The sequence below is a fragment of the Nyctibius grandis genome, chromosome 27 (genome assembly GCF_013368605.1).
Source record: "Nyctibius grandis isolate bNycGra1 chromosome 27, bNycGra1.pri, whole genome shotgun sequence".
In the NCBI taxonomy this organism is placed as follows: Eukaryota; Metazoa; Chordata; class Aves; order Nyctibiiformes; family Nyctibiidae; genus Nyctibius; species Nyctibius grandis.
This window is the reverse complement of record NC_090684.1, coordinates 1,681,582-1,813,901: the sequence shown is the minus strand read 5'-3', so window position 1 is coordinate 1,813,901 and position 132,320 is coordinate 1,681,582. Positions and strand designations below refer to the sequence as shown.

The following is a 132,320-nucleotide window of genomic DNA, read 5'->3' as shown; positions in this document are numbered from 1 at the left end:
TGGGCAAGTCCTAATGATGCTACAGAGGTGACACGGGTAAGGCTTTAGCTGCAGAAGAGGCTCTTTAACAGGATTTTGCTATTATGGAATAACATCCTCATGTCCTCAAGAAGGAGCTAGTTACTGCTTTGGTTTCATCCCCACCTCAAGACCTCCAGCAACATGCCAGCATCGCTGGAGCCTCGCGTCAGCCCGGTGGGCACTGTGCCTTTCACCCCATGCCAGCAGAAGGAAGAGCTGCAGAGGAGGAGGCGGCTCCTTGTCCCTTCCCAGAACGGCCCGGTTGGTGACCTGGCTGGGTGAGCTCACCAGGATTTGCCTATAGCACATATGCATGTGCTCCACGCTGAGCGGGATTTGGTGATTCACTTTCAAAGGAAAGATCTCCTTGATTGCGCACTGCCCTTCCTCAAATATTTGCTTATGCCAAAGCAAAGCCTCTCTGGGCTTTGATGCTCTTAATTTGCTTTCTCATGGGTTTTTGCAGTGTGACTTTCCTTTGTCCTGGTGCCAGGGCATGAACGGGTGAATACATCCCTCCACGCTGTCAGTGTTCACAAAAGCTGATCTTTCAACACCATCACCCTTGAAATCAACCATTTAAGAATGACAGCTATCTTGCACCTACCATGATTGTCTGTTAAAGAAAACCCATTAGGAATGAAGTGGTGATGCAATGAGATGAGGAAATCAGCCGGCATGTGTGGTGAACGCTCTGGGGAAGGAGATGGGGCTGCTTGGTGAGGTCCCTGGGGACCTTTCCATCGATCGTGGTGGGTTCGGGATCACAGCTTGAGTGAGGAGTGTGGGTTTTATTCCACATCCTCAGCTTATGCTGTCACAATTATTATTATTTATCAGATGTCACTGATCTTGTATCCTCTGCGGAGGGTTGCATGCCTCAATCCATGCATGTTTTACTGTTTTCATGTCAAACTAAGTTTACACTCTCCCACCTGCTGCGAAGCCCGGCAGCAGCCCAGGGCTGTGCCCCTCTGGAAACAAGGTGCCAGCGGTGGGAAGGAGCTGGAGCCATGGGCAGGCAGCTGCCGGGGCCGAGGACTGTTGGCAGGATGCTCAGCCCACCCACGTTTCTCAGTCCCTGCACCTCTCCTGGGAGTTCAGCTCACCCTCGCTGCTCCCAGCGCGGCGCGGGAGGAGCGGAGCTGAGGGAAGGATGCCGGCGGGCAGGCTGAAGAGGAAGCAGATTTGCAAACGGGGAGCGAAAGGGGTTTTCTCTTCTCAGAAATTTCCAAACCTTAGCGTTCTCCTGCAGTTTTATGACTGCTCACCCCCGGGGACGCTTCCCAAGCGCACGCCTTGCCTATTGCACCAGAATAATCTGTTCACTTCCAGTAGCTCCGGGCAGGCGCAGACCTGTCCTGGCCCCTCTGCACCTTTTCTGATGTCCAAGCCCCTTCCCCCCACGCTGCCGTATTGTGGGGAGAGGTTTGTGATTCAGGAATAATTTGGCTTTTATCCTTGATGAAAACTCTGTGTCCGTAGGCTAAGGCAACCAGCCTGACACCTTGATGAGCGGCAATACTGGTTTCATTTTAAAGCATAATTAATATTTTACTAAAAGAGAGATATACTTGTGGTGTTACTGCAACAGCACCAGCTCAGACCCCAGCCAGGGTAGTGCTCCTATTGTTTATATTTTATGGCTCACATAGCCAACGTAGGGTCAGGGACTTGAATTTCTCTGTGTGGTCTCTGCCCCTTCTTCTCTCCTGAGCAGCCCTGGCCCTGCCGGACACCTCTGTAGCCCTGCTCTTAGCCAGGCAGGCACCAGCCCAGCCCATTCCTGGTGCTCAGGGAAAATCGCTTCTCTACTTTGTCACAACTTCTTCACCATTGCTGCTTCCTACATCTGCGGGGTACTCAGCTTTCTGCACCCACATCTAACTGACAGCAGCATCGTGCTGCTGTTTGCAAATCCACGCATCAATAAATGGCTTTTCTCTGTTTAGTCACCCGCTCTCGAAAACAAGACCAAGAGACAACATTTAATTACAGTTATCCTCGCTTCTGCCTGGATAAACACGAAGTCAGCCAGGGAAAATGTGTGAGTGATGTGTGGCTCGGGTTTATTAAGCAAAGGGGGGGTTTCCAAGGCCACCTTGCTCCGTGGCAGAGGAGCGCGATTTGGGCTCAATTGTTCTGGCTCCAAGTCAGAAATGGGAGGTTGTTGGTTCAGCTGCTCTGGGGAATTTGGTCTGTACTATGGAAATGCAGCGCCAGTGAACACCGGTGCCTACTGCCTAATCGGCTATATAGGCTGCTAATAGGTTGTCACACTAATTAATGTCACACTGTGATCAATTCCTGCTGTTGATGAAAACGAATATGAGAAACAACACTCAAAACATCTCCTGTTTATCTCCATTAATTCTAGGTTTCTTCTCCCGTCCTGTGCCACTTGCAACACCAAATGTGCTGCTGTCACGCTGCAGTAAGAGCAGAACCCCCCCCCCCCCAAATGCACCCTTGCTGTGCCTCTCTGGCTGTGCTCCCCCCGTGCCCTCCCACGGACGGCGAGTGCCCCTGCGCTGCTGAAGCCAGTGGTTTTCTTTATTGCTTGTGCACAAGAACACGTCAGACCATGGCTGGTCTGCAGGTACTGCCCTCCGGATGAGAAAGCTTAGAGGAATCAAAAGCGCGAGTCGTTCTAGAGGGTTCTCCAGCTGCCTTTAAAATGAGATTTTTTTTTTTAAATGCACCTTGTGGCCTTTGAGAGCCCACCGTGGCACTGGCGGGGCTGGGGCTGTCGGGGGGCTGAGCCACTCGAGCCCCTGCCATTTCCCAGTCTGACCTGCTCGCTCAGACCTGTGCCTCCAGCCCAGCCGCCCCGTTTGGCATCAAAAAATTCCTCCTAAATCACCGCTCGAAGCTGAATTGAAGCTAAAAAAAGGTGAAGCTATAGCAAATTGTGGTAGCAATAAACAGCGCTGCTTGCTGATGTCTTGTTCTGATCCTCAGGGTAGAGCCGGTCCCAGTCGCTGCCACCTCTCGGTCCCTCGCCTTCAGATCTGGCCCTCCCAGGCCGGGGGGGACGTGTCCGGGGCAGCGCTGGCCCCCCCAGTGCCACCCTGCGCGATGGTGCCGGAGGCGAGGAGGAAGGCAGAGTAGGCGAGGTCCACGTCCTCCTTGGAGCTCTGGGGAAGGACAGGAGGACGCTGTTAGGGGGCTGGGGACAGGCAGCAGCACGCAGCAGGGGAGAGAGCAGCGTTACACGGGCTGGGAGCTTCTCGGGATGACACGAGCAGGCTGGACGAGGGCGACAATCCGTTGGGTCACGCCAGTGCCAACGCGAGAGCATCACGCTTTGGCTTGGCCCCGGACAGACCCTAAATGTTTGCAGGTTTGGGACTCCGCGACATGCCTGTCCCTGCATGTTGGCACCCAGCTCACCTGTCCTAAAGCTGCTGGGTTTTACTGGTGCCTGATAGTTTCCTTTATTGTTCCAGTTCAGCTCTTGGCACTTAGCACACCTACACGCTGCCTTTGGTTAGGGACCTTCAAAAACAAGGGCTTGCACCTGGCACCTTTGAGAACTGTTGAGTGATGCCACTCGACCGTGATCTTACCCACGGGGAGAGGAGGGGGGGGAGGCAGGGGCTTGACAGGATCACAGCCCTTGCAATGGCAGAGACCTCCCTGCCTGCCTCTGCCCCCTGACCCGCTGCCCACAGCAGGGCAAGGCCGGGAGGTGGGATGTGCTCTGGCTTCTGCCCATCTGCTTATCCCGGTGTTTCATATTTGTGGTAACAGCCCAGCCCCAACCTTCCTGAAGCTACCTGGGGCTGACGCGCTGTACGCTTTGAAGCAAGGCGACTGCTGTTATTGTCTCTGCTAAAACAGGGGGGTTGGGGAAGGGTTAAGGTCCCCTCATGGAGCCTGATGTGCACCAGGTGATCCAGGTAAGATGGGGAGCACCTGGGTATAAATGAGGGCCCTGGGAGAAGGCAGCTCCCTTGGCAGAGGCTGGAGGGCTGCGGGGGTGTCTCCAGGTCAGTGCTCTCTCCTGCCTTCTCTTACCCTTTTTGCCTTCTTCGTCTCGGCAGCACTTTCCGGGGTGGCCGTGGTGGTGATGAGCTCTGCAGGGAGAGAAGGGGAGGCGTTAGGGTGCGGTGGGCAGGCTGGGGCTTTTGTAGGGTCCTTCTGCGAGCCTCGCCCCAGGGCTGGGGATGGAGAGCAACCAGCAACCTACCGTCCCCTCCCAGCTGCGTCTCCTGGCTCTCCTTCACGCAGGCGTTATTGCTTGCGCTGTACTCCTTCACGCTCTCGAAGTCTGACATGCTGATGTTCGTCCTGTAGCTCCCCACGGACACCAGGTCTGTGAAGAGGGAGGAGATAAACAGGGAATATGCTCAGAGTCGGTGCAAGCACGTTGGCATCTGAACCACCTCTGTGCAATGTGACGGGCAAAGCCCAGAGGGGTGGTCCCTGGCTCAGCCTGGGCACCCTGGGTGCTGGAGCCGTACGGATGGGGTCAGCAGGGTCCCTTGTCTGCCCATGCACAAGGTATCACTGCCTTAATATTCTGACATTCCTTGAGAGCCTAGGGAAGGCAGGGACTCACCAGATCTCCTCAGCTGCCTGTATTTAAAAACGGCGAAAGCTGTCACGAGGATCAGGAGCACGGCAGCAACGGGGCCCAGGACCATAGCAAGTGTGTTGGGGCCATCGCTTTGATCAGAGCTGGAATGGAGGGAAAGATATATCACTAAGCTGAGTGTTACATTTTTTTTTAATTATTCGAGACTTAATAACGTATATGAATGTCCAGCAGTCTAAAATCTGCATGGGATGGTAAATCTGAGTGAGCGTGATGCATTTCAATTAACAAACTGGATCCTAGTACATCTAACAAAATAAAAACAAATAAAAATGTAGGACAGAGGTTATGCCAAAACAGCTACATCAGCGGTTTGGTTATAGATGTATGAAGGGAAGCTCTCTAATCTCAAGAGAAGTATTTTCAATTAGTTTTTCTGTACCCAGCATCTCTAATCGCTCCCTTCTGGGATTGTATTTTCTTGAGCTAGAGATTAATTTCAAGTCATCTTGCCTTTTGCTGTAACTTTTTCCTTCTTTTCCTCTGATGTTTTTCACTAAGTTTTTTTGGGACAAGGTTTTTTTTTTGTTGCTAAACTACAAGTACAATGTGCAAACACAGTACTAACAGTGGGGCAGTATACACCTCCCCAAAATGACAAAAGACAGAGGCTTGGAGAGAACTAACCTTCCCGAGGCACCCGCGCTTTGTACTCCAGCATCGAGGTTGGCTCTTCCTCGGGGATTAAAGCCACTGTCGGCGTGGCTGGGGGGCTCGGCGGGGCTCAGGGCATCAACGTCCAGGAGCTCTGGGCTGTGGTCGGCACTGCTTCCTACGTGTCCCAGGGAAGAGGGTGGTTAGTTGTGTGAGCAGCAGCGTGGAGGTGGTGACCCAAAACCCAGCTGGGTGTATTTGGTGCACGTGGAACCGCAGTGGGTTCTGGCTGTATGTGGGAGCCTCTTTCAAATGGGCTTTAGAGATCTGAAATAATCTTATTCCAAATAATTTATTGCAAAAATTCTCAAGTAGGGTCTCTCTGCCTGTGCTTGAATACTTGATTTGCTTTTATTTCCAGCTCTTTGCCCACCATCAGTGAAATGAGGCTGTTTCTCTCTGTTTTTACTTTGACCATCACCCACTTAGGATGGCTGCATGTGAGATACCTAGGGCTATACTTTTTCCTCTGCTTCTAACAATATTTCTTCCTGAGAAAAACATCTTAACTCCAAAATCTTGCACCAAAGCTGAGACTAAGCCCCTTGCTGTTGGTGATAGCCCTTCCTTTCCTGCTGCTTACTGGTTTCTTTTTTATGAAGATAATAAGCTCCCTGGAGCAAGCTGTGTCTCTGAACCACACACAGTCCTTCACCTTACAGGTGTCAGATTTGCTTAAACTAAATGATGCTACAAATTGTAATAGCAATAGTTAGTAAGGACAGGGTTAAAAAGTAAAAATGGTGTGGAAGTGATTTTTTGACTGGTGGGTTTTTTTTTTATGACTGCAAAGTAAACACCGACGAGTGGATGAAAACACCTATGATGAGTTGTGCAAAATCAGGGTGATCTTGGCACCTCGCCTGGGAGGCTGCCTGGATGAGAGCCCTTCTGTTTTGAGGTGCTGCAACCTAGTGGCTAAGGAGAGGGCTTTTCTCTCAGCAGAAGGCAGCATGATTCAGAGCCCTGAGGTGTGGGAAAGCCCCCGCCTGCCTTTGCCTTGGAGCTCACCTCCTGTCACCTGCAGGTACACTGCCATGGTTTCCCCGAAGAGGCCGTTGCGCTTCACTCCACACCAGTACCACCCTTGGTCTGTCTTTGCCACCGAGTCAAAGCTTAGGATAACTGTCTTGTTGTCAGTGTCGCAGGTAACGTCCGGCCCCGGCTGCCGTTGGTCAGAAGCAGGCACGGGGGTGCAGGTGGTGCCACTCCACTTGCACCAGTACTTCTGGTAGGAGTAGTACTTGCAGGGATAAGCGCAAGTTAAATCGACCTGTGAACCCACTTGCGCCTCCACTTCCTTCTTTCCCTTCAGTCCAGGCTCTCCTGAAAAGGCAAACAGAACAGCAAGGCTGATGTTAGTGGTTCCAGTGGTGGGAATGGTAGTCAGCAGGTAGTGGTGCTGCTAGAGATGCTGAACCAGGAGATGTATCTTTGAGGGAAAGTGCTTCTTACATTGCTAAATTAATGCGAAGGATGCTGTATATGCATCTTTGAGTGAAAGCTGGGGTGTGGTTTTTTTTGCAAGGCTTAAGAAATACTTGAGTGAGAAACTTTTGTGAACACTTTCCCGTAAAACTGAAACCTTGTGTTTCCATTTTAAAGCTAATGGGGTGTGGGGGGATTGGCACAATGTTTCTCATTGGCACAATGAGATAAAAGCTCAGAGCTGAACCTTGCATCTCTTCCCAAAAAGCCAGATCTGCTCCTTTGTGGTGCTTAGGAGGTTGTTTTCTGCCTATTGAGCGGGCAGAGAACTGCCAATGCACAAGCTCATACCGTCTATGATCTTCAGCTCAGTTGACGATTGCTGCTCCTTCTCCTCGTTCGTCATGCACCAGTAATAGCCTTTGTCACTGTCCTTCAGCTGGTTCAGGATGATGGTGATTGTCTTATTACCCGGGTTGTCATACATGGCCACTCTTCCTTCATACGAGGGTGACACGTACCCAGAGTTTGCTATGATCCGGTAACACCCGTTCTGTCTCCACTTGCACCAGTACCTCTCTGAGGACTTCTTTACAGGCTCATAGAGGCATTCAAAAGTTGCTGAACTTCCTTTTACTCCAATTATTGTGGGCTTTCTTTGAGGAACTTTCGTCTCTGGAGATAAAAATGAAATGAGCAGCTGTACAGGTCTAACTTTTGCCCATATGGCACTCCCCCAAGAGAACATATATTATGAGATCAAAGCAAGCTGTTTTGGCTAAAGCAAGGTTAGGCGAAGCTCAGGGGTGCAGATGCAAGACTGGTGGTGATGCTTCTAAAGAGAAGGAGAGATGGAGGGGAAAAAAACACTGGGAGTAGCTTACTCACCCTCATAGACGTGCACATCCAGTTCCTTCGTTTCTCCATCCTCCCCATAGGAGCCGACCCCGCACAGGTACAAGCCAGAGTCTTCCCAGCCCATCTGAGTTATCACGACGCTGAAGGAGCCTGGAAGCTCCTCGTTGCTCAGCAGAGCTCGCCCTTCGTAATCCTCACCAACTTTCCCATAGCTATCAACGACGTTATAGCAGCCGTTTTTCTCCACCTTGCACAAGAATTTCCTCACGCTCGCATACTCCTTCCCAAAGCCGCAGGACATGGTCAAAGTGCTGTGCAGCTTCACGTAGAAGAGCTCAGCTCCCTCGGGTACGTGTGGACCTGTGCACACATACACCAGTCAGTGCCTCCTGCCTGCTCTATCAGCAACTGTGCGACTCCCCGACACTTCTGAAGGCTTTTTTTAGCATAGGATTTCTCTGTGCTTTGCTATATTATATGATTATGTGTCACTCTGATTTTTATGCCAGATTTTTGGTTAAAAAATTCATTCTGTAAGAGCACAGGAGAAAATGAAAACTGGTGTTTCCTGAAAGCATGGAGCATCTTGAGCACTTAGACACTGGGCAGACTGTCTGTGGAGCCTTATTAAAGAGAAGGGGAAAAGAGTAAAAGAAAATAATACTTGAAGGAGCCCCAAGACTGTAATTACCTTCAGAAACATCCAGACTGACTCTGTGGGAGAGGCCTCTGCCATTGATACCGACACCGCACTGGTAGGTGCCTGCGTCTGCCATTGTAAGCGCGGAGATGTTAATCTGGAAGTTTTCTGCCTCTGGGTAGTCGGTGATGGAGATTCTGCCTCGGTAGCCCGAAGCAGTGTAGCCGCTGGTGGAGACAACGGTCATGCAGCGCGTGGCCGATTCCCTGCACCAATACTTTCTGTCGTGTCTGTTCACACGGGTGGGAGGGTAGAAGCATTTCACAGTAACGGACCCGTTGAGCAGACCGTAAACCTGCCGTGGTCCGAATACAGGGCTTGAGACTGCAAAAGGAGAACATGTTGGCTGTAAACATCAGCTGTGCTACACAACCCAACGGGACTGCAGAGCAGGATGGGTGTACTGGGGCAAGCACGGACCCAGGGCTGTGCAGCAGCCTGTGGTCTGAAAGGTCCCAGGGCAGTGATGGGCTGGAGACACCTCCTGAACCCTTCTCCCCCCTTACTAATGCCACCTCTGGTCTCAGGCCACCCACAAGACCTGTGCCCCAGACAGGTTACACTTACTTGCTGCCTTGGGGAGGTATCTGCTGCTTGCAGATTCAGCTGGGAGGAAGGCAAGCAGGAAGATGAAGGCTAGTAAGGTCATTTTTCTTGCATTCCCTGGAAAAAGCACAGAATTTGGTGAATAATCACACTTGCAAAATGATTAAGTTAACTGATCAAGTCATCTAATAATCCTCATGCCTGGAGGATATGAGGGTTGTAGCTACTGGAGCTAGAGAGAAATACAGCATTTAATAGCTTCTGTCAATCAATTGAATGGGAAAGCAGCGATGGTGTGCACACCATAAAAGTGATTTTGGCCAAACCAGAAGAGACCCAATTCAAAATCAGAAATGGTATCTGGTTTTCCACTTGGAAATCAGAACAGCCCATTGCAAAGCTGAAGTCCAGACATGGTCCAAAGGCTGCTGAGCCCTGGCAGGCATGACAGTCAGGTGGCAACCCGGAGCTCAACGGCTCACTTGACCCTTGCCAGGAGATAATGCTGGTTTTAATAGTTTGATAGCTGGGGTCATAATTTCTTTCAGTGTTGTTCATGCAGTGAAAGGAAGGCTTGTTTGCCTGTGAGCCCGAGTGCCAGAACCCCTCCTTAGGAAAACCTGCTCTCACAGGTTCACAGAGTAGTTTGGTTTGGAAAGGACCTTTGAAGATCATCTTGTCCAATCCCTTGCAGTGGGCAGGGACATCTTTCACCTGGTCGTGTTGCTCAAAGCCACATCCCACCTGACCTTGAACACTTTCACTGATGTATAACTTCTCTGGGCAACCTGCTGCAGTGTCTTACCACCCTCATTGTAAAAATTTCTTCCTTATGTACAAATTCCTTCCTCATGTCATAGAGCAGAGTTCCTGTCTGAAGCCTGTATTTAATTACTGCTCTTTGTTTCCCTGGTCTCTTCAAGGACATGCAAAAGAGGGAAAGGGTAATATTTTCACTTTTTTTCTTTTCTTAGCTGCTGGTAAAGTTAGTGAAGTGCAGGGATTTACCCCACACTGCTCCAAGAATCAGACTTAAACCAAATAAAGCACTGTCCCACCTGTATATCCACCCAAAGCTACTGCACCAAAATAAACCTTCAGCCAAGACTTAACGATGGCTCTTGGGGAATGCCAAACCAAACTGCGTGTCTCTTGAAATGTGCCCATAGCCTTCAGGATGGATATTTCTGACCTTCCTCTTGTGTTGGACTGAGTGATGGCTCAAAGGAAGCCAAGGCTCTTAATTCACTGAAGTGTTTTCTTTGGCCTGAACAGAGTGGGCTGTTGGATGCTGCATGGTGCAGTGGTGGGCACGTGCATTTCCTGAGCATGGCTGTTGATCCACCTGCCTATTCCAAGTTCTAGAGAAGATGATAGGTGCCAAGGAAAGCCCGTATAACCATTCAGAGGAATTTCATTTCAGGGCATTAAGTGACACGATTTTATTAAGGGTAATTCCCGGTAGAAGAAAAAAGGCTCTTATTTCCGTGTTGAGATAAAAGGTGTTCTGTTGTGCCTTCTTCCTCGTATTGTTATTTCTAGTTGCTCAGTGGCCACTTGTCTATGGCTAATAATTAACTCACTGAGCATGAAAAATGCTCTTTTATACATATCCCAGAAGCAGCCAGCAAGACAAACGTAACATATTCTGCAGAAAGCAAACAATATGGCACAAAAAGGGCCTTGATATTTGCCCCTTGCTAACAGCAGTTCCTCTGGCTGATGGTCACCTCGCTGCCCTCCGCCCCTCGCTCTGCAGTGCAAGCTGGGTCCCGGTTCAGCTTTCCTCTTCTTGGCAAAATTTGAACGATCTGTTAGTGTAATTCCTTCCCAAAGCAGTCAGCTACTTCAGGGTTACTGACAACATCGTTCTGTCAGCTAGGGAAGGATTACCAAGATCTTTTTTTTTTGAAACAAAGATATAGCTGTGTCTAGAAAGATGTGTGCAAGAGTGGTGGCATCAGGGTCTTCATATGCATGTTAAATCAGGAAAGATTTTTTGCACCTCTGAGGACACGTGTGCACTTGTGCCTACACAAGAACAACGGTTCCTGTGTGCTTGCATGACCAACCTCTGCAGATCTGAGTTGCCTCTAGTCCTGTTTTCTCAGGTGCTGTTAAAACATTCCCCCACTCACTGAATGAACGGAGAAAGCTCCCTTGTACAGCAAGTCTGAGCAGGTACAACCACTGCTTACGTAAAAATCTGTGATGTATTTCCATGCTGTTCCACTGAGCTGGATGGCTGGAAACCCCCTCTCTGCTGCCGGTGCTGTGTTGCACTCAGACAGTGACACTTCCTAGCCCAGAGAAATGGTGCAAACAAGCTTTGCTGGTCACTCTGCAACGAGCAAGCGCTGTTCGAGATGCTGGAGGAGAATTTCATCAAGCTGTTGGTAAAAGAGCTCTAGTTTCTTCTTGCTTTCAAAGAACATTTGCTGCTGGATTTGCTGTGTCTAGTCAGAGCACAAGGTTTAAACCTCAGAGCTCCAGGGAAGAGAAAAGGCTGCTGAGCTCATGGGAAAGTGAGTGTAAGTAAGTGGCTGTGCAAGTGATCTGTATTCATGTTTCTGCAGATGGGGGGGGGGGGGCTGGAAGGAGAGAGGAGATGGGGCAGAAGAGGTTTGCAGGGGGCTACAGAAGAGTCAAGAGGCTTGAAACCAGAGGGAAATGCCATGTATGCTGCCTCCAGAGCAGCTGGGAAGCAAGCTTATGGCAAGCGTGCTGGTGGGTCTGCAGTGCTCTCATCTGCTGTGTGCCCAGGGACGGTGCCTGCTGAAGAACCAGTGCTGGAAAGGGTGAAGTGCCCGTGCCCAGCCTGTACCCCTCCTGCCACTCGGCTGCAGCTTCTCACTGGTCTATCCTAACTTTTCAGGAGTAGAGAAAGGGGGAAAAATAGTGCTCCTTTGTTATGTGTTGGTGAAATCTTTCCTGGAGCTGGCAGTGCAGGCAAGGCTTCATTTGGGCTTCATATAGAGATGCACAACCCTACCAGTACGTGCTCTCTGTATCTGGCAGCCCCGGCTGCACTTTGCGTGGCCATTTTTATAGGTGAAGGGGGAAGCAGGGATTAAATCCTTGTACTACTTCTCCCTCTCCCCTCGCTGCGCAGGACTCGCAGAGAAGCAGCAACGGGGAAAGCTTTCAGCTGCACGAACGCGTGTCTGGCGTTTGCAAAGACCCTGTCTCAACAGTGGTGCTCTTTGGGTTAGTACCAGCTGTGGGCTGGGGCTGTACTCCTTTTGCTTTGTTTTGGTTTGGTTTTTAGCTATAACTCAAATCATGGTTTTGTGTATTTACTCTGATTTTGCGTCATCAAAACTGCCAGCTTCCTTCCTTCACCTCCACTGAGTGACAAAGAAATTGTAACGCTGTGTATAAACCTCTGGGGAGGTTAGACCCACTCAAACCCCACAGTCAGTCTCCTTTGCTTATATGGATGTGTTTTTAGTGCCTCTATCCATAAAGAGTGGTTCATGGTGCTTTTGCAGGGCAGTGGGAGGTTGGTCTGGAGTGGCTAGGGTGAGAGATCTCCCTGCGCTGGGTTTCCCAGTCTACTGTGTGCGGACACTTCCCTGGATGCCCCAGTGCCAAAAGCACTGTGGGACTGGCCTGGTTGGGAACATCACCTTCCTCCCCAGCACTGTCGTGTGCCTAAAATTTGAAGTAGTGCTTTCCAGCAGAAAGTGCTCTCAGACCACGTGAGCTCTTCTCGATATCATTCGTTACAAGACCTCCTCTGGGTTTCTGTGGTGCTTTTGTGACTCTATCAGTCCTTGGAAGGAATATCTTCAGATTTATAACGATTTGAAAGAGATCAGGACCTGACCCCTGAGTTATGCAAACCCGAGCAAGCAGCTGTCCTTTCTGGGTATGAAACACCAGAGTTCAGCTCCCAAATTCTGCTGACTCAGCTGCGGGGTTGAGCTCTGCGAAAGCGGTGCCCTCCTAACGCAGCTTGCCAGGGATCAGCACAGTTCAGTCCATTAGCTATTAACTATTGCTCTTAACGATGACCAGTGTCAAGGACGTGCTATGGGATCAACAAAATGTGAAGATTTAGTCACCACATTTGTAATTCTAGCCTAGGAGTCCTCCTGTTTTGTAGAATGTTTACTGTTATTCAAATATATGAGAAATAATAACATCTAGAATAGAGTAAATCTTTTTTCCCTCAAATTCTTTTAAAGCAAGACCCACTAACGCCGTGAGTAAGCTCTACAGACACAAACTGCTGTAAGGAGGAGCGTTGGCACATGTGCTAGGGGTGATTTATGGAGCTGCTGAAGACTTGTGTGCCTAGAAGAAGGGCACAGCCTCCTTGCTGCACAGGACTGGGGCTATCTACAGCTTCACTCTGCCCATCAAGGTCATGGCACTGATGGCCTTACCGTGAGTTTTCTTTACCGTAGTGGGATGGGGAAAAGCCACCGATCTGCTCTATTTTCATGGAGTTGTGAATAAGCAACCAACTTTAAGATAAAAGATCAAGCTGACCTAAACACATACAGAAAAGAAATATTTCGTGTTCCAAACCGTCGCCTCCTTTACAATATGGAAAGAATAAACAGGAGGTGCTAATTTTGTGATGCAGCGAGCAGAAACAGCTGGGCAGATCTTACTGAAGATTATCAGGATCACTAAGAAATCAGCAGTTTTTAGGAATTTCTGCAGTGCTTGTGACCCTCCTAGCTAAGAATGTTTGTAAGTACCAGTTAAACACTGTCCTATCTGAGGAATATATTCTGGAAAACAAATGAAAATGAATAACCAGACAACCCTCATGGTAGTGACTGAAATTCCTGCTGAGATTGTGCTGCTGGCCTGATTTTATGTTCCTTTAAGCTGTTAGATACACCATACACTAACTTGTGACCTAATTTTATGTTCCTTTAAGGTGTTAGCTACCCCATGCACCAGCCTGTTGCTTTTTCAGATAAGAGTGTCACGGTTCATTTGCTTCTTACTCTTTTTTTCTTGTCTTTTGAGCTGGAAAGTGAAACCAACTTCAACGCTATTAACCTCTTATTCTAGTTTAATTCTACCTGTATTGCCAGGAGCTGGAACTTGTTCTGATCCAAAAGCACTCACTGTACAGCCACTGTCTGTACCATGACCGTGGATGGATGGATGGACAGTGCCAGTGCTGTTAGGAGGTGGTATCTCTCTGTACTTCAGATGAAATGTGTTAAAGGTCCATAAGCATGTTTGCTTTGCAGAGTAAGAGTTCAGGTGTGCAGAAACCCACCCCTTTGCTGTTGGTTTAAACGTGAAAGGAGCCTGTCAGCTTTCTTTTATTCAGTTTTAGGACACCACGTACATCCCACTCACTTATGCTTCAGCATCTATTTATCTACCTTCTGACCGTACACCCTCGGTAGCTTTTCAGAGCTCCTTTAGGACATAATCATACCAATTCTCTTCTTAAATTTCAAAATCTGTGTCCTGATGATTATCTCCATGTTGTGATTCAAAAGACTGCAATGACCATAGACTGAGTTGCAACAGTGTAGATTACTGCAGTAATATTTACTAACATTTGTTATTTTCTATGTTAAAACTTAACGCAAATATTGTAACTTTTTTTCCCAGAAAGGAAAGATTAAAAATCTACCACAGAGAAGAAAACAAATGTCATAAGCCTGATCCTGTGCTTCTGACCTTCTTTTAGAGAAATCAGTCTCCCCACCAGTGACACCTGCACACCTATTCACTGCTGTTTCAGAACTGCTGCTTCCCTTGGCACGTGTGTGAGGAAGAGCCCTTAAAAGGGTCTCAAGCCTCGTATTCTCCTTCCCCATCTCAAAGCGGTAGCACAAAAGATTCCACATTTCAGAAAGACAACCAAGCAGCATTACTTACACTCCAAGTTACTTCTGCAGACTATTCTGTACTTCTTGCTTTGTCTCTTTGACCGCTCCTGGGTTTGCTGGTGTCCCAGTGGCCGCCCCCCAGGACCTCCTGCGGGTGTCCTGCCTCGCAGCCGGACACTGGGCTCTGGCAGTGCCAGGCTGTTTTAAATACTCCTCGTACCTCTACCCTGCATTTCCACCTGTTGTGCCTTAAAGGAATAGCATCCAGAAGCGCTGGCAGGTGAGCTGCACCCCACGTGAGCGCGGGGCAGCCACTGCCCGTCCCGGCTCTGCTGTCACTTTGACTGTGCACGCCGTTATTTACCTCCCGAGGCAGCGTTCCTGTTGTGCAACAGCCACCCCAAGGGTGGACACCTGCCTCCTTTAGAAGGAGCCTGGTGGCTGCTGGGGTCAGGTCCATGGAAGGTCTTCTGCTCTGCTGGGAGCAGGGTACCTGTGAGGCAGCCTCCTGCTTGGGCAGGACGCAGGCAGCTGATTCCTTGGTTTGGAGATGGGTTCCTACCCCTGGCACAAAGACACTGGGGAGCCTTATGGGGTCTGAGGCTGAGCACACGAGGGTCCTTTCCCCACTCCAGCCAGCCCCCTCCTCTTTATTAGTGTTCCAACATCACCCTTGAGTCGTGACCACGTTTCCCACCAGCCCAGGCAGCAGAACCCCTCGCTGCAAGGACTGACCTGGCTTCTGATCTTATGACACCTCCAACCAGTGGTGGAATAACTTTGTAGGGCAAAGCTGGAGAAAACCAAGGTTTTTTTTAGCTATTGCACATTTCTTGAAAACCAGTGTCCCAAAGCAGCCCCAGGCTGGTTGGCCATCCTGATAGAGCAGGTCTGTCTCCCTTCCCTGAACTCTCCAGCCCCTCTGCCTCCCCTCAGCCTCGTGGGAAGAGCAGGAGTCCAGGTGGGCAAGGGTTGGCCTTGTCTGTGCAGACCAAGAACACTGCAAGCTCTTTGAAATGAAAAACAATTAACAGGAGCTTTGCTGCCATCTTCAGCCTCGTTTCTTTGCTCTCCTGCTGTAGGCATGTCAGGGGCCCAAATTAAAATTCCCTGGGAAGTGTGGGGTTGTCAGAAACGGAACCATGCGAGAAAGTAAAATTAATGAAGATGAAAGTATTTGTATTATGTGGGATGAATCATTAACTTGCTTTACCTTGTACTAATGATGAAAAAGCAGCAATTTCTTCTAACTAGGGGGTCACATGAAGCTCTTCTCCCCTGCTCTCAGTGGAAGCCGAGGAGCTCAAACAGGATAGCAGCTCCAGGCGCTCCTGCCATGCCTGAGAGCAGGGAGATCCTGACCCAGAGTCGAGATATTTTACAAGTGTGTCAGATCTCAAAGCCTTTCCTCCAGCTAAGAGTGTCAAGCTCCTTCCTTTCCACGTGCAGCTTTTGTGATGAGGAAGGAGCTGTTGAGGTGAGGAAGGCTGCCACTGTGCTCGCACAGGGTGACTGCTGGGGACCTTGTGCTGGGAGAGCAGCCACGATCTCTCCTAGGTAGGAACAAACGCTGACCCCCTTGCTAGCCCTGTCCTTCCCACCAGTGCTGCTTCTCTGCCTGCTGTTGACATTACTTTTTATTCTTGGACTTTTTTTTGTGCTTGCTTGGCCACGGTAGGCTCAGGTGTGTTTGCTTTCCTGTGCCTCCTGCTCGCACAGGCACCTCTCCTTTGGGTGCCAGCGTGTTGGCTTCCCCACTACCTTGTCTCGACCCTGGGGTTTGCACGGGGATGTGTTTTAGGGAGCCTGGGCTGGCAGAGGATGCGTGGGAGGCTGCAGGCTGGCAGAAACCAGCCACGGGGACCCGCAACCGCTTTGGCATCTCAGGGAAGAAAAGTTAGTCCAGGGTGGATGAACGGCGTCTTTAACCAAGCCACTGCCTTCGTCCTTAAGGTTTCTGGTAAAACTGATCCGTTGTCTCATGCAAAAATATTTACTTGTCTTAACAGAGGAGGAAGCGTCCTCCTGCCAAGTCACAGGTTCCAAAGCATTTTGGCATCTCTGGAAAACAAACAACCCCGAGCTTGCTTTTTTTTTTGGGGTGGGCCAAAGCACAGTTTGCAGCACGGCATGCGATCTGAGCACACAAACCAAAGCTACTGTTTGGGGCTGAAATGGTTTGATTTTGAAGCTGTGCATAGTTCTGCAGAAGAGATGGAGGAAAAGTAGCGCTTGAGAATTTGGGTGTCTTTGATAGACTGAAGTTGGATATGGTTTACGTGTTGCAAATGACCTAATGGATGAAGATTTTTAAAAAATCAGAAAATCCTCATTTCTTTGCCTAGCAGCCAGCAAACCTGCAGCCACGAGGGTCCTCCCTTCCCACACCCCCTCCCCAGCTTTACCTTTCCCTCAGGGTGCTCTGCCCCTGCAAGAGACAGCCAGGGCTGCACACAAATAGCTTGCTTACAGACACGTCATTTTATTCTGTTCTACAAACCACGTAGCAAGTGGCATTTGGGCAGCCTGCGGGGATTCGGCTCTCGACGCAGGACGCTCAGCTTCTGAGCAGGGCAGCGAGCAACAAGTGGTTGTGGGTGCTTTGCAGTTCATAGCTGTGCCTCGACTTTCCATAGGGAAACTTCCAAGCTCAGGTACATGGAGGCTCTGAGGGAAGTGGGTTCTGCCTTAAGTCTTCATCAGTCACCTTGAAAAGTACTTTTTTCCCCCGTACAGTTGCTGTAAAAAAGAAAACCAAACCAGGAGAAAAGGCGTGAGCTGGCATTGCCTCTCTACAACATTTTTACAAGTGATTTTGTGGGTGTTTCTGTTTATATGACAAACTTGGTATTTTAAATGGGTCTGATATTTCAGGGAGTCCCGAGAACAGACAGCTAGGAAACCTGGGTCAGAGAGGACTTCAGGAGTCACCCTCCTGCTCAGCTTAAGAGGAGAGTTATCCTGGGCTTCACCCCAAAACAGACATCTAGAAACAAAAGCACAATTAACAACTTCTGGTTTACGTTCTCATTTGCAGAAGTTTTTTAGAGAATGTTAATTGTTTATTTTCAAGGTTTTAGAGGAGGGGGTGTACTTTTTTCTTTCCATTCTTTATATTTAGGACTTCAAGAACCCTTCATACAGCTTCTTTTTTGTGTAAAGTAAAATCTCAGCAATAAAACTTGGATAGTTTTAGCAAGGTGTATCACTCTCCACAAAACATTCTAGATTTCGACATAAATGGTCTTGGTTTTAAAGCCACACTGAAGGCTTCTTTTGACGTCTACAGTTTTCTACAAGAGCTTCTCTCTAAAGAGTATTAGTACTCCAAGACAGCCTCGCTGTTGTTATATTTTGCCAGAAGACATAGACTCTTACACATAAGCTGGTCATCCTGAATCTTCCAAGGATAGCATAGATTATCCTGCACAAGTAGGACAAAAAAGAATATGATTGCAACACTGAACAAGAATTGCTTCTGTAATATTGCAAGAGGTCATAAGCCATCAGACTTTATTGAAACAAGCAAGCAGGAAGAGCGATAAACGTGTTTACTATGCGTAAGCAAAAATTATAATCAACCCTATAATAAATTTATAAACCTCATATAAGATTTAATCCAAGTCTTTTGAAATCTATGGCTCAACGTCTCTTGGTAAGGAATAAAGGCAATAGTTTGGCATCAGATCATAAGTCCTGGACTGTGGGATCGTAATTCCTGGACTGCAAACCTATCGGTTCTCCGGTGGAGGTATCTTACATGCTAAGCTGCCAACCCTCTGCTTAACATTTGTTTTTATTCTCTTCTACCAAGGGAGACAGCACTTGCAGTGCCAGTTCCAGAAAACACCCACCTACATTTGCCAGAGCCTGTCCTGCATTCCTGCCCTTTTTCTGGACTCGGGGTTTCCTCCATCATTTGCTCTTTTACCGGGCTCGGACCAGCCCCAACCAGCGCTGCTTCCAGGTTTCCTATGGTGCTCCTTTCTTCTCCTTAACAACAAAAAATGTGTGTGCAATGGAGGGATCAGCTCCTCTAACGCCTGTTTAGATATACAAGCATGTCTCAATGGACACCAGATTGGGCCCATTGTTTCCCAGTTTCACTCTTGTTAAAAAAATATATTTCCACTCATCGCTGTTGTAGTTGAAGGTTTTTGTCCCTAAATTTATCTCTAGGGACACAATATGTTACGGAATAAGATATGTGCATGTATTTTTGAAAATCAGTCGTTAGCAAGGATTTTTTGGGCAAGTCTTTGTCAGCTTTGCACTGAGCAGGCTGGATTTGGCCCCAAGAAGCCACCCGGCACGTAGCCACTCGTGCCACGCAGGTCCCTGCCCTTTATACTTCAGGATTTCCGAGTACTCACGGAGCCGTAAATCTTCTATACACAAAACCTCAACCTGGCTTTCAGCAGGACTTCAGAATTTCCGTTTCCTTAATTTGCTTTTTGTTTAAGCATATTAAAAAAAAAAAAAGGCAAAGCAACTTCTCTAGGACATTGCTTGCTTGCAAGTACAGTTGCACTTTCAGGCTGCAAAATGGACGCGTGTCTCCAGAGATAGAAATCTTCAGTGGGTCAGACAGACTCCAGCCCTTGGAAATGACAAGCAAAGCCATTGCAAAACAACAACCACAACCAGAAAGTCGTTGCCTGGCCAACTTACCCGTCTCCTTTTGAAGCTTTATTTTGGTCAGGGCGAGAATAGTGATAGTGATGAAAATCAGTAAAATGAGAGCTGGTAACACAACTGGGAGCAGGCGTGATTCACCTGATGAGCTGGAAGGAAGAACCATCAGAATTTTAATTTTAATTTGGATTTTGATGCAGCTATGGGGTGGCTGAAATACCTTAGTACAGGCTGTTGTTTCTACACCAAAGAGTATAAAGGAGTTATAAACTCTGATTGAATCAAAGGGGAACATTCAACAAAGTCAAGTAGAGGTGAAATAATTTGATGTGGAGTTTGGCTTATGCTGAAGTAATTTCTACAGCTGCCTCTGCTCTACTGTGTGGGGTTTATGCTGCCAGCTGAATGAGGCCCTCTGAAAGGGAAAGGAGCTATTTTCATGATACAAATACACAAGCAAGGTTCATGCTCTTTCTTTGCGAGCTGTTGTAGACCCTCTTGCTGTTGGAGGGTGTCTGTGAGCTGTCTCCTTGCAAAAATGGCGTAGATGTTATCAGAGCTCCACAGGCAGACAGAGCTTTGCCAGGAAAGGTGCAAAATCTGACCCTTGACACAAGAGCACAATTTGTGATTGGTAATGTGCTCTCCCCTCCTCTTTCCGGCTGGACGGCAGGGAGATAGGGCTTGAGGGAGGCTGGGGAGGCAGAGGATGGTGCTTCTCGTGCTGGGGGTCACTGGGGCAGATGCAGTCTCTGTGGTGCATGGAGGGACAGCTCAGGATATCGAACTGGATTTGTGGACTTTGTGGTTTGGCCTCAGTTATGACTGATACCGCAGTATCTGATGCATCTGCACCGGCTATGCAAATCACTTCACCCGGCACTGGATGGTGGCCATAGCTGGGGTGAAAGGTGGAAGAGCTGCTCGCAGCCATCCTGTGCAACAGGAAGCACAGGAGGTAAATTCACCGGGGAAACCGCTGGCACTGGGGTGAGCCGCAGGGCTTGCTGTAGAGGATAATTACTGGCCAAAATAGCTGACAGACTTTTGATTAACCTTGTCCAAAGATAGCTCCTTATGCAACACAGAGCACCCAAACACTACCCTGGTTGCTGGCTGCCTCTAAGGACTTGGATAAAGTGTGCAGTGAAGTATGTAGCAGCTACTGATTCACCAGCGTTATTGCTCAAGCCTGATGTTTCCTAACGTCCTCTCTCCACAGCGAGCAAAGGAAAACAGACAGGAGCATGTCTATCGACTCTGGCATCTGATCTACAGGAGCGACCAGCACCAGAAGGTTTAGAGACAAGTTCAAAGACAGATGCCCCAGATGGACGTGAGATAACCTCGCCTTCTGCTTTTCTAATTACTAATGTCTCCTATCGGTGCGTTCGACTTGCAACTTGTGCAGAGCCCTGGGAAACGGGGCAGAGAGGTTGTAAACCACCAAGGTAGTGCCAACGAGAAACATGGCCATGAACTTACCTCTTGTGATAGATTCCTCTGGGGGAGGTTACAAAGGCGCTGGGGGGGGCAGTGGGCAGCAGGGTGCTGGTGCTCTCGGTGACGGTGCCCGTCGCGTACGTCAGGCCCGTGATGCTCCTCTGCGTGGGTGTGCTGTAGGCAGCCAGGCTTGGTGATAAAGTGGGTTTCACAGGAGTGGATGTTTCTGGGTCTTGTGAAGAGCAGGTTTCTACAGAGAAAATGATTTTGAGGCTTGAATCTCCATCTTTTTGCAGAAACATGTTACATTTACCAAAGATTTATGCATTTCACCTTGCATCTCTGCATGAAAAAATATGTAGGACGATATGACCAAAACCCAGCATTTCTATTTGCCTTTGAGTCTTACAGAAAGCAGCTTGGCAGTACTAATGAAAACCCATTAATACTTGGCAAACATTCATCCTTTTACCCCACTATTTCTGTCTTTGCCAGCTGAACAGTTACCTGGATCTGTGTATTTACATGCCGCAGTTTCTAAAACTGCAAGATAACCTTCAGCTTATCTTCAGAGCAAAGCACACATCTCTGCGCTGCACTTGCTAGGATCAGGATGTCATATGCTAGGGGTCTGCATCATAAATAATCAATAATATAATTCGAACTAACTAAACTTCCTCTGAAAGCTCAGCTTACATCCCTGCCTCTGAAAACCTTTACCATCACCTCAGTTACTTGACAATACCTGTAAGGCAAAACGTGTAGCTGATGTTTCTCATAATGCTGTTGTATTTATGCATAATACAAAGGAGAGTCTATTCCCCTCGTGCCCATGAAGGGGTAAAGACTGATTTAGAAAAAGAAAAAGGATTTATTGTGTTCCAAGCCACCCACCACCTACCCTTCTGGATGCGCAGCTTCACGGAGGACGTGTGCTCCGTGTGCCCGTTTTTAGCCCCACACCAGTACCACCCTGCGTCCTCCTCTCTCAGATGGCTCATCACCACCGTGTAAGTCCCATTTTCCTGCTCGCTGCTGGCTATTTGTATTCGCCCTTCATAGGACTCGTGCACAAACCCATCCACATCCACGAGCAGTGAGCAGCTGCCTGCCTTCCACCTGCACAAATACTTCTTCTCGTAGCTCCCCTTGGGATCATAGTGGCACTTGAAGGACAGCGAGCCTCCAACTGCGCCGCTGAGAAATTTCGGTCTCCTGGGCAGAGTGGAGGCTGCAGGTTGGAAAGGACTGCGTTAGCACCTCATGCTCCTCACCTGGGGCTGCGAGGAACCCGCGCAGCACGTGCAGCCCCAGCACCCCGTCCTACCTGTGGTCACCTGCAGAGCCACCACCCGCGGGCTGTCCTGGCCGCTAAGCCTTCCCGTCCCGCACCTGTACAGCCCCGAGTCTTCCTGTTTTAAGTCATTTATCAGGATTTTGAAAGCTCCAGAACTCTCCTGAGGGGTGATAAATATTCGTCCTTCATAACTCTTTCCCACGTAGCCATCGGTGTCGGCTATGAGAGTGCAGCCAGTTCTCCCCAGTTTGCACCAGAACCTCTTTTCGCTGCCTTGGATGTCCCCGGGTGGGCACAGGACTGTGACAGAGCCACGCAGCTCCCCCCGGACGAGCTCGGTCGGCCCCAACACACCAGCATCTGTAAGGAGAGAGCACTGCAGGCACCGTCTGGCACGAAGCCCCCGGCCAGGCAAGTGAAAGTTTCCTTTTACATTTATGAACAGCTGATATGGCCAAATCTGGGTCCTTTTATACCCCATGGTTGTAATTATCTGGTTAATAGCAGGGGATAGAAAAAGCTGATGTGCCCGCTGTGCGCATCCTACCTGCCAGAACGGTCAGGTTCAGGCTGACGTACAGGTCTCTGTTGGTGGTGCCGATGCCACATCGGTAGGTCCCTGTGTCGCTCTGCCTCAGCTCTGTCATGGTCACCATGAAGGTGCCGTTCTGGGGGATGTCCTCGAGAGACACTCGCCCCGCGTGGTCTTTCGAGGTGTAACCGGTTGTAGAAATGATGGTGTGGCAAACTCCGCTGCCTGCTATTTTGCACCAATATTTTCGGTCGTGTTTGTTGGCTGGCGTGATGGAGTAGAAGCACTGGTGGGTGACTGATCCTCCAACCTCACCTGTCAGAAAGCTGGATCCGTACAAGGTGCTTGAAACTGGCTCTTTTGGGGAAAGAAAGAAAGAAAGAAAGAAAGTTGTTGGTTACTCAGAGACAGCCAGATCCTCGCCTGGTAAAACCCAGCATAGCTTCTTCGAGTCAGGGCTGTGATTATGAGTGACACCAGTGGGATACCCTCCTCAGAAAGTTCAGTGTTTATTTTGGATGTGGTGTGGTACTTTCCTTGAGTGCCACATTATCCACCTGAGGATACCTGGTGGCACAGAGCCACTGCCCCGTGCCATGGCACAAATGGGGAAACGCTCGATGCCCCTTATAGGATGCCCCAAACCCCCATCAGCCCTGACAGTCCCACCTGGAGTTAAATATCAAGGGCAGCAGTTAACAGCAAACATCTAAGAATAACTTTTGGCACTTGCAAACTCTGCCTGATCTGGCAACGTTCTTCTCCCCACGGTGGCATTGCCCAGGAACAAGAGGCCATCAGCAGTGTGAGCAATGGAGAGCTGGGACTCCCCTTCCCAGCTCTTGCCATGCCTTTGCCAGCTCTCCACAGACTTGTAGTGTGCAGGGAGGTTTGACCCGTTCCTGTTTTGCAGGTGGAGGTGTCTAGGAGTTAGCCAGGGTGTCCCTGTGTCCCCAGCTCCAGCTTTGCCCATTCTTGTCAGTGTCAGAGCCTGGAGAGCTGGTTTCTTGGCGACTCACCTTGCAGCAAAGCTGCCAGGAGAAGGAGAACCACCATGTCCAGCCTTCACGAGTGTTCACTCAGCAAACTTCAAAAATCTTGCTTTGGATACAGGATTTTGCTGATGTCTGTTATCAAATAGAAGAGAGAGACTGTGGCTGGCATCTGCCGAGGTGAACCACTCAGATTGCTCTGATGGCAGCTCAGAGCAGAGCACCTGCATCCCTCGTGGCTCCCAGCCCGTGACACAGCCTAGCCCAAAGATAAGGGAATTTTAAAAAGAAAAAAAAGTGCTAATAATGCTCAGCAGCTCTCCCACTCCTGCACTAAATCCTCTGTTGTGTGGGTGGGATGGTTGCTAAAGGCATCACTGGTACTTACAGGGCACTGGTAGGGGTCAGGGGGGCTGGCGAGGGATGTGTCACGGTGCTGCAGTGACGGAGCAGCAGCCCCGGCAGCACCACTGCAGTGGTGGCCAAGGTGGCACTGAGGTGGTCAAGGAGTGCTTCGGTGGTGGCCAAACCCGGCACCGGGCAGCCAGCAGCAGCCATGAGACGTGGCGCTTGGTCCTGCCCCACCACCCGGCCAGCCCTCTGCAGGATCAAGCCATTTCTTCTCTTTTCTTTTGTTCTCAGCTCATAAAACAATAGGAAATGCTGCAGGTCTCAGGAATGCCGACATCCCGAAACACCTCCTGCCATGCCCCAATTATCTTTCTTCCTTTTTTTATTTTTATTCCCTGAAATTTATCTTTGTACAGATTGTTGTTGGTCATTCTCGGATCTGCACAGAAACAGCGTTTGGGTGTCTCTGTTTCAGACAGGAATTACTTCCTTGTTTGAGTTAAAGATTGATTGTTGATTAATGCAGTGTTTTATCCTGAAGAGTCTCTACTAAAACCCTTTGTTTGAGATTTGCCTAACCCCCCCTGCAGTTACAGCCTCGGTACACGGAAATCACGTGGTTTATTTCATACTTGTTAGTGCATCGGAATCACTTCAAAGCCTTTGGGAAATCTGAACAAGGAAACGACAGAAGCTCAGTGCCACAGTCGCCCTTATTCCCACCCGCCACGGTGCTGAGCCGGGTCCTGCCGGCTACTGCTGGGCTAGTTGCCCACGGGAGCCCACTGCTGCCTGTTTTCCACCCCTCCACCACCACTTGCTGTGCTTTGCTCACCCTGCACGCCCTGGGTTGGGGACAGCGTGCATCTCCCCCCACTGCAAACACCCAGCTTGCAAACCCCGCTCCCCCCAGCTCTCCCCTTCGCTGATAGGAAGCGTGGGACGGGGCTGCAGAAACGCTCTCTTCCCTTCCCAGCGCAGGCTGAAGCACTGCGGTGGTGCAGCTGGTGCAGCATCCTCTTCGGGCAGGTTCCCCTCTGTTTTTTCCCTGTGTACGAGGCAGCAGAGGCAGCTCTGGTCTAGTTGACACAGTGGTGTTAGGTCAAAGGTTGGACTCTGTGATCCCAGAGGTCTCTTCTAACCCGATTGATTCTGTGATTCTGAGCTAGCTGCTGCTACATAACTAGGCAGAGTCTCTCTGCGTGGGTCTGCACAAGAACTTACCTTGTCCACATCATTTTTGGGTGTGTTCTTAGCAAAAAAAAGCCAGTAATCTAATTTATAGCTTTAAAAAGAAAAAAAAAAAGGCACACTACCTTTTTTTTTTTTAAAAAAATCACTATAAATCAGTTATACTACATTTATTGCTATAGAAATAATTATTTTAAATTTCAGATCTGTTACAGATCGTAGGTGAAATCCATCAAAGTAGCTCATAAGTGCTGTGCAATAGCATTGTACTCCAAACAATAGTATTTTAAGGGCAAATTGAGGATCACCTACCTTAGATTGTGATGCTTCTGTTGCAGGAAATTTCCTCCTCCTTTGCCTCCTGTTTGGATTTAGTCTAATAAAGTGGGTTTTTGAAGCTTGAAATTCAGTTGGTTTTGGTTCAACTCTTGATGCTTAATTTTCTTTTTAATATATTGATGTCCAGAGTTTAAAAATAGATGCACTAAAAAGTCCAGATGTGCATTGCTGACCAAATTGGAGATGGCCAAAATACTGACAGGAATAGCAGAGACGCCGCAAACATACTGAGTATGGAACCCCAAAATGGTCATTTTTAGCCACCTAATGATGCGGGTGACATCACGGAAGGGGAAAAAGAAAAAGTGAAGAGGCCAGGAGCAGAAATTGCAAGAGCTTCAGAGGAATTTCCCTGCTCTACAGACAACCTGCAAAGTTTTAACACAAAGCAACTGTTTCTGAAGGCCAATAGTAAAATGCTATTTGGTGCGAAGCACTTCCAGGCAGAACTTCACATCAAGTGAGATCTTTGTGCATATTTCCTCAAACTTCTGCGGTCTGAATGGACCTGAATGCTTTATGTAGCTCACGCCTGTCTTTTGAGCCCATACTCTTTATGAATATAGGACAAAGAGATGGTCCCTCACGGCTTGTACGTTATCCGAGAAGCACAAACCAGCCCAGCTCTACAGTGATAAATATTTGCACACATTCCCGCTGTAATTCCCAGGAAGGCAGCTTCAGTTATAATTTTCTCCCATTATCATGATAGTATCAGATTGTTGCAACAGGGTTGATTGAGCCAAATTGCCAATCAGCTCAATAGATCAAAGTTGAGAAATCAAGTCGGTGTATCCCCGTGGCACAGGGTCTTTACTTGACAGTATCTTTAAGCTCACTCAATAAATTGTCATTTTGTGGTCGCTAATTTCTCTCTAAATTTAGCCTTGCTGCATTTTAACCATTGCATACTTAAAATTTGTTGCATTGCCAGAGGAAAGGCACCATTATCCCCCCCCCCCCCAAACCCAGAGCTCTGCACAGGTACAACCAAAACCAGGCGTGTTCATCACGAGCAATTCCAGTTTGTTCTGTGATAATCCTGCTCGTTGCCTCACAGGACCCGACGGTGTAACTAAGGGCAGTTTGTCCATGCACACACAATTCCTCTTTTGCGCTAACCAAGTAATCTTAATTGAGAGAAGTGTAGATGTGGCGATAGTTATTTCAAAACTATGTAAGCAAAGTAACAGTTGTGTTGTTACAAGGGACTTTGGTCTGGTTTTTCTTCAAATAACAATGATTGATTGAAGAAAAATCTGCCTGTGGCACTTCTGAGCATGCCCTGGGCTGGTCCCAGGCCCTGGATCTCCAGGGTTTGCAGGGTGACACTCACCGTGTGAGAAACAGCGTGTGGTTCAGAGTGCTCACGGGAGAGTTGATAGAAATGACTTTGTTCTGAGCCGGTGGTGCGCTGGCAGGGTCCGAAGTCCTGCTCTTCCCCTCCTTGGGCACGGGCACACTTTGAAGACAGGTTGTATTTTGTGTAAGCCAATCATTGAAGCACTTTGGAATGTCCCTGGATGAAGATAAATCTGTTAAGCAGTTTTGCTTTCTTTATCATGATATGATTACTTATATTGCAGTAATTGTTGATTTGTATCAAACCCGTGCAATAAACTTCCCTACATTGATTAGGCCACTTCTGCGGAGCAGAGCGGGGTTTGCAAGGGTGAGCTGAGGACCAGAGCTGAGCTGCTGGTCCTTGTCCTTGCCTTGCAGCAAACCTCACCCTGGGGCAAGAAGGGAGAGGGGTCTCCAACAGCCTGGTCACCCCAGTTGTCCTCACCTGGGTGACAACTGGTGAAGCCCAGCCCAGGAGCGGTGTCACCGCAGGACCCCACGTGCTGCCATCGGGGTGAAGCTGTCAGGACAGTGAGGACAGGCAGACCAAGCACTGCAGGGACATGCAGCCACCCTGGGGAGACCTTGGCTCTGGAGATGCACCAAAGGGTCTGGGGGCAAATTTGTGCCCCGGGTTTGGGAAGTGTTCTATGTGCTCAAAGGTTGTTCTCGTAATTGTTTTATTGCTTCCAGTAAGGCAAAGCCTCTCTACCTCCGCAGCAATGTTAATAATTCATTTTAACGGTGGTACGAGGTTATTTATCACATGTCCTGCTCTCTCTTCTCTTTCCACAGAATCACTGACTGGTTGGGGTTGGAAGGGACCTCTGGAGATCATCTAGTCCAACCCCCTGCCAAAGCAGGGTCACCCAGAGCACGTTGCACAAAACCTGCTGCTCCCAGGCAGTGCGCTGCCCACGTCTGGCATCCCCCAGGCTCCTTACGAAAGGTGATGAACGTGGCTTGGAGTTGCTCCATCCCCCAGCGAGGGCCATAGCCCATGTGCAGATAGAGAGGAGCAGAATCGCTGCGGAACTGGGAGAAACAGGCAACTCACACCACGCAGCGACATATTTTAGGAGGGGACCTCCTGCCTCAGCAGGGAGAGATCAAAGGCAGCGCCAGGGATTGCTGTCAAACGAGCTCTCCTGAGAGGAGCCAGTCGGGCCAGGTACTACGTCCCGAGTTGCTCTGAAGAGCAATGAGGTGGCAAGATATTCTGGGTGTAGGCAGATCGCCTTTGACAGCGATGATTTGAAGGGTTAGTAACGAGCAGCCTTACCCACGGCAGCACCGTGCGCTGCTTCCTCGGGAACACTCGTCTCTGCAGAAGGTCCCTGGGTGTCCCAAGCCAACCCCTCCGTTTGGAGCAGGGACATCTGGGGACCCCACCTCCTTTAAACCCAAAAAGCAAATAAATTCAGCAGGGGCAGCAGCACTGGCAGCAACAAGGGCCATTTTCTCAGCATCGTTTACAAAGAGCTGGGAGCAGCAGGCAGCTGGCAGCGAGGAGGATGGTTCCGGCAGGGACATGGCGATGGCAGCACACGGAACGGAGGAGTACCACTGCCTCACACCTTCTCTGGCTGCTAAAGGGGAGTTAATTTTCAAACAAGGTACAGAATTTGTTCTTGTGGGCTGTGCTTGTTAAGGAAATTTCTCTTCCTTCCCGCAACGAGCACGTGCTGGCCAGCGAATCTCTGCCCTGTGACCAGCAGGCACCGTGCAGCACCGGGCATCGTGCCAGGGCTCTGAGCCCACAAGTTTTACCGATGCACAGTTGTCGAGGTTGCTGTGAGCATCTCAGCACACCTGTCTGCAGTCAGAGTTGTGAAGAATAAATCGTAACACCTCCTGCTCGCTCCGCAGTGCCCGTGGGAGTTAATGATTAACCTCTAGCTAGGGCAGTGTGCTTGGAACAAGTCAGATACGATATCGTGCAAGGAACAACAGTGACCCTTTCTGTCTCTTATTGGACTTCAAAGTTAAAAGGTATTTGGAAACAAGGAACAGCGGAGATCTCTGGGAAGCAGGAGCGTACTCACAGCCCTGCCCTGCCAAGGGCTGAGCCAGAGCACGGGTTTTAAGAGCAGGAATGAGGAACACTGGAGCTAGTTTGGTTTTAAGACACCAGGTAAATTTGCATCACTGGCAAGTACAGCAAAACAAACCCAAACCAGGAAGACCCTGGTCATTTGAACACAGCAGGAGTCGGCAGTAAAAGGCTTGAATGCCTTTGGGGGAGCTCGCCTTTGCTGTCTGGCTGTCCTGTACCTGCAGGTCGTTAGTTCTGCAGTGCAAAGCAGCGCACACGTGGGAGCGGCAGCGGCAAGGTCTGGGGTACGGCTGCCTTTTCTCTTAAAACTCCATTAGAAATGAAGAATGGGAAAAAAGGTAATGGAGAGAAACGCAGAGTATGTGTGTCAAATCCTGCACTAGGTTGTCCTGGGCATGGCCAGGCGTCACCCAGGCTGCGCTGGGTGCTGACCTTAGCAGCACTCAGATTCACCTGAGGACACGTACTGCACATTTGAACGTGATGGGACAGTTCGGCACAGCAGCTAACCCTTGGCTGGGGGGAGTCACGAGGACACCAATTTTCAGGGAATGTTGCTTCTACGCTTGAGAGTCTACCACACTCTTTTTTCATTATTAATAACTGTAAATGCCCAGGGCTTGCCTTGGTGGTTGGTGTCTTTGGAGAGTTGCCCCTCATGATGCTCGGGGCTGGTGATCAGGCTGGGCTCAGCTCTGTGCCTGGCCTTGGGGTGTGGGGACCTGGGACAGCAGTAACCAACCCACCTCCTCGAGCTCCTGCAGGACACCAGCCCCACGGCTCCCTGCTGACACCCACCCCGAAGCTGCTGCACAGTGACACAGTCTATTATTAAGCTGACCAATTTCTCCTGGAGACTGTGGCCCAGTACAGCCGACGTTCTTTGATACCACCAGAATTTAACAAACCACTTCTCCTGAATTTGATCTTCATAATGAAAGATGTGCACAAGAATGCTTATAGTTGGGCTAGTAGGTCTTGACAGGCTCATGTAGACATGGAAATGATATGTCTGAGCCAGTATGGGACTGATAGTTAAGAAGTAGATGAATACTCCACGGAAAATGCAAAGCTGACTGTTTTCTTTGGGTCTTTTCTAACATCTTTGCACCGTGTAAACACAGTCTGTATAATCTGCATTAAAGCACTGAAGGTACATTTACCAACTCTTCAGGTAACTTCTGGAATACTATGATCTCTCTTCTTGGCAGTTTTTTTGGCTGGGGTCTGCTGTGATTTTGCCTTCGAGGCACAAATCACACAAATTATACCCAGAATTAAGTAGTACCAAGTCTGCTTTCAGAGGTACCCAGACAAGAGCCCAGGAGCTTGTCTCTGGGTCCTTGGGTCTCCAGCCTCAAGTACCCAGACAACTCAGCTGGAGTTTGGTGGAACCTGGAGGTAGATTTTGTGTCTGTTCTTGCTTTTCTCCTGCCCATCTCCCAGACACCCCTAAATGCCATCAATAGGCAGGAGCAGCCTTTCCCTGGCCTCCCTGTGAGCAGAGCAGCATCGCTGCAGCCCCTCGCATCAGCTGTGTCAGCGCTGGTGGGCTGGGGGGGCACAGCTGCGGCAGCCAGTAGCCCATCTGACTGCCCACCAGCTGCTTCCCCTTGTAAAAGAGAGGCTCATCACCCCCCTCAGGCTCCTGCCAGTCTGCAAACTGGGGCTGTTGTGGCTGTTCCACATCAGGTGATGGTGGGGATCCCACAGGCACTTGGCTGAGGAGCGGCTCGTTGCTGGAGACTCTGCTGATGAGAGCTGCGGGCTGGGGAGAGAGAAGGTAAGTCTCTTCCTTTGAGATTATGGGTTACATCAGAGCAGGGGAGCTTTGCTCCCTGTGGTCCTTGCTGCCTGGTGTGGAGGGAGCGGGCCAGCGTTGGGGAGCAATTATCTGGGTGAGTGTGAGTGCAGGGCTGCTGTGAGGGATGCTGCTGCCCGGCTCTCCCTGAAAACACCCTGGGAATACCCGGAGGTGCCTGTGTGAGCTGGCAGCCTTCCCCCAGCCCCATGCCCAGGCAGCAGGAGAGGTTCCCACCCAGCCCTGCGCTCCTGGGCTGGAGACTTTTAAGTGCAAATGATTGACTTTAAAGGCAGCGAGAGCACAGTATAAATGAAAGAGGAGAGGAAGGTGCAAGATTAAGCTCTGAGTGGCGGGGTCAGCCCTCTGTAGACAGCTCTTACATGGTTTAATGGTGCCTTTTCATCCCCATGCTCCTCTCCTCTGACCACCCCTTAACCCACTGCTGATTCCAGCATTACGCTGGTTAATGCTCTGTCACTGCACAGCACTTGTGTAACGTAGCTCTGTGACTATTGCAGTTGTGAAGGTAATCTCACCTTGTTTATCTAATGAGAAAGGAGGAGAGCATTAAGGTCTCTCTCCAAACATTTTTGGCCTGAAACAGAGCCTTAATTTTTCTTAAAAACAGATTGTTTTGGAAACAAAGGGCTCTTTCCCAATCCTTGACTTAGTCAAAACTAGGGAGTACTACAGCGTAACACACGTCAAGCATGAAAGCGAAGTTTTGATTAGACTTCCTAGCAGAAATCTCCCTCCCAAAGGCTGTTTATTAAGCTCTGATGGGGTGGAGCAATGCTCATTAACAGGAGTTGTGCACATGGCTCAGCTGGTATGAAAGGGAAATGAAAGAGCCTAAATTCAAACTGCTGCCACAGCGAGGAGCTCAGGGTCATTCCTCTGGGAAGGAACCCCAGATCTCTGCCTTCCCACGGGGTGAAGTGCTGCTGCCGCTGGGTCCTTGGGGCTGAATCACTCAGGCTGGGCAAGCCCCGTCCCAAACGCAGGCGTTGCTGTTTAATCCTGTGCAAGCAAAATATGACATTCTACAGGCTAAATACATTCGCAGCCACTAGAAATGAAGGTGTTTCCCTGCAGGCTGTGTGGCTCCTGGGCTGGGACCTTACGCAAGAGCAGCCCCATGACTCTGCTCGGTGCCACCCTGAGCCAAGCCCTGCTGCTGAGGATGGAGTGTAGCTCATCAGACACCATTTTCTCATGTTCCTTAGATAATACTCCCTCCACTTGTGCACACATTTATCATGTGGGGGGTTGTGAAATGATGCAGCTTTTGCAGGGGGATGCCCTCCCCCTTCTTTCCAGGCAAACCCAAAGCTCTGCTGATGCCCCTTTGGAGAGGAACTAGAAGCCTGGCTCTGGGTTTTGTCAGTATGAGCCTGTTTAGTATTCACAACGCTGCCTTTAAAAGCTGATTGTACTGCAAGGTCAGCGATGTAAAACGAGTGAGTGCAGCTTTATCTTAATGCTGCAAGCAGTTAATTAACATCAGTAAATTGTTTAGTGCAATTGCCTCCACGGGTCAGCCCCTCTCTCTGAAGGAAGCCTACATTAGATTTGAAAATAAATTGCCTGTTAGCAACAAAGTCTCTCTCTGTATGTCCAACACTGAAAGCCAGGATTGCATGAAAGATTTGTTTTTTGGTGAAGAAAACAAAATGATCCCTTCAAGCTAAGCTGCCAGGGCGGCTTTTCAACTAACACGGCTGCTGTGGGAGATGTCCCCAGAGGCCCAGGACATGGTGCAGGTTGTAAGGGACCGACTGGAGCAGCGGCAGGTCCCGTGTCACCCGTCCCAGTCTGGCAGTGCTGTGGCAGGGTTTGCATCTGCTTGTTGCACTGGAAGCACTGACAAAAAGTCCTGGGTTGCAGGAGGTCCAAGTCTCTGGGTCAGACCTCATCATTGCCATGCCTGGCTGCTGTCTGGGTCACTCACATTCCTCAAGTCAAGACATATTGAAGGTTAAAACTCATAATTTAGCTTTACCAGAGCTTTGAGTGCAACACAAGAGTAAATCTGTATTACACGGTCATTTTCTGATCACGTACAAGTTTATTACGGACATAAACCCCCTTTGTTACAAAAGGTGTGTGGCATAAACGTCGGCAGCACCGGCTGGGTCTGGCAGATGCGAGGAGAGTTGGGAAGGGGCTGAAATGGTTGTTGTCTGATTTGCATCTCGCTCGCTTTGGGCAGCGTTTCTGGTTCTGCCACCGACAGTCTGTCACGTCTTAACTGTCACCTCACGATGAACGCGGGGGTGTGTATGTCTGGCTTTTAAGTGCTGTATGCAGGTTGTCAGGGCTGGCTGCGGGAGCAGGCAGAGGGACGGCCGTGCAGCCATCCCGCCTCGCACTCGGGCACGGGGGGAGCGTCGCTGAGCCCCCTCCGGTGACCCTCGGTCGGGCAGTTTCGTATGTGGCAGTTGTGGCTTTCAGGAGGCACTTGCACGGGGCAGGTGAGTGCTCAGGCCTCGCAGGCTTTCGATAAAATTAACTAAAACCCATAAAATCCTAAAGGGGAGCAGCAGAGTCCTGCAGTTCTTCCCAGAGAGGCTTTATCCACAGGCAACCCCTTTTAAAATAAGCCAAACCCCCAATTCCACGGCTTCCCCGCTGCAATGAATCCACAAATGCATTAAAGACCTTGTAGGAGAATATGCCCCATCCACGTGCTGAGTGATGCTCTATATAAATAGCTCGTATACACTCGCTATATACAAAATATTATGTACACGGGGTGTTACTTTATTTGGTGTGAAGCTCTGAATACCTCTCGTGGTACCGCTCCCAAGATGCTGCAGCAGGAGATCACAGCAGAAGATGCTCATGGTTGTGCCGCCCAAGGACAGACAGTGAAGAAAGACACGTGGATGTGGGGTGAAAACCCCTTTTCCAGCAGTCCCACCGCCCACAGAGCTATTCCTTCAGCAGACCGAGCTTCTTCAGTGCCTCTCGCCGGTTCTCATCGGTCGCACCCTTGGGGGAGATCTTCACGCTGACACAGGAGCGGGGGGGCCTGGGGAAGCTCTGCAGCGGGTGGGATCGCCGCTTGCTGCTCTTCTCTGGCTCCACCTGCCCAGGCTCCTTCAGATCAGCAAAGTCCTTCCCTGCCCCGAGGGATGCCGGCCGGGGGCGGCTGCTCCTGAGGAAGCTTGGCGCGAGCCGCTCGATGAAGGACATCTTGCCCAGGGAGCTGCTGGTCTTGATGCTCTGCTCCTTGGTGCTGGCCATGTAGCTGCTCAGCCCCACGCCGGAACGCTCCAGGGTGTTGGATTTGAAGTTCATCTGCCGGATACCTGGCGCCAACCTCTCCGCTGCCCCACAGCATGCCTTGGGCTCCCCGGGGACGGGGAATGGCACCTCCCGTGGTTGGGGATGTGTTGTAGGTTGAAGGTGGGTTCTGGGTTCCCTCCTGTCCTGCGACAGTCCGAGCTTCTCCAATGCCTCCTGATGGGCTTTCTCCCTCTCCTTGGGGTTGAGGTGCCCTGAATTCACCTTTTCAGCAGCAGCATCGCTGGCAGAGCCAGGCTGAGAGCTGGCCAAGGGTGGAGGCGGTGCTTTTGCCTTTTGGCCAGGCTCCGTGGCAAGTGGCACTGGGCTGGTTTTGCTGGTTTTCAGGATAATATTTGGTGGCAATTTCCGTGGCTTGGGGGCAGTTGGAGGCCCGCGCTTGGCATCTGGGTCCTGAGGGGCCTCTTCCAACATGGATTTCTCTGGCTGGCCCCAAGAAGCCCTAGTCTTGGCCTCCTTGACTGTTTCTCTCTTGGCATCTGAGCGATTGCTACGTGACCACTCGTGGCTCACCAGGTCATCCTGGAAGGGATCTGGAGGCTGGATAATCAAAGATTCCAGGGACTTCATCTGGCTTCTTGAGTTGGCTTGGTCAAACTTGTCCTGCTTGGCCATCTCCTGTGAAGATTTACTTACTGGCCCTGGGGCCTCCACTGTGCGGACAGTCGCTTTGCCGTCAGAAGCTCTGTTTGCTCTTTGTGTGTTGGCTGCAGTGATGCTCCTTGGAAGACTATAATAGCTTGGGCTTGGAGCTGCTGCTGGAGCTGAGCTGAAGAAGACGGAGGTGCTCTTACCACTCTTCTGTTCAGCTGCGTGCTGCTGGCCTACACTCGGAGGAGGAGCCCCATTTTCCAAATCTAGGCAAAGAGAGATGTGAAGTCACGCACCGTTCTGCACACGGACACAGGACACCCTCCTGTTTGCCAGACACACCATGCTGCCAAGCCAGTGCAGCCGTGGCAGAGCACCTGCACCCAGAGAGTTTACCCCGACACCAGCTAATATGCTGTCCCTGCTAAGAAAGTCAGATGCTTTGGATGTGACAAAGCACATGGTGAATGAGGAGCCTTAATCTGTGAAAGATGTGAGAAATGTCCCTTTGCAGACAAGGGCTGGAGCACGGGTTTCAGCTTACCCCGGGGAATGGAGTCTCTCTTATGCCACGTCCCGGGCAGGTTGGAGGGCTCCACGTAGTCGGTCTCATCAGTAGAGACCCCGCTGTCTGCTTCTGCATCCAGTGAGCCAATGGTTTCTTCTAAAAACATCAAACACTCTTTCTCTTCCACAGATAAGTAGTCATAGCTGTTATCGCTCTGAAAAAGAAAAAAAAACAGTAAAGGTAGGAGACAGAGGTGTATTATTATTCACAGCCCTGGCAGTTAAGAGGAGACCTGTGAGAGCTCCTGGCCAGGACACTTGGCCAGTGACTATTCAAAAATTGGTACTTCCAGCTACAGAAAACTAGACAACTTCCTATTAAAAATATATATAGTTAAGGCCATTTTTATATTACCCTACTATGAGCACCAGACGATGGTTATTCTTAACTTGGAAACTTGGCCTCTACCTTTTAGTTCTTTGGTTTACTTGGAAATATGACTAGCTGGGTAATATGGATGGTCTACAGGTACAGACACCCGTACTGATCAGCGATGCTGAATCTTAGAAGCTTGTCTAAACACCAGAAATACTGGAAGCTTATCTGCAGGTGGTGGTCCCTCTCCTTGTTCTCCTGTTCATACCCCAGCTTTGAAAGGAGTACAGCAAGATCCTATTTAGTTTTTGTTGTATCTCCAGTACCATGAGATAGGATTGCTGTGGAAGTGCCAAGTTACAAGGTGTTATGTGCAATATCATGAAAATACTGAAGTGCAGGGAAGAATGGAGTGTGCAGGAGATCAACAAGCATGGAGGAGAAATTGTCCCAGGTGGAGTTGTTTTGTAGAACCACCTATCCAAATCTTATGCCATGCACTATTGCAACCAGTTTTTCCATCCCTAATAAATATCAGAGGGTTTGGTTCTGGTTTGCAATACATCAAATGGAAAACCTGTTCCGGACTGAGCGTTGCGCTTACACGTATCAATTATGCTCCAAGTCAGACAGGATGTAATTAGTCCATCAATCTTGGAATCAGTGTTTGGAGACAAACAAGCTTTAACGGACAGATTGTGAAAAATTACACATCTACACCCGTGGTCCAAACTCATCTCTGCCTTAACTAGGAAATTAATCTCTTGTCAGCTGGGAGGAGCAGGGCTTGCTATCTTTTCCAGGTGAAGTCACCCTTGTTGGAGCCAGTCTGACCCAGTTATCCAACTGGTCTCATCCCTCACTGGGGAACTCGCCAGCCTCCACCTGCCTCTGCATCTTTGGGCGACGCAGGAGCTGCTGGGCTCTCGGTATCATTTCCCCAAGGAGACCTTGCAGGAGCGAAGGCTTCTGGTCGCTGCCACGCATGTGGCAGGACTGATAGTCTGGGAGTGCTTTGGGGCAGGAATTAATTTGGTCCTTGCGCTGCCCTTGGCTTAGTGCTGTGTCAGGGCCCCCAGGTGCCTCCAAAGCACCGATGGAGAGAGGTTTTGAGCAGAGATCTGGCCAAAATCCTTCCTCAGCTGCTGAGAGGGGTGAGTCGAGCCCCTGCCGTGCCTGGGCTGGGCACAACGGGGTTACTTACACGCTGCGAGTGGTTGGAGGCCGTGCTGACCATGCTGTCGCAGCTGCCAGAGTTGCAGCCAGCCATCCCCAGCCCCAGCTCCTCCTTAGGCATATCACAGGCTGCAGCGGCGTCGGGTGCGGGGGGCAAGATCCCGGCTGAAGCGGAAGAAAGGAGAGGCGTTAAGCTGCGAGACCCCCTGGGCGATGCAAGCACGCTGGCTCAGCCGGAGGGAGGGCAGGTGGGCTGGGAAGCTGCTGGAGGGATGCAAACAGGCTCCATCTTGGGCTGCTCTCCAGAAGCAGCAGCTGGGCTTTTTAAAGCATCCTTGGAACTGAAGTTTTCCCCAAAAGAATTGGAAATAGGGTGAGCTCGGGATCACCTGTCCATGGCTGTCTCATGTTGGTGGTTATCTCATCTCAGGGTGTGGATAAGGTGGCTCCTGAGTGAAGGAAGAAGCTGCTTCTCCCAGGCAACTAGCGATAGGACAAGAGGACATAGCCTCAAGCTTTGCCAGGAGAGGTTCAGGTTGGACATTAGGAAGAATTTCTTCTCAGAAAGGGTCATTAGCCATTGGAAGGGGCTGCCCAGGGAGGTGGTGGAGTCACCATCTCTGGAGGTGTTTAAGTGAAGACTGGACATGGCACTTAGTGCCCTGGTCTAGTTGACATGGTGGTGTCAGGGCCATGGTTGGACTCAATGATCCCAGAGGGCTCTTCCAACCTGAGTGATTCTGTGATTCTGTAAGCCCACCGCAGCCCTGGAGCTGGGTGGCAGTGATCCCATCCCAATGCGAGCCCCAGCCCAGCTCTGCCCTGGGACCTCTCCCCTCCACCACACCCACCGCTGCAGCCGAAGCGCTCTTGAACTTCTGAACACGCTGACCCGAAATGCTGCCGCTTAGTCACAGCCTCGCTCTGCCGTGAGCTTCCTCCTGGCAATGAGCTTCCCCCGCCACCCTTGCTCGGGGGCCACGGAGGTGTGGTGGCCATGGGGAGGTGCCCCTGTACCTTTGGGTGTGTTTGGGCACACGCCTGGCACCGCTGCACGGTGCAGGGCAGCGCCGGGGGCCGTGCCCAGGCTGCAGCGATGGGCTGTGTCCCCAGCTGCCCCAGGGGCACTGCAGGCAGCACCCCAACATCCCCCTCTGACAAACAACCTGCTGTCGGGGTTCCCAACAGCGGGACTGTCCCGGGCAGTGGAGGGGCCAGTTATGCTCGCAGGGTGCGTGGCCAGGAGAGCTCTGCTGCCTGCGGGGAGAGGCTGGGCAGCCTCCAAAAGGCATAATTACTTACGGATGTAAAGCATTAACCATCCAAAATTTACTGACACCGCCAATTACGTGTTTTCTTTGTGCCCATTCGTTGGGAGAGGAGACCTGGGCTGCGGAGGCGAAGGAGAGCAGCAAAACAAACACCCCCTCCAAGACACACGGACCCACGCAAGAGGATTTGCTCGTCGGCAGACAGAGGAGCTCTTTGTGCTGCAGCCCGGCCGCGGCACACAGGAACACACGGCTGCTTTTTTCTTGTAGCAGGATCAGGGAATTAGATCTAGCGATAAGTGAACAGAACCGGCTGCTTGTTCAGAGTGTTAGACCTTGAAAGAATTCCTTTGTAATTGGAATATGCCACAAAAATCAGATTTCAACACCCACGCGCTGACAGATCCAATCCTTCCATGCAGGAGGAGTTTAACATTTCAGTCTCAGCTTTGCCTTATTTACTGTTTAAATTACGTTTCGGTGAGCAGCGGTTTTGGAACAGCAATACCCTCGATTCTTTGTATTTGGAAAACTTTATAGCCAGAGCTTCTAGCTGTCAGGAGGCAGCCCCTGGGGTGGGAGAGCAGCGGCCTGGCCCGGCTCTCATTAGGGCTCTCGACAGAGCTAATTTCTCCGTGAGGATGCCCACCCCAGTCAGCCCATTGGGAGAAATAATTTGCTCTTGTTCAAACAGCGTTTGCAGACACACAGAGCAGCTGCCAGGGCTCTGCACCCGCCGAGCCCCAGCTAAGGGGGAGGCAAAGTTCAGCCCAGAACTCGGGGGACACTGGAGGGGTTCTACACAGAAAGAAGAAGTTCGTTTTCCTGCCCACTAGTTCTCTGATGTGATTATGGCTCTAACACATTCATCTGACTCGTGGAAGGGGAAATATCAGTGTTGGAAAATGCCAGTTTTAATGATTCAGAAGGATTTTACAGTTCCTTCCTTTCGCTGAATAACATGGCAGTTCAGCCACGAACTAAAAATAGGGCTGAGCATTTAAATTAAAAGACATGGTACTTGAAAAGCTGTTTTTCAAGGGGGTATGTATCTTCCCCACCAAAAATGCTTTTAGAAGAAGCTATTTTTTATCTAAAGCAAAAGGCCAGCTCACGCAGCTTTTGTGACAGCTGCCATAACTGTCCTTCACAAAGCTCACTGAGCCATCAAACACCCAAGAGGTGCTGGGTAGCAATTAATGCTAATTGCTTTACATGAAGAGGCTACTTTCTTTCAAGCCCAGAACTACTACAACACTCTCTCACGGCTCTCCAGCAGCATTAAAGAACCTCGGTATTTTTTGCAGAGCAGCCGTACCCCCTCTGCCTCACAGCTGCTGGCAAAGGGCTGCGTCCTGGCCAGCTCCAAACACAAACCAAAGCCAAAGAAGGTTTGCAGGTACCGTCCCAGCTGCTCCTGCTCTGCAGCAGCACAGCGAGACGGATCCCACCTCAGGCTGAAAGGAGACGATGGTGGCACATCTCTAGTTCCTCCTATTTAAACAAGTAAATCAAATGCCTGCAGCAGTTGCCTGAGCTGTTTGCTGTCCTGAGCACAGGTTTCTCCAGCCTCTCCGCCGGTAGCTGCTGGTCTCCCCAGCTTTCCTCCCGCCACCACCTTCCAACCACCTCGTCCATCTTCGCTGGTGCCACCTCCTGTGACACCTCCACCGCACTTTCCCCTTCCAAGGCAAAGCATGTCCGTAGCCCCGCGGGTGCCCAGACCCCACATCCCGCCCGGGCAGAGGTGCTCAGCCCCTCGCCCACAGCCCAGTCAGCAGGAAAAGGAGAGAAAGCAAAGGACAAGAAGGAATAGAGATTATTATATTATTTTTTTCTTTTTTTTACCAGGACGTCCGTAGTTCCACGCTGCCCAAATCCTTGTCCCAGCTGTGCCTATCCCAGGACTTCTTTGCTTTTCTGGGCTAACCAAACAGAGCCGGGTTACACATTAACTCACCTCCCCGGTAGAGATAAGGCTGCGCGGGTGCTCGGCAGGTGGGTGCTCGGCAGGTACGTGCTCGGGGGCGAGCCCCCGGCCCCTCTCCTGCAGCCTGCTGCGCCGGGGCGAGAGAAGCTCACCTCGCACCCATGCAAGGCAGGTTCGGTACCGCTCCGGGCTGGGGTCACAGCACAGCCAAGCCCCTAAACCAACTTCATGTCCTGACCTGAAGCAGCCGGGTCCCTGCGCACCGTGCTCCCGAGCAGCTTTGCTCCGAGCCAGCGCGGTGCAGGCAGCGCAGGCAGAGGCAGCACCAGCACCCCGTGCCCGCAGGGCTGCGGGCAGCTCCGCTCGGTACCACCCAGCTCACTCACTTCCCAGCTTGGCGGGTGCTCTCTGATGTCCTCGGCGCGGGTTTCGCCGGAGACTCGTTAATCCGGCAGCCTGTTCTGCTGCATAGCTGCTCGCTGACATGCGGAGCAGCCCAACACGCAGCCCTGACCAAAGCGCCTTTGTACATAGTAATTAAGTCCTGGGTGTTTGCGCTGGGCGCTGCTCAAGGCTTTACCCCACAACAGGTTTACTCTCTTAGGTGGTTTTGTGCATGAGGTCCCTCTGCTCAGGGTAGAACCTGGTTCTTCTCAGCTCTTAACAACACAGATGGTTACTGGAACAGGTATATACTTGTGTATCACCTGAGCTTTCCCAGAGACCAAAAGTTTGCTGCCTGCTGCTGTACACTGTAAGGAGGTTCTTGTAAAGATGGGTAAAAAGCCGTTTTAGCAGGGAAGCTTCACCACTGAGCTTTATTTGCGTGTTAGAGGAGGGGGTGCCCAGGCTGTGCGTGCTCTGGGGGTTGTTCTGCAGCTCCCCCTTCGCCCCTCCTGCGTCGTTCCCTGCAGGCCTCCAGCCCAGACTTTGGGCTCTCCTATTAAAATTACAGCTTTTCTCTCTGATAAACTTGCTCAGGCCATTGCTCCCCTACACACACAGAGCACAGACTTGTGTCTGCTCTGCAAGGTGCTCCTCACTGAACAACTAGAAATATCCAAGCAGAAACCCTGCAGCAAACTTCCAGAACTGCTACAGCCATCAGATTCATTCAAGTTTTCATGCTTCAGTGGTTTTCTTTTTTATGTTTTTTTTTTAGAAAAAGCTTGTGTTGCAATGTGTGTTCCCTGCTACAGAGAACAGGGAAGTGGAAACATCAGCCCTGGTAGGATGGAGAGAAAGCAGATGAGCAGGAAGCACAGAGGCTCCCACCAGCTATGCCGAGCCCCAGCTGTGCAGTTACGAAAGGGGACGTGTGCTTTGCTGAGCAAATCAACAGCCCAGAAGCTCCTGGGAGCCCCAGCCAGCCCTGCCCTCCCACGCTGGCCTGCAGCAGAGGTAAGAGATGCGAACACAGCACATTTGGGGCAGCAGCACCAGCCCCAGCTGCTGCCTGAGCGCTGCAGCAGCCGGTGGTAACAGAGCTGAGCGTGGGGTGTAGCGCAGGCGCTTCGGGAAGCGTTAACTGGTGTTGTGCTGGATGGTGCAGGGATTTAAGCAGACTCATGCTGGTTTTGTCATGTTGTGCTTAGTTCTGAGCCTGCTTTAAGGGAGGGAGCAAATCAAACCCAGAGCTATTTTTGTATTGTACATGCAAGCGCTGTGTGAATGAGCAGCCACTCCGGGACAGGGCAGCGCAGTCCCGAGAGCACCGTGCTGACAGCACGAGGGCTCAGACCTGGGCACTGGAAGGCAGAGCTTGCTGCCTGCCGGGGTCTGCGTAGGTCAGGAAAACATGGCCCATTGAGAGAAGTCTTGAGCATCTCTGAATCAGATGTCCAGAAAGAACCTGTTCTTTTTCCACGTTCCTCTTCCCCCAATGAATATAAATAGCTACAGCCCCAAAATAAAGCGTGATTTTATACATGTGGAATGAAGTATATGTAAGGAGTCAAACGCTGCAGAGGAAACTACACAGAGCCGTGAAAGGACTTTGGCATGTTAACAGACCCGTTGTGCCTCACCCTGTTCATAAACAAAGGAACAGAAATGATTCAGGCCTGGCCCTGAAGGACACGCAGCCACACGGCATCACCGATAAGATACCTGTTAACGTAACGACGTTTATTTGACTCTGTAGGGCTGTTGGACACTTTCCTTAGACCAAATTGTACGTACAGTATGTATGCTGACAAGTCAATTATGAAAAATACCAGGTAGCTAATACCTAGTATTACAGAGCAGTTTAGAGAAATAATTAAATTTTAATGTGGCTCTGAACTGAGCAAGGAACCCTATTTATTATCCCTGTTTTACAGAAAAGAGGTAGAGAACTGAGGTGATCTGTTTCCATCACTTGGTTAGCATTAACTCTACATCAGAAAGGAGGAGTCAGCTCTCAAGGTGTAATACAGTTCCCCGTTTTCCCCAAGGCTTTAATTAAAAATAATAGACAAGGACACTGCAATCTTGGACAACCTCATTTTGTTAACTCCCCTATTGCATTCTTTCATCACAGAAAACATTCTAGTGCTCAGGCCCAGAGGAGAGAAAAAGCAATATTAATTTCAGCCAATTTGGAGTCATTTTATTCTACCCAGTCCAGAGCAGAGCAAAACCTGATGGCAGCTCTACAGCTGGATGCATAGTTCGATTTAAAATGCAGGCAGACATTTAATTTGTATGGTAAAGAGTCATAATTTTCAAAATAACAAGCTGAAAATTTTTTGTTCCTCTTATTAAAGAGTTTCCCTGCCAGGGAAGGGTTTGCAGGGGTTACCCACGGGTGGGTTCATGCGGGGCAGGAGACCCTGTTCCCCAGCTGTCACAAGTGGCCTCTGCTGTGACTGAGCCCATGAAAAGGTGCAGATTTAAGATACTGATTCTGTACCGTGTGACAAGGTGTTCCCTTTCTGGGTCCTCTCCCCAGCAACTGTTCTTTTCACACAAGTTTATCCAGAACTAAGGAATTAAGCTTGTCCTTCAGAATATTACAGGTTTTCTCCCAAGACCGGTCTTTCAGGCAGTGGCATCCATGAAACAGATACATGTGCTGCTGAACCCAAATCTTCCTCATGTCTGTCTACTTAATGACTTATATATTTACATGCCTAAAAGATTCTGGAGGTATGTAAAACTTTTACAGTTGTTCCATGACACAGAGACTGTACAATCAGTACCAGTTCAATGCAAATGTATTAGTGATGTTCAGAAGTTCATCCTGCTTGTACCAGGATGCCATTTTTGTGATACTTCTGTAATTGTGTCATTAAGGGCAGGGAAATGCTGGTAAAAAGATATTTTAAAAACCCTAATATTTACAACACTTAGAAAAAAGAGAGTTGTACTTTAGATGTATCCATATCTTACATTGTAAATAACGTCGATACTTTGTGTCTGGGAGAGTTTTAGAGAAGCACATAAGGTTTCCTGACTCGTGGTCAACACCACAGGTTACGTGCTCTTTGAAAGAGTTTGTCAGCATGGAACAGTGTCATCAACTTTTACAAAGATGAATTACAGCACTTCAGTTGACATTTTTTAACCAAAGAGATTTTATTGTCTAGGCAATGAAGGAAAACATCCAAGCAGTGGTATTGACACTTTTCCCTCAAGTGGAACTGATTCTCTGTTAGCAGATTTCCAATGCAAACATGGTATGGCAAAGCTAAACACTCTGGATTAAATAAAGCTAATTTTAAAAATACTGCAACTGAGAAATACCAAAAAAATATTTTTTACACACTTTCAGAAACCCATCCAGGATACAAAGCTAAAACCTAAGTGTTGCTCCCCAAAGTCGACGCATTTGCAAACACGGCAGACAATAAATATGAATCTTCCACTTCAGTTTCAAAGACAGTCACCTCGTACACCTCTCTGAGGTAGGTCTTACGTCCGTTTAACAGATGGCAAATGGTGAGGATCAGCTCCTTGTCCAAGGCATCCCACTGCTTCAGTGTGAAAGTTGCGAATACAATTTAGGATTGACAGTCTCTTGGTCTCATTCCTAGACAGTATTTCATCTCAAGTAGTTAGAACACAGTGTAATCTTCGAGTTCCTTTGAACTGTCAGGTATTTCTTTAGCTTTATAAGCACCAGCTTCTAGAGGGCTGGTTTAATGTTGGGTTTAGGGGTTTTTGTTTTCCTAATGATAGGCTAAAAGCAAAGCGGGGTTTAACACTGGAAGCTAAGTGGCTTTCTATAGGAAACTCACAACAGTGCTAATGTGTATTTTAATACTGAATTAAAAAGAAACCTGGTCCATAGTGCTCTTGGTGATTCTATTCTTAATTATTCATGCCTCAATTCAGCAAAGCACTTGGGTAATTCTGTTCCTTCTTCAGTAAGATCCCCCTGTATTTCAAGGTCCAGTTGGGAGCCTCTGCTGAGAACTTCAGTGAAACGTGCTTTTTATAAAAGAGAAGTTTTTGCTGCACCAGGAGTTTAGCCAGATGCCTTAACAAACTGAAGCCTTTAAAACTAGATCTTAGGTCCCACTTGGAAAGTGGGTTTATTTCTGCCTCAGCCCGAAGATGCACGTTCTTGCTCCCCATTTGTAAAAGTGCAAGGAAGGTAACTCAGAACAGAGTAACAGAAGAATAGCAGGCCAAGAATATTTTAAAATTCAATAAAACAAGTATGTGTCGCAGGCATTTCAAAGGAAAAAAAAAAATCCCTTTCAGTAATATGCACTTTTACAGCACCTTTTAGAAGACCTCAAAAGCACTTACTGCGAAGCCTCAGAACCCCGCTCTAAGATACATGAAACCAACTTCAACTTCCCTGATTCCGAACAGCACGAGAAGTAGGGCAGTTTACGCAGCTTATTTTGTCCTGAAAATTAAACTGCACCCTTCATTATCAGAATTAAAGTCTTGCTACTGAACAGTCATCGGTGACAAATCAAACACGTTAAGGCAGAATGCAGATGAAGAAACTTCAAGCCTCCCTTCTGGGTTAGCACTCTGTCCTAAAAAGGGCAAAACTTTTTACCAGCAAAGAGTGAGAACTATACCTTAAAGTGCTGATTTACAGTATTCAGAATCTGGTACAGCTTAGTAACACTGTGGCCGTGAGATCGGCTATACCCAAGTAAAGTCTGCTTAAATGTATTTAACAGATGCAAATTAAGTAATTTCCCTAACTACTATATTTCCCCTCTTGCCAGAATTTCAGATACTATTATGAAGAAGAATCCAAAGTATTTCAAGAAACATGCCTATGTTCTGATGCACTGTAAACACCAGGGGGTTGATCGTTATTTTTCAAGCAACTAAAAACTACCTACGGAGGATTAATAAGTTTATTCAGTACTTAACCATCTACTCATTAATGTAAAGAAGGCTACCTTAAAGCTTAGAGGCCATTTCTTTCTCTAAAGCAATGACTTCACACAAACAATACAGTCTACTTCTGATGGTAACATAGTGTAGGGCAGCTTTGGAGATACTCTTTCCATTAGAAGTTGTGCACCAAATGAGCAGTTTCCCCTGCAAGAACTGCTTGTACGTGCAGAGTCTAATTCTTAGTGTAAGTAATGCTGATACGTGCATTTCCCAAACCCTTAGATTATTACCCTGAAAACATAACACAGAGAAATTAATTCAGCAACTTAGAGGCTAGGTTTTTAAGCTAGTGTTGAACAAGCCTGGTTTTGTATGTCCGCTCAGACCATACACACACAGAGAGATTATTTCAGAAATCAAGTTTTAGCTGCCAGTGTATTATACCACCTGCCCAAGTACTATAAGTGAGCATGCGAGAGGATACCTATTTCCAATCCGTGGGAAGAGTCCCTGACCATACCAGACCTGTGCCTCTTGGCAATCAGTAAGTTAATACGCTTTTCAAGCTTTGTGAACGGAATTTTAGGATTACCTACAGCTTATCTGGAAATCCAGAATTTCATTCTGGACTGGTGAGGTAGTTGATGTAACCATCCTCATGCAGATGTCACACTTCTCCGAAGCTGGTGTGTCCAGTCTCCTTGGCGTGTTCTCTGGCTTCCACTTGTCCAGTCAGTCCCTTCTGGCACACCATGCACCTCAGCATAAAGCGATTCACGTCGGTGAACTGCCTCTTCCGTCTGGCTTCATCTGCCAACTCCAACGCTTGTGCAAGCACAATATCATCAGTCGTGGAGAAAATGGTCTGGGGAGGAATGTCCGAGTCGGGGATTTTACGCTCAAGTGGATCGTAATGAATCCCATCATAAATTAAAAGGACCCGCTTAGTGTAACCGGCGTCTTCCCCAAAACGGTCGATTCTGACTGTCTGTGTGTCCACCACACAGATTTCGCACTGGTAAAATTTGGATAAAATGGACACTTCGATGGCTCCTCCCCAGGTCTCTTCTCTTCTGATCCAGTCACAATACTCCCTGTTAGTTTTCCCTAGAACTGCCTCACAGTACGATTCAGGATCACTTGCTACTATCTGGGCTATAAGGCTGCGCATCTCTGGCGCGCAACCTGGGTTGTAAACACCTCCCTCCACCACGTAGTACACGCTGGTGAAGAGACAGGAGTTATCTGCTGGAACCACCCTCCTCGCCAGCACAGGCACGGCTTCCCTAAACGCGTTAGACATCGTTCTTTTTGCGACTACAGGCGAGTCAGTCTTGGGTTTGGATGTATCCTCTTCAACTATCAGCGTGTCACCTGTCAAACACAGAAGGAGGAAGAATTGAGAGAAGTACGCAGAGGGGATTTAAAGATGCTGCTGCTCCTGAAACAGAACAACACGGCTGCGTTGTGGTTGTTGTTAAGGATCGCACTCGTTTTCCCCAGCCGCTCGGTATCCTGATGGAAAACAGCCTCAGCCCAAACAGCCCGTGGGCTCCGGCGGACTCACCTGGCGCGTCCCGCGTCCCCCGCCAGCCCCGCGCTTCTGCCTCCGGACCCCCGGGACGCGGCCAAAACCCCCACCGGCGCTACGGGCGAGCAGGACTCGCTCCCGAGCCGGGCGTTGACAGCTACCCCCGGGGAGGAGGAACCGGCCCGACAGCCGCCTGGGGAGGGGCGTGCAGGGCCGCAGCCTCTTTTAATTAAGGTAATTGCAGCCGGTGGGGCAGCAGAGGTCATAAAGCGCCGGCGCCGGTACCCGCCCCCCCCGCGCGCAGGCCCAGGCCGCCCGCCCGGCCCTCACCTGAGTGGATGCCGAGCTCGCCGAGCCGCCGCTCGCCGTCGCTGAGGTCCAGGCTCCGCGGCGGGAAGCCAAGGAGGAGGCGCTGGGCCGTGGCGGGGACGCCGGTGAGCGCGGCCAGGGCGTCCTGCATGTCGCGGAGGCGGGAGTGGGCCGTGAGGCCGGGCAGCGGGTGGGAGCCGCTCCGGGCCTTGCAGCGCAGCCGCAGCATCCTCGGCGGGGCCGCCCCGCGCCGCCGCCCCGCCGGCCGCCGCTTCCGCCTCCGCTCCGCCGCTCTCGCGAGACCTTCCGCCGCGCCCCGCCATTGGCCGGGCTGCAGCCAATCAGAGCGCGGCGGTGGGGACGCGACGGGAGCGCGCCGCGGCGGGCGCCGAGCTCATTTGCATAGAGCAGTGTGACGTCGCGCCGTTCGCCGGCGTGCGATTTGCATACGATTTGCATGCGGCGCGGCGGCGAGGGGTCATGTCGGCGGCGCCCCGGCACGGCGGCCCCCCGCGGGGCAGGGCCGGGGCCATGCGCGGCGGCGAGAAGAATTGCTGTGAGTAACCGGGGCACGGGGGCGGGAGAAAACACGGGGTTAATACATTTAATAGCAAAAAAAAAAATAATTATCTATAATAAGGGGGATAACGGTGCTCGTGCCGCCTAGAAAAGCGCGCGTCTTTCTTAAAACGCGGTTCCATCTCCGTGCCGGTCCTGCAGCCGCGGTGCCCTGCGGTCCCCTTCCGCGGGTGTCCGGCGCTGCTCCCCGCAGCCGCTCGTTGTTCTGACTCCTGGGTGCTGTAATCATCCTCCGCACCCTGCCTCGTCCCCCCCCGCACCCTGCCTCTGCCTCGTCCCCCCCCGCACCCTGCCTCTGCCTCGTCCCCCCCCGCACCCTGCCTCTGCCTCGTCCCCCCCCCGCACCCTGCCTCTGCCTCGTCCCCCCCCGCACCCTGCCTCTGCCTCGTCCCCCCCGCACCCTGCCTCTCCTCTCCCCCAGACCCGCACCTCCCCGGGCGTTTTCTTCACCTGCCTCGCCTGTTCTCTGAGCGAACGTGACCGTTTTGTTGAAAACACCTTTCATGTGCCCTTGACAGCTCCTGCCCAATGGGTGAATATTTTTAGCGCTAAAAGGTGTGTGTAGTCCCGTTAGGCACTCAGCTGCACCGTTGCTAATCTGCCTCATTAGCTGACACCCGGGAGACCGCAGAGTGGTCCAGTGGTTAATTAGGCGCAAGGATGTGATAGCGAGCCCGTTACGAGCCGCACGGCAGCGGTGTGTCCGTGGGGGAGATGGGGCAGCTCTGCACGGGGGTGGCTGCGGGTTGGGGCTCGCTCTTCGCTCCCAGCCGCTCTGCGATGCTGCTGATGCACCTGGGTGGGTTTTATTTTTGCAGCATGGGCTTCCTACATGACCAACTCCCCGACACTGATCGTGATGATCGGCCTGCCCGCGCGTGGCAAGACCTACATGTCCAAGAAGCTCACCCGCTACCTCAACTGGATCGGGGTGCCCACCAAAGGTGCGTGCGGGGGCCGCCGGCTCGCCCCGGCACGGGGACGGCTCTGCCCTTTGCCCAAAGCGCTGTGAGATCTGTCTGCGAAACGCCGTCAGTCTCACGCGCTCGTCTTTTCTGTGTGAAGTGTTTAATTTAGGAGTGTACCGCCGGGAAGCCGTGAAGTCTTACAAGTCCTATGACTTCTTCAGGCACGATAACAAAGAAGCCATGGAAATCCGCAAGTAAGTCGGCGTCAGGGGGGCCGAGCTGATCCGCAGTGGTCTGGTTAGTCTCAGCTCTTGGCAGGCTCTGTGTTTGAGGAGCACAAAATAACCCTTAATGCCCGTGAAACCAGGGGGGGAGGTAGCGCAGCCCCTGCAGGGATCCTGCCAGAGGAGTTGTGCGTGGGAGTTTTGTCGTTGGCTTCAGGCTGGCACAAAGAGCAGGGGCTGCGAACGCCCGGCGCTGAAGTAGGTTATGGGTACAGATGCCTTGTGATCTCTGCAGAGGCTCCGAGGCTCTTGGAAGGGTGCAGGGTGGGTTCATCATGGGCAGAGAGAAAAGGTATTTAAATCTCTCAGAAGCCTTGCAGTCTGAACGCTTTACGTCTGCTCTGACAATACCCATTTCTCTCCTGCAGACAATGTGCCTTAGTGGCTCTAGAAGATGTGAAGGCTTATCTCCTGGAGGAGTGCGGGCAAATAGCTGTAAGGTTTTTCTGGACTAACAGTGGGTTTACATCTGGGTAGTTCAAAGCTGCCCAGGATTTTTGGGGGCCTGACTGTAATCCCAAATGATTTGGGGCTGGTTTAAAAGCTTTAGATAAACTTGCTCATTGCTACTTCTTAATTTTCTGGTAGGTGTTTGATGCGACCAACACAACTCGAGAAAGACGGGACCTGATCTTAAATTTTGCTGAAGAAAATGCTTTCAAGGTAGTGCTTCTGTGTTTATTGTGTGCTAGGGACTGCTGCACCGAGGGCATTGCTGCTTCCTGGGGCAGGAACTCTCGACTTTTGATTCAGGGCAGACCTCTCGACTCTCTAAAACATGCTGCCTTGCCTTCTTTGTAGGTGTTTTTTGTGGAGTCTGTCTGTGACGATCCAGAAGTCATTGCTGCCAACATCCTGGTGCGTGCTGCATTTTCCAGGCTCAGCTGCCGGTGCTTGCCGTGGGAGCTCGGGTGCTCGGTGCAAGGTCACCAGCGGCGGTAGCTTACGGCAACGTCTGCAAATGCTTTTGCTTTTATGTTTCACCTTGGTAACAGGCAGCTAAGTCTGCAGGTTTAGAAAAGCTAGAGATGCAGTTAGTTATGTGAGAATGTGGAAATCAAATGAAGCTGAGAAACGTTTGACCTTGAAGCGTGTTTTCTTGCCGAGGGAAGGCAGGCGGCGAGTGGCTTGTGGGGACAGCTAACAGCGAGCCAGCTGTGGCTGTCGCGGGGCCAAGCACTACAGCGCCTTCAGAGTCGCCCTTTGTTTCCTCTCCAGGAGCAGGTTTTTCCACAGGGCAGCATTAAACAATGCTCATTTGTTTCAAAAGGGCAGAATAATGTTATTCAGTGTTGCTTTTGCTCCACACCGAGTTTGCTTAACTCTCACAAAGCGTCACTGTCTGTTGATCAGGAGGTGAAAGTTTCCAGCCCCGACTACCCGGAGAGAAACAGGGAGAACGTGATGGATGATTTCCTGAAGAGGATTGAGTGCTACAAGGTCACTTACCAGCCTCTTGATCCCGACGCGAATGACACGTAAGCAAAGCCCCGGGGGTGCATTTTGTCCTCGCACACATGAGCTGCGTTGCTTTGTCGCTGTTGTTCTCGGGCTCAGGATGCTGCAACGCATCTGCTGCAGCCTCTGCTCCCCCAAAGCACAATTGCTCGTGTGAAGGTGGTATCCTCGGGTCCCGAGTGATTTAAAAGGATTTTTCTCTAGTGTAATGCAGCTCCTTGTTTAAGCGTGGCAGTTCAGGGTCTCTTCTGTCTGCTGGAGCGACCCAGTGGTAGTGCTGATGCCTTTACTAGAGGATAAATAGCTAGATTACACCCGCAGATGCACGTGCTTCATTTTTAAAACGAGTCGTGTGGGTGTTCTTATTTTATGTTGACTCCAGAGATCTTTCCTTCATTAAAGTGATCAATGTGGGACAGCGGTTCCTAGTAAACAGAGTCCAAGATTACATCCAGAGTAAAATCGTCTATTACCTAATGAACATTCATGTCCAGCCGCGTACCATCTACCTTTGCCGACACGGTGAGAGTGAATATAATCTTGTTGGCAAGATTGGTGGGGATTCTGGTCTGTCACCTCGCGGGAAGCAGGTACGTGTTCGGCAGCACCCGGGCTGCTGTATTTGTAGAGTGTTGGGTGACCAGGGTCAGAGCCGGGCTCTGCGTCCGACTCCTGCGAGGGGCAGCCCCGCAGCTGGATCTTGCCACGACAGCCACAGCCCTTGAAATGATGCTTTTAGCGGTGGCAGCAGCTCCTGCTCCCTCCTAACCTCCCCTGACTTTTTTCCCAGTTTGCTCAGGAGCTGAAGAAGTTCATCGAAGAGCAGGAAATTGTTGACCTGAAGGTGTGGACGAGCCAGCTGAAAAGGACGATCCAGACGGCTGAGTCCCTCGGGGTCACGTACGAGCAGTGGAAGATTCTCAACGAGATCGATGCTGTGAGTGAGATGCTGATTGAAGCCTTTGGCTTTTCTAGATGGAAAATAATGTTTGAAAACAAATTCATCATGATAAACGTGACTATTTCCTGTTTGTTTATAACCATGTCCATGTATAATGTCCTCCAGCCATCACCAGGAGGTTTAGGATGGTTGGGTGCAGGGCTGACAATGCCTGGAGCTCCTAGACCTTGCTGTGAACGTATCCAGCTGGTGTGGAGAAAGAAAATATCATTGAACATCCCATGCGTGTGTCACACCGTCCTGGGTGGGCAAAGGTTGCTGCTCCCGCTCTGATTCTTTCAGAAAAGAAATGGCAGGGTTGTTGTGGAAATGAAAACGCTCCTTTTCATCCCTGGCAAACAAGGGTTTTGAGATACAACCAAAAACCCATCCTTCTCAAACCACCCTGGGCGTGTGGTGCGCAAATGCTGAGCGTGTGGCTGTGTCAGTTATGGTCCCTAAAATTTTTGTCACAGAAAGGGATTACTGATCTCAGCCACTTGCTTTGTTTGCATTGTTGTACCTGTGTTGGAACGAAGTGTGGGGTAACAAGTTGTTCTTCCCTCAGGGGGTGTGTGAAGAAATGACCTATGCAGAGATTGAAGCCAAGTATCCAGAGGAGTTTGCCTTGAGAGATCAAGAGAAATATCTTTATCGCTATCCTGGAGGAGAGGTGAAGACCCTTAGGAAATAACGATAAGAGTATAAGTGTACAGTATAAGTATAAGCAAAACAAATGGGTATGTGTGGAGTTGAAGGACTTGACTTTAACTTTTTCTTCCAATATGTGTATGAGAAACTGGAAACATGAGGATCCCCAGCTCTCTCTTAGAGAGGTTTATTGATTTCCTTTATTGTGGTGTGCAAATGATGCCTTTCAATCATATTAATCAGGCCACGTGCCGAGTCCCTTGATGCTCCCCTCTGATCCGGGGGGGTTTCTGCATTGGGCTCGTTTGGCCGGGGCCCAAATTGTCACTATGAGAAAACATCTTGGGAAGAAAACGCTTGTGGGTGTGGTATGAAGTCATTGCTGGTTTTACTTCAAACCTTGTTGAAATGTATAATTTTACTATTTTATTTGTTTTTCTTACTGCGCTCGTTAAGAGTTACCAGTAATCTGAATCCTCCTGTAATCTGGGGGCTGCTGACATTAAATTTCACCTTCTCTCGTTTGCTTTTTTCTGCGTTTACCGGATCATCCGTAACTTCTGCATTTTGATATTTTAACGGCTGTTTTCCTGAACGTGAAGCTGTGCTAATTGCTACTTCTGCTTTAAGCCTCTGTTTACAAAACCCCTTGAAAAATTCCTGTTTTGTTTTTCAGTCCTACCAGGACTTGGTCCAGCGCCTGGAACCAGTAATTATGGAGCTAGAACGGCAAGGCAACGTCCTCGTTATCTCCCACCAGGCGGTTATGAGGTGCCTGTTGGCTTATTTTCTTGACAAGAGCGCAGGTACAAAAATAGATGTGTGATGTTACGGGCTGGCTTCGCTCGCTGCTTCCTTCACAGAGCTTTTGGGAGGGTGGCTTGTAATTACTGTTTTGATTTTTCACAACGGAAGAGCTGCTTAAAAAAGAAAAAATAGGAAACATTTCTGGAACCCTTTAACCATTGCATTTCAGCAGCGCACGGAGCTTGGCCAGAAGCTCTCTTTGAGAGATTGTGGGTGCGGGCGCTGCTGGTTTTCTGCTCAGCCGTTGTTTCTGGAGCTGTTGCCACCAGTAGCATTTACAGGATCTCTAGGGGATTATTTTTTAATGTCAAGAGAAAGTTTTCTGGTGCATCAGTAGCCTGTGAAGGATTGGCAATAGCGCTATGTGGCAATGCTGACGCCTTGCATGGCGTGCTGGGCTGGAACCCACTTCCAGTCTGCTGCAAGCTACTTCGTTAAGCTCCAGTGAGTGGTACTGGAGTTTAATAAAACTTTTAATAAAGTTAATAAACTTTAAAGTTTGAAATAAAACTCCCATGGGTCTGTGGCAGCTGTTGCTGCGGTGCTTTCCCACCCGGGTGCTGCTGGAGGGCTTTCCTCTGGCTGGCCCCGTGCGTTGGAAATGGTGGGGACGGTCCCTTCCCGCTGCTGTGGGGCTGGGGAGGACGGCCGAGGGGTCTGGGGGGCTGTGGCAGCGCGGGCACGAGGTGCTGGGCGTCCTGTATTTGTGATGTGAAGGGGAGAGGGGGGGTGGCTGGCGCAGGCAGCCCCAGGATGCCTCCGTAACGCCCCTGCCTCCCTCCTAGACGAGCTGCCCTACCTGCGCTGCCCCCTCCACATCATCTTCAAGCTCACGCCCGTCGCCTACGGTAAATATTGTCTTTTTTTCTTTTTTTTCCCCCCTGGTTTGTGTGAGTGTGTGTGAATCTGCTGCAAGTTTGTGTCCATGTGCGGCAGCAACCGGACTCGCTGTGAATCTTTTTGCTGTATATTAAAATACAGCACTGGAGAGTGGGGAGGTTTTGGGGGGACAGTGGGAGAGGAGATGTGGGGGTGCAGGCGTGTTCTCCTGTGGCCTCTCTTAAACGAGTGACCACTGTGGATTTCACCTGATGATGACAAAGCCCATTTGTGCCTCCAAACTTGGATTTGGCTCTGGGGTGCTTTTCTGTACAGACTGTAGTCCGCTAACACTGCACTTCTGCAGTGAAGGTCAAAGCCAGAAAGTATTTAAAGTGTAAAATTCTGTTAATAGGGTGAACTGTTTATTTATGAGCTGTTTTTTTTTAAAAAAAAATTAAAAAATAACAAATTTATTCCTGCTCACTTTCCGTGTTGTTTTCAATAGTTTTTTAAAAAATTGGTCATTTAATAAATTTCTCTTCCTCATATAAACTTCTCTTTCTCTTTGTCGAAGGCTGTAAAGTGGAGACGCTCACCCTGAACGTGGAAGCAGTGAACACCCACCGTGACAAGCCCTCTCTGAACGCAGTAAGTCTCGCTGCACAGCTCTGCCTGCGTGCCTTGTCCTAAAGAAGTTCCTAAACTGAAACACTCTTAAATACCTGCTGGAAGTGGCCGTTTGCTTTCAGTGACCACACAGAAGTAGTCCCCAAAAGCAGGATTCATTGTAGGCTGAGTTAATGTATGTGCCAGGTCAGGGGGAGATATTTTTCAGAGCTGTTCTAGGAGGCGGAATGGGCAAATTTAGGATGTACATTGTAAATTCCAGGTCTCATTCTTGGTTTTCAGTGAAGTATTTGTTGATGCTTCTTTGCATTAATTGTGATAATTTCAAAAAGACTTGCCCAAACGTTTAAAGTGACTTTTCCTCATTGTCCTAATGAGCTTTCTCTAAAGCTGCAGCTGGGGTGAGGCTGGGCTCTGGGGCGGGTGGCTCCTGGCAGCGTTTGCAGCCCTCGGGGTCCGGGCTGGGAGCAGTGGAGGGTTTGCCCTTGTCTCTGCAGATTTCACGTGCCTTTTCAAGTGTTTGGCGCAGGGCAGGGCCGTGGTGTTCCTAAACTTTTGTACATATCAGAGCGGAAGGAGATGGGCCCGACTGACCTCCCTTGCTCTGGGCATCCTCTTGCCGCAGCAGTGGGGACGCCTCAGACTTTGGCTTTATTTGTTAAATCCTGTCTCTCCCGTGACTTAGTGCCACGTTCCTCGCTCAGCAAAGTGCGTCACCACGTGCTGAATCTGTGGAAGTTGCTGCTATTTCAGGTGCTGCCTCTTGCAAATGCCGTTTTGCAGAGGGACGGGAGATGCTGCGTAGTGATTGTCTGCAATTAACTCCCCCAATTAAAGAGCACAAGCCAGCTCTCCACTTTCCTAGCTCATGGCAAACCTAAGTGCATCGCATTTTAAGTTCTTTTCGTACATTTAAGCTTTTAGCTGCCTCTCGTGGTTATATTTTATAAAGAGCTATTGGCAGATTGCCTGGGATATGGTTATTTTCGTGTCCCAGCATCAAGGAGTCACTTTGCTGAGGAACCATAAACAAGGGGTGGAGAAACCAGGAGCCTGCGTCTGTGGCTGGAGGGTTTGCGGAGCTAAATCCCGCTGACTGCAAAGTGCTGAACTGAGGCTATTGGGCAAGAGTTTTGTGGCTGGTCCCGTTCGGGTGGTTCCAGTCGGGCATTTATCGCTTTGTGACTTCTGTGCGATGCCGGTGTTGAAATTGTTGCTGCCACTCAGAGGAGCTGGAGGCTGTTTCTGCTGTTCTTTGCTTTATGTGGGCAACACGGCTGCTTTGGGGGAGGAGAAACACAAAGAAGGGCAAGTTTTCTATTTGATTATTTTTTTTTTTACTCCCTAAATTGATTGTGGGGAGAAAAAAAAAATTTAAAAAAAAAAAGACAACACAAACAAAGCAAAAAAAATCCCAAAGGGAAGTAAAACTGCTAAAAAAGCAGACTTTTCAGTGGACTCTGAGCCAGATTAACCGACAGAGCGGGTCCTTTCCCAGCACCGGGGAAGGCACAGGGCGGTTGTGCCGGCGCAGAGCGATGCGGGGGTCACCGAGCCGCGGCCCCGGCTGCCGGGAGCCTGGGGATGCCTGCGGTGGGGGGGGTGCCGGAGGTGTGTGCTGGTGTGTGGTGGGGTTTTAAACTCTGGTTCCCCTTCTCGTTCCCTGCGATACCCTCCGGGATCAGAACCACCTTCCCGCCAGCCAGACCCCAGTAAGGATGAGAAGAAACAGCTTTACGCCGCGGGCCAGCGCGGACACGGTAAAGCGCCCGCGACAGCACAGCGTTGGGAGCAAACCTCTCGACCTGCTGGGGCCTCTCCCGTCCCTGGAAGCTCGAGGTGGGGCCGACCGGCCGCAGCTGCAAGCCGGCGTGCAGGTGGTACCTTCCCTGTGCTCCCCCTCCCCACCATCACCCGCGGTTGACCGTTGTCCTGTCTGAAATACAGACCCTTCCAAGGGTCTTAATCACCGTCTCTGTTCCTGCATGAAAATCATTGTGGATTAGACTCCCTTGGAAAAAAAATAAACCTCCCCAAAACCCCAGATTTGCCCCATTAATAGAACTGTGGTGCCAGAGGCTTTCAAAAATCAGGCTCCATGCAGGTGAGTTTCCGTCAGCGCAATAGGGTTTTGGTAGGGTGGTTAATTCTGGGTGATACCTTGCTTTCCAGCAAAAACCTGATTGGAAAGAGTTACAGATACCCTCTTTGTCCTAATTTGATACTGCAGCCACGTGTTGCTCTGCCCAAGAGCGACTGGGTGGAAAATCTTTGCGTCCGTGATTCTGTCGGTGCCCGTTTCCCTGCAGATCCTGACGCCAGCAGCTTGGGCAACAAAGTTTGGGCTCTTTGGGTGCCCACATTAAAGCTCCTTGGGTTTTGGTGCTTGGTGTTTCTTTTAGCTTAGAAGCACGTAGGTCCTCATCAGTGCTGGATGCAAAGCCCCATTTGTTTCTTTGCTCATTTAAAATTGTTTCTCTGCTAAATGAGGAGTATTTCTGTGCCTGGGAGAGTGCAGACAAGGCGGAGAGGAGGTTTGGGGAGGGCTTCGAGGAGGTCTTGGCTGGGCTCCTCGTGCAGAGAGAGCCGTTGTTACCAAAGCTGTTTAAAAATAAAATAATCTTGGATACTTTAGAGGTTAATGTTTTCCAAGCTCTTCAGTGAGCGCAGCTGCTGCTTCTCCTCCCCGTAAGTGGCCAGAGAGTAAAAGAAGGGGCGACGCAGCCCAGGTGAATGCTGCTGGTGGTTTCATACTTGGTGAAGAGCGTGAGGCTTAGGCATCCCCAAAACCCCGGGGCTCCGGTGGGAACTGAACCAGGCAGAGCTTTGCACTGGGGGGGTTTGACCCAGAGCTGGAGGGGACCCTGACTGCCTGAGGCCATCGTTTGTGGGTGCCTGCAGCCAGGCAGCCCCAGGACGGGGATCCCCCCTGACCACAGCACGTGGTGTCCATGCCTTGTATCGGCTCCTGCTGCGATACCAGCCTGCCCTGAGCTCCCGAACGTGAAATCTTTGGGGTTGCTTCACTTCTTTCCTCATTTACTTTGCTGCTTTCACTATCGTCTTTAAATCTCCTTTAAAATGCACTATGAGCTCCTCTGTGCTGTTTCTTTTTCCTTTGCAGCCTCAAGGGGGAAACACTTGCCTGTGAGTACCGCTGCCAGCAGCTTGTGTGTGCTCTCTTTTGGGTTAGTAAGTAGGACCTCTCTTGATTGATGTTGCATGGAAACTGCTTTGGGGAAAGACAAACGCATGGAGCAGAAGGAAGACTTGTGCTGTTAATAACCTGTCATTACGGGGGACCTCAGTGGGGGAGGAATGTGTTCCCAGGCTGAGTCCACTGATCCAGGGGCTCCTGCTGGGCTTACTGGTGCATCGTGCTTGTGCTGGCTGCCCACAGAAGTGCGTTTCACCCTGAGCTTGCTCCATCCCTGGTCCAGGACATGGGAGTGCTGCGTGCTGGCACTGCTGGGCTGAGCCACGTAGCTGAGCCAGTCCCATGTGTCTCCTCTCCACCTGGGACGGGGTGCGGTGATGATACCTGTCACAGGGATTTTGCAGGAGTTATTGGATCGCAGCCTGGGTGGGAGTGGAGCTGCTCAGCCCCAGCTCCCCGTGACTCGAGGGAGTTGGGTGGGTTTAGTGTGTGCTTGGAAAGCAGCTGGGCAGATAAACCTTTCCGTGTTGGTGGCACTTGTCACCGAGTCCTCACTGTCACATCCCCTTGGAGGCATCTTTGAATGAGGGCAAAGAGAGCAGGACTGTCTTTCTCTCACCCTAAGGGGAGAACTTGTCCTTGTCTGTCCCCCCTCTCCAGGGAGCCAGCAGCCAGCGTCACCCGCAAGACCTTGGCTTCCCTCTCGGCCTCTGAGTAAGGGGCTCGGATGAGACCTGGGCTGCTGCCCCGCGCAGACAGGACAGAGATGCCCTCGCTTCGCCCTGCTCCCACCAGCCCCGGGCCTGTCCCCGCGGCCCTGCTCTGCCAGCGGCTGTGGCAGACCCCGCTGCAACCCCCCGCTTGGCTTATCGGGGGCTTCGCCTCCTGCAGTACATACAATGCTGATGTTATTTTTGTCTTGTAACAGTTTTGTGCAATTTAGGTGCTCTGTCTGGGGACTCAGCTGTATGGCACAGCGGGTCCCTGCAGGGGGCTGTGGGATGGCTCCTGCAGTGCCCGTGCCCATCCCCATGTGCCGGGGTGACCCCAGCACCCGGCTGCTCCCACCCCCCTGGGTCTTCCCCTGTGGGAGCAGCAAGCTGTGCTGGGGAGCACCCAAGGGTGGTGGTGCCTGAGGGTGGGCTCAGAGGTGGCACGAGCTGTGTCCTGGGAGGCTGACCCAGCAAAGCTCTGCTCCCTCCTTGCCTCGCCCTGGGGCTCTGGGCAAATCTCACCCCTGGTGCTGTGGCATCAAAGGGAGAGCTGGGTTTAGCGCAGAGGAAGCCAGGCGGTCGCTGGTTCAGGTTCCAGATGTCGGGTGTGAAGGGAGGGTTGAGGAGTGGGGGGGAGCTCGCTGCTGCGGCAGGGTGGTCCCCGCGGGGATGGGGCGCAGGTCTCGCTGCCGTACGCTGCGGCTCATCTCTTCCAGGCGAGGAGGGCGCAGCTCCTGCCTCTGCCCCGGCTCTCCAGCCCTGGGAAACTCCTGCACGAATGTATTTGGCCATTTGGATGTGCAGTTTTTTACTTCAATTGCACTTTATCCCTGAAGTGAAGCTTTTCCAACAATTTTCTCAATGCGACTGCTCTTTCTCCGTCCAGGGTGCTTACACCCATGTCACAGGACACACAGGTATGGGACTGATCCTGAAGTTACACGCCTCCGTCTCCTATTCTCTAGTTTGTGGTAGCATTTTTAATAATGCTGCAGTTTTCTTACCGACAAAGCTGCGTGACTGTCCTGCCCAAGCCGCGGAAGCGCACAAAGCCTCGAGCCGGGGTGTTGCTGTAGTGCCTCTCCCGAGCTGGCCACGGTCCAGCTGGTACCAGTGCAGAAGGGGCACGTTTCTCCTCGAGCTCTCCGTCTCCCTGGCTTTCAGAGGCCTTAATGTTGAACATGAGGGGAAAAGGAGAACGAACCCGAGCTGGGGGAGCTTGTGATAAATCTGATAAATCGTTGTTCCTATACTGAGTAATATTAACTTAAATCAGAGGAAAATTATCCATAGGGTAAAAATCAGAGCCTTGCCCCTTTGGATTTGCCTTTGCTATGAGCAGGAAGGAGCTGTGTGTTTAGAAAATGAATGTATGTGCCAGCTTTGCAAAATTGCTTTTCTAATGCTGCGCTTCAAGTGTTTTCCCCCTGTTGTAACAAATAGCACAGACTTTCTGGGAGGGTTTGCAGATAAATGAAGGTAACTTGGTCCAACTTCCTTGATTCCAGTACAAACCTTCCTCCTTCTTAGTGCTGGTGTTTTCCTTGAGAAGGTGGCATGTGAGCAGCTATTACGCTTTACCTCTGGCTGATGATGGTTACTTTTTAAGCGTCACTGTCGGGAAAGCTGTTTAGATAATTATTATTATAGAAAATATGTAGGGTCTAGATTTCCCGACTGTTGGTTTTAAGTGTTGATGCCTACTGTTAATTGTCAGCAAACTGGCTCCATAGCTGTGCTGGTTTTCTATTGCAAAACAGTGCTGGTTGGGTAACGACAAATTGCACGTATTGATTTACACATGGGTTTGCAGTGTCAAAGTGCCGCAGCCGAGCAGAGCACTGAACGCTGCGTGACCCGGAGCCCTTCTGAGCATTTTCTGTGCTCTGAGACACAGCAGCTGGAGGAAACCTTGGCTGTCAGATTTTTAACTCGTGTGATTGTGCGTTTGTAAACATATAATTCACTTGTACTGACCTGAGCGTGTTCCTGTTGTCTGTCGGACCCTCGGTGAGGCAATAAGCTTATCAAAGCTATAAGTATTTATTGTGGCTAATATGCAAAATGACTGCTGTAATGTTTTTTTATGTTTGTCCTGGAAATGTACTTTCCTATGGAGAAGATAAATAAAAGCGAGTAACCCTGAGTAACCAGCCTGCTTTGTTATTGCCTGCCTTCCCGCGGGATGCTCCCGTAAAGCTGAGCCTGCCTGGTCTCAGGCTGAGACTGGGAACCCCTTTGTGTGGAGCTCTGCAAGGGGTTAAAGGGTGATGGGAAGTGTGAAGCAGCTCGTTGTTTGCTGGGTTAGAAGTCGATAAGTGAATCCTCAGATGGTTACTGTCACACAGGACGATTATGTGGAGCCGGTCGCATCCTTCTGCCCCTGGCTCCTGCAAAGCGTCTGTCCGTCCGTCCCCAGCCCTGAGCTGAGCCCTGCTGCCCCTGCTGACCCCCTCCCGACGTACCCTCGGTGTAACCTGTACCATTTCTCTCTCGTTGGCAGAGGATGGCCGGTCTGACAGTGTAGAGCTTTGCACTCCCACCTCGGATTCAGCTGGGATCGCCGTGGCTGGGACGAGCCCTGCGGACGGGAGCGGAGCATCCTGAGCACAGTGAGCCAGTGCTGCCCTCTGAAGTGTGTTCCTAGAGGCTGTCTGTGTCTTTTCTTTCTGAATGCTGAAATCTCTGTCAATGCATTTGGAGAAAATTTATTGCGGAGACTTTTCAAACTGCTTTTAATACGTGTGAGCTCACGTATCCCTGGGCTTTCTGAGGCGTTGAAGTAGTGTCCTGCATCTTTCCTCCTGGTGAGATGGCAAAATGAATGGCAGTGTATGTTTGCTGAAGCAGCTTTTCTTTGGAAGACGTTGTCAGACCAAATCCCCAAGATTTTATTTAACTTTCCAAGTTCAAACGCAGTTATTGTGTTTAACCAGCGAAAGAGCTGCAGGTATCATTTGGCTTCGCTTTCGTGGCTGTTGGTTTGAATCCCCCGATCTGAGCCTGTTCCTTTGCTCTGGGAAGGCTCTTTGCACGTGGCAGAAGGGAATAAAAGCCCCTGTGCTGGGAACAGCGTAGCTACCAGCGCATAGAATCTGAAGTCAAGTCCTGCTTTAGCTTTGCACCCTGACCTAAGCCTCCACCTCACTCGTTTTTCCTGGGTTTTGTGGACGCTTTTATCTATTACAACAGAAAATCAGCGCATCGCTTTGCTCGGTGTCGGGGAACAGCGCGTGTGCAGGGCTTGCAAGAAGCATGTGGCTTTTACCAGTTGTCTTTTTTAATGTACCAAATTTTAGGCCCACAACAGGTTTTTAAACTTGCCTGTGAATAAGCTGTGAACGTTACCAGTGTATAATGCTGCCTTTCACAGAGTTTAAGCTGCATCAGTATTTAGTGCCCAGACGGTGACACTCCCGTGCGATGGCTGCGCACCCAATTTACCCAAATCCCCCCAAATTTACTGTTTTCTGCCCTGAGTCTTGACTTGTGTTTTGCCAAACTCCATTTTTCCGCACTCCTGTTTTTGCGCTAAGGGCAAAATCCTCAGGCTGGGTGAAGGAAGGAGCATTTAGGTATGAAGCAGGAGGCTGGTCTGGACCTGCTGTTTGCAGTGACTGCAGGATTTATACGAGCAGCTTCTGGGACCCAGGCTGCTTATTTTAAATGTGTAAATAAATGTTGGCCGTACCCACAGGAGGGATCTGGGCTGGAGAAACATCATCGCCCTGGCCCTGGCTGCGGAGGAGCTCAGCAGCCCCAAAGCCTGAGGTTTTCCTGGGGATTTTAGGCTCAAACCCAGTTGTCTGAAACACTCCCAGAGCTTTAATTTGATAAAGCTGAGATGGGGAAGGTCCACGGCAAAGGCTCGGGTTCTAATCCTAAACCTTTGGGGTTTATGCAGAGCAGAAATGTGTGTTGGGCTAAAGCAATTGCGCCACAGAGGGAGGAAATTCAGTGGGTGAGAAGCTGAGTTTTATTAGTTTTGTTCTTTAGGCTGTTCCCACCGGGGAGCAGGTTTGCCGCAGCCTTCTGCAAGAGCAGCACCGTCTGTTCTTTGGTTTTACATGTTACAGTGCTTAGAAATAAGCCAGAAAAAAAACAGGGGAGAAAAAAAAAATGTTGAAGGAAGAGATTTCTAAGCTGTTGCATGGTAGTAGTGGCTGTCACTCTCCAGCAGTGCTGTAAACGCACAAACCCGCGCTGCACCGGGCTGGCTGCTCCTGCCGAGGAACCTCTGGTCTGCGGGGAAAAAGGAGTGGAAATGCCCCGTGGGATGTTTACACACAATATGCTGTAATAGCTCGCTAAGGAGTTAGTTATATTTGTATCATTGAGTAGTCAATGGCTGTAAGGAGACAAAATATGTGTTTTTACCTGCCAGGATTCATGAATGTACCTGCTAACGTGTTGGCGGTGGTAACTTTTTTTAATCACTGCTCAAAATCAGGTCTGCAGTTTGGGATCCCGGACTGGGGGTCCCTTACTCCTGTTGAGTGGGTCCTTGCTCTGGCCATGGTCTGCTGGGCTGTGGGAGGGAGCCTCGCCGCTGTCCCTGCAGCAGGCAGCACTTGTGCCTTGGGGCTTTAATTAAAGCCTAACTATAGCCTTTTCCTCCTGCATTTTAACTTTCAGAATGTGTAAATACGTGTGTCTAGAGCAGAACAGCAGCAGATTTGTGGCCATCATCATTGCCCCATGGGTGAATCACACCTGACACGCCAGGTCCCAGGGTCTGGCCGAGCCCCGAGCTCTTGGGGCGGCTGGGCTGGGGCGATGCCAGTGACCCCACACGGGCTGGTGGGTCCCTGTGCCAGGTATTTCCTTGAAATCACCTGATTTCCTTGGCACCGTGCGTGCAAATACCTCAGAATAAACAACAATTGCACAATGTACGTGAAGGGAGGATTAGCATCGGCATGTGCTCGGTCGTGCTGGGGCCGCTGTCGGGCTGGGCAGGCGGAGGTGGGCTTGGTGCCCTCGGGAGCCTTGCACCACGAGTGGGGGTTTTTCTGTGTTCCCCTGGCTTTCTGTCCGTCCGTTTCTGGCAGCAGAGGTGGCAATGTGTGCGCTGTCCCCTTCAGCGAGCAGCGGCAGGGCCCCCCGTGACGCCTCCATCGCTGTCCCTGAGCCGTGGTCCAGGGGCTGCTGCCCCGTCAGCGTTATGGGTTGTTCTAGAGAAAAACAATCACTCAGGCCCAACCTGTTCCACCTCTGCTGCCAGCGACAGGGAAAATGAGGGAAAAGGCTTCAAACCAGGCCGGGTGGCTTGAGTTTGTGTATGCTGGCTGTGACGTTAGAGCTGCCACCTCTCTGCGGGGCGTCCCCTTGTCCCCTTCCCGGCAGCTGGGTGGTGGGAAGCCCAGCCCAGCCTTGGGAGGAGAGGCATCGCTTCCAGGAACTGTCTGCCCCGGGGTATGTCCCCAGCTGTCACCCGTGCTCCTTTCTTCGCTGGGCGAGCGCTGCTGTGCCACCTCCCCCTCTCCTGCTGCTCCTCTGTCTCTCTGAACACTCCAACTGCATCTCTGTGTTTAGTGTTTGCTGAGATGGATGTTACACGTCTGCTTGCAATTTTGCTGTTATTGCTTTCTAATATTTTTTTAGGTTTAAAAAAAAAACCGCAGTGTATGTAAACTTGTGCTGTCTGTTGTGTACTCCGTGCACTTGAGCATAAATATCCCATAAGCATTTATTTACAATAAAGGGATTTTAAAAAAATATAGATCTAGTTTCCTCTGTTATTTTCCATTATTGTTTGCTATAACTATCTATTGTGGGCTGGTTTTGGGAGATGATGGTGAATTCAGGGAGATGATGGTGAATTCAGGGAGATGATGGTGAATTCAGGGAGATGATGGTGAATTCAGGGAGTCTGTGGAAAGTGTGTGGAGGAGGAGGGTCTGCAGGGGAGTGGGGGGTGCAGGCGTCGCTGGCTTGTGGGAGGTGGCCTGGCAATGGTGAATCCTGCACCCTGGAGCTATGCCTGAGTGTTCAGCTCTGAGCGATGCTCCCTGGGACCTCGCGTGCTGCTGAGCTCCAGCTGGTGATGCTTTAATGGGATTAGGTGGAGCTGGCTGGAGAAACCATATGTTGAATGCTGGCCATAGGGTTTTGAGGTCAAGAGAGACGAGCTTGTGGTTGACGTGCCCCAGGGTGAAGCAGTCCTCTCAAGGAGGCCCCCATAGCGTGCCTGAGCTCCCTGGGCATCACCTGGGGACCAGCACTGGCCGGGTGCCGTGGCTGTGGGGTGGAACGGGCAGCGTCCCCCTCAGCAAGGATCATTTCAACAAAGAGCTGGCAGCTCCGCACAGAAAACAAACAATTTCAACATCTGCTTGGGTTGCATTCAGTTTTCTGGTGTTTCGCTTTGTGGGTTGAATAAACTACTTCCTTCTTGCTCAGGGGAGGAGTTAATGATTTATGGGTCAATTGGCACAACTCTGGTCTCTGCAGAATTCAAACTTTTCTGCATGGAGCCATATTGGAGCGTGTAGGCGTATCGTGACTCCTCCTGCAGCACCGCGGGGCCGGGGGCTGGACGGGGACAGTCATTGCAGGAGCCGAGCACGCCGGGTCTCTCCATCTCCTGCTGCCAGGCCTCCAGGTAAGACAACATCGAGCTGTAGAGCTTTAGACAACTGTTGCTCTTGGGAACTGGATTGGAGCTTTCTTGCAGCTCTATCAGGCACAAAGATTAGTAAATGAACTCAAATTAAACCAAAAGCTGTAACAAGGATCGAAGGAAAGCCAGAGGAATGAAACAGCCACGAGAAGTGTCCATCAAGAAGGACCTTCTCGTTTCCAGGAGGAAGGCAGGCACTTGGGGCGTACGTAACGTTGGGAGGGTTTAGGCTCATAAATGATGATGCTGGGTAACAAAGCCAGAGAGGGCTCTTGCTGATCTCTGGGGTGCCAGGTTAGTCCAAACTGCACTTACATGCCATTTTGTAAAGCAATTCGGTCTCCTGAATGACTCCTGGGCTTTAAGCTTTACTCTAGTTAATGTTATTTGCACAAAACTGGTGTATCTTTTTGATTAGATGCTTCTCTCTCTGCACGTAGTTTATTGTTAGGGGATTGTACTGACTCCGGCAGGATTTCATCTGACTATGGATTTCCTTCCAAGAGATTTATTACTAAAACAAAATGTTTTACTGATAAGTTTCAGGGAACTTTTTCAATAGCTCCAGCACCTCCTGGTCCCCAGTAGCTCCTGCACCTCCTGGTCCTCAGCCACAACTGTAGGAACTGCGTAGGGGTGGAGAAATGAGACCTGCCTGTGCGAGCTACAGTTATCCTGAGTGTAAATACCCCCTCTGGTTATTTTTGCAGGTATTTGGCCTAGAAAAAGAATGTGGTAACTTCTGTGGGATCTCCGGCCAGGAGTAAAGGAAGATGCCAGCTTTGGAGCCGGGGAGGCAGAGGGATGGCACCGCTGTCCTTGGGTTACTCCTTGCCGCTGCTCTTGTTGTGGCTGTCCAGAGTAAGTGAACGAGTCCGTTGGGATAAACTAAGATCCGTCGAAGGAAAACCTTCTCCTGGGGTTCACAAGACGTGGATCCTTCTCTTTTCCTCATTGCCTTTGCATTTGGAGAACACTGTAAGCCTTTGTGATCAGGCTCCATCTTCCTTTGCCTTTTTTCCTTTCTGTGTAAAACAGACATAAAATTATTCCAGCTGAAAAAAGTGCAACGATTGATCCTCATTGGGGAGAGGGAATGGTTAATCTGGACTTTGTGATCAGCTTTTGAAACTGCTGGAGGAGGTGTGAGGGGCACAGGACCGCTCCTCCTCTGTCCCTGCCAGCCTCAGCTGGTCACAGGCTGCGCTTCTCCTCTTTTTTTTGGGCTTTAAGGGGTTTTAAGGCCACCGAAGTGTCCTCGCCTGGACCTTCAGCCAGGCCTGAACTCCTGCTGCTTTTTCTGACGGCGCTTCTGTCGGTAGGTGCCTGCGATGTCCCACCACGTCTCCCGTCTGCAGAACTAAAAGCAGAATTCCAGGGCGTCACCACGTTTCCCTACAATTCCATGGTGCAATACGTCTGTCGGCCAGGTTACGCGAGAAATGCTGCTGCCAGAAACGTCCTTGTTTGTGGAAGGAACGGCAAGTGGCACGGATCGACGGAGATGTGTACACGTGAGTATATTCTGGGTTGGCTTTTGGTTTTGTTTTTATTCCCTGATGCTGTCAGCTCATTTTGTTGGGGCAGTGTCCTCATGGGATGGTGGGAGATGAGTGACCTGACCTGAAGCACCGGTTGTATCCCGTTGCGTGCTGGCAATGATGGCGAAAGCTGAAATCTGCTTTGGTGCTGGCTGTGTTTGATTGCTGATTCAAAGGATGTTTTTCTGCTCAGGCACTTTGTAACTCTTGGTTCAAAAGATGTATTTTAAACTTGCAGTAGGAGAATCCTTTAGCTGTGAAGAAACGCTGTCGCTCTTGCCAGGGTTACTGCGAAACCCCGCTTAGGCTGCAGGTCACGATGCGCCATGGATCATGGAATAACTTAGGGTTGGAGGGGAAATCTGGAGGTCTCTGGTCCATCCCCTTGCTCAGTATTGGAGGAGTCTTCTGCTTTCCTGCTGCGTTTTTCCTGATTCTTCAAGAAACTGAAGCAAGAACTAACTCCAGCCCTGTTGTCCCCCAGCAAAGGCGTGCAGCTACCCCGGAGAGCCAGCCAACGGCAGACTCGTCCTGGCAGAAAAGTTCAGTTTTGGTTCATCAGCGAACTTCACCTGCAACACCGGGTAAGCCGGGAGGACTTGGGGCACGGGTCCTCTTCTTCCCCAGAGGTTTTTCTGCAGTCTTTTCCCTCTAGACTACAGCCTGCGCTGTCAGAGCCTTACCACTGTAGGTAACTGCCGACTGAAATATCTTTTAAGCTTTCCCTTGAGAGCTTTAAGACTGAGTTTTCTTAATCTTATACTTTGAGGCAGTTCTTCTCAAACTCAAGTTCACTCCCCTGGCCCTTTCTAAACCATTTCCAATGTTTCAGTGTCTTTTTGAAGACCAGACATCAATACTGAACTCAGAGCTGCAGTGATAGCTACAGCTGGCTGATAAAGTAGATGTTTTTCCTTAGAAACCATGTAATTTTTTTTAATATAAAAAATGATTTTGTCAAAAGCCAGCGTGTCATTGAAAAACTGACATTGATGGCAAATTTCTGATCAGCTGTAATTATGATAAGGAAGCCAGAACCATCCTGATGGTGATGTTATGGGTAACACACCAAAACAGTTTGTCAAGTAATTCCCTCTCCCCTGTTTCACACAGGTACAGACTGGTTGGAAATTCTCAAATTGAATGTGTGATTAAAAATGGGGTTGTTACATGGGACAGAGATATTCCCATCTGTGAGCGTAAGTAGAGTTCCTTAATTATCTACTGCTTAAATGTCACTGCGGATGGATAAAGAAGCCGTCGCGTTGCCCTGCTGAGGATTTCAGCAGTTCGATGCGTGGGGGGGTCTGCAAAGGCATTTTTTCTGTCTGTTTTTCTTCCTGCATCATCCTGCAGAAAAAAATTATTCACCATCTGGGAGTAAGGCACGTGCATGTGAGACTGGTGTATCCCAAAAGTGCTCGGGTCAGAGCTCTGCTGCCTGCATGCAGCTTTCCTGAGACCTGCTCTTAACTTCTGACCCTTCTGGCACCTCGTGTTTCAACTTTTTTCTTACCAGGCTTTTGGTTCAAAATGAATTAAGTTCTTTCTGTCTCGTTCTTTCTCCTCCCTCTACCATTCCTCCCCTCTCCCTCCCCAGCAATACCCTGCCCACCCCCTCCAGAAATAGCTAACGGGGAGCACAGCGGAGCTGACAAAGAGCTCTTTGAATACGGAGCCTCCATCACTTACTGGTGCCACACGGTCGGAAGGGGTGAGAGACCTTTCTCGCTGGTGGGAGATGCCTCTATTTTCTGCACGACCACAGATAACATAAATGGTGTCTGGAGCAAGCCAGCCCCGGAGTGCAAAGGTGAGCTGCTCCCCGGGGCGCTGCGGCAGCCCCAGCCCCTCCGCTGACTTTCCTATGTTCTTTTTACGCTTTGCCTTAATACAAAAATGCTGTAATATGGAGTAAGGAGTTCAAAAACATCACGTCAGCCTGCTACCTTGTCCTGTCTGCGATAGGACAAGACGACACAGCCTCAAGCTTCTCCAGGGGAGGTTCAGGTTGGACATTAGGAAGCATTTCTTCTCAGCAAGGGTCATTAGCCATTGGAAGGGGCTGCCCAGGGAGGTGGTGGAGTCACCATCTCTGGAGGGGTTTAAGAAAAGACTGGACATGGCACTTAGTGCCGTGGTCTAGTTGCCATGGTGGTGTCAGGGCAATGGTTGGACTCAATGATCCCAGAGGGCTCTTCCAACCTGGTTGATTCTGTGAGTCTGTGATCTTATGCTACGAGAATATTTTTAATACCCTCGTCTCCCCTCTTGAGCACAACCGCTAATTCCCTAAGCGGTGGCATTTCCCTGACACAGTGGTGAACTGTGAGCATCCGAGCGTGGAGAACGGGAAGCTGCTGAGCAGGTACCGGGCTGAGTACGGCTACAGGGACACCGTCATGTTCGACTGCAACTTCCGCTACACCATGAACGGCAGCGATGCCTCCACGTGCACGGAGAACGGCCGCTGGGACCCTCCGCTGCCGCTCTGCCAGCTCAGTAAGTGTTGGTGGCCCCAGCGCTGCTCCGCTGCGGTGACGTTCCCACCCATCTACAACAGCATTAGGTCGTGAAGGGGATGGCTCCGAGGTTTAACTTTCTGGATATTTTTTTTTTTCTTGTCACTAAGGTGACTTTAGGAATTTGTGACTTGGGGCCATAGAGACTAAAGCCTTGTCCCATTCAAACTGGTGAGGATTTCTCAGTGGCATTCAAAGGGGCTAAATTAACCTTTCTATACTTAATCATAGAATCATAGAACAGTTTGGGTTGGGAGGGACCTTAAAGATCGTCTAGGTCCAACCCCCTGCCATGGGCATGGACACCTTCCACCAGACCAGGTTGCTCCCAGCCCCATCCAACCTGGCCTTGAACCCTGCCAGGGAGGGGGCAGCCACAGCTGCTCTGGGCAACCTGGGCCAGGGTCTCACCACCCTCACAGCAAAGAATTTCTTCCTAATATCTCATCTAAATCTCCCCTCTCAGTTTAAAACCATTCCCCCTTGTCCTGTCACTACTTGCCCTTGTAAAAAGCCCCTCTCCCACATTAACTTTAATATTTTTAAAGTTTGTTGCTAGAGCCTCAGATAGTATAAACTTTATTAGAAATTACATCTTGTTATAACAGTGAAAATCACCATGCAGTCCAAAATTATTAATCTGGTTTTGTCTCCTTTGCATTCACTCTTTAGCATTACTGAAAGATGATTAAGTGCATCTCGGAAAGAACAGTTTGAGCCCACAGTTTTTCCCCGAATCCTCTCTGATATGTTACACACCATTACGGGCCTCGCTGATTTATCACTGGCAGTGTCCTTAAATTGTGATTTCATCCCTAGGCAGCTGTGACAACCCTCCAGATGTGCATAACGCCGTTAAAGCAAAACTCGCTGGCAATTTGTTTCCTGTGGGGACTATCATTACCTACGAGTGCAGGGAGGGCCACCAGTTCAGCCCGGGACAAAACACACGGCACATCAGGTGTCTGCCAGATTTTACGTGGACTGAAACTCCACATCCCTGCGAAAGTAAGTGTGTGTTCCTTTGGCTTGTTTACTCTGGTGATCTGGCAAAATTATTAACGAAGAAACTGCGTGTGCAAATCACAGGGTAGGGGAGAGAGGGGGACGCTCGAGGTGCCCAGCTTGGCACGTCTCTAGTCTTTGCTGCGACTCCTGAACTCCTTTGATTGTTCCCCAGCCACAGGGTTTTCTCTGCTGTATTCACCAGCTGTGCCAGTCCTTTGGACCTGTGGAAAAAGTCATTGAGGGCCCCTTGCTCCATCCAAGGGGAGGCTGCAGTCGCGGAGTCCCTTGCAAACACCCCGACCCCAGGAGCGCCCAGGGATGGCGTTGGGGCCATCAGTGTTGTGATGTGTCTTACAAAGCATTCGTCCTTCTGTTCACAATGAACCTGCTGTCACCCAGATGGCTTCGCCGTGGTTTTGTGCTTGCTAATTGTGGCATTTCTCAGGAATTCGTTGCCCAAAGCCGGATGTCAGGAATGGAAGGCCCTTACGTGTCTGGGAAGAGAAATATGATTATGTGTATGGAGACAGCCTTGAAGTTACGTGTAATGACGGCTATGCTTTCAAAGGTCGTAGCAATAACGTTGTGCTTCAGTGTACCAGTGATGGTATGTGGGACCCAGCAGTACCAGAGTGTGCTCCAGGTAGGCGAGACTTGGTGAAGCGTGTTCACTTGGCGACTACTTATTTATTGCTGCAAAGGTTTGGGCCGCTCTGTACAGCGTAGTTGTCTGCTGACATTCGCAGAAAAATCTACATGTGGCCCTAGATGGTGGCAGTAGTAGCCAAGGGGAATTTTGCTCCACTGCCTTGTGTCCCCAGATCTAGTCCTCCTGTGTTTAGAAGAAATAGGCAGCAAAAGGTCCAGGTGGATCATTATATTGCCTGGGGATTGCTGTGGAAAGAGGACGGGGTTTTGGCAGGGGGCTGAGCTCATGTCTGGGGAGGTGGGATGGGAAGGGTGGGTGTTGGTAGCTCTTAGAGGCTTAGGAGGTTCCTGAGAAGTCTGGGAGACATTTACCCAGCTGGAAGGGGATGTGGTTTGTGCTCTGGATGGCAGCTGGGCTGGTTTGCTGACGTGAGGCTTGGAGCAGAGGATGTTCTCAATGCATTTCCTCCCTCAGAAGAAAATGCAACAGCATAAATAACTGACACTGCTGAATCTAATCACCTAGGAACGGGGCAGCGTAGCGATATCAGCGAGCTGCTGGAAGCAGCCTGAGCCCCCAAGCTCAGGAAAACCTTGCCAGGAGGAAAGAGCCTGCTCCGCCTCGCCTCACAGCCAGGATTAGACCGTAGATGGTTCCTTGTCCCTGGCCCTAACGCTGCCTGGGAGGTGCCCAGCTCAGTGGGAGAGCAGGGCCTGCAGCCCCGGGGTGACACCAGCGCGTGGTGCCGAGGGCCCCGAGGAGAGGCTCGGTCAGGCACGGACCCAGCTCTGCAGCACGTGCCTTTCCCAGGAGCCTCACAAAAATCTGACTGTAGAAGCAGAAACTCCTCTGGAGTTACAAAGGAAGCGTTGAGACCTGCATCTGGATGATGGTCACCTTTTTTTTTTGATCCTGCTAACTGTCTTCTCCATAAAAAGCATCTTCCCTGGAGCTCTTTCTGAACATACATTACACCCTTTATTTTCTGTTGGTTTTAGAACTTCGTTGCCCGAGGCCAGATACTACTCATGGAAGAGAGATTTATAAAAGCAAAAATGACTACACAGCTGGGACTCGACTGAGGCTGGCGTGTGATTCGGGCTACGTCCTCAGGGGCCAGGACTTGACTGAGTGTCAGGCTGATGCGAGCTGGGCTCCCCCGTTACCCTTTTGTGATAAAGGTATGTGTAAGGCAGGGCTGAGAAGGCATCTCATGCATCAGTGTTCAGGAGCGGCCGTCAGTGGGTGACCTGTCTTCAGCATCTGCTTCTGGGGAACAGGACGATGGTCACTGGCTCATGGGCTGGCAGCGTTGAGGTGTCTTCTACCTCCAGATGTGATCTGGGTGGGAGCCTTGAGCTGGTGTAGGAGGTGCAAGAAGCCAGGCAGCAACTTCATGTGAATTTGCTGCACTACAAACATGAAGTTAACTCTTGCACTGATCTCCTAGAAGTGATTTTGATTATCACCCAAATATGATAACTGTGCCCTTCTTTCCTTGCCAATTCGCTTTATTCCGCAGTCTGTGGCCCCCCTCCAAAGATCCCCTACGGGCAGCACTCTGGCTCGGGACGGGAGCAGTTCCCCTACGGCGCAGAGGTGACGTACAGCTGTGCCGAGGGTCTGTCCCTCATCGGGGACAGCTCCATCTACTGCACCTCCGACGACGGGGTGAACCTGGCGTGGAGCGGACCTGCCCCGGAGTGCAGGGGTGAGTCGCTTCTCCTGTCTGCCCCGCTACCTACCCTGGGCCAGGAGCTCCAAGCCCAGAGCGGTTTAAGGACCGTGCAGCTCCTCTGGCTCCTGTGCAAAGGTCTCAGCGCCACGAGCTGCCCGGTAACGCCAGGGACTGGCAGGGCATCCTTGGGGCTGCTGCAGGCAGACGAGGGTCGGTTCTTGCCCTTGAGTGTAAAACTGATGCAGAGCACCAGGCAGGGCAGCTGTGCCCCCCCGGGCTGCTTCCCCATGGTCCCCGGGGAAGGGCGGCAGCCAACCCCACCGCTCCCCCTCTGCTCTCTCCCCGCAGTGGTCCGGTGCCCCAGGCCCGCAGTCGAGAGGGGACGGATGACTCCGCAGAGCTTTGTCTTCCCCTACGGGGCGGCCGTGCGGTTCTCCTGCGATGAAGGCTTCGTGCTGCGTGGCGATGCCGAGAGCCGGTGCCTGGCTGACGGCGCCTGGCACCCTCCCCTGCCCACCTGCCAGCCAGGTGGGTGCCAGGCCAGGGCTGCTGCTCCTTTGAACCACCAGCCACAGGTGGAATGTGCAGGGTGTTTTCTCCTCCGTCTCCTCCCATTACATTATTTTTTTGGCGTGCGTTTTCCTTTCAGTTCAGTGTCCCCAGCCCCCAGGAGAGGAGGACCTGGTGATTTACTCACTTAAAAAACAGTACGAGGTGAACGATACTCTGGTCTTCTACTGCAGACGTGACAGCCCTCGCTCAGTACGTTCAGAAGCTACCTGCTCAGCAAACGGCACTTGGAAACCACCACCCACGTGTGTGAGTATTGCCCAGTTCCAGCTTTTGTCTGTATTTTGCCCCATTTATAGCCTGGAATAGCACTGGTCCGACTTCATTAATGTGGTTGCCTTGTTACGGTCGGGCTGGCCTGATTGAGGGGATGCTCAGCACATAGGTCCCTGCAGCAGGGTCTCACGCCCTGTGTCTTTGTTTTGGTTCCTTTAAAGAAAAAGCGTGATATGTGCGAGAAGATTCTTCGAAACAGGGAAGCTTTCCAGTGTGGAGTTCCTCTGGCAGAACTGAAAACTCTGCTGGAAGTCCGGAAACTGTACCTGGAGATCCAGAAACTTGAAAGGGAGCTAAAAGCCACAGCAGACAGCTGACTGTCACCACTGGTACCATGAGAACCGTCCTCTTTGCGTGTTGAGTAATCATGCTGACTGAGGGGTTTGATGACTCTAATTTGTGTTAATACCTAAGTAGCCAGAACAAAATTTACCAGTCAGTCAAGGAACACATTTGGTGATTTGGTCATATGGGGAGTCAGAAAGTGGCTGCTTCTGGCTCGTTCTGCTCGAGCTCACTGCGTTAGCTTTGTCCATCACTTTATACGTTTAAAGCTTTGCATTTAGATGTTTGTTGTACTGCCAAGTGCGCAGTTAGAGGGGAACTGAGCGGAAAGTAAATTTGTCAGAGCTGAACAGATGCTGTACGGACACGGTCAGAGCCAGCAACCCACCCTCGCCCCACAGCTGCTGCGCCTCTTCAGCTGCAACCCAGTACAGCCCATTGCTGCTCTGCTCCTGTATGTTGTGTTCGTTATTGTGCACAAGTGCTTAACTGCCTAATTAGCCGTGACCTTCAGAGCAGGCACACTGAAGAAAAATTCAAAGCCTGTTTTCTAGCAAAATAAAAATGCCAAGTTTTCTTCTCAAGCAGGACAGAAGTAGCTGAGGCCACTCGCTGCATCTTTGTGTGTGCACCAAGAGGAGTTGGTGGAAATAAAAGTGTAAAAAAAGATGCAGCTGAACTGTCTGCAATGTCCAGTAAAGGGAAGCGCTCTGTTAGCACATCTTGTGATGAGACCAGTGCTCCTTCACCACGAGATCACAATAAAGCTGCAATTGTAGTGACAGCTGTGTCTGGCTTTTAATGATTTTGTCTGATACAGTAAAGGGAAGAGGTGCTTCAGGGATCAGTGCTTGGTTGGGCTGCTGCTCCCTGAGCACAGGCAGGACAGCAGCCACGGGGTCAGGAGGCAAAGTGAGCGCTCAGCACTGCCCACACACCCATCAGCAGCTCCCCGCGCTTCAGAAATGAGGCCAGGATGCTGCAGAGTGGTTCTACCTGTAAAAGAGCCTTATCCCTGCTGTCCCCACCGGGAGAAAAGGCAGAGCAGCCTTCCCTCCCACAACACATCCTTGCTGGGGAGCTCAGGGAGGGCAGCGGGTGTAACCGTGGATGCCCTGTAATGTGTCACACCCGCTGTAAACCAGGCAGACTCCCAGCGTGGTCCAGTGGTTGTTCTGGCTGAGAGCTGAGCCCTGGCAGCTGGGTCGGTCCTTGGGGCACTCGGGAGCTGTGGTGGGCACAGCACAGCTCGGCACGGCAAGGAGATCCGTGGTGAGAGGCATCCTCAGACCCCCTCCTCTTCCTCCTGTGCCGCAGGGAGAGCAGGGCTGCACCCTCCCGGTGTGACACCTCGCTCCCCCCACGCTGAGCTCTCCGGGGACAGAAAGAGCCTTGACTCCCTGTGCAAGGCTCGAAACCCATAAGCATGAGTAAGAACGGGGTGTTACATCCCATGCGTGTCTAGGAGTGTGTTTGAGTAGCCTTGACTGATGTCAGCCAGGATCTTTCAGTGTTAGTCAGTAGGCAGATGTCACACCCGTTCCTAATTACAAATGAGTCAGGCAAATTAGCAAACAAAAAGGAAAATGCTTTTATGTTTTGTTTTTTTTTTCACTAACTTTGCTTATGGAAGATCTGTGTTGCGTTACCTGCCAGCAACTAACTAAGCAGGCAATTTCCTACCCTGGATACAGCTTGGGGCTGGGTGGGGGTATTTTCTGCTCTGGTAGCATTTGGTTTTGGTAAAACTGTGCTAACTGCCGGTCTCAGGACAAATAAAAGGGTGGAGTTATTCCCCCATCCCTTACGGTGGGGCAGGAGGACCAGGAGGCTTTACCCCTGCCTGTAGATGACAGTTGTCCCCCACCCCAGCTGCTCTCCATGTCCCTGCCCGAGGGTTTAGCTCCATGGGTGTTCTGGAAAGGTTTCCACTGCTCCAGAAGCTTGGCTGAGTCTGCTGTGCTGCATCTCCTCCCAGCTTCAGAAACAGCCCCTCGGAGCCAACGGTGCTTGACAGAGGAGCACAGAAATTGCTGCAATGAAGTCTGGAGAACCAGGACAGGGGAAGCACCCAGGCACCCTGAGCTGTGGGGCACCAACTGGGGCACGGGGGTCTGGCCACCCCGCACTGCTCCTGGCCTTGCTGGGGCTCCTAGCCATGCCTGCGGCTCACGGTAAGTACAGGGGCACAGGATGCATGGGGAGGACCAGCAAGATGATGGGTATGGATGCATGGGGAGGACCAGCAAGACCTGCCCGGATCCCACCTTGCTGCTTGGGGGCTGGGGTGGGTGATGCCACCACGGCCCAAGCCTGGAGACCCACTTCTTGATGCTCTCTCGGATGCAGCCCTGCTCGGTGCCTCCTGGGATGCTCGCTGGGGCTGGGGAAGGGGCCAGGGCATGAGGTCCTCACCCAACGATGACTTCTCCTGCTGCAGGTGACTGTGGGCCCCCACCTCGCATGAACCACTCCAGACCATCCAGCGACGAGCACGCCAGCAGCTTCCCCGTGGGATCCAGGGTGACGTACACGTGCATCGAAGGCGCCATCAACATCCCCGGGAGGTCGGACACGGTGCAGTGCCTGCCCGGCGCGCGCTGGTCAAAGCTGCCCGAGCCCTGCGGCCGTAAATACCTCCTTTCTCTGAGACACAGCCCCCTCCCCTGCCTCTCACCTGGCTTTAATCTCTCCTCCTTTCGGTGGCTGCTCTGCGATGGCACCATCCTCCTGGCACGGCACAAACCCGCTTCCCTCCACTGCCGTTCGTCCGAGCCGCTGATGGGTGCAGGGTCCGTCCTGTCACCGTGGGGGTCAGCGGGAGGGTGGCTGGAGCCCAGGGTGCTCCTGTGCCTCCCGAGCCCCGGCGGGCAGAGGCTGGGGGAGGCTGCAGCGCCCGCTGCCCCACGGCACGTGCCCCCAACTCCTCATTTCCCACTAACGGCTTTGCCTGCCCAGCTGACACCCCTTTGCCTGTGCTTTACCAAAGATGCTCGGCAGAGCAGCAGCCTGGGGTGACCACAGAGGGGACCTGCGAGGAGCTTTCCCACGGCGCCGTGATGCCCGGGTTTATTTCGCGTGTCTCCCAGCGAACAGCTCCTCCAGACCCACTTTCCTTGACTGCTAGGGAGCTGCGCTGCCCCAACAAGGTTGCGGTTTGCTGCCCTGTCCAAGGCGGACGAGAGGATTAATTTCTTTCCTGTTGGGTCCAACGTGAGCTACGTCTGCCGCCCCGGCTACGAGAACACCTCGGAAAGTTCCCCCACCAGCACTTGCCTTGAAAACCTGGCGTGGTCGGAAGCTGCCGAGCTGTGCAGGAGTGAGTATCTCCGAAAAGCAGGTCAGGGAGCTGCTCCCAGCCCGCGTGCTGGAATGCAGCCGGGTCATTGTCATCCCAACAGCTACACGCTTAATATCAAATTAGGTGGATATTCCTTGACATTAATATTTAACAGCAGGAGTATCAATAGTGTTGTGTTTGGGTTTTTTTGCTGCTGGCATGAACAGATCTGTTTAGATTTTCACATTAGTAAATACGTTCACATCTGGACACGGCATCCGCACAGGACAAATGCCGATTTGCAATTCTAGCGTTGCATTTCGATATAATATTGAGTGATGATGTGGCAGCAATACATTTTTCACAGCTGAGTAACTCACTGCCGTTCTGTTGAGTTGGAAATATCTCTGCAAATATTCTCCTGCGCTCAGCGCTGTGAGGTGGAGCCTTACGGGGATCCACACCTTCACCTACAGCTGATCCTGGCTCTGCCAGCCCGGGAGAAGTAAAACGCTTTGGTACCTTTGGGTAGAACCCTCTAAGTCCGTCCCTTCTTCAGCCTTTTTGTCTCTCCATCACCGCGTGTTACCGTAACGCTGGCCTCGCTCCCCGGCAGGGAGGTCCTGCGGCGAGCCCGGCGCGCTGCCCGGGGGCAGGACGGTGGCTCTCACAGACCTGCAGTTCGGTGCCCGGGCGAAGGTGCTCTGCGAGGACGGGTGAGTGGCGGGGCGATGCCGTTCGATGCTGCAACACAAACTCCGGGCCAGTGCAATGAACTTGTGGTTAGGGGCTGGGCTGCTATTGCACAATATGTCGCTCCTACAGTGTTGCTCGGAGCGTGGCGCTGCTTTTCCCACTTGAATCACAGCTTTGGGCTGGGAAGGAACGAGGCACAGCTGGAGGGAAGGGCCTGGGGTCTGAAGTGATGGCTGCTTTTTCCTTCAAGTGTCATCCAGAGGGAACTTAACTGCCCCAGGGTTTCTATCCCAACAGAGCTGGTTGTACCATCAGTTTATAACTATAAACTTCAGACCAGGCTACTTAAAATATGTCAGTTTAACCTATTTGAGATCTATTGAATAAAAAGGGGCTATTTTTGAATTTTAAAAATCCAGTGATGTTCAGCTAGAGAACTGCAGTGAAGCACACTTTCCATCGGTCAGTGAGCTGACTCAGGCTTTCCGCCTGCTTTCAATCAGGGCACAGTCGCAGCAGACTGACTTGCAAAATTAAGCTCTTAAGGCTGCAGCCAGTACTGCTCCCTCCCTGGCAGGGGCTAGCTGGCATCAGCTGCCTTGTTCTGTCAGGCTTTGCAGCTGCTTCAAACTGACAGAGCTTTTTTTCCTCCAGCTATTCCCTTAGGATGGACTTTAGGAAGTGACAGCATGTCCCACCCTTCTGGGGTTCAGTTAATCTTCAGCAGTACACACCAGGGTGGAGGGATGATGTTATCCATCTAGGCAAGATCAGATACCATCAGTCGTGTCCAAATGATGAATTTTTTTTGGACAGGAGGATGTAATTCAGAGATTGGGGAAGGTGTTGGTGCTGTCAGAACAAGGTGTGTTAGCTTCCAGCGAGCCAATCCAAAAGCCACTTTAATGAAATGTAGGTGCCTATTGCTCCTCCCTGGTCCCAGAGACCAGCAGGGACCAGAGCAGGTCTGCCAGCAGCCTGCTGTCGTTTGCTTTTCTGGCAAAACTTTAGCAAAACAGGTATTATATTCTTACAATCCAAAAGCAACGTGCTAGGGAGGAGGTGGCACTGCAGGACACGGGCACGCATCTGCTTGCGTTATAACTGCCTTTTCTACACTCCTGATCATACTGGTACTGGGGAAAAAAAAATCGTTCTCTGTTTCTGCATAGTTACACAAATTTTTCTTTCCTTGTGTATTTTCACTTAGGTACAAATTAAATGGGAGTAATTTCATCTACTGTCAGCTTAAAGGAAATGACGTTCAGTGGAGTAAACTTCCAACTTGTGAACGTAAGATTAATCCAACCTTACTTTTGACTCCATTCCAGTAGATCCTGCATCCTAACGTCTAGTCCAAACCCGTCCCCACACAGTGTTTTCGTTGATATTATGGGGCAGATCGGTCACCACCACTGCAGCTGAGAAATACCCCTTTTGCTGCTGACGCTGTATCTCAGCAGCGTGGCTCCCACAAGATCAGTGTATTTTCTCATGACTTAAGGTAGCGGTGAAGGTGGTGGGATGAGATTTTGAGGAATCACAAGCCAGAGCATGACAAGTTGCCTGTTTATTTTTGTGGCCCTTGGAGTGAGAGGGAGAAAGATGTGACAACAGGAACACTTCAGAAACAAAAGAGAGAGAATCGAGACAGAAGGCAGGGTTAGTTACCTATGGTTGGTTGTCCAGAAAGTTCATTGTCTTCAAGAATCTTAGGTGGAGTCAAGAAACATTTTGCATTTTCATTATTACTGAAGCTTTTAGCAATACTCACCTTGACCTTCTTTCCTGCAGTAATTACCTGCTCTTCACCTCCTCAAATTAGCAATGGAAAGCACGATGGCGAAGGTGTCGAAAAATTTGCGTATAACTCAACGGTGACTTACAGCTGTGACTCTGGCTTCCAGCTCGTTGGAAACGTGAGCGTCCGCTGTACGAGTACGGACAAAGCAAACGGAGTCTGGAGCGGAGCTGCGCCTGAGTGCAAAGGTGCTTTCATCTGCGTTTAGTATTCATTAGGAGTTCGGTATTTAGTGTGCACCTGCTTAAAAGGTTGTGATTGCTTAGCACAGGACAAGTCATATTGCAATTTTAAAGAGAAAAAAGGCAGTGCTGCTAAAGCGAGTAAGGAACGAGGGGTCTGTGCACGAAAGGCGTAGTGCTCCTAGTGATGCTCACTCTTTATACCCTAGAGAAAAGCACATCCATCAAACTTGGAGCAAAAGAAATGGAAAAGCGTCCTCCTCCCCAAAGTGAGTTGAAACAATTGTACGTTGAATCGAGTCCCACGTTTCCCAACTTAATTTGCTCCTTTATCACATTTCTACAAAAAAGCCATTCGATGCCTTTTGCACTGTGATTTTCACTCTTTCAGGTTCCCGTGGAAATGGCATCCAGCTGTCAAAGAAGGCCCTCACATGGGAAATGAAGCTCAACCTTTATAAAAAGTCACTCCAAAATACCATCTCCTTCTCCCGTTCTTACTCCAGGACACCAGGTCAGTCCTGGAGGCTCATTTGAAGTTCAGGGGAACTCATCAATGGGGCTCCCGGTTGCTCCCAGTCCTATCCCCGGAGTTTTCATTTTTTGCCCTGTTTCTCTTCAGTGCCACGGAGCTGTGCTACCTCAGCGCTCAGGTTTGTTGTACCTTTGTACAAAACCCACACCTACTATTCCCCTGGGACCAGCCAAGGATCCGTGTGTCCTCCAAAGTACATGGGGATCTCTGGCATCCTCCCCCAAGCAGGCTGCTTTGAAACTTTAAAACGGTCTAAAGTTGCATCATTTTGTGGAAGTGAGTGATTTTTTTTGTCATGTTCTTTTCCTCTGTAAGTTTCCTCTGTATAATTTGTATTTTTCACTGGTTGGGCACCTGGTTCAAAGCTCGGGTTTGACTGCACTGACCTCCTCTGCTTAAAAAAGCTTTGCTTCGTATGAAATATATTTTCACTTGTCAATGGTTTCCTTGCCCTCGAGTTATTACAGATTTTGTTTAACCCATTGAAAAGCAGGAGATAACTTTATACCACGGAGCCTTTAAGAGTGCTGGGGCTCCTGCCCTTCTTCTGGCAGCCAGAGGCAATGCACTAACGCCAACCTTGTTCCACGCCAGCGAGGTCGTGGGCAGCCCGGAGAAGCCGAACGTGGCAGAAGTGCTGCTACAACAGATTCCCCATCCGTTGCAAAGGATTATTCTACCCGTGACAAGGGTGAGTGTCAGCTGCGTTGGAAACGGTGTCTGGGTGGGAACCAGAAGCGTGTCACTGTAAGTAATAATGACAAAACACTCACTGGAGGGTCTTGCTACCCAACTGGAGAGTGGATGAAAAGCACTTCTCTGGTGTCAGCTCAAGCTGAGCTTGCCCATCCCTGAGCCACGTCTCTCGGGTCAAAACCAGAAAATCCGTCACCCCTGTTGAGGTGGATTTTGTGTGTGAAGCTGCACAGCCCAGGGGTGTTACACAAACGTGACGAGGCTGGTGCTTAAGCCCAGGTCCTGCAGTGTGGAATCAAAGAAACCCACTGGCGGGGTTGAAGGCGGAGTAACGGAGCTGCACGGTGGGGCACTTGTGGAAGTGTCTGGAGGACTCTTACACTTTGCTTTAAAACAAAGAATAAGCTAGATCAGGGCTGTCCCACACACAGGTACAAAATGCATTTTTTTAATTGTGGTATGTTTTAGTGTGCCAAGAAATTGATTGAAAATCACTTACGCCAGACTTGGCTCATTCCCACAGTTCCTTCTCCCACCTGAGTTTTTCTCTTTCAGCAGTTTCCTCCCAACATCCCCAGCCTGGTGATCACTCCCCGCTGACCTGAGCAGCCTCTCTCAGGCTGGCGATGGGAGGCCGCAGTTTCTCGGAAACGCCTCAGGCTTTCTGCAGAATTTCTGACGGAGCTCGGTTATGTCACAACCCCTTTGACTCGGTGTTTCCACAACCGCACGTTTCCTGGCTCGCTGGCAACGCCGACCTGCTGCCATAGCAGTCGCCGTAAATACACGGGCTCACAGGACGGGCTGTAACACACTGCAACAGCGGAGCTGGGAAAGTCAGGTTTATGTTGTTGGCTGCTCATCGTCTTTGTCCTGTATAGAACAGTAATTGCCTTATATTTAGGTGCCTTTCTTGGGTTTTATTTACATTTAGTAATAAATGGTAGTTGTTTATAAACGATAGCTTGTGCCTGCTGTTCTCTTTTCATATTTTATGCTCTTTTCAGGAAGGCATCAGCTTTTAGAGATATCTTTTCAATGGTCAGATGTGCTGTTAATCAGTTCTTTATCAGCACTCATTTATTTTCTAAATGGCCTCCTGTGCAAGTTTGACTTGGTTTTTAAAAAAAAGGAAAGAAAGCAAATCCATGAAGTAATGTTTGGGAATGTGAGTGTTTCTAGTGTGTGGGAGCGGGCAGGGAGCCGAGGGAGGGTTCTGTGGAAAGCCAAGAGCAGCTCCGGCAGCTCAACCCCTGTTTTTGCTGGCTGGTCTTGCAGGAAACCTCCTGTTGTTCCAGCCCGAGCCTGGCAGCGTAGATGCGTGGAGCAGCACGGGTCAGGTTCCTCCCTATGCGCTTTCCCTTCTGCTGTTGCTGTCTGCTTGGCCTGATTTCTGCAGCACAGGGAAGGGATGTCAGAGCAAGATAAAGCGAGTTGCCCGTGGCAGCTCCAGCTGAGCAGGCGCAGACCCGCTATCGCAGGGCGCAGCTGCTGGGGCAGCTCCGGCCCGGGAGGTTTCGGTGCTCAGTCGGTTATTGGGGCACTACAGGGCGAAACGGGAGAGCAAAGAGGGTGGCAGAGAGGCAGTGGGATGGGGCTGGTGTGAGCCTGATGGTCTCGGCAGGTACAGGTGTCTCCTGCGTGGGCTGAGGTGGGAGAGCAGCATGGTTCGAGGGGTTAATCTGAGCTCTGATAGCAGAGGGACTGCACTGAGGTGGAACTGCAGCAGTTGCTTCTCCTGGTGTACGCACGAACCGAGCCACTCCCTGAGGAGACTCGACATTACAAGAAGCCTTTGCCAAATACTCCTCAATATCTCGCTATCCCATGCTGAGATCACTGCTGGAAGCTATTGCAAGAGAATTCCCCACCATTTAAAGCATTATTTTTCCTGTTAGCAACTTCCTTTTCCATTATCAGGCACCATCCCAACTCAGATCTCAGGTGGCCAGTGACCTGTAAGAACCTGTCGCTGAGACAGCTGTGGAAGCGCTGGTATCCCCCTGCGTTGGGTTGTGCAGAGGTGCTGACAGCAGCAGCTCAATTAGCAGCTTCAAGGTGGGCTGGAGGAAAGCCTTCTCCTCTCTTCTTGCAGAAAACCCTCTCTTGGTGGAGGTCTCTTCCTAGGGAGGGGTAGGGGACATTTGAAGATGGGCTGGGGGGCTGGTGCCCCTGAGCTGCACTGTGCTGGGCTCCCCGGGCCGGACACTGTTGGAGAGGGCAGGAGGCACCGATGGAGATGCAGCTCGTGCCCCCACATGCAGCAGATCCAGGGCTGGGGGACGAACGGGACCTCCTCTACCCCTCCTGGCTTGGGGGCACGCTGCCCTGCTCAGAGCTGGAGCTGGCCAGACCCACGGGCCCCCCTTTTTGGTGGTTTTTGTTTCTTCTTTTTTCTTTTCCTTCGGGACTCAGCAGCTCTGGAGGGAGGCGTGGCTCTGTTGGAAGATGCAGCAGCCCCCACGCGTGCTCTTGGGCAGCACCACCCCCTGCCCTCCCCGCGGCTCCGCGGCCAGCCCCGCTCCCCCCGCGCTCCCCGCCCTGCGCACCCCGGGCGGTGCCCGGTCCCGCTCCCGGCCCCGCTCCGGGCGCCCCGCGGCAGCGATGGGCTCCGGGCGCCGCCGCCCGCTCCTGCCCGCGCTGCTGCTGCCGCTGCTGCTGCCGCTGCCGCCCGCGGCGAGGGGTGAGTGATGGGGGGCGTGCGGGGAGGGCTGGCACCGCATGTGTGTGCTCCGTGGGCGTGTGTGTGTGTGCACCACATGTGTGTGCTCTGTATGTGTGTGCACCACGTGTGTGTGCTCTGTGTGTGTGTGTGCACCACATGTGTGTGCTCTGTGTCTGTGTGTGCGTACCACGTGTGCTCTGTGTGTGTGCACCACGTGTGTGTGCTCTATGTGTGCATGCATGCTCCGTGTGCACATGTGTGCCACGTGTGTGCATGCTTTGTGTACGTGTGTGTGCTCCATGTGTGTTTGTGCACCTGTGTGTTTGCTGTGGGTGCTCCGCGTGTGTGTGCTCCGTGTGAGCTCTGTGTGTGTTGTGTGTGTGTGTGCTCCGTATGGGTGTGCACTCCATGTACTCCACACATACTCTGCTCTGTGTGTGTGTGTGTGGTGGGTGCGTGTGCCGTGCTGTCCTGCACACCCGTACGTGCACGTGCATTTGTGCTGTGCCCCGCTCGGGGAGCTTTGGTAGGAACCCACAAAACCCACGTTTATTTTGCTGCAGGTGACTGCGGGCCGCTGCCACATATAAGCCACGCGGAGCCCCCAGAGGACACTAAACACAAGGGAAGCTTCAGCGTGGGCTCCAAAGTGACGTACGAATGCCTCACGGGTTACGTTAAACGCCCCTCGCTGTCGGATACGATACAGTGCCTCGCCAACTCCCAGTGGTCCAACCTCCCGGAGTTCTGTGGCCGTGAGTATTTCACTTTCTCTTAGAGATGCGCTGCTTGTGACACCACTTACTGCTTTAGCAATCGCTGTGTCGAGGGTTTCCTCATCCAAAGTGACACACGATCAAGTTGCTGGTCAGAGAATTTCTTACTGTCCCTTTGTCCTCACTCTGCTTAGTCTGTTGGAGCCGTGTGCTGGCACTTGGGTGTTAATAAAAATAGATGACGAGCTTGGGGAAGCACGGGAGAGAGGGGCAGAGCTGTGGGGGCACAGCTGCCTGGTGACACGAGGGGGAAGGGTTGGCACTGGGGATTTGCAAACCTCAAATGCTTCATCGGTGGAATTGGCAGGGGAGGTGAGTACTGTGCTTGGGAACGATTTTAACAGTTAAAAATCTTCTTCCATTAAATAGTCATCTAGGAATATTTTTGAATGACACAAATTACCGATCACTTTCTTAAAAATATTTGTAGTACCTGTATTCTTAGGGAGGCTTGTGCTTTATCACTGGGATTTATGTTTATAGATAGTTGAATGCAACACACTGTTACTTTTGCTTTGTAACCCTACGCTTTGGTTGTCCTCCTTGTCACCAGGCAGCTGTCCCAGCCCGCCGCGTGTGCGTTTCGCCAGACTATCCCAAGAGGATGAAATTCGGAATTTTTATGCTGTTGGTATCACAGTGAAGTATATCTGTCGCCCAGGCTACGAGAATACCACAGACCAGCTCCCCACCAGCACTTGTCTTGATGATTTAACGTGGTCAGCCCTTCCCGAGCTGTGTCGCAGTGAGTGTCTCCGCGTCATTTCATTCTCTCCCAACGCCCTCCCCCAGCTGTGTTGGCAGCGCTGTGTTTTGAGTGCCACGACCGATTTATATTTAAGGATTGCTTTTTTTTAATGATGTTTAGCACGAAATACCACCAGATGCCTGGTTTGATGTTGCCATGCTGTCATGAAAAGTATGTCTGGGTTTTTTTTTTCCCATCCTTGTAGTGTCCTAAGGATAATCTTATTCTTTTTTAGGGAAATCTTGTGGAATTCCAGCAAATCCAGAACACGGCAAAGTTATTACAAATGATCATCTGTTCCGTGCAAGAGCAGAGGTCGTTTGTGACCACGGGTGAGTGTGAAGCCAGCTGCCCACTGCATCCCAGTTGCCTGGCCAGAGTCACTGGTGTGTGAGCCGGGACAAGGGGCTCTGCCTGTCGAGTTCTCGGTACCTCTCTGGGGTGACACATTCTTGGTTGGTGACAACAAACTGATTTGGGGTTGTGCCTTTTACCCCTGCAGGTACACGTTAAAGGGAGCATCGCCTTTCATCTGGTGTTCCCTAAGCGGAGATGAAGTTGCCTGGGGTCAGCCTCCAGCTTGTCAGGGTAAGTGAGGTTATCCAGCACTTGACTGGAAATCCCAAATATTCCAACTCAGAAATACTGAACTGGGCGTTGATTTTCCTAAAGGAAGTCAAGTAAGTAGCTCTGGAAAGGAGCCAGCTGGCACGGTGAAAGCGGGGACTAGCCAGTAGCATCACCGGTGCCTTCTGCGTGTGAAAGACACACATAAATGAGCACCCTGGGGCCTTGGTGTCGCTGGAGACTGCGTGACGAGGGGGCCCAGTGCTCCCCTTTCAGCCCCTGCTCCTGGTGCAACGCGAGCCTGTGTGCAAGTGGCCCTTGGGTTTTCCTCTCTTCACATCGTGGAGAAGAGCATCCCAGGTGCCACCTCCTGAACTTTTCCTTTTCTCTCCCAGCTGTTTCTTGCCCTCCGCCTCCCGCTATTCCCGACGGGAAGCACAACGGCAACGGTACGGAGGAGTTCACGTACAACTCGATCGTGCTGTACACGTGTGACCCTGGGCTCCAGCTTGTGGGGAATGAAACTCTTCGTTGTACAACAGAGAACAGCATCGATGGCACCTGGAGCGGGTCTCCTCCCAAATGCAGGAGGCTCCGGGGTGAGCATTGCTGGATAATCCTGTTCTCACTTTATCACTTTATCACTTGGAGAATTATTTCTTTATTTTTTCTCCCTATAGTTAGCGCTACAGCAGCGACAAACCAAACCGAGCCCTCGGAAGAGAAGATAGCAAAGAATCCTTACTGGCTAGGTAAGAGCTCAGGAGAGACTCTCTGCTCCAGGGTCCTTTTAATTGCTGTAATTGCACCCGCGTTGGGTGCCTGTGACTCCACGCGCTGTTGGTTTTCTGCTCTCGCTGTGCCGCCTTCATTTCTTTTGGTGGGTCCATGTTCCAGTCTCTAAGGTGTTTGCAGAGGCTTATTCCCTGCTCTCATCCCCTTTTCTCTCTGCTCCCGGCTCAGTGACTCCTTGGCTGACATGGTACAGGGCAGGACTTTTGATGCTTGAATCTCCCTTCGTCAGCCGAGCATCTCAGTAGAAACCACTGACGTTATCTTGGCTGTATTTGGACGTTGCTGAGAGCAGAGGTAGCCTGGAGCTACGGACCTCAGCTCCGTCAGTGAGGAGAGGTGGGGTGAGGGACGCAAAAAGAACATCGTGATGTGTGTGGTAGTTAATGACAGGTTGTTCTGTAATGTTTTGTCTTCTCAGCAGTGTTATGGTTATCTGGGTTTGAATAATATTGTTCTGTGGACACAGATTAAGGAACTTTCCTGTTTATTTATCAGCACTGTTGGCTTCATGCTTTTAACATCAATTTCGTTATTTTCTTCTCTAGCAATTATCCTCATCCCTAGTTGCATTGGTAAGTAACTTACAATTGAAAAGACACTGTCCTAACCCAAAGCTGTTATTTGCTGTTAAATACTTGGAGTCAGTGGTTCTGGTTTAATCATTTTACTGCCCCTGGTGCCAAGTGTCTCTGGTTGGGATTCAGGGGTTCCTCTGCTGTTAAGTGGTGCAGCAGCATTGCAACTGGGTGGATTGTCTGTGTCTTAGTATAAAATGTTACCTCAGGGGAGGAGATGAAAGAAGCCAGTGTAAGAAGCCAACCAAAAACTGTATGTCGTGTCACGCTTTAATTGATAAAGTTGCTTTAAAAGAGATTAGCGAAACTTAGGACATCCTTGTTGCAAAGGAGATCAAGTACTAAAAATGGTGTGTTGAAAATACAAAAGAAACAGGCGCTGACTATAAAAGCACTGAGTGAAGGAGGATCCCACCCTTAGGAAGGTCAGCATGGCACCAGACACAGCAGTGGTTTCTGTGCTGTGTTTGGAGGCACAGGAGAGGGTTTGCGTTACTCTGGCTGAGAGGGACCCTCTGCGTGGTGACAGGCAGCCCCTGAGCAGAGAATTTTGCTGCCAGTCGTTTACTACACTGCAGGATTTCACTTCAATTTATGTACCAAATTTGTTTTTTAAATTTTTTTGTTTCTTTGTTAGTTCCCCTGGTCGCCCTTGGCATTCTAGCTGGGATCATCCTGAGATGCAGAGACAAGAAAATACAGTAAGTGAGCCTAAGCTGCCCCTCATCAGCCATAACTTTCCCTAGGGATAACTGGGTATTTCCTTAAGCTCTGTGTGATAGTCATTCCCTTCAGTGTGTATATGGTTAGTGCTATCTTTCCATGTAGCCAAGTCACTTTTTATTCTATGAATTTTCTCCTTTCTGTCTCTTCAGCTCTTACAATATGCATTTACAAAAGCACGAGATGAAGGGAAGGGATCCACCGACGCACCCAAAGATAACGGATGATGAGAAGCAGCCCGTGCCCTGGCACTCCTATTTCTGGTAGGTTTGTTTGTTCGTCTGCCCAAAAGCTTGTGCCACTCTTCGGGCTATACCCACGGATCTCCCCGGTGTTATTTCTAGCTACAGCTCTCGCTGTGCCTGACCACACTGGTACGGCACATCATTGTGCAGTGCTTGACTCTAAAATGCCAAGACCTCTGCCATGAACGTGCAGGGTGCTTCACGGGAGGGTCTGGCGTTTGCCGGCTGCTCTCGGGGCTCGGCACGAGGGATTCCCCCCATCTCTCTCGTCCGCAGCCACACGACGAGTTGCCACGTGTGTCCCACCTGCGAGGAGCGGCTGCACGCCGCCCTGGCCCCCTGCGCCGAGCCGGGCTGTGCCGCCTGCGAGGACTGGCTGCGCGCCCAGCCCGGCACACCGCGCACCTACTCGGTCCCCAGCATCGGTGACGGGGAGAGCCGGAGCCCTGCAGGCACGAGGTACTGCGGCCAACCAGGCACTTGCTCCTGCTCCCCTTGCACGGGTCCGTGTAAAACAGAACAGGGGAAAAGGGGCGCTTCTTGTGGGGGAAAAACTGCCTGTACATGGATAGAGCAGGTTTTGCAGTTTGAATTCCTTTGGTTCCTTTAAGTCTGGTTTTAGCGGTGGAAAGTATTTGCTATTTACAAAAAAGTGGTTCCGTAGGGCAGCAGTCGTTCTCGGGAAGCCACGCACCCAGGTGGGTTCAGGCTGTTCTCTCTCTCTCTGCGTTCAGCTCTCCTGCCAAAGCTGCGGATGTGCCGAGCGGGGACGGCGCTGGAGAAGCTGTTCCGGAGCGGAGCGAGGCAGAGCAGCCCTCGGACCACGGAAGGTCTGTCTGCCACTTGAAAATACACAGATGCTGTAGTGGGCTTGAATAAAAATCAGTTCAGTGTGGAGCAGGTTTCCATCCTGCTGGGGACAGTTCCTCAGTACCGGGGAAGCTGGAGGTGCCCAATTCACGGGGGTTTTTGAGTCTCCCTGGAGAGACTCAACGCACATCCTCAGTGGTGCTTCTCCACAGTGACCACCACATCTGCCCCGTGTGTGAGACCTGGCTTCGTGCCCACCTCGGCCAGCGCAGCAGCCGTCCCGCGGCGCCCGGGGAGCGGCAGGACGAGGGGTGAGTGCCGTGCGGGCGGGGTGGGCAGCCCCTGGCAGCAGCGGTGTGCGAGGTGATGTTGTGTGCTCAGGTTATTTTTTGACACCTGCCCGTGCGAGTCTTGTGCTCTCTCAGGACCACAAAGCTTCCTTAACAGTGTCAGCATTGACAGAGGCAAATCCACATAAATATTTGGTTAAAATAAACATGGTCTGAGCTGTACATCCGCATGCCTTAGCTTTTGTGTAAGTATGAACTTCTTTTTACCAGTCATTTGTTTCATGCTGTTCCTTGCTATTAGCCCTAACCCTGGAGGAGCTGTTTCAGTGAATTGCTATTTGTTTGAGTTAAAAAAGTTAATACCTTTGAAATCATTAATGAAACCAGCTTTTGTGGGTGCCGGAGCCCACGCGGTGTGGCTTGGCGGGGAGCAGCTCCCCACAGGAACCTGTCGGGGCTCACCCTTGGCTCTCTCCCCACAGCCCACGGGGTCCCGTCTGCCCCCCCTGCGCCGACCGCCTGCACCTCTCCCTTGTCCACAGCGACACGGCGCGCTGCCCCGTGTGTCCCCTGGCCGAGGAGGGGACCCCGGCTCACCTCGTCCCCCTCCGCACCCCCGGCTGCCACGTCTGCCCCGGCTGCGCGGCGCCCACCCACGCTCACCTCTGCCAGCCCCGGCGCCAGGCACCCGACGGTAGGGACCCTCAAAATGCCCCTCGGGTCACCGTGCCTGGGGACCAACGTGCTGCAGAGGTCGTTCCCCCCAAAGCCCAGGGTCTGCAGCATGCAGCACCCAACCCTAATTAGCTGCTCGTTTCTCTGTTGCAGGATAAATGCCGGCACCTGTAGCACCCTCCGCGGCACGGAGCTGGGCAGAGAGAGGGGAGAGTTGCTACACTAACTCCTGACCTGGCCAGGGATGAAGTTCTAAGTGCAATAAGGCAACCTGATGTCAAGTGTCTGACTTCACAACCGAGAATGTCTTTGTAAAGAAGCAGGAAAATCAAACATCCTTCAAATTCAGCTCCACGTTGGTTTCATGCCTACCTTTTTGTTTGTTTTGGTATGAAAAGGTATTTTTGTAGCTCTTAGTGAGGCTTTTAAAATTCAATAAACATTTCTTTCCACTAGGAAAATAATTTCATGGTAAACACCCTCTTTGCACCTCCTTGCAGGATGTACTTGTATTTTTTAAACTACTTTTTTACTGAGGTTCATTTACTAGTGTGCAGATACGAGTGCGAGAATGACGGTATTTATAGTAAAACTGTTTTATAAATGAAAGGAATATAAAAAGAGCAATACTCGTATGGTTTGGGGTTTGGGTTTTTTTATTCACTAATCAAACCTTCTCACAGAGCGCTTCAAATGGTTTTGCTGTCTCATTCTATGCCGGCTGTAATCAGCTGCTCAGGTAATTGCTGCTGCTCAGGTAATCGCTGCCGTCGTGTCGCGCCGTCGCCCGTAGCAGCACGCCCGCCCTTTCCTGGGAACTGCGGTGACGGAGGCGAGGTGACGCTGCTGGAGCAGAGCCCACGTCCACCCCAGGCAGTGTCAGGACGGTATCAGCGAAGGTGTGTGCTCCTCACCAGGTACAACCTTCCCTCGGCCAACGCCGTGTGCTCCTGCACCGGTCAGGTTCTCTACCCAAAAAAACCCAGGCTGCAGCTCCAGCAAGGTGTCCAGAGGATTAACGTAACCGCTCCCCGCTCGGTGTTTGCTGGCTTGTACTCCTTGTTCTGTTTTGACATGGGGACAAAATTGACAGTGATAATACAGGAGCTGTAAAAATTGCCTTTCTGCTTTATTGGTGTTTGCCCAGAGCTTGAGTCCGTTGGTGCTCTGGCAAGAGTCAGGCAGTGCCAGAGGGAGGACAGGAAGGTGCTGCACAGTTAATCTGATTCTGCTGCTGTATTTGTTACTCAGCTGGGACGCAGGACACTTCCATGGGCTTGTGCTGGTGGGTGCGATCCTGATACTGCTCTGAGGAGGGAGAGGCAATGGCCATGTGAACTCCTGAGCTGCCCCGTGCCCTGGCAGCTGTCCGTCACTCTCCCCTTTTGATCACCCCTTTGACCACAGGGCTGGAGGCATCAGGGGCACCCCCAGGACACCGGTACAGCCAGTCCTTTGGCAACACTCTGATAAAGCCCTAAGCCTGCCCTTGCTGACGCACAGGGAGCGGTGGATGAAGAGCAGACGCAGGCACGGTGCAGCATGGGTGCGGCAGGTGGACAATCGCTCTCCAAGCTCTGAGAAATCCTGGAAAGCCCCGGGTGGGCTCAGGCGGCCCTTGACCTGAGGACCAAGGGCAGGGTGATGGGGTGGGCTGGCCAAGAAGCTCGGGACAAGCCATGCAGGTTGCGTGCGGGGTCACTGCTGTGTCAGCGGGGAGGCCCTTGGGGGGACACGGGAGACACCCAAGCCCCGCGCCGGCCGCCTGCGGGCTGGTTTAGTGGTTGTTACAGAACCAGAGTGGTGGGGATGGAGGGGACCTCGAGGTCATCCAGCCCAGCCCCTGCCATAGCAGGGTCACCCCCAGCAGGTTCCCCAGCGCCGCGTCCAGCCGGGTTTTGAACATCTCTTGTTAAGGGGCATCATTTCGTACCCGAGCGGGGGCACCGCGGGGGGCCCCGCCCGCAGCCAAAGCCCCCGTGTCCCGCAACAGCCCAAACCCCACCCCCGCCGTGCTGCAGCTGTGACGAGAGCCCGGTACCGGCCCCTCCCCGCCCCGGAAAGGGCCGGGCCGCCGCGCTCTGCCCTGCGCATCGCTGCGCGCCCGCCCGCGGAGCCGCGGTACCGGGAGCGGTCATGGATGAGGGGCTGCGCTGGCTCTGCGCGGTGCTGGGCTGGCTCTGCGCGGTGCTGCTGGCGCTGCCCGGCGCCCGGGGTGAGCGGGGCACGGGGGGAGCGGGGCTGCGTGGGAAAGGGGCTGCGCGGGGCTGGGGCGGCGTGGGAAAGGGGGCGTGGGAAAGGAGCGGGGCGGCGTGGGAAAGGGGCTGCGCGGGGATCGTCCGCAGGGGAAAGGGGGTCTGGGCGGCGTGGGGATGGAGCTGCGTGGGAAGGGAGCGGGGCGGGATGGGGATGGGGCTGTGCCTGCGTGGGGAAGGGCTAAGGCGAGTCCTCGCCATCATCCCGCGCTGCCCGCAGGTGACTGCCCGCAGCCGCCGAGGTTCGCCTTTGCGGAGCCCCCCGCGCCCCTGAACGAGTCCTACGCCGTGGGGACCGTGCTGAGATACAGGTGCCGCCCGGGGTACACGATGGCCGGGGGCAAGTCCCCCCGGGTCACCTGCCTCCCCACCTCCCAGTGGTCCTCAGACCCTGACTTCTGCATCGGTGGGTTCCCCCCTCGCGGGCTCCTGGGATTTGGGAGTGGGGGGGGCACATCCCCTGCTGCACCCCAGACCCCACTGTGGTTCAACACAGCTGGGGATGCTCCCCGGGTTACTGTTTTTAGGACGGTTGAGAACAAGCCCTCACCCTGTGTGCCTGCCTGGGGTTGCCCTTTGTGCTTAGAAACGTTATCTCTGGGAGATGATCTTTGCCCTTATTAATTACTTTACCATCTGGTGATAATCACGTAAATAGAATAGAATTGGTTTGGTTGTAAAGGACCTTTAGGATCATCAAGTCCAACCATTAACCTAGTGCTGCCAAATGCTATCATGTATTTGCACAGAAGCAAGGTATGGTGAGGAGCGGCCGTGGGAGTCTGTTGTCCCCCTGGTAATGCACCTGTACCGGCCCTGGGGCGGTCACAGCTCCATCCCCCGCCTCCATCCCCTTCTCCTTTGTGCTCTTTCCCTACGGACCAAGACCTCTGCCCTGAGCCCACTGGGCTCTTTATCAGTTTCCTTTCTCAGTAAGCATATAAACCTTGCCTTCTTCTATTTGTCCTTTTTTTTGTGCTTTTATTTGCTTTTTATTTGTATTTTAACTTTCAGTTCCTCAGAAGTTAATGCAGATCTTGTATCTTTTCTGAAACTGCTGGTACTTGCTCCTGAGGGCAGTTAGTCTGTAACGACACTGAACAGCCCTGTCACCTGTGTTTCACGATCGTGCTATAAAATAAAGCTAATGCTGGTCACTTGCCCTTCCAGGAAAGTCGTGTGGTCCACCAGACATTGAGAATGGCAACTTTGACTACACGACTGACCTCCTGTTCGGGGCGACAATAACCTACACCTGTAACATCGGGTAAGCGTTGGCCCAGGCTCCTGGTGAGTCGACGGGGCCGAGGCTGGGAGACAGCACCCATGGGAGACTTGGGGGCTTTTAGTGTCTGGGGGCTGGTTCCTTGGCAAGCCCAGGATGGTGGGAGGTGTTCGGCGTGGGGAGCCGTGGGGGTCAGGCTCTCTCCTGCTCTCGCTATCAAAACAGATGATCTGGGTGTGAGCATGAGGTCTTTGCAGATTGCTTTTCAGCTGCTTTGCAAAGGATTTTGTTCCTTTTTTGTTGGTGCTCGTTAGTAACTCAGCGTTCGCTGTCGTGCAATGAGTCTGGCTGTCCACGGCTCAGCTGAGGGGTCTTGGGAAAAGAGAGCTGCGGTGTCCCGGGGATGCCGGGAGCAGGGCGAGAGGGGAGGAGAGCGGTTGGTGTGTCAGTGACACCCAGCTCTGCCCAGGAAAGTTGCTATTTGGAACTACCCCTGCGCAGCACGGGGCTGAGCAGGCTCGGGGCGGGGATGTGTCTCGCTCACGCTCCTGTGAGCTTGTACCCACCCACGGCAAGTATTGTTTCCTCTGACTGCATCATATATTGCATTTCTGTAGGTATTGAGAAACTTGTGTTTGGTAGGAGGGCTGGCTGCTTCTCCCCTAGGGTTCAGCTCCTCCAGAGCAGACCAGCAGAAACTGTGCAACTTTCTGAATTTCCCAAGGATTTTTTTTCCACTTTTTTCAGAGAGATTCAACCTTTTCTTTTCTTAGGTACCGATTAGTCGGGGAGTCGTCTGCGCAATGTGTACTTAGAGGCGGTGAAGTTTCTTGGGATAACATTCCACACTGTGCCAGTAAGCAGATCTTACATGTTTTGCTTACATCTCTTCCTTGAAGCCATTGCAATGCATCTGGGAGTTGGGGGAACGGCAGGTGGATAGTCTCTTCTTGGCACCTAGTGCAAATTACATTGCCTTTAATGAGACTGACTCGTTACCTCTCCCCCAAACAAGCGCTCTGGCTGGAGCTGGGAATGAAAATTAAATCCTGAGGAGGATCTGTGGATGTTGGCAGCAGCTCTGTAGGTAGATCTGCGAGAAAAGCAGCTCCCGAGGCTGTTGGTTGGTGTTGCCCAGGCACGCAGCGAGCTTTCTGCCAGGCTGGTGCAGACGGTGCATTGCACGTGATGTTTTTTTTCTTTGGCTGTTATGATTTTTTTTTTTGTTTGGGTTGGTTTTGTGTTTGTGTGTTTGCTTTTTTTTTAGTAGCTAGATCTCAGTTTCACATTCGATGGAAATGTTCTTGCGTTTTCTTGCTGTTGCTTTCCCATGCAGTTATTCCCTGTTTACCACCTCCTGGGATTGAGAATGGGCAGCTCCTCAACGGGGACAGAGACTTCACCTTTGGCATGGCTGTAACCTACAGCTGTAACAAAGATTTTTCTCTCATTGGAGATGCCACAATTCACTGTACGGTGGATGGAAACCTCGAGGGAACATGGAGCGGTCCAGCTCCTGAATGTAAAAGTAAGTGTTTGCTTTCTCTCCTTACTCTTTTGACTTTGTTCCTCATCCCTCTCCTGATCTGTACTGACCCTCTGGGCTGCCAAACACGAGAAGGTTGATTTGAGTTTAAAAGGGTTCCCAGAAAGCTTCATGCAGTGATCTCCCACGTCATGGTCAGAGGTAGGGCTTGGTTTAATGGATTCTTCAGCCCACAGAAAACATCCCTCTCCCTGCCCATGCCCAGGGCTTCCCACAAATGATGCTTTCACGTGTGCAGGTTCTTAATGACGTCTCTGTTCAGGGAGTACCTGCACCCCGCTGGGGACCTGCATCTCTCAGAGTGAAAGGGCAGCAGCTCTCTCAGCAAGCTGCTCGCGTACTGCCTCTGGTGTCACTGCAGGGCTTCTCCTTCTTGTAATTAATGCTCTTATTGTCTTATCTTCACTTCCAGCGGTCAGATGTAAAAATCCAGAAGTGAAAAATGGGAAAAGATTATCTGGCTTTGGCACTGAGCATACGTATAAACATACAGTGACCTTTGAGTGTAATCCTGGTCACTTACTGCGTGGCAGTAGTGTGGTTACTTGTGAAGCAGACAGTACCTGGAAGCCACCTCTGCCAACATGTGACCCGAGTGAGTACAAACTGATTTCCTTGAGCAATGCACTGAAGTAGGTCTAAGCTGTTGAGCAGATCAGCCTCTGAACCTTGTGTGCTTGTAGGCATGTGCTCGCAGAGCGTGCTGGCTTGGGTCTTTGGCACGGCAGCCCAGGCCAGTCATGTGTTTAGACCTGAGCCTATTTCTTTGTGAACTGCAAATGACCCAAAAGCACACTGAAAGGAGAGAGAAGACTGCCTTCCCCACCTTGCTTCACCAGCTGCCAGACCTGTTGGGGCTGTTTGGCTCCTGAGCTCGGCTGGCCCTGCGGGTTGGGGTGGTGGGCAGTGGAGGAGCATCTTGAGGCAGAGATGCTGCCCTGTCTCCTCCTTTTCTTCATTTAAGCAACCGGTGATAAATGCTGCTGTTTGCTAAATGGGTTGGGTGCAAAGTGTCTCCCAGACAGCGACATTCAAACAGGTTAAAATCTCGTGTGCTCCAGTTCATTGTTCATTGCAGACCCTTCGGGTACTCTTCTGTAGCTAACCTTGCTCTTCTCTCCACTGTTAGTCTACTGCGGTCCTGCCCCACGCTTCCCTTTTGCTGAGGGTGAAGGGGCTGTGGGTGACAGCTCCCTCGCTGGAACTGTGCTGAGGTATCGGTGTAAACCGGGTTATACTGCAGCGAGTGGCAAGTCCTCCGATGTCACTTGTCTGATTGATGCAACTTGGTCTGCAGACCCAGACTTCTGTATACGTGAGTATCTCTGTTCCTCTCCTGTCTTGAGCGACTGCACGAGTGATCTTGAGATGTTACTCTGCAATTTGGGTCCTGCCCATCGCTGGGTTTGAAGTAATTCCTGTGCTGCTTTCTTTTCCTCTAGGACAGCAGTGTACTCCTCTGACGATAGCGAACGGGGATGTGATTGCAGAGAATTTCCTGTTTGAGACAGTGGTGACGTTCACCTGTCATCCTGGGTGAGCGGATCCGTGCTTAAAAGGGACCGGCTCAGCGGGCAGAGGGCAGGGATCACAGGCAGTAACATCCACCACCCCCCTCCCTCCCTCCCTGGTTTCCCAGTGCAAGTCTCCAGTGAAACTGTGTGTTATGTGTTCAGTGAGATGAGTACGTGGCAACATGCGTGTGCTTGGTGACGCACTGAACTGCTTCAGTTCGGCTCCTCTGAGCACCCTTATTTAGTGGCTTTGGTGTGGCCAGATCCCATTTCGTAGCCGGGGCAACTTCTGGTTAATAACTTGCCTGCAGGCAGTGGTGGGGAGGCAAGGGAAGAACCCTTTCTGGGTTGTCTTCTGGAAAGTACTAAACTTCTCTTTATTTAGGTATGAATTAAAGAAGTCATCTTCTGCCAAATGTGTGGTATCAGGAAATGGAGTTGATTGGGATACACCATCTCCATACTGTGAAAGTAAGAGGGGAAAAACTCTGCACAGAGCTATTAAGATAATAGTTGGGACTGTGCTGGTGTAGCTGCCTTGCTGGTGGGCTTGGGCTGCTCTTACTTGTGCTGCTTAATTCAATCAACTGTCAAATTCATGATTTCAATACTAGCTCCTGCTGTGAGGCCTTAGGTGCAATATTCTCACACAATTCAGAAATTATGCTGACAAAGTGGAGGGAGCAAGGGAAGAGCAGAAATTATAGGAAAAAAACAGTCACAGGAGGAAAGTTTTCTTTCTCTAATTACCAGGGAAAGATGAAGATAATTGGATGTTAGAACTTTGTCCACTCAATCTGGTATAATGGTGAAATCAGGTGTTACGAAGTCAGTGTATAGTGTTATGTGAAGCTAGAAATGGCTGAAACATTTCTTCTAGCTTGATCAGGAACTTCTATGGCTTCTTTCATGGGGTGAGATCCTGGCGTGGTGGCTAACGGGCAGTAACTGCGGTCCAGTACCAAGCAAGAAAGCTCAAAGCGTTTTCAGTTGCTGCTAGATGCATGGCTGTACCTCCTTCTCCCCCTACACCTCTTCGCCTTTGCAGTTAGGAGAGGTACTCAGAGGCTCTTGCTGATGTTCCCCCCGTAGGACAGCTCCCCGCCGTCCTCTGTGAAGAGCCCCCCACGATTGACAATGGGATGCACAATGGCACGAAGGGCACAGACTTTGTCCAAGGCTCCGTTGTAGTTTATAAATGCAAGGATGGCTTCACCCTTGCTGGAGCAGCCTCAGTTCACTGTGAAGCAGATCATCAGCACCGTGGAGTCTGGAGCAAGCCTACTCCTGAATGCAAAGGTGATGTTCCTCCTGTGGGACAGTTCCCTGACGTTCTCTGTGAAGAGCCCCCCACGATTGACAATGGGATGCACAACGGCACGAAGGGCACAGGCTTTGTCCATGGTTCCACTGTAGCTTATCAATGCAAGGACGGCTTCACCCTTGCTGGAGCGGCCTTTCTGCAGTGTATTGCAGGAGATCAATACCGGGGAGTCTGGAGTGAGCCCGCTCCTGAGTGCAGAGGTGACCCTCGTCTCCTGTGTCTGTCTCGCTGGTGAATACATCTGTGTTTTAACAGATAAACCTGTGTGGAGTTGGGCTGTGCAGGGGTCCTGTTGTGTGTGTTGCTTCAGTTGTCTCCCATGGGCATTGGCTCTGATTGGAGATGCTGCATGTTGCGTAGTTCGATGAGTTACCGTGCTGAGTTTCATGTTTTCGCTCTCTTCCTTTCCAGGTGGAGCAAACATGATCATTGTTGGTGAGTAACACATATTCCTGAACCCCTGTACTGTGCTCTGGCCTGGCTTTATGTTATTGTCTGTGTGTTCTGCTTGAAATAAGCTCAGAAGCCTTCCACTACCATCTGTTGTCAGATTTATATTGTTGTTGCTTTAAGATCATGCTGTGAAAAGGGGAGGGAAGGTAAAGTGGACCAGGGAGGGAAAAAGCAGTTGAATATATGAAGAATGAAGCTTCTTATCTGTCTCTTGTAGGAATCTTCCCCCTCCTCCTGGCAATGCTGGTTATGAACATCTAGCTCAGGGAACGGGCACAGCGGGGAGGCACCTGTAGACCTGTTGGACTTGATCATGCTGATCCCAGTGCTCTGCTTCTCCTTCCTGTGAAATTGGCCTTGAATCCGCAACCAGCCGACCTTGAATGATGAAGCCCAGACGCTCCCTGATGCTGCCGGGGCAGGGCTCGTGCTTCTGGCTGCAGCAGCCGAGCGTGGCGTTGGGCACGGCAGCTCGTGCGTGGGGATGGGATGGGATGGAGACTCTCTGCCACCCAGGTGGGAATGCTGTTCAGATACCAAGTGCAGTTATCCCCACGTTACGTCGCAGTGGTGCCAAAGACCTTCGCGCTGCAATAGACTCAAGGAAATTGGGCACTCTGGGTACCTCCACGTGTTTGGTTTTTCAGCCCCACTAAGGCCACGTTGTGCCTGGCCCTGATCAGGATTCACGGGTTTCTTAAGTGTCCTGAGGTGAAAAGTGCTGCCGCTGCCGAGAGGATTAATGGTGAATGTCTTCATGTGAGTGATACATACTTGAAAAAATGAAGTTTGATTCGAATAGGATGCGTAAGTCGTGTGTTAGCTGTGGGTACTGGAAGCATTGGCAGTGTTCATGTAGAAGCGCAGTTGTAGCCGTTACTTCAAGGCAAGTCTGAGCTGTTGTGCAAACTGTGAACCTCACAGATCGGTGATTTTACCGGAGAGAAAAAAATTTAAATGCCTTAATACAAAGAGCTGCTATTCTGACTCTTCCTGTGTTTACTAAAATCAGTTTTAAACTTTAGCTGAATGTCTCTGCCCTGGCACTATCTTTGTATCACGTCGAGGCTGTTCTGCGGAAACACCCTTCCTGTCCCTGCACTGACTCGACGCTTCTCTGGAAGGGCTGAAGCCAGCTGGGCTCATCCACAGGCCCAGTGCAGGACGTGCAGGTGTCCTGGTAGATGCCACCAAACATCAGAAAGTTGCTGCGTGTGAACCTTTTCACTTTCTGCTCGAATGCTGCCTGCCTGGCGTGACGCCGATGGCAGGGAATCGCTGTCGGGATTTGCACTTCCAAGGCTTTCTCGGGTGGTGCTGGGCACCCCGGGCACGCTGGGTCCCACCGCAGGTTGGCCGGGTGCCAGCTCAGCCCCGGGATGCCTCAGGGCTGCTCTGATGCTGGGGAGGAAAAGCAGGTTTTTGGCTTCTTGCTCCGCTTGCAGCAGGGCTGGGGGGTGGCTGCCCAGGGCGATGCTCTGACGCTGCACCCAAAGGAGATACACATCAAGCCAAAGCCTTAATTTATTCCTTCGTGGGGAGCGGGACACGAACCCCACATCTTTTGTGCACTTTTTTTTTATCCTAACTTGACCTAGTTCTTTGTTGTGTTGAGGACGGTTTGCGAGGGTGGATGGAGGTGAGCGAGGCAGCGTGCTGTCCCCAGCGTGAGTCAGGCGTCGGCGGTGCCACGAGGACAGCTCGGGTGATGGCACCTCACTGTGCCTAAACCAAAGACAGGCAGAAGTCCCCCTGATTTGTTTGGCTGATGGAAAGCCCATGTTGTGGTGTTGGTGCCCTTTCCTGGTTTAACTCGGCCTCGCTAAATGATCCTTTAGTAACCTAAAGAGGTTTGTAGCATCTCGTAAAATGAAGTAAAGGTTTGAAGGCTTCCTGGGAGTCCTGTTTATAAGGGGAACAAAACTGTGACAGGATTTAATCTTGCATTCAGCTATTGCCTGAATCATCTTGTGACACTAGGACTTTTAGCTGCTGGTAAATGAAGACTTTGAGGTTCGGGGTTTTGTCTGATGCGGAGGTAAACGACCCATCTGTGAGCTTGTGATGCGCAGTTGGGAACGGGAAGTATTCGAAATGTGTCTACTACCTACTTTTTGTTTCTGCATTTTCGCCAGTGCTTTCCTGTGAACAGGAACATGCATCTAATTAGAGGGAAAAACACAAACAGCCATTTCCATCAGCACGTTAATCTTGTTCCAAATAGAGCCCCGAAGTTCTCCCTTCCCAGCAGAGCACCGTCCTGCTCAGCTGTCGCTGGGGCACCGCGAGATGCCGTTTTCGGAAGCCACTCTTGCAGAACAAGCACTTGCAGATTGTTGGTTATTTTTATATCTCTCTTACCGTAAGCCATGTGAGTGACTAGATGAACAAAACACAAATGTAAAGCCTCGTAGCTTAGTGTTGTGTTCTGTTATTTCAATCCCAGCACAACTGTCCCTGCTGTGTAGTCAGGAGTGGTTTTTCCAAATGATTTAACACCTGATTTGGGGATCAGCTTGAAATTATCTCCCCGCAACCAAATGGAAGGAACTGTGACTGCTTATGGGTGCGATCACCACAATTTACTGTTGAAGAGGGTTTATCTACTGTGTTTATAATCGAGTTGTACATAGTTTTACTTTGAGTGTAACCAGTCACGCGCAGTTCTGAAGTATAAATGTTGGGTATGTAAATATTGGAAGCTCTCTGTCAATAAAAGGGATAAAAAGACTTGAGTAACGCCTGTCTTGCTGCTTGTTTTAGGCTCAGAAACATCCTCCGCTATGTGACGGGGGGAGCTGGAGGCTGCCGTGGCTGCTCCTACAGCAAAAAGTCCTGCCTGTGGATTTTTGGTCTCCCAGCCAGTGGGCAGGGATGACGCCAGGTTGGATGAGTGCTAGAGCAGCCAGGGTTGGCTCGGGAGGGTTTGGGTCCACAGCTGTGCGGGAGGAGGGGATGACCTGCTCTGCCCTTCCCGTGCCCCGGAGCCGGGTCCCGGGAAGGGCTGCCCTCACCGCCCAGGGACGTGGGGCAGAGCCTGGGCCACCTCCCCTAAGCAAGGATGCTCTCTGAGGGCACAGTTCGGCTAAGAGCACCCGTACCTCTACCCGCCCCTCTTCCACAGGTGCCCGTGGACCACGCAGTGAGTCCCCGGGGCCCATCCTCCCCTGCCAGAGATAGCAGCAGAGGCAGCGCATGGGACCTGCAGCCTCCCCGGGGTGGTGGCTGTGCCCGCCCCGTGCCGGGCAGCCCACGGGTTCCTGTCCCGCAGCCCCGGGAAGCCCCGCAGCTGCGGCTCCTTCCACACGGGGGGGGCGGCGGGGGGAACTGGGGTGCCCATATCTTCCCGCAGCCCCCCGGGAGCCGCAGTCTGCGCCAGGGACCAGAGCATGGTGCTCGCCTTCGCCCTCCGCCTCCTGGGCAGCTCCGCTCTGCTCCTGGCCACCGCGGCTGGGGCTCGAGGTAAGGGAGACCGTCAGGTCTGCACCCCTCATGGCCCTCCTCTTCCTCATCGCTGCTCCTCTCCTCGCTGACCCTTTTGCTTTTCCCTGTAGAGGCAGATAGAAGCCCTGTGCTGGTCCCACGTGGACCTCGGCACGCCAGACCCCGAGCATCACAGAGCCTCTGAGCTGCTCCACTAATGAAAAAGACCCTCGGGGGTATCACCGGGGCCACGCTGTGCCCTCCAGTGGCTGGGGGCAATGGAGTTAGTTAGAACCTCGCTATGGAGAGGCTTTCACAACCTGCCCAGCTGCCCGTAACAAGGAGCTTGGCCTGTGTGTTTGAACTGCCAAAGTAAAGCTGGTTATGGACAGGGCATCTCATGACAGCGAGACGAGGAGCCTGCTCCAATAACAGATTGTGTTTGAGCTCCGTCAAGTTGAAACTTGCTGTGATGTAGAGAAATGCATTGGGACCGGGCTGTTTGGCATGTTTGGTCTGAAAGCCCGCAGGGCACGAAAGCCTGGCAGGCAGCCCGAGGTGCCCTCTTGTTTGGGAGAGGACAGCCAAAACCTACAGAAACTTGGCTCATCACTGCAGCGTGGTTTTGTTTACCCCTTCCCATCTCGTAAGTGTAGGTGCTGCAGCCTGGCTGCCCTGGAGAAGACTTCTGCCTATATCCTCACTCATGTTAATTATTCACTGGCATCTTGAGAGAGCAAAGGCTGAGCCTCCTGCCTTAGCTGGCAGGGGTTGTGCTTCCCAGCCCGTGGGTTGGAAGGATGCAGAAAGGCCGTGAAAGGCTCTAAGCTCACCAGGCGATGGACACCCAGTTCTTGCTCGCTGAGGAAGCAGTGGGGTCCCCCAGCAGCGCAGGGAGGAGCCCCCCAGCCCCGGGGGCACCCGCCTTGGCTGCACCCTCCACTGCATCCCATCGCTCAGGGGTCAACAGGCTGCGTGGGCACCACGAACACAGCAACCCTCACAGGCGGGAACAGCCTGAGAGCTCTGGAGGTAACAACGTTTTCTTGCTCTCCCTTTTCCAGCTACCCGATGCCCGTTCCCACACATCCAGCACGGGAGGCGAGTGTCCGCTGCTCGCTATTCCTACAGGACTGGGGACACCGTGAGCTTCGCCTGCAACACAGGCTACACCTTGCAGGGCTCCCGCACAAGCACGTGCCGAGCTGACTTCAGATGGAGCCCACCTCTGCCAGTGTGCAAAAAGGGCAAGTGTCGTGGTGCGGGCGGTGACGGCCGTGGGGGAAAGCTCCCTCTCATGTCCCCACAAATTTGGTGGGAAAGCAAAGCCGGGACGCATCCGTCCTCGCTTCTCTTCTCAAACCAAAGTGCTGCCAGCTTGGCTCTGAGAGACAGAACCAGCTCAGAAGAAAGGAGCTGGGGTGGGACACGGGGGTGGCTGCAGCCTGCCCTGTCCTGGGCTCCAAGAGGGACGGGGAGAAGTTAACCCTGGGGCTGAGCTGCTGTGGAGCAGGAGGCTGCAGCCTCCCCGGCACGCTCAGGAGCCCCTGGCCAGTGGCGGGGATGGCAGTACTGCTGCCCGGGGGATTCCTGGCACTCGGCTTCTGGGCAGATTTGGGGCGTTTTCGTCTTCCTCCTGCAACGGGAAGGAATCACAGCTTCTCGCTGCTCTTGCTACTTCCGTGTCCACGTGCATCTTCTGCCAAATCCCGTGGTGTGCCTGTGAGTTCTGTCGGGACTGTCCTTATTATTAGTAATTTCCTCTGGCCACAGTGCAGTTGTGCTCTTGTTAACCAACACTTGGGTCCAGCAAATGGAACAAAGACTGAGCAGAATCCAGGATATTACCCTGATATTACCCCAACAGCCCTAGTAGCACGCAAAGTGGCAACCAGCTGACCCATGGGGCAATTTCTTTTCCCTCTCCAGAGCTGATGTGTTCTCGGCCACCAAACATCGCCAACGGGCTGCACAGTGGACAGTCCTTGGACAAGTTTTCCCGGGGAGTGACCATGTACTACAGCTGCAAGGATGGCTACAAACTGGTTGGGAACGTGTCCATCACCTGCATGGAGGCCGGGGTGTGGAGCAGGCCCCTGCCCCGCTGTGAAGGTGGGTGGATGCTTCACTGCGAGGTGTGGGGCTGGCAGAAAGGATGTTGGATGTCCTGCTTGTAGGAACAGTTCAGGCTTACGGCAGTGATGAGAAGGGAGGGGGCTGAGTGTGCAGGATCTGGCCCATGCATTGAAGTGTAAAGGATGCTGTCCACGTTCCCTGCAGCAATCGGCTGTGAGATACCCGAGGTGCAGAACGGGAACGTCTACAAGCCGCAGAGCACCTACAAAGCTGGAGAGACTCTTCACTTTGACTGTGACGCCGGTTACGCCGCAGAGGACACCTACGAGAGCCGGTGCCAGCCGGGGGGGACCTGGGATCCGCCGGTGCTGAGCTGCGAGAGGGGTGAGTGCGGGCGCCCGCTGCTCCCCGAGGGAGCCCTGCCCAGCGGGTGGTGGGTGCTCCTTGCAGGCACCAACAGTGTGTGCAGGCGGAGCCGTTCTGCCATGGGCTTTAACCCATCGACAAAGCACCAGGACCCCCTTCCCCTCGCACGCTGTTCTCTTGCTAAGTTAGACTTTGTCTCCCTCTTGCAGTCCGACCGTGCCCCATGCCCCCGAGGGTCCGCAATGGAAATCACAACGGCCAGGGCAAAACACCTTTTACCATGGGGATGTCTGTAACATACACCTGTGATCCCGGCTACTACCTGGTTGGAAACGCCGCTGTGTTTTGCAGAGCATCAGGGAACTGGAGCCGGCCCGGCCCTCGCTGTGAAGGTGCGTCCGAGCTCTGTCCCTCGGGGGAGAAGCTCGTGGGGTGGCTCTGAGCACAGGGGAGACCCTGGCTGTTGTCACTGAGCCCTTCAGCGAGGGATTAAATTCTGCTTTAATGAAGTACACCAGTTTATAATATGCAAAGCATGAGCTTGCACCCGTGAATCTGGGGGTATTTCTGTAACTGTGGCTGCATGTGCCGTACCTCTCGCGCTGGGGCTGGGGCTGGTGCTGGTGACCCTGCAGTGTATGTCCAGGAACTGGCACATCACTTAATGTGAGACCCAGTGCAAAGGGGGGTCCAGAGCCAGCACCCTCCTCCTGGTGCTCCGGCTGCAGCACGGCCACAGAGAGCTGGCTGGTGACGGTGCTGGGGACCAGGCACGGGCATGGGGTGCGACACAGCCTTCGGGGCAAGACCAACTGGATTTTTATGAATCAATTCAACCTTTTTTGTCCAGAAAAGTTGGAGGAGAGACAGAGCCTGCAAACGCTGGCTGTGAGGACAGACCCAGCAGTACCTGGGGTGCAAGCCCTCTGCCCACCCCCTGCACCTTTCCCCATGTCTGCTGTGCAGGAGGTTTGAGTTGAGCTGTCTCTCAGGCATCACCTCTCCTAGATGCTCTCATGGGCTTTTCCCCTCCTTCTCCAGAGGTGATGTGTTCTCGGCCACCAAACATCGCCAACGGGCTGCACAGTGGACAGTCCTTGGACAAGTTTTCCCGGGGAGTGACCGTGTACTACAGCTGCAAGGATGGCTACGAGCTGGTCGGGAACGTGTCCATCACCTGCACGGAGGCCGGGGTGTGGAGCAGGTCCCTGCCCCGCTGTGAAGGTGGGTGGATGCTTCACTGCGAGGTGTGGGGCTGGCAGAAAGGATGTTGGATGTCCTGGTTGTAGGAACAGTTCAGGCTTATGGCAGTGATGAGAAGGGAGGGGGCTGAGTGTGCAGGATCTGGCCCGTGCCTTGAAGTGTAAAGGATGCTGTCCATGTTCCCTGCAGCAATCGGCTGTGAGATACCCGAGGTGCAGAACGGGAAGGTCCGTGGGCTGCAGAGCACCTACAAAGCTGGAGAGACTCTTCACTTTGACTGTGACACCGGTTACGCCGCAGAGGACACCTACGAGAGCCGGTGCCAGCCGGGGGGGACCTGGGATCCGCCGGTGCTGAGCTGCGAGAGGGGTGAGTGCGGGCGCCCGCGGCTCCCCGAGGGAGCCCTGCCCAGCGGGTGGTGGGTGCTCCTTGCAGACACCAACGGCATGTTCCTGCCCTGGGCTTTAACCCATCGACGCAGCATCAGGACCCCCTTCCCCTCGTGACCCTTCCCTTGCTGAGTTAGACTTTCTGTCTCCCTCTTGCAGTCCGACCGTGCCCCATGCCCCCGAGGGTCCGCGACGGAAATCACAACGGCCAGGGCAAAGCATTTTTTACCATGGGGATGTCTGTAACATACACCTGTGATCCCGGCTACTACCTGGTTGGAAACGCCGCTGTGTTTTGCAGAGCATCAGGGAACTGGAGCCGGCCCGGCCCTCGCTGTGAAGGTGCGTCCGTGCTCTGTCCCCTCGGGGGAGAAGCTCGTGGGGTGGCTCTGAGCACAGGGGAGACCCTGGCCATTGCAACCAGGTCCTCAGAGAAGGTTAATCCCATGTAAAGTGTTGCATGGTATAAATTAATTTCAAGCCCTTCTGTTGTGAAGGTGGGGCTGGGGAGGTTTATGCAGATGTTATGCAGATTTTGTTGTTTCAATATTAACAGCCTGTGGGCTTTTTGTTTCGTTTTGTTCCGACTCCTTCTGCGCATCACTTTGGCACATCATCGTTTCCAGTGACTGTCTGCATAAATCCAGATGTAGAGAATGGAAGGCAAGTTGATGGTCAAGGACTTATCTCTGCACCCGGGCAAACGGTGACGTTTCGGTGTCGCGATGGTTACAGCCTGCAAGGCAGCGCTACCATCTTCTGCCAGGAGGACGGCAGCTGGCACCCTCCTGTTCCCGTCTGCGACAGGCTGCACCATTACCAGGAGCTCTCAAACAGCCCTGAACTTCCAGGTAAATCGTGACATAGCTGCCTTGGGGTACACAACTATTGTGTGTCCCCTAACCCCATTAAAAAAATGCGATTAAACCCTGTGAGTGGAAGATTTAATTATATCCTGGGAATAAGAACCTGATCCTCTGGAGTCCTTTGGGAAAATATGTTGTGTTTGTTTAATAATGGCTACATTAGTCAAAATAAACAACTTTGCAAGGCAAAGCAAACAGCTTTCTGTGCTTGCACCCAGCGTGCCTGTCCTGCCAGCTTCTCATGTCTGTTTTCTTTCTCAATAGGTGGTTGTGGTGTTCCTACAAGGTTACGCTTTGCTGAGCTAAATGAGGAACATAAAAATGAGATTGATTTTTCTGTTGGGAAGACTGTGCGATACACTTGCCGACCTGGATATGCTAAACAGCCAGGACTGTCACCTACTATTACCTGCCTTGAGAGCGGAGTGTGGTCAGAAGCACTAGAGTTCTGTAAAAGTGAATAGCTCCTTGATTTGGTGTCCGTTGCTCAAGAAGGAATAGGTGCTAGGCTCTGTCCATGCTGCAAAAACCTCAGCCTTATTCTGGTGTTCAAATAGTATGTGACTAGTAAAGCCATGTAACTTCATGCTATTCGAAACCCATTTTGGGGGTAACTGGAAATGGGGGCAGACTACTGGAGTAATAGTTGCATCTGTTGTACCATGGTAGAGGTAGACAAAGCCTAAAATGAAGGGTTTTTTCTCCCCCAGGGAAACAATGTGGTCATCCTGGTGAACCTGTGAATGGGAAAATTATTTTCCTAACAGATCTCCTGTTTGGGTCAACAGTGCTCTACAGCTGCGAGGAAGGGTAAGTCCTGGGTTTGGCTACTGCTTAAAACAGCAAGGAGAGATGGATTTGGTAAGTCTCCCTTTTTTCCTCCATTTCATTCACTCCCAATAAATCGATTCTATACAGAAGCCACTGTATAGAAATCTGTACCTATATAACACATAAGGTGTTCCCTATCTTATGTATATATGGTGAAATTGGTCAGGCAGAGCGAGGAAGGGAACCTCTCCCCCAGGGCCACAGCTTTGCTGTCGGCAGGGCTGATCACACCGCCCGAGGTGGTTAGAAGGAGGTAGAAACTCCCACCGAAACAGCTTGGAATGAATGTTCAATCCTTTTAACGCCAGGCACAGGTTAATTGGACAATCCAGCAGACGATGTGTGATTTCTGGTGGACGTGTTGCATGGAGCGGCGACATTCCCACTTGTCAGCGTAAGTAGCTTACGGCTTTGGGGGGTTTGCATGGATCTGGTACGTATTTTCCAGCAGAGACTGCCAAATCTTTCCAATCAAAGCCAGGGAGATGGGCTCCAGTTGCCTACAAGGCCTCACCTAGAAGGTCACTTCATTGCAGCTACTCCACCTCTAGGACAAGCGTTTATGCCCACACACACTGAGGGGTTTCAAGCACTTTGGTGCTGCTGTTGAATTTCGAAGCCTTGTCCTCACCTCTGCAGGTATCCCGTGTGAGCCACCCCCGGACATCCCCAACGGGAAGCACACGGGCAGGCTGCTGGATGAATTCCACTTCGGCACCTCCGTGACGTACAGCTGCAGCCCTGGGTACCCGCTCCACGGGGAGCCCTCCATCTTCTGCACCACCCGGGACGGGAAAAACGGCGTGTGGAGCGGGCCCCCCCCCCAGCTGCGGAGGTAGGGTTGGCTGCGCACATGCAAATACTCGGGTGCAATCCTGGCCCTACTGCTTCGTGTTCGGGAAGACTGGGAAACCTCCAGAAAATTGCACATCTTGCCCGAGTGCCTACACGGCAGGATTTGCCCGGGCTGTGTTTACAGCGGGGAGGAGGCTGGAGGACCACCCCACTGCCTCCAGCATCCCCAGCCTCACCTTTAGGCTTGGCTCTCTCCCTCGGTGTCTGACTTCACTGGATGCAGGCAGAACATCATCTATGGGAAAACTATTTTCAGACTTGTGTCTTAAAAGGGGTTGCAGCTCTTCGGTGGCTTTGCAGCTGCACAGCTCTGCACCCTGCGTAAGTGCCTGTTTTGAGGACCTGCGCTTCTTTTCCAGAGGCAAGATGTCCTGTGCCACAGGTCCAGAATGGGAGAATAGTGTCTCCTAGGACTGCCTACACACACAAGGACACCATTGCCTTTGAGTGTGAGCCGGGCTATGTTCTACGTGGCCACAGAGAGGTGCAATGCCAACTAAATAACACCTGGGAGCCACCCGTGCCAGCCTGCGAGCAGGGCAAGTGCTCAAGCAGTGCTCTGAATGTTACCCTTCCCCCTGCTCCCCCAAATCTGCTTTTTCTTGACTCCTTTAACAACTGGGCTGGCTTTTCTTTCATGGCAGCTGGCTGCAATGCACCTACCAGGCTGGCGTTTGCTGAGCTGAAGGAGCCGTACAGCAACCAGACCCTCTTTCCCGTGGGGAGGACGGTGGAATACGTGTGCCGGCCTGGGTACGCCCAGCGCCCAGGGATGCCGCCGGCCGTCACATGCCTCAGGAATCAGACATGGTCTGTGGCGCTGGACTTCTGTAAAAGTACGTCCTGCAAGTGTTGAAAACCCTCTAGTGTCAGGCTTGGCTGGATTGTCACATTTTTCTGGCTTTAGGGGTTTCTTTACTTGGCCTGCTCTCTGCGTTAGCAGCCCCGGCTGGGACGTGAGGGCTAACGGTGGCTGGTGTTCCCTTCTAGGGAAACAATGTGCTAACCCCGGCGATCCGGAGAACGGCAGAGCTCTTGTCCTGACGGACCTCCTCTTCGAGTCCAAAGTTAATTACACTTGTCACCAAGGGTGAGTCTTGCAACTAGCTGAATTCAGCTGCCAAGTGAGAATGAAGTGGATTATCAGCTCTACACGAAGGAAACTAGTTCCCAAGTCATAAGTCTTGGTTGCCACTTACATGGGTTGTAAAGAAATCTCAAGTCCCTTAATGTAAATTAATAAATCCTTCTGTGTGACTCCAGGTACAAATTGGTTGGAGGCTCTCAGAGAACATGCGAGGTCTCTGGCACACGTGTCTCGTGGAGTGGAGATGCTCCTGTCTGCCAGCGTAAGTAGGCCACAACAAAAGGTCCTTGGAAATGGCTTGCAAGAGAAAGTGGCACATCTTTTAAGACAAAGATTTAATTGCAAAAGATTTCTCAAGTCACTGTATGTGTAAAATCTTTTGTGTTTCTTTTCGTTTTGTTTTGGTTCCTTCTGAAAATGTTTCCAAAGATCTTTTATTTATCCTGGTCCGAACTCAGAAAACCATTAATATTTTAAACTCCCTGTTACTGGGGTAAGTATTTCTCACTGGTCTTGTGTAGGGATGGAGTGGCCAGCCTCTCTCTGCATGTGTCACCAATGGTTATGGGAAGGGAGGTAAGAATTGCCCCACTGCCCGCAGACATGGGCAGCAAGGAAGTGACGCACAGGTTTTCCTTCCCACATGTGATTTTTTCCATACAAGGTTTGTCTGTGGATAATTTGGGTCATTGTATCCTGAGAGCACCACCGCTGAGACAAGTTCATCCCCATCGATTCCCTTCCTGGGAAGCCAGTGTGTCCTGCAGACCCCGGGTGCTGCTGCAGCACCGACACTAAAAGCCGCCTCATACACGCCCGCAGGTATCGTCTGCGATCCGCCTCCGGACATCCCCCACGGCAGACACAGCGGGCACCTGATGGACACCTTCTCCTACGCGGACGTGGTCACCTACACCTGCGAGCCCGGGCACCCGCTGGCCGGAGAGCCCTCCATCTCCTGCACCGCGGCGGACGGGGAGCACGGCGTGTGGAGCGGGCCGCCGCCGCGGTGCGGAGGTAGGGCTCTGCGCGCGCCGCGGCCGTCCCTGCCGGCGGGGTTTGGTTGTGAGTGGCAGAAGGGATGACCATGGCTGTTGTGGGGGCTGCACCCACTGACAGGAAGACAGCTAATGTGACAGATATTTATTCAAAAGTGTTAATGGAATTAATTGTTTTCCTCCTTTGGTTTTTGAAGGTTGGATTTTTTAAAAATTTCTTTCTTGCCCTGACCATATTTCTTATCTGCCTTTCCTTCTCCTTCGCAGAGGTGAAGTGTCCCGCCCCTCCAAGCATCGCCAACGGGCAGCACAGCGGCCAGCCCTCGGACACGCACCTCCCGGGCTCGGCTGTGCAGTACACCTGCAGCCACGGCTACTCCCTCATCGGGAACGCCTCCATCACCTGTACCGCCGGCGGGACGTGGAGCCGGCCCCGGCCCCGATGTGAAGGTGTGTTTGTCTTGGCTTCTTTTGTCTTTCCCCGGGCCCTTTCCTCCTTGGTTCTCGGTCTGATCGCTGCAGACCAAATCTCCAGTGAGAGGCAGAGACCAAAGGTCCCACAGGCAGGAGGAGCTCGGTCTGCCTCTGTGGATTTTCCTTTCTGTCCCCCAGTAAGGACAGACTCTCAGGAGCAGTTGAATAATGGTACTTTGTGTAAGAATAAGAGTCAATAACATTGATACGCCTGTGACAGTGATGGCAAGGTTCAGCAGCAGGTGATGCCCCTGGTCAGTGTCCCTCCACACCCAGGATGGGCTTCACGTCCCCAGCAGTGCCTCGTGCTCTTCACTTCCAGCCACCGGCTGCGAAAGACCAGAGATCGAGAACGGAAGAACGACTGGGCTGGAGACCATGTACAGACTTGCGGACACCGTTGTCTTCGAGTGCGATTTTGGTTATGCCTTGAAGGGCTCTCAAGAGTCTCAGTGCCAGTTTGGGGGCACGTGGGACCCTCCTGTCCCCATCTGTGAAAAGAGTAAGTGTAAATGAGGCGGCGGGTGGTACCTGATTTTGGTTAAAAGGCTGCCCTACCCTACAGCGGGTGTTTGTGGTACCAGCTCTTCACCAGTTATGACTTCTTCCCCTCCCTGTAGTGCTACAGTGTCCTTCCCCTCCAAACATCAAAAATGGCCAGCATGAGAGCAAGGATGTGAAAGTGTTCATCCCTGGAGTAACGGTGAAGTACTACTGTGACCCGGGGTATGTCCTCACTGGGAAAACAACAGTTTCTTGTTTGACATCTGGAGCATGGAGCATCCCTTACCCCCGGTGTGACGGTGAGCTGGAGATGCTGTTACCCCTAGTGAAAAGGGAGACCGTGGTGGTCGCACGGCCTTCCCTGAATTCTGACCTCGCAAAAACACAAGGGGGAACACCCAGCTCTGGCAGCCGCTTCCCCAGCCCACGCTCTCCTGCTTTTCACTTCCAGCCATCGCCTGCACAAGCCCCAACATCCAGGACGGAGAAGTGGCTGGAGGACAGAGAGCTGTGTACCACCCCGGGGCCAACGTCACCTTCCAGTGCCACCCAGGCTACGTGCTGTGGGGCAGCCGTGAGGCTGAGTGCCAGCCCGATGGCCGCTGGGCTCCTGCCGTCCCCACCTGCGAGCCAGGTGAGTGCAGGCACACGGGGGTTTACAGAGGGGATGCTTATGGCCACCCTTGTGCTGGAGGGGCCCCGGAGGTCATGCTCTCTGCCTCACCCACGTCGCTTCAGGTGTGAACATGTCTTTTGCCGTGTTACGTGTGCTCCTCCATTGGGCAAAATCACTAAACCGCCGTTCTCTGCTCCTGCCCTGTTAGTGCTGCCTTGTCCTCCGCCTCCCGTCATCGCCCACGCCACGCACAGCGCGGAGCTCGGGGCAAACTTCACCAGCGGCATGTCCGTGAGCTACAGCTGCCAGCCCGGCTTCTCCCTCCTCGGAGACCCCTCTGTCTCGTGCACGGCCTCGGGGAACTGGAGCCTCCCGTACCCACGCTGCGCAGGTGGGGCCGGCTGCTGCCGCGGCTCCCCGTGCACCCGTGCCTGGCTGAGAATCTGTCCCGCATGTTACCCTGCCCACGTCCTTTTTTCATTTTGTTTTGTCCTCTCTTCAGTGCGCCAATGTCCTCCACCTCCAAATATTGACAAAGGAAATCACAACAGCCAGGACTTGGAAGTTTTCGCTATTGGGATGGTCGTAAATTACAGCTGTGACCCTGGCTACAGCCTCCTGGGAAACGCATCCATTTACTGCACCAACTCGGGAAACTGGAGCCTCCCTCTTCCTCTGTGTGCAGGTACATTGGGGTTCCGAGATGGGACTTATGGATGGTCTGGGAATTTCTGCCATTAAAAATCTGTAGGACTTGTCCTTTCCCTTACTCTTTCAAAAATTTTGAATCCTTTATTCCTTCCCCTTTGTTTTCAGTTTTGCTTGTAAACTTTTATCTATGCACACTCAACATACATTTTAAAACAACTTTGTGTTGTTGATATCCTTATTTCTTCCTGTGTTTTCTTTCCTGACAGGTGGCTGTGGTGTACCTCCAAACTTAACCTTTGCCGAGCTAACTGAGGAATACAAAAATCTGACGGCGTTTCCCGTTGGGGACACGGTGCGATACAGCTGCCAGCCAGGCTACAGGAGACACCCTGGACTACCCCCAACTCTGACATGCCTCAAAAACCACACGTGGTCTGAAGCGCTAGCGTTCTGTCAAAGTGAATAGCTCCATCAGTTTGGTGTTGGTTCTTGAAAACTGTCTAAGCTACATTCGTGGGTTTCTTATAGCAATTCTTTAAAAAAATGATTCATACATGGCTTTACTAGTCACATAGTTTGGGCAGCTATTGGCCTTTTCAAAATCACATCTTTATTGATGTCTGAATGTGGACAGATCCTTGAAATACCTTCTCATAGCACATTACAAAACTGCGAGAGAGGAGTTTAAACTCAGCCTTGTTCTTTCCCAGGGAAGCAGTGTAAATACCCAGAAGCACCAAAGAACGGCAGAGTTGTTGTTCTAACAGATCTCCTTTTGGGGTCAACCGTGAGCCACTCGTGTGAAGAAGGGTGAGTCCCACGCTGCTGACTGTTTTCTGAGCTCAGTCTTGGGCAACTTAGAGCGAAGACTCCGAGCCCCCTCCTCTGCGCAGGCTGTTCTCCCACAGGGAGCCAGAACTGGTATTTTGGTTCCAGTTATGCCACGCTTGCCTGCTCAGGAAAGGGAGAAGTGTCTCTCATTTTTCCCTGCCTGTGCTCACAATATTACTTCACAAACTTCAGTTTCAGTCTGTCTTCTCCGATGGCCGCCAAGCGAGAGCTGAGAGGGCAACCAAGAACGTGCTGCAAGGAGGCTCCAGCGGTTTGGAAACCACTTGGGGCTGAGTCCTGATTTAGCACCTGACTAGTCTAACCCAGAGTCATTTGGGATCGTTGCTGTTCCTCTTGGATCTGGGAAGAAGGAGCTTGATATCCTTCATTCCCATGTGCCAAACCAAGAGAAACACCTCGGTGACCAGCCAGAATCAGGAGGCTGCAGAAGGAAACCTCGGGGATAGTGTCAGAGTGGGAGGCAAAATCCAAGCTGAATGACTTGGTATCAACCAATATTTCTTTGTGTGTAACTCCAGGCACCGACTGGTTGGACAGTCTCATAGGCGATGTGAGATTTTTGGAGCACATGTCGCATGGAGTGGCGTTCTTCCCGTTTGCCAGAGTAAGTAGGTCATGACTAGATCTGGCCCAGGATTGCCAAATTAAGTCCTTAAAATTAAAAAGTGTCATTTCCTTAAAATAAGTAGAACTGTGAGGAATAAGACTTTTTAAGCATAATACTCCTCTAGGATTGCTTTGTTTTGCTTGCTTGGTTGGTTTCTTCTACAAATCTTCCAGATGCTAGCTTTAGATCTTTCAGAGTTATGTAGAATGAGGAGGTGTGAGATGCCTGCAGGGATTTGTCCCTACTGTGTCTTGCAGTAGAACAGTGGGATATTGAGTAAAATTGAACTGGGATCTTCCAAATACTGTGCTGTTATCCAGACCACAAGGCTCTTTTGCAGGGGTTGATCATTGCAATCAGTCTTCCCTTCAGATGGAATTGCTTTGGAAGGCACAAGTATGTAAAGCAGTCATGAGAACGACGAACCGTGCTTATGAATTTCTACCCCATTTAATATATTTACTTGGAATGTATTTGCTTTATTCTGTTTATAGGCAAAAATCTATGTTTATATATCCAACAATATGGTAAACCTAGGGTACCTGACGTAACCAACAAGCCCTCAATTCTTGAAATTATTCTTCTGTGAGTCTCCAAGTGCTACCTGTGAAACTCCTCTGAGCAGTGGCACGTTAAGGATGGACTTTATACATGCCTCAATTACAGCATACACATGGCTCCCTCTTTGAGATAATGAATTTATTTTTCAGAGGTGGTATGTCCAGCCCCACAGATCCGGAATGGGAGAATAACTGCACTTAAATATCACTACACATACAAAGATACTGTTCGCTTTAAGTGCCATAAAGGTTTCACCTTGCGAGGCCACCACACAGCCCAGTGCCAAGCTGATAACACATGGGATCCCCCCGTACCAGTCTGTGAGCAGGGTAAGTGTCAGTACAATCATTGCAGATTCCTCCCTGACTGCTCTACCCACTCACTGAAGCCAAAGTTGGCTTTATTTTTCCTGTTTGCTCCAACGACTTTAAGGAGAAACCAGAAATTGTTCCTTTTATTTATGCCTCTCTTCTCACACAGATGAGCCAGGTTTTGGGTAATGCTGTAAGTATAAGCACGATTTGCACTTTTCTCACCCTGCTTGTTGCAATCCATAATCCACATTCTCTTCACTTCCTGAAAGTGAGAAATTTGGTAGCTTCATGGCAGGACACTGACTATCAGAGAGGAGTGAAATGTAGAGGCAAGATGATGGAAAATGAAGGTAAATTTGTGCATTGTATTTGCTCAACCAAATGTGTATTTTAAACTCTTAATGCTGCATCTAGATGGAGTGGCAGAACACTATCATCGCCCTGATACCACAGTGAAGCCAGGTAGGTCTATTACAAGAAGAGGCAAGATTTACTAAACACTAATTCCTCCTCCAACCTGTCCTGCTTTTTGCAGGGAAGAGGGGTAATTGCACTTTTTTACTCTCTTCTTATCACCTTTTTTACAATTGAACATCACCACCTCAGCCTCTCCCTCTCCTCTTTCAGTAGTGAAGTGTCTGCCTCCTCCCAGCATTGCTCACGGGGAACACCGCAGTCGTTTCTCAGACACTTTTGATGTAGGCGCACTCGTGCACTACCGCTGCAAACACGGCTTCTCCCTCGTTGGCAATAAATCTGTTCGTTGTACAACATATGGAGCCTGGAGCCGTCCCCTTCCTCGGTGTGAAGGTGTGTTCATGCTCTTTTTCACTGAATCGTCTCAACTTTCTAAACGCAATAATCATGTAGTGATATTTGCCTAAGGACTTGCTGAAACAAGCTGCTGCTTCAACAAACTCCACCACTAAAGAAAGAATGAGGTCTCTGTGGCCAAGAGTGAGGTCTCTGTGGTCTCTATCCCACATAAGTTTCACAGTCTAAAGGGTTCTTTACACCCTCGCTGTCCACAGCTGGCTGTGTGAGCCCAAGAGTTCAGAATGGGAAAGCAATGGGATTGGAGTCCCGCTAAGGGCCTGGAGACACCACTACAATGAATGCAACACTGTTAATGTCCCACAAGACCCCCCACAAGTCCCAGTGCGAGCCTGGGGGGCACATGAGATCCTCCACTCCCTGTCTGAAAGAAGAAAGCATGTGTTATGTGTCCTTGGATGGCTATCCTTTTTGACCTCACCACTCTTGGTAGTGTGGTGTAACATGTTTAGGAGGCGACAGGAATCCAGAGTTTAGTGTTCAGAACTGAAGATCCATCTATCCTAATTTTTCCCATTCTTATTGCTGCAGTATCTGGTGCCTCAGTTTCTCAGTATGAACACCTTAAAAATGAGCTTAGGCCATCTTTGCCAGCTGCCAGAAACCTGTATGGATGTTGTGATAAGATGGTCTTAGAAGTGTGGAATTCCCATTACAGATACGAACTAATCACTCATCTGATATGCCAGGAAAGGTGATGCTGGACAATGTTCCTTTGTGTCCAAAGAATTGTGTGTGATGCCATGTGCTTTATATCAGGATCCTCATGTCAACACTGTTTGTCTCTCCCTGACTTTCCAGTTGTGAACTGTCTCCATCCTCCAAACATCACCAATGGGAAGCTCAAAGGCAACATCTCTGACACTTTTTCCTATGGATCATCTGTATCCTACAGCTGCAATCCTGGTTATTCACTTGTTGGGAATGCTTTCATCAACTGCACGCTGTCAGGAACCTGGAGCCAGCCTCCTCCTCGGTGCAAAGGTGTGTTAGTGCTTGGTTTGCTCCTGTTGTTTGGAATTCGTGGCGGCAGAACCATGAATTCTGGAAGGCAATTTAAATTCCTGCATGTTTTCTACCCCTGCTCTTGTTGCTATGAATTAGTTGTATAGTAACTTTCCTCCATTAAAACCTTTTTTACTTTTATTAGAAGTGTAGAAATATTTTCCCTTCTCTTTCCTTCCCTTTTTGTGTCTCTCACTCCCCAGTTATCACTAACAGGAAAAAAAAGAAATTATTATATCAGAGAATTTGTCTCTGATAGACAGTCTGTAGATTACATGTGAGCCTGACTATTCCCTTCTCGGAAAATGCCTGTGTATCTGTGACTTGGCACTTCTGTGTAGCTCACTGTGAAGGTCAAACTTGACTAAAGGCAATTTCATGAATGTCACAAGATTCCTAGTGTGGGTGTTCCTGCATGGAAAACTGGACATTCATGGGAATAAATTCATTACCCACACAGGATACTTCCTTGGTGGAGTTGCACCCACCTCAGTGACTCAAGAGTTGAAACGCGCTTGGATAACAATGAGAGGAAATAACGTACCAAATGCTTACGTAAATAAGGCAGAGGATCTTTAAAGGAAGCAGTCTCTCAGAAAAATTCTCCCTGCCACTCCACATTCTGGTGGTTTTGAAGTGCCCTCATTATCTATTATGTGTGAAAGTAAAAATAAATATAAAAAAAAGACGTGAAACAAAGGTTAAAAGTTACATGTTGTGTCACCCCTTTGGTCTCCCCTGGGAACCTTCTCCAGAATTCTTGGGCTTGGACTGCCAAAGGTGATTAGACACTTAAATTGAAGCAACTAACTCACTTCATTGAACTCAGTGGTTATAAATAGCTTAGATGGCTGGACTAATTAATTAATTATTGATAAATAATATGGCTGGTGACATCTTTTAAGGGCAAGGGACTTCTACAGACTGGAAGTGGGTTATAGGCAGTTGGCTCTAAAGCTCCCACAGAATTCCTCCCTGCTACTACACCTTTCTTCTCCGAATGTTTCAGTAGCCCAGTATCAGAAAAATCTCTTTCTCTGGCAGGCTTCTCCCAAGGTACCCCTACTACATGTGACTTTCCACGTGCAGTATCAGTGTGGAGTAGCTGATCTGTACAAACATTCACCCTCTTCTGCAGCCACAACAAAAGGAATTGCCCTGTGGAATAAGAATTAATTCCTGGTTACATTCAGAAAGAATTCAAGAATAACATCTTAAATAACCCACAGTTGTATTTCTTGTATTTTATGTTCCTTCTCTTTTTTTGTTACTTCTAATTTCAGAGATCAGATGTGTATTCCCAGAAGTTCAAGGTGTTAAGAAAGCCATAAAAGAAAATACTTATCGCTCTGGGACTAACATAACTCTTGAATGTGATGATGGTTACACGTTGGAAGGCATCAGTCAGATTCAGTGCCAAGAGGACTTCAGCTGGGACCCTCCTGTACCAGCCTGTAAACTCAGTGAGTGAAATGTAAATGAAGCAAAGATCAAACAGAAACACACAAATGCATTTTAAACATGCAAATGTCTTTCTGTGTTTAAAAAACAAGTATATAATGGTGTATTTTTTAAGAAATCCTGTATGTAGGCCTTAGCAGTAAAAGCTTTATTGATAAAGTGATTAATTACAGTTGAGAAACACTGTATTTTGTTAGAACAGTTTGCTGATTTTTCTTTTTCTCTTCCCTTCAGCATCACGCAAGCTTGGTTCAGTAGGCCTAGGTAAGCAGCTTAGAAACATTTTTGTGGCCAGATCTTGAGCTTTATGCAGTGGCCTCAGTGGCACCATTTCCCTCTGCTTACTTTGAAGATATGCCTCGTTATGTCTTTTGTGCTGATATGCTTTAAAACATACAGTGAGAATAATACGTGCTCTTCTCTCTCAGGAGTCGCAGCTGCAGGAGTCCTGCTTCTCCTGGGGGCAGGCATTGTCTGGAAAATTATTTCTAAGCAGAAGGAAGGGTAAGGCGGTCTTCTGGATGTTTGTGTCCTTTGTTCATGCCTTGTGTTGCCAAGTCCCAAGTTTTATACACTTTATACACTTAGAGGGAACCAACCTGAGTATTCTTTTACAAACCAATACAGTTCACTGTTCTCTTCTTTTTCACTTAGCTATTATAATACATATGAAAACTACAGTTACCAAACCACTCTCAACCAGATCACTGAACAGAAATGTTCATGTCTTCCATAGAAGGTATGGATTTATGTTCCTCAACATAAAATACCAGTTATACCTGCAAACTTGAGTTGTTCCAATATAGTAATTTGAAAACTCTTTCCCTTCAATCTTCTGGTAAGATGCTTTCTTTGCTGAATAAGAGACTGTTTTAAACGTACTGGGTTTTTTTAAACATCCTATTTTTCTTTCTGATTCCACCCTCGATGTGTGTGTTTCCTTTCCCATGATCTGAATAGATGGTGTTCACGGGTCAGACTTCCAGACTATGCCTTGCTTCGGACATAAAGTTGCTTTTGTTTTGTAAGGATTATGGGAGAGCTTGCTCTCTAAAAAACTACCTTAACAGCAGTAGCATCAGAAAAGGACACTTAACTTCAATGCCATTTTTACTTACAGGTGAATCTACTTTCTATGATGAATCTACTGCAGATAACAATGAATTTTCACTGTTAGCAGCACTCTGAACAAAAACAGCTTTGACTACAAGAAGGCACCTGTAAACATTAGCTCTTTTATTTTTTTTTTTTGTAAAGGCTGGTTTTAGATAATTCCCCCTTTGAAAAAATGCATTTCCCAGAAATTCTCTCCTCCCTCCCGAGTTATGATGTAACATAGTTTCACACTAGACATCAAATATGATGTAACGTAGTTTCACACAATGTTTCACACTAGACATCAGTGTGAAAACAGGAAAAGTCTAACTTCAACACCAGGATGTCATCTCTTTCCTAGGCTGGGCATCTGCGCTGCCACTAACCAGGCATCGGACTCGTCCTCCATACGGAGAGGAGCTGCAGGTTGCATGGCAGCATTGCTCACGTTGAGACTGAAATTCTGTGACAGAAAAAGACACTTTATCATAGAATCAACGTTAATGCTCCTTCTGCTCCCAGTAATTAAATTACTGGGAGGATCTAACAAAGTTCAAGCTGCACACAGTACAGACGCTGCCTCAGAGGGACTTCTGTATGCTGCTGCTGTCTGACCTTCGAAGAACGTTTCCTTCCTCTATTTGCAAACCCTGGGATAAGCAAGACCCACAGAAGCATTCCTGCACGTGTGGAAGTCACAATTTGTTAAACCAAAGATTGTCTAAATAGCACTTGTATTCACGTCTCCAGTGTCTGACACTGCTCTGTATTTTCTTCAGGAGAGTGTATTTGCCTTGTTCCTCTACAAATGCTTCACCTAATAAAAGCTGAATGTGGGACAATAATTGCTTTAGGTTTTGTCTCTCCTTTTGTGTCCAGCTAGAGTTGTAAGTCTATTTTTTTTTTAATACTGCTGAGCTCAGCAACACACGCGGTTTGCCTTCCGAAGGAGAAGCAGCCCTGCACAGGGGTGTCCATCCTGGGCTGGCACACACCGGCCTTTATTTTTAATGAGCCTTTGTCTGCGTTCAAACCGCAGCAGCTGCGCAGCTGAACGCGCTTTGAAGCCTTTCCTCTTCCCCGGAGGCGTGCGCGGCTCCTGGGGACCCTGCCCAGGAAAGGGCCCGCTCTCCCCAGGCCGCGGCCTCTCCCCAGGCCGGGGCGCCTCCCCACACCCGGTCTCCGCAGGCCGGGGAGAGGCAAACCCCAGCTCCGAGCCGTTGCGGGGAGAGGCGGTGGCCGCGCCGCCGGCACGTAACGGGCCGCGCCGGCCGCTGCCCTGCGCTCCCCGGGGGCGGGGCGGCCCCGTCGTGCGGGAAGAGGCGGGCGGCGCAGCGCGCATGCGCCCCAGCCCGGCGCTGCGTCTCCGCCGGAGCGAGGGGCGCGGAGGGGCCGCTCCCGCCGGGGCTGCCGCCGCCATGGGGCCGCCGCGCCGCCCGCCTGCCCGCGGCCCGGGCCTGCTGCGGCTGGTGCTGGTGCTGTCGTGGCTCGGTGGAACGCGGGCTCAGGGTGAGGAACGGGCGCTCGCTCCCCCCGGCCCGCCATGGCGGGGGAACGGCCGCAGGGCGGGCTGAGAGGCTGGGGGGGGGCACGCCGAGCCCCCCGCGGCCTCCCGGGGCGAGGGAGAGAGCTCGTCCTCCCGTTCGCTGGCCCCGGGGGTGCTGCGGGGCTGAGGGGGGGCCTCCCGGGGCCTGCTCGGCCGCTCGGGGTGGGGGGGAAGGAAATGGCTTTAGGCGGTGGCGGAAACGGCGAGTTTCGGTGGGGTTTGGGGCGAAAAGGGGAGAGCGAGCTTGTGCTGTAAACCAGGCGTGCTGGCTTTGGTGCTGATGGATGCTGGTCCTGACCCTGAGATTGGGTTTAAATTTATTTTATGGTTTGGTAAATCTCTAATCAATAAATAGATTGGAAAGGAAATAATCTCTAATAGATACCGTCAGAGAGGTGAATGCCTCCGTGGTGTGTAAGGCTTGCGGAGGCTGGGCGGATCTGACACTTGTATCCTGGTTGTAAGGACTTGGGTGCATTTTTCGGGCTCCTCCAGCACAGAGGAGTTTTACATCTTCAGCATTAACCGCACCGCCGAACGTCCCTGGGTCTGCAGGTCTCTGTTGGGTTGTGTAGCTGGTTTTAAACTCCCCTTTATGGTCTGCCTGGCCTTTTGTCTTAGGAAAGGAGATTATGTGAGTGCGGTTGGTTGGTTTTTCCTGCAGCGAGCTAAATAGGCATCTTACTGCACATGGGTGTTCAGTGAATTAAGTCATGTGTTTAACTACAAGAACAAGGCAAACAGGCAAAAAATACGAACTAGAAGGAAATGCATTGTCTGGGTAGAATGCTAAAGAAGAACTTGTGAAAGCAAATGAATAAGTAACCTGTACTACTGTAGATAGGACATTAGATGCAATTAAAATATAAATTAAAAATTGAAACATAATGTATAAAGATAGCTCTGGCTCTTAAGAATGTCACCTCTTTGATTTACCAATGAGTGCTTAAAACCTGCTGAATTAGCCTGGCTTATAAGCCATTATGCCTTAACTTGTATCTCTTCTTGCTGACAAGGTTATGTATATTTCATAACCTGACAGACATGTGTATGCCTCCGGAGAGGCTGCAATATGCAGAGCTCAAGGAGAGTTTCATCGCAATGAAGAGTTTTCCTGTTGGAACCACAGTGTCATACATCTGCCGGCCGGGGTATATAGGAGTCCCTGGAAAATCATCAGCTCGTACATGTGGTGAAGATTTACAGTGGTCACCCATAGAGCAGTTCTGTACAGGTAATGTGTGCATGAGCTCTTTTGCTTTTTCCCTTTGACATTTAACAATTTTAGTTGTTTTGCAAGTGAGAATTGGTATTCTGTAATATTTTAAACAAAGCTTGAAAAATGCAAATGACTATAAGAGCAATATATGCCAAAGACCCAGTCTTTGCATGTAACTACAAAGATGTAGATATTTTTTTTCTTTCTTTCCCCTTCACCCTAGAGAGAAAATGTAGCCATCCAGGAGATTTAGAACATGGTTTTATTAATGTGACAGATCTTACATTTGGTTCAAAAGCTACTTTTTCTTGTGAAGCAGGGTAAGTATTTTGGTGAAGTGAATGAATCCTTTTTCACTTTTTTCTGTTTAGACCAGATTTGAGCCAAACCCAGATTTTGTTATGCAAGTTCCATTCCAGTTCTGACTTGAAATGTCTCCTGAATTCTACCTGGAGCAAATGAAATTACAACTAAATTTGATTTAATTCTCTGGTTTTACTTGCTGTTTGCATGAACCAAGGCTTAAGCTTTTTAGTGAGATTCTGCAGAGTGAAAGCTAGAGTGTTACCTCTAATGATTTCTTTTAATGCTCCTGTGGCAGGGGGAATAAATATATACATTCACTACCCTTCATTATTATATTGAATAATGGCTCACCTGCCTGTGTATAGCAAATTAAGTCAAAAGCAGTAACCTCCTGCAAGTTTTTTCCTCGCTTTCCTTTTTACTAATACTAAAGAAATAAGCTGTTAATTTAGGGCATTAGTATTAGAGGGTGCACATCTTAAAATGGTGAGACTTCCATCAGTTCCTTTATTGATGTTTCATCTGCTTCTCTGTTGTTTTCGAAGTTGAGACTGTTAGCAAAATAAAAAAAATTAAGATACCGTTCTCATTACAACAAAAACTTGGTATGTCATGTCCCCATAATCACAGAACAGAATTATATAAACAAAGTTTCTAGCTGCTTGTTGGAGAAATGAGAAGTTTCTTAAATTTCACCTCTTTAAAAATTATTGCCTGTCTAGATTCAGATTACGTGGAACTGATGAAATTTCCTGTGTAATTAAGGATAAAGGTGTTGACTGGAATAGAGATCTTCCTTTCTGTGAAAGTAAGTAAATTGCTGCTGTGTTTAAGTTTCTATTGACACGATGGTAGTTCATTTAAAAACAGCTGTACCATAGACTTTCCAGTATAAGAAAAGATGATAAAATGGACTTATTTTTAGTGTTTTGGAACTACTGGGAATGTGCCTGGGGAATGAGCACTGACAAATATCAGTTATTGTGGTAATGAGCTCATATTAGTTAAAGTCAACCTCCTTTTGAAATTGAGACTCCCTGTAATAAATGACCACTGGTAACTCTCGGTTATAACTGTAGCTTCTCTTAGAACTAGCTATATGTCAGATTTTAAACGAAATTACTTGAAAATCAAGACTTGCTATTTCTGAGATGAACAAGGTAACGGCAAAATTCTCTTGACTAATTTGTGTGATTTATTTCTAGGAATTCCTTGTGAACCTCCTCCGAGCATAGCCAATGGGCGCTACACTGAAGCAGCTACCTATGTGTATCAGACACCAGTGACCTACACGTGTGATGATGTGCCAAGAGGTGCAGACCCCTTCTCGCTCATTGGCCCGGCCACTATTTTCTGCACGTATGATGAACACTCAAATGGAGTTTGGAGTGAACCACCTCCACAATGTAGAGGTTGTTGGAATTTTTAATATACTTCTTTATTATAGCCTATGTGACTCCAAAATTTTAATAGCTGTCCCTTTTTTGGAAGTGGGGGGGGCGGGAATGGACTTAAAAGAAAGAACAGATCCTCTGGTACTAAATTTGATATAGTTCCAGTGGAGATCAGATCAACTGCGTTATGGATATTGATTGCTTATGACACAGAATATGCCTAAAATATAAGTTAAAACTTTACAAATGTATGTATGAGCATGCTGTTGGGAGAAGTGACAAGGACAAAGTGAAGGAACTGAGAGACCCTAAAGCCTGGGTAGCTGAAGAAAAATTGTGTAAAGAGCAAGAATGTGGAAACTAGATTATGAATAGTAAAAAGGTAAGGAAGAACTCTTTTACTAAACACAGCTACTGTGCAAGTGCAGAAATAAATGCAAGGCCCGGCAAGCACAAAGTCTTGCTTTGCAGTTGTGGGGAGAAGTACCAGATGCTTGCGTGTTGTCATTTGAACCCTGATCAGTATCACCTTGTTTTCTGAAATTCTGCCACTGTACAGGCGTATGTCTTTTGGAAGTGGAATGTGATTATTGTATCAGTTATTACAACTTCTTACTTGACTGTGTACCTTTACAACTCAATAGCTTAAAACAAGGACCTTCTCCACCTTCAAGAGAATAACATTTTTACAAAACCCCTCCAAAACAGCTTGAGGAATTAGATAAGGAAACTTAAAAGTAGTAAAAGGATGTTGTGTCTGTTGCGAAGATACTGTTAACAAATGTTTTAGAGCTGTTTTTCTTTCACCTGTTTCAGTGATCAAATGCGATAACCCGAAAGTTGAAAATGGAAAAAAAAAAACTGGGTTTGGACCTTCCTATAGGTATAGGGACTCAGTCATGTTTGAGTGTGATCCAGGCTATTTCATGGTCGGACCGGATGTAATTACCTGTGGAGAAAATAGCATGTGGTCTCCTCCAAAACCAACTTGTGAAAAAAGTAAGCTTTTAAATAAGAATCCAGCTTTTTTTGTATGTTGAGAGTGTTGTAAGTCTGTCTTAGCTAAAATTTAAAATCATAACACTATAGTTGGAAATCAGAAGCTAAGGAAGTTGGCATGGAGCCTCATCTATGGGCAACCATTTTAGGTGTTTGAGTGACTCTTAACTCCAAAGAGAATGTGGAGTGAGTTAATGAATTATGAAATATTTAAAGTTTATTATCACTAAACTTACTTTTAAATTCATATATTAGTTACTAAAGGTGTATGTGGTGCCCCAAAGATCACACATGGAGTAGTGATTCCAGCAAAATCTGTATATGAAGGAGGAGAGTCTGTTCAGATAAAGTGCAACGCTTACTGTACTTTTCCTGATGGCACTGGAGAGATGGCAATAACTTGTCAAGGACAGAATATGTGGAGTTCTTTACCAACCTGTACATGTGAGTAAAACTCATCATTGGTGGAATCAAGGGCACAGTGACAAGTTCCAAACGTCTGATGTAGTAATGTGCAGACCCTGAAAGTCAGAGAGTTCTGTCAGGAGGGCACCAACAAGTTACGTTAGTGGGGTTGTGGGTGTCATGGGGTGGAGTTTCAGCAACTGAGGAACATTTTGGGCAGAGTTGGAGTCCTTGTTCAGACCTAGTTTTATTTGTAGAAATTGGTAAAGTTCAAAAGCCAGTGGAAAGGGTCTGTTCTGGGAGTGTTTCTTGAAGATTCTTCCTTTGATGATGGCAGACTTTATTCTCGCCTCACTTTGCGCCATGTGATCACTTGTTATAATGTAAACAGAGATTGTCACTACTTTGATGCAACTGTTTGTCCTAATGAAGCCAAGACGTGCATTTCTGTTAATGTGTTTGAAGCATGTCCATCATCAGCCTCTAGGAAGCCTCTGCATATCAAATACATTAAGGATTGACTGAGCTGCTGATATTTACACAAATGTAGGGACTTTTTGATGGCACCTTGTTGAATCTACTTCATGTGCCAGCTCTCTTCTTGGACTTTCATTTCCTTTTCTTCCCCCGCTCCTTTCTTTCCAGGTGGACCTATAAGTTCTGGTTTCACTCCAAAAATAAATTATGGTAGAGTAATCGATGGACAAAAACCTTCATATTCTGTCGGGGATTTTATTACGATTGAATGCTATGCAGGCTACACGCTACATGGGGAAGCTCGTATTCAGTATATTGGAGAAAATCAATGGAATCCTGGAGTGCCAACTTGCCAGTTAAGTAAGTATGAACTGTGAGAATTTACACTAGAATGAAAATATATGGAACAGAAACTTTATATCTTAGGGACATTCTTTTGTATTCAGGAGAAATGATTGAATGCAAACTTCCTTCTTTATTTTGACATAATAAAATAGGTTTTGGTAAAATCCATTTAAAAATATTTTAAGTATAAATATAAAAGTATTTTAAGTTAAATAACTTATGATATAAATTGGCCTATTGCAAGGATTGTGTTGACAGATGTGCTTGATCTATTTAAAATAACTGTGAATATTTTTATAATAATAATAAGCACATGTTCCTCTTGTGATACTGATTCACTCTGTTTTTAGGTGCATATATTACAGCCATCATCTGTGGTAAGTATCTTAGAGAACCTGCACAAGATACGATGTGGATTGCATTTCTTATGTGGAATTGATATTCTGGTTATCACCCGTGACTGCAGTAATATAACATGAATTTGGAGTTTGGTTATTTTAAAAATGCTTGTCTACTCCTAAAGCTCCATAGTTCAGGAAAAGTTAAGATTACTTAGCAATTATAGATTAATTTCATGTAAAATGCGTGGTTCTTTCATGTGTGTGAGGCATCAGATATTTGTGAAATAAGCTATGCAAATTTTAAGGGTTTTTTTTTGAGGGGGAGGGGTTGTATGGGACTGTGGATGAAGACAGTGCTATTTCTGCTAAAAATTTTTGAGACTTTTTTGTGAGATAGGGATGATCTTCATCACTCTAAGGCTTTTTTTAATTCTTCCTGAAGTGATTGTGGCAGTTGTGGTGTTCCTGGCAGCCTTCTGGGTCTATAAGAAATTCTTTTCACAAAATGGGTGAGTAAGCCTACTTTATTATTATTATTATTATTATTAATATTATTATTAATATTGCAAATTTCTAAATGCCTGAGCAAAAGCAGTGCTAACGTGTATGTAAGTTTCTTGAGCTTTATCTGCCCTTTCTTTTTTCAAATGCCTGATGATTATATGTGAGCTTATCACAGTAGCTGATGGGAAGCTAAAGTGCCTAACAATGTATTTGACTTTGTTGTTGTGTCTGCTATTCAGAAAAGCTGCTAATTAACACTTGCGCTAATTTCAGGGAAGGAAAAACCTTGTTCTTAAGCTTATATTTGGCACAGGTACATTTGCTGAGGAAAGTACTGTTCGCATCTGCTCTAGAACATGTTGGTTTACCTCTTAAAACCAGTGGTAGTATTGGCTTGTGTGGGCATGTGTTGTTTTATTGCTTGGATACCCTCTGGCATCACTAGGTCTCACCGGCTTTGAGAGCCATAGTGGTTTACGTGACCTGGAAGCCTTGGAGGTGAACTTAAGGAGCTTCCTCTCTTCTACATAAGATGTACCAATGGTAGTGCAAGGTAACTGGAGAACCACTGTAACCAGAAGCACCTTGAATAAAATAATATGGCCTTAGTTACAAGGAAAACGTGAAAAAAGTTTGACCTAAACCAGTGCTCCGGTGCTATTTGAAAAAGCAAATAGTCAGCTTTGCTACTAGAATGTTTAATGTGTGGATTCCCTTCAGTATTTTTCTCCTGCAGCAGCAGTGATTGGTGTCCCTATGTTAAAGGCTTGCAAAATCAACTGTACGGTATTAGATGCATCAGTAGTAGTGTTGTTCTGGTTTTAATGAGACATACAGGGCCTCTTGAACTTCATCTTCAGAACAACTGATTGTTGTGTATGCCTCTTCACGGAGGGGTGGCAGGAGATTTAAATGCCTCTTTGTGCATTGCTTCTTGCAGTGATGTCTTACCTTCTTGAAAAAAGCCTGTTTTGTTGGAGAAATAGTTTGTAACATGCAAAATACTGAAAATTCAGAGCAAGTTAGGTGGCACACATAGAAGTTGTGATACGCATGTCAGCAAAACTGACTTAACCTTTTAACAAAATCTGCTGGAATTTATCTGGGGTATGTGAGGTAAAGGAAGGGATGCTATAAATAAAGCAAACCAGAGGAAATACTCCTATGGCTCCTATTTGTAATGGAGTACACACAGTACGACTTGGGAGAACCCTGGAGCTAGCTTCTATCAAGTGGGGTTTTAGCCTTAGTATCTTCTACATAGGCAGTGCAGCATCATGTGGCCCTGTGAGCAGAGTGGCTGTGTACCTGTGTGCTGCTGAGTAATTCAGTGCTTTTAAGTGATTGCTTTTCATCCATGACTTGGATAATCTGCAGTCTGGATGGTCCACATAAGAGTACGTGGGAGTTAATAGTGTTAGGGCAGCAGTTCCTGCCTTCATCTCTGGAGAGGCTTCTCAGGGTGTAGAAAGGAGGAGGGATCTAAAGCAACGTCATCAAAAATTAAAGAATGTTGTATTCCTGAAAATTTTACAACATGAAAAGTCTTATGGCGCCCAATGCTTTCCTTAAGCTTCCTCGCTGTGAGCATCTATTAAACCTCTTTCTTGTCTGAAAACCCAGATCTGATCTCCTTTTTATTAAGGCCTGCATCTCCCTATTTAGTTTTCTGGGTTCCTGATGCAGCTGAGCCTTTGTGAACTGTTGTGCTTCCAGTACCTCATACTCGCTGGGCTGTAGTCTTCATGTTACAGCAAAAATCCTTTCTTGCCCTCTTTTTTGTGTGTTTAATCTGCCAGTTTTATAGGACATTCAATTAGACCTTTTTCCCCTTCTGCTGTTCAGCTCGTATACAGTTGATGAGAGTTGCAAGGAAACATGTATTTTAAAAACTAATGTACCAGCTGAGATGGAAGAAACCGCACAAATGAATTAATTGAATCTTAAAAAGGTATACGCTTTCCACTTAATTTGGACTTTTGCAATGAAGCTAAAGTGTCTTTTTTTTTTCTTTTATGGTTTAGTTGGAATTTCAGGAGAAGTGTGGAATGTAGCTAGCTGTGAACCTCAGTTTCCTGTAGGAAAGACCATTCATTCATTTTGGGAGAATAGGATGTATTAAATAAAGAATTATCGTTCAGTGTTGCAATTGATAGCTTCCAGTGATTTCGTATCACAAATCTGAGTTTTGAGTTGTCTTTAAAGAATAAGTAACACATTTTTCTGTAATATAGAAACTACAAACATACTTAGTAGAGTGTTTGCACCTGTTTCAGTAATGTGAAATGGATTCCAGTGGTGTGGTACTTTTGTTAGCTGATAGTATAATTCCCGATAGTTAGGGGACTGTTGGAGCTGGAAACCACCTTTGCTGCATTACACAGACACTAATTTTGACTGTTCCTTGTCAGCATTTTCATTAGTACCTTACCAGTTAGACTGCACCACAAATGCTTTTGAAACCTAGTATCTTCATTTGTGTTATGTCTCTTATTCTAACCTAATGCAAAGGTCTTTTCAAATGCATAGTCAAATGCATAATAGATTTTTTTTTTTAAAGAACGAGTGACTTTTCAGTATTTTTGATAAGTTTGAGGTGACATATGTGAAAATTAAGCTTGGAGTTTCTTCCAAAATAATGTATGGATTAAGAAATATCATCTTTACCTCTGAAATAAGATGTTTCTAATTGAGATAGGATTAATTTTCTGGGTTAGTTGGGCGTGTTTTTGGAGAGACGAAAAAAGGAATCGAGTTCTAATGTCCAATCTTACTTTTTGCACGTGACAATGATAAGAGAAGTTAATGGTCAGTATGAGGACACAGTCCTGACCCCCGAGTTTTTCTTACTCTATCTAGAACTCCGTAGAGACCTAGAGTAATAGTGCAGAGGGTTGGTATGGGTTTTTCTCTGTAAAGCAAAACAGGAATTATTCAAGAACTTGAAAACACATATACGTGGATGTAATTATGAATTTTAATCCTCATATGTTTAAGTGTTGTAAATTTGCTGTTAGCGGACCACAAAATCAAAATTCTCACAGACTGATATTCAGCTTCTGGTTATAAAATACGTACTGAACAACATACTGTATTTAAAATAAATTATAAAGGATGCTCCTCATGTAGTCTCCAAATTAGTTAGGAATCCTGTAACTGCTCCGTTTTCAGTGTCTGATAATACTCATGCATGGTCCATTCATCACTTGAGCATTTGATCCAAATGGATCATTTCTTCTACTCTGTGGGTTGTTCTTAGCAGTGTAGTGGATGAAAAGAAGCAAAAATCTCCTCAGTCTAGCAGTTGCTTAGTAAGAAGGGGGCAAATAATGATTTAGTTTCATGACTTTACCTGTTGATTTAATGATAAAACTAAGGATGTGCTTTCAGAATAAATGTAAAAACTATTTAAATGTAAAATCTCTGATTTGACTTGTTTTTTTATTTGTAGGAAACGTGACAGCACTCCATATACTGCCGAATATAAGATCTGTAAAGCATGAATGACCTTTTTTGGGGGTGGGAGGGAATTTGCAGTTGGATATATCTGTCAGAAATGGAAAACAGTTGCACTTGCATTGAGTTTCTGTAGATGAATATCATGTACTATGTCTTATACTACTGATTAACTGTAGTAGGAGATCATTAATAGGGTAAAAATAATATATATATATATATATATGCTTTTTCTTACGGGCTACTTATGTCTTTTCTGTGTATGTGAAGTGGTCTTAAAGGCCCATACGTGTAGCATGCAACAGTGTCTGTGTCGGCGGGAGCACTGGACGTATCACTGTCGTAGTACCAGCTGCTGCTGCCTGCTGCCTTCAGTGCTACCTCTTTTCTTACAGAAGACTATCCAGTATTAGTTCTGCTCGCTAAAATCTGAATGTGCTTCTTGTTCATTTTTGTGGTTGAGGCAGTATAAATTATTATGTTGTCTCTTGTATTCTGAAATGTTTCATTATTAATTTCCTTAAGAGATTGGTGCCGTTTAAGGCTATGTCTTTTTGCAGCTATCACAGTTTAGATCTTATATACACTACCTCTTTGTTTGCCAAAGTTGGTTTCTGTATATCTAATGAATTAAATTGTGCCTTTAAATCAGAGTTTTGTAGCTTTTCCATTGCCTTTTAGAAGGAAAAAAGCCATATATATTTCTGGCTCTTTGATATAGTCCCAGAAAGACTCCAGTGGATTTGTTGGAATGGAAAACTGGAGGTTTCTATAGCAAAGGTATCCCCTCTTTGAATTCGTTGGCCTCTTGACAGAAGGTACCTAATCAGTGGAACTGCTGAGAAAACAGTGGTGGCCATCTATGAGGAGCACAGTATAAGCTCCTTAGGACGCTTGATTGTTATTGAGCCTTGCTGTCCATTTTGGAGATACATTTGTCGCTTTTGAGGATAGAAAGGGCTCTGTATGGATCTAGCTTCCTTGCTTTTTTTACTTGAAATCATCTATTCCACATCTAGCATTTCAAATCTCTCTATACAGACTACGATGCTAAATCTAGCTCTGTAATGCCAGATTTAGTGTCAGATATCTGTTGGGAAACAGAAGCCTTTTCCTGTCTGACTCCTCTTTTCATGTTAAAGGCAGACCAAACCAGCTTAGTTGTGGGAGGGAAGAAATGGGTATGCTGGCAGTGGCGGTAGGTGTGGTCTCTCTTTAGGGAGCTGCTTGCTTCATGAAGTGTTTTAGTCAAGCTGATAAGAACCAATTTTCCCAGAAAAACCAAATTGCCTCACTTCAAATGGCTGAGGCAGCGTTTAAACTATTCTTGCTTGTCTGTGGTGGATTGGCGCTGCTCCCCACTGTCATGAGCAGATTGTTTGAATAACATAGAACCGTTTAGGGCTTTATAGGGCTTTTTGGGACAATCCTAGCAGTTGTATTGTATTGTCAGAGTCCATAATAGTCTCTGGTTATTAAAAAGGGGTTTTGGCTACACAGAGTGACCTGCTGTTCATTGCCTGGCTGATACCTAGTTTGTTCATTGTAAACACTGTGATAATATGCTGGGAATTGAGTGTGTTGATCACTAGGTAGCTTGATTATGTATTGCATCTTCAATGTTTTAAAATATACTGAAATGCACTTAATACCGAAGTGAAGTAACTGTAAAAAAAATGGCCTTATTTTTACACTTTTTTTTGGGATGTAAAGACTAGCGACGACTTGTAATATTACAAATAAAAATGTTAAATTATTTAGCAGTAAGTGTTTGTCTTTCATTCGTCATGTGGTAAGCAGCTATTTCCCCGTTATTCTTAAGATGATTTTTCACGTACCAAACTTGCATTAGGTGGTACCTGTTGAGATCGAAGTTTGCAGTTTGTGCACAGAATTACTTAATGGTAGCGTAGAGAATGTGTTTTAATTTGCCGAGCAGTCTCACAGCCTTTTGGTTTTCTTTTGGAAGTGCAGAGAGTTTCCCAGAACCTCCAAAACCTTACAGTGTTCCCTTCTGAAAAACTTCGTAAAAACTTGATGGGGAAGAGGCAGATTATCATGTGGCTGTTCTGACGTAACACTTAAGTCAAGAGCAAAGCCCAGAGAATGTTCTGGCACTTCTGTCCAGTGTGTGACAGATGTAATGCTTAGGGAATAGAGCTTAGGGATTTTTAAGTGACATGTTAAGTAGAGTGTGATTATTTTTAATTGTATGAGGTTCACACTCAAAATGTGCTTGATTTTCTTTGGAAATAAATGTGAGGAGTCAGCTGCCTTATAGAATGGAGCCTTTCAGAGGGTGAAATAGAAAAATAACTATTATGCCATTTTTTTTTTTTAATTTGTGGTTGTGATACTCAAAATCAGTTGGTGTGGACCACAAATGATGACAGTATGTAGACGACACAGTCTACATAGTTACAGTCTATGAAGTCTTGGGATTGCAGTGAGCGTTGATGGCATAGGCAGCTACTAGGCAATCTGACTTAAACGCTACAAATTAATTTGTCCTAATTGTCATGAGTTCTGCACCATTTTGCTAAAACTCAGTCCCACATGAATTATTTCATTTTAGGATCTGGAACTCATAATTAAGAGTCATGAATGCATGAACTTGGTGCTAAGAAAAAGGCTGGATGTAATGAAAATGTGTTGTTGCCATCTACTGGTAACACCAGCGATGTTCTCGCAGTGGGAGTAACACAACATAGGTACAGCATTACCGAGTAGTGTGGAGTGTCAATGGTTGGTGGGTTTCTCAGTGTTAAAGTCAGTGCAAACGCTCACTTTTGAGCCTGGTTTATAGGGGGTGGTGAAAATGGAGCTGGGGACTGAAATGAAGAGACTTGCAGCAATTAGATACTGTCCAGCAGGGCAACATGTAATCTGTC

The 132,320-nt window shown here is 50.0% G+C and overlaps 6 protein-coding genes across 15 annotated transcripts; 3 read left to right on the top strand and 3 right to left on the bottom strand.

Annotated features, from left to right (window-relative positions):
* Positions 1 to 3,026: 3,026 nt before the first annotated feature.
* On the bottom strand, positions 3,027 to 8,910 carry LOC137674225 (polymeric immunoglobulin receptor-like). Its single transcript, XM_068419446.1, has 10 exons — positions 8,825 to 8,910; positions 8,253 to 8,578; positions 7,592 to 7,921; positions 7,055 to 7,378; positions 6,287 to 6,601; positions 5,249 to 5,393; positions 4,586 to 4,704; positions 4,214 to 4,339; positions 4,042 to 4,100; positions 3,027 to 3,158 (listed from the first exon to the last, which is right to left on the bottom strand). The coding sequence occupies exons 1-10, from the start codon at positions 8,908 to 8,910 to the stop codon at positions 3,027 to 3,029; spliced, it is 1,962 nt and encodes a 653-aa protein (XP_068275547.1).
* Positions 8,911 to 33,538: 24,628 nt separating this feature from the next.
* On the bottom strand, positions 33,539 to 36,684 carry C27H1orf116 (chromosome 27 C1orf116 homolog). The gene is made up of 3 exons (XM_068419468.1): positions 36,592 to 36,684; positions 35,049 to 35,226; positions 33,539 to 34,770 (listed from the first exon to the last, which is right to left on the bottom strand). The coding sequence occupies exons 1-3, from the start codon at positions 36,682 to 36,684 to the stop codon at positions 33,539 to 33,541; spliced, it is 1,503 nt and encodes a 500-aa protein (XP_068275569.1).
* Positions 36,685 to 43,297: 6,613 nt separating this feature from the next.
* Positions 43,298 to 47,150, bottom strand: YOD1 (YOD1 deubiquitinase). Its single transcript, XM_068419341.1, has 2 exons — positions 46,918 to 47,150; positions 43,298 to 46,430 (listed from the first exon to the last, which is right to left on the bottom strand). The coding sequence occupies exons 1-2, from the start codon at positions 47,123 to 47,125 to the stop codon at positions 45,724 to 45,726; spliced, it is 915 nt and encodes a 304-aa protein (XP_068275442.1). The 5' UTR covers positions 47,126 to 47,150; the 3' UTR covers positions 43,298 to 45,723.
* Positions 47,151 to 47,363: 213 nt separating this feature from the next.
* Positions 47,364 to 64,382, top strand: PFKFB2 (6-phosphofructo-2-kinase/fructose-2,6-biphosphatase 2). Of its 9 annotated transcripts, XR_011049792.1 has the most exons (17): positions 47,364 to 47,452; positions 48,294 to 48,419; positions 48,541 to 48,637; positions 49,036 to 49,102; positions 49,256 to 49,330; positions 49,469 to 49,525; positions 50,021 to 50,145; positions 50,508 to 50,715; positions 50,916 to 51,062; positions 51,634 to 51,738; positions 52,393 to 52,522; positions 53,309 to 53,371; positions 53,920 to 53,993; positions 55,658 to 55,849; positions 57,097 to 57,119; positions 60,346 to 60,454; positions 64,296 to 64,382. XR_011049792.1 is itself a non-coding variant. In XM_068419115.1 (16 exons), the coding sequence occupies exons 1-16, from the start codon at positions 47,377 to 47,379 to the stop codon at positions 60,359 to 60,361; spliced, it is 1,581 nt and encodes a 526-aa protein (XP_068275216.1). In that variant the 5' UTR covers positions 47,364 to 47,376; the 3' UTR covers positions 60,362 to 63,521. The 9 variants fall into 9 exon arrangements, 8 of the variants coding, with proteins under 8 accessions (XP_068275216.1, XP_068275214.1, XP_068275211.1 ...); XM_068419115.1 differs by lacking the exon at positions 64,296 to 64,382 and having other exon boundaries at positions 60,346 to 63,521; XM_068419113.1 differs by lacking the exons at positions 60,346 to 60,454; positions 64,296 to 64,382 and adding an exon at positions 58,729 to 60,332.
* On the top strand, positions 64,374 to 118,078 carry LOC137674272 (uncharacterized). Its single transcript, XM_068419516.1, is given in 81 exon segments — positions 64,374 to 64,446; positions 65,175 to 65,325; positions 65,787 to 65,978; positions 66,490 to 66,589; positions 67,119 to 67,204; positions 67,606 to 67,818; positions 68,325 to 68,507; positions 69,347 to 69,535; positions 69,981 to 70,178; positions 71,183 to 71,365; positions 71,707 to 71,895; positions 72,211 to 72,390; positions 72,512 to 72,681; positions 72,870 to 73,013; positions 73,395 to 73,447; positions 75,516 to 75,622; positions 76,121 to 76,312; positions 76,890 to 76,989; positions 78,180 to 78,262; positions 78,764 to 78,958; positions 79,162 to 79,221; positions 79,344 to 79,466; positions 79,575 to 79,763; positions 80,042 to 80,178; positions 82,599 to 82,866; positions 83,412 to 83,603; positions 85,335 to 85,538; positions 85,620 to 85,691; positions 86,947 to 87,010; positions 87,185 to 87,295; positions 87,554 to 87,736; positions 88,012 to 88,107; positions 88,300 to 88,398; positions 88,860 to 89,071; positions 89,810 to 89,951; positions 91,074 to 91,267; positions 91,528 to 91,713; positions 92,478 to 92,574; positions 93,306 to 93,388; positions 93,869 to 94,060; positions 94,491 to 94,673; positions 95,208 to 95,393; positions 95,521 to 95,614; positions 95,978 to 96,063; positions 96,685 to 97,116; positions 97,328 to 97,351; positions 100,494 to 100,511; positions 100,619 to 100,831; positions 101,857 to 102,039; positions 102,722 to 102,904; positions 103,073 to 103,252; positions 103,444 to 103,626; positions 104,276 to 104,458; positions 104,627 to 104,806; positions 104,986 to 105,168; positions 105,453 to 105,677; positions 105,957 to 106,148; positions 106,403 to 106,502; positions 106,832 to 106,917; positions 107,163 to 107,363; positions 107,738 to 107,917; positions 108,023 to 108,214; positions 108,369 to 108,468; positions 108,642 to 108,727; positions 109,731 to 109,913; positions 110,260 to 110,439; positions 110,558 to 110,740; positions 110,893 to 111,075; positions 111,266 to 111,448; positions 111,560 to 111,742; positions 111,975 to 112,166; positions 112,419 to 112,518; positions 113,079 to 113,164; positions 113,878 to 114,057; positions 114,670 to 114,852; positions 115,074 to 115,127; positions 115,678 to 115,860; positions 117,165 to 117,344; positions 117,577 to 117,606; positions 117,771 to 117,846; positions 117,997 to 118,078. Coding segments are annotated over 80 exon segments (12,063 nt in total). The 5' UTR covers positions 64,374 to 64,446; positions 65,175 to 65,237.
* Positions 118,079 to 119,843: 1,765 nt separating this feature from the next.
* LOC137674026 (membrane cofactor protein-like) lies at positions 119,844 to 131,196 on the top strand. Of its 2 annotated transcripts, XM_068419119.1 has the most exons (12): positions 119,844 to 119,946; positions 121,026 to 121,217; positions 121,426 to 121,522; positions 122,231 to 122,316; positions 122,714 to 122,920; positions 123,719 to 123,901; positions 124,157 to 124,345; positions 124,952 to 125,143; positions 125,479 to 125,505; positions 125,912 to 125,978; positions 127,819 to 127,924; positions 129,425 to 131,196. In XM_068419119.1, exons 1-11 carry the CDS (start codon positions 119,856 to 119,858, stop codon positions 127,907 to 127,909), a joined length of 1,422 nt encoding a protein of 473 aa, XP_068275220.1. In that variant the 5' UTR covers positions 119,844 to 119,855; the 3' UTR covers positions 127,910 to 127,924; positions 129,425 to 131,196. The 2 variants fall into 2 exon arrangements, with proteins under 2 accessions (XP_068275220.1, XP_068275221.1); XM_068419120.1 differs by lacking the exon at positions 127,819 to 127,924.
* Positions 131,197 to 132,320: the final 1,124 nt, after the last annotated feature.

Bases quoted from the DNA above. Each gene is read 5' to 3' on its own strand.
- LOC137674225 (XM_068419446.1), bottom strand. From the start codon at position 8,910: ATGACCTTACTAGCCTTCATCTTCCTGCTTGCCTTCCTCCCAGCTGAA. The intron at 7,922-8,252 runs GTAATTACAGTC...ATGTGTGCACAG, and splicing joins CAGTCTGGATGTTTCTGAAG to GTCCACACGTACCCGAGGGA. The intron at 6,602-7,054 runs GTATGAGCTTGT...TTGCCTTTTCAG, and splicing joins TGAGCTGAAGATCATAGACG to GAGAGCCTGGACTGAAGGGA.
- C27H1orf116 (XM_068419468.1), bottom strand. From the start codon at position 36,684: ATGCCTAAGGAGGAGCTGGGGCTGGGGATGGCTGGCTGCAACTCTGGC. The intron at 35,227-36,591 runs GTAAGTAACCCC...TTTCTTTTTCAG, and splicing joins CCTCCAACCACTCGCAGCGT to AGCGATAACAGCTATGACTA. The intron at 34,771-35,048 runs GTAAGCTGAAAC...CTCTTTGCCTAG, and splicing joins GAGAGACTCCATTCCCCGGG to ATTTGGAAAATGGGGCTCCT.
- YOD1 (XM_068419341.1), bottom strand. From the start codon at position 47,125: ATGCTGCGGCTGCGCTGCAAGGCCCGGAGCGGCTCCCACCCGCTGCCC. The intron at 46,431-46,917 runs GTGAGGGCCGGG...TGTGTTTGACAG, and splicing joins CGAGCTCGGCATCCACTCAG to GTGACACGCTGATAGTTGAA.
- PFKFB2 (XM_068419110.1), top strand. From the start codon at position 47,377: ATGTCGGCGGCGCCCCGGCACGGCGGCCCCCCGCGGGGCAGGGCCGGG. The intron at 50,146-50,507 runs GTAAGCAAAGCC...TGTTGACTCCAG, and splicing joins GATCCCGACGCGAATGACAC to AGATCTTTCCTTCATTAAAG. The intron at 53,372-53,919 runs GTAAATATTGTC...TCTTTGTCGAAG, and splicing joins GCTCACGCCCGTCGCCTACG to GCTGTAAAGTGGAGACGCTC.
- LOC137674026 (XM_068419119.1), top strand. From the start codon at position 119,856: ATGGGGCCGCCGCGCCGCCCGCCTGCCCGCGGCCCGGGCCTGCTGCGG. The intron at 122,317-122,713 runs GTAAGTAAATTG...ATTTATTTCTAG, and splicing joins AGATCTTCCTTTCTGTGAAA to GAATTCCTTGTGAACCTCCT. The intron at 122,921-123,718 runs GTTGTTGGAATT...CACCTGTTTCAG, and splicing joins ACCACCTCCACAATGTAGAG to TGATCAAATGCGATAACCCG.